We start from the raw sequence: 144,179 nt of genomic DNA on the forward strand, positions 1-144,179 counted from the left end.
CTCAGTATAAGAATGAATGTCTTGGTACTTTTGGACTTTTAAGGATTTCTTTGAACTTTTCGGGGGGAGGGGGGTTGCGTGGAACGCTTACATAGCATAAATCTGTAACTACTTAAAAAAAAAAAAAAAAAAAAAAGATTTGAGTGCACAAGTACATATCTAAACTAACATTTGGTTAAATGTCTCTTAGTAAGCTGCACTTCAAGTAGACATATTTTGGTTGAAGGTAGTCCTCCATCATTCCATCCACTTTGCAATGTAACAGTATCAGGAAAGCAGAGGTCTGAACGCCTCACTTTATCCTCCAAACATGCTTTCTATCACTGTGGACAAATAGCTCAATCTTTATTACATCAAATTGTGAAACTTTTCTCCAGAAGGCATTTGCTTTGTCCATGAGGACAGCTCCAAATTTCAGTCGAGGTTGAGGGTGCTGATTTTGAAGCAGATTGGCACCCACTCAGTCCATGATGATGTAACACTCACTTCACCGTGGATGGTGACACTGGTGTTTCTGCAGTTTCCATTTTTTTTGCAAATTTGAGCCTCACTGTACCTGTACAACCCAACCATGACAGTTTGGGTTTTCATCCACACCTTGTTAAAGTGACCTTCCCAATATGTCACAGTTCTCTTTAGATCTTCACTGAGCTCCTTTGGACTTTTGAATTGTTCTGAGAGTTGGTCATTCTAATGAGCACTGTCCAACTGATCTTTTTTATGCTGGCAAAAAGAAACTACCAGTTGTAGTCATACTAAAAAGGTGAGCGCATGTATATATTTGAGCCCGTGGGGATATTTTAGACCATGTGTGGATTAGAGAAAATCTCGACTTGTGCACTCAGTTCTTGTTTTTAAAGTCATTAAAGATGTGCAATCCTCGGGAAAAGAGCAGTTCAAAGAAATTGTTAAAATTGCTATGACATGCATGCCCATGATGAGTGTATGTAAACCTCTGACCACGACTGTGCATACTGTAGATTATACAACCTTTTTATAACGCCACGGAAAAGTTAGAACAGAGCAAACTGCGTCATTGCCGATGGAATTTGTATGTCTTCAGTATAAATGTTTGTATACTCAGTCCTAATCTTGTCTTGTCTCTTTTCCACTTCTGGATTTGTAGCTGCTAGAACAAACATTAGACAACTGATCTGTTGCATTTGTAACCTATTTATCACCAACAATAACTATCTACTATGCTTTGATCTGGTGACAAACTGAAGCGATTTCCACCTCTCCTTTATTAGGCTATGGGTAATCTTTAATGTTTAAATGCATGCAGTTTAAAGTTTCAGAGCTCTAAGGTGCTATTGTCACATTAGACACAATCAGCTGCATAGAGAGCGCACAAAGCATCATTACTTTGCAGCACTGGATAGGTCCCAGACTTTCAAGGCTAATGCAGAGAGACAGAAAACCATTCACAACTACAACCAATTAAGAAGCTCCAATTAACCAAATATCTATGTCCTTGGACTGTGGGAGCATCATCGTACCACCTATGATAATTCTAAGGAACTTGGAAAGAAAGCAACTGAACGTCTTTAAGTTTCTTGAAGATGTTTCACCTCTCATCCAAAAAGCTTCTTCAGTACCAAACGGTGGAGAATCCCAGGTATTTAAGCCAAGTGGGAATTGTCCCTTTAGAGGGTTCTTGACCCACTAATCATGTGACTCACCACATCAGCCAAGGTGTGATAAAAGGCATGGGTCCTTATCAGCAGAGGCTTCAGGTGAAGCCATTGCATCACCCTATTATGTGACCCATTGAGATCACCTGACACAAGATGTGAATGGGGGTTGAGGTGCCTGGGACGGGATCTTAAAACTGCATTGTTAGGTAGCAAACAGTGTCATAAGCCACCGCATAAGCCCGCTGTTCAAAGATGATCATTTCTTTCATTTTCGCTTCTTTCACTCCTCTTTCAAACCCTCTGTCTTCTCTGTCCAAAACGTGAACATTGGCATCCTCGTAAGAGTGACCTTTGTCCTTTAGATGCTGATGTACAGACGAGCCTCGTCTTGTCGAGGTGGCTCTTCTACGTTGTGCCGTGCATTTGTGGAGTAGCTGTTTGGCTTTTGGTTTCTCCAGTGTAGAAGTCTGAGCACTTTAGCTTGTGTTTGGGAGTTTGGTCCTTGGGATGAACCAGGTTTTGTCCGAGTGTGTGGCTGGGTCTGAAGTGAAAATTCTCCTGAGTTATTTTTCTCCCTAGTCGGTGTCTCGCCTTCTTTCCTGTGCATCTTCCCTGATTTGATCAAGGCCTACTTCGGGATAACCACATGTTTTAAGAGCTTTCTTTAAATGTATGCGTTCTTTTTCTTTCCCTTCTGAACTGGCTCATATGAAGTCAGTCTTAGTCCTAGCTTGGGACCCGTCTTTAATGTGCTTTAAAACCAAGCAGCAAATTCTAAAACTCAGTTGTATAAGGCATACAAAGCCAATGGAGAGAATCCAGGATTTGAAAGATGTAATGCTGTTTGATGGATTTTTAACCAGCTGGAAGTGAGAAGGATGTTTTTTAATGCCGTGTACTTGTGTGTGGCCTTGTGCAGACTGTCGGTATATGTGTAATCTGTTGATGTTTGCAGCACACTTTCACTTTATAAACAGACGCGACTCAGGCATTAAGAAACCTGTTGCCTGTTTTCAAACATCAAAGCTTGTTTGGCGTCACATTTCCTTCAGATTCAGTTTCTTTCAGTAGGGTTGGTACTACAAAGCAAGTGAGCCATAGCCAGGTTTTCTTTGCAATTGCTGGCTCAACAAACCCTGATAATAGGTATCAGGATGGTTGGTTATTAACTTTACCTTTTGTACCAAGACTTCTGCTTCCGTGCTTGGAAAAGGTAGTGTTTGACTCGACTTCTGCTGAAAATGGATCACAGTGAGACGTTTTTAGAGGAACAGGTGATAGAGATGCTGATTTGCATCTCTAAGTCTGATATCTTGGCAAAGGGCAGCACTGGTGCTCTTTATAGGGCAAGAGCGCAGTGCTGCAGAAATCTGTAATTTAGAAATGTATATTCTTATTTTCACCATTAGTGCTGTTGTTTATTGAAGCTGCACATTACAGCTCTGAAACTTTACACTTGATTCATTTAAAGGGTAAAAACAGTGTAGTTAGCTCCGAATTTGTCCCGTAGCCTAATTACATTTTTTTTAACTGTACAGCTTCCTTCACTTGTATCATTAGGACACGACTTTACTCAAAACACATTCCTTCAGGAGTGACTCAAAATCCGACTTTGCGTGTCAGGAAAGGACTTTGTGAATATGCGGCGCTTCCCGTCAATTTTAAACTGAAACTCTGAGCACGTTCAGGATGAATTACTGCAGAGATGTAGTCAGGTAAAAAGAGAGCCACCTTCACGACACAGAGAACTCTAACTTTTGGCTCGACATACCTCGGTAACCCATTAGTTTTGTTTTGCAGTACACGTCCATAACTCAACATGAAGCTTAAGTCTTTAGGCAAGATGCTAAATTACTGGTAGCTCCATGCTGCTGTTGTGAAATTTGACCTCTGACGTCTATCAAGTACAGACACTACTACTTTAGTTATACGGGTAAAAGTAGGCACTATTGTCTCACAGCAAGAAGGTTCTGGGTTTGTCCAGGCTTTTTCTGTGTGGAGTTTGCATGTTCACCCCATGTCGGCATGGGTTCTCTCCATTTTCCTTCAACAGTTCAGTCTGTGGCTCAGAGACTACAAAGCATTGTCAGACTGAGCACTCAGAGCAGGCTAAAGCATGAGCTTTTGGCTCACAGGGATTACTTTCACATAGGCCGACCTCAGTATTTAAAATCCTGGCCATGTTTATTATGAGCATCTACAATCTAACAGTATCTATGTGATAGAACATAAGACACGTAATAGCACACGCTTTATCAAAAATGTCCGCCTTGACAGCACCACACCTCCCCAACACACGCACACTACCCTGTCTAATCTGTCACTCTGTCATAATTTGATCATAATCCCTAATCATAATCACATTGTATCTTAAAGGTGTTCCCAATCTGGAGTGGGATTATGGGATTGCAGAACATGTGTGCGTTTGTGAATTAGTGATCCAAATACATTATGAAGTCGGTGCGTATGTGTGTTTTGGGAGGGGTAAAAGGGGTAAATTTAATTTGGTGATGTGGGGTACAGCACGCGCTCTCTCACTGATTCACCCGGTGAATCCACTTTAAGCCTGATAGGACAAAACAATAGACAGACACTGACCTGTTAACATTGTGTTTGTGGAGCCCTGTTTGGTTCAATGTTAATCTCTTTCACTTTAATTTGTTTTCTCAGAAATACAAATTCTTCTCTCTCTTTTTTTTCTCTGCTCTCTGTTTTGTTTTTGTTTTTGTTTTTTTGGGGGGAGGGGGGGGGGGGAGGGGGAGGTCTATGCTAGTAGCGTGACACTACAGATGACAAATTTATTCCACCTCATTGGTTCACACATAATAATTTCTCTAAAATTTTTACCAATGACAACTTTACTGTGAACAGTTTTCTTTATGTTTAGGTAGCGGTCCTAATAATCTAAAAATAACCATAGCATTCAAAATTATACTTAAATTATCAAAAGTAGAAGGTCATTCAGAGCAGAACAAGTCGATGGTACCAATAAAAAGATTTATTTTTGTCTGTAAAAATACTGTTTTTGCACTGGACAAGATAACAATATAAGATAATCATTTGTGGTTCTGTTTGAGGTGAGTGTTTGAATTTGGCGATTTTACATTTTAAATAAAGTGAGACTGTAATGTCCTGACCCGTAGTCAGCCACAGTAGCTAAATGGGGCTGGTTTTTAATTTGAGAATACTGAGTAACAATTTGTGTTTTTATAGGAAATAGGAAGTAATTATACTGTAAGTAATTTCAAGTAGTTTGTAACTTCTGGTTCATTTAGAGGTGAAACAATTATAAAACCTATTTCTTTGGGGTTTTTTTGAGTTTTTACACAACACCCACTACATAACGTGGCCTATGCCTAAAAAAAGTACAGTTAAATTGTGAAATGGAGAAATTAGTTTGTTACATGTCTTAAAACACTGATAATATGATTTGTCTCTTTTTCTGTAAAATATGTTAAATTATGCACGCGCGCGCCAGCAGCGCCAGTTGGCAGCCATTTCTGAGTTTACAGAAGGTTGACTGATGGTTGACTATACTAATAATAATAATAATGAATTGGATTTATATAGCGCTTTTCAAGGCACCCAAAGCGCTTTACAATGCCACTATTCATTCACTCTTGCATTCACACACTGGTGGAGGCAAGCTACGGTTGTAGCCACAGCTGCCCTGGGGCAGACTGACAGATGCGAGGCTGCCATATCGCACCATCGGCCCCTCTGGCCAACACCAGAGGGGACAGTCATAAGTGTTGGCACAGACTTTGACGCTATGGCCGCTGACCAGCGTGCTGACCCGCTGACCAGCGTGCCGACCCGGACATCCTTGCCCTTCGGTCTGTGCAAACAGGCCTTGTACTGGAGGACAGACCAGAGTGGAACGGCGGGCCTAGCCTGCTTTGCGATGTTTCTACCGGCCGTCCACGTCCTGTAGTTCCCCTTTTGTGGCGTCGTCGCATTTTAGACTCAGTACACGCCCTCTCTCATCCAGGCGTCCGGGCCTCGGTCAAGCTGGTCAGCCTTAGGTTCGTTTGGCCGGGCCTTCGTAAATCAGTGAAAGACTGGGCAGTGGCGTGCATCCCATGCCAACGCGCTAAGATCCATAGGCACACGCAGGCACCCCTCGAATCCTTCCGCGTTCCAGGGAGGCGTTTTGATCATATCCATGTGGTTCTGGTTGGTCCTCTGCCGCAGTCACAAGGTTTCACGCACGTTTTGACTGTAGTGGACCGCACAACCCGCTGGCCCGAGGCAGTGCCTCTGGTGTCCACTACAGCAGCAGCGGTGGCCAGGGCATTTTTGTCAACCTGGGTTTCGCGTTTCGGTCCCCCCTCCGACATAACCTCAGACAGGAGCCCCCAGTTTGTTTCGGGGCTTTGGTCTGCCGTGGCTGATGGCCTGGGGGTCAAGGTCCATCGAACCACTGCATACCACACGCAGGCCAACGGGATGTGCGAGCGTTTCCACCGGTCGGTTAAGGCCGCGCTCCGTAATTCTCTAACGGATGGTAACTGGGTTGACCGCCTTTCGTGGGTTTTACTGGGCTTGCGCTGCACAGTTAATGAAGACCTTGGGGTTTCCCCAGCTGAACTTGTCCTCGGCCAGCCCCTCCAGGTCCCCGGGGAATTCTTGCCCAAGATGCGGTCCCGTGCTTCGGTCTCTCTGTGCTTTCTCTCCGTCCCCCAAGAGTCATTTTCTGTTCCTGGCCCAGTGCACCATTGTCTGCCCGACACCTTTGTTCCGAGGTCGTTGGACTCTTCGCAGTTTGTTTTCATCAGGCATGACGCTCATAGGCCTCCCCTGCGTCCACTGTATGACGGCCCTTTTAGGGTTATTCAACCGGGCCGAAAGCATTTCCTTTTGGACTTTGGGGGTCGGCAGGAGGTTGTTTTCATTGACAGACTTAAACCAGCAAATGTTCCTCTGGATGATTAGGTGGTGCTGGCCCAGGCCCCCCGCCATGGCCATCCGCCTTCCACTGGACTGGACGACTCTGCTTCTTCCTCTGGGACCAGGTAAGTCAAATGGCGGGGCCCGAGCTATTTTCAGCTTTTCTATTTTACTCTAATGGAATCTATAATTTACAAAATGAATGTGATGTTTGTAGACTTTCATATAGCCTTCATATTTCTCCACCCAAAGGAGTCACAACCTGCTTGGCTTCACTTTTCAGATGCTAAAGATACACCCATCTTTCATATGAAGTCTAAACATATTAGCTTCCTGATTTTGGTCATAGGCTCTATTCTTTCATTCTGCTATGTTCTTATTCTCTATTTTCTATCTGTTCTATTAATAAGCTGATACTTCTGTGGAAACATCAGAGCTTCTGGATGCACGGCCTTTGACCTGTAGCTGTTACAAAGTCGAAGCTGCTTTAGAAACTCAATATACAGGGTGTATATATAAGCAACTGCCTTGTGTCACAGTATTTATATCATATATTTCTGCAGCTATCCAAGCACTGTGTTTATGTCTTCCTCTGCAGTGATGCTAGTGGTTGTTGTGCGCTTTTCAGTTCAAGATCACCTGACCTGGTTGACCATGACACTCAGAACAACTTGTGCCAGATGAAAAACCAAAAGATGAATTGTTTTCTTAGCAGAGAGGGGGATGCTAGTGGTATTCCTTTGAACTCTGCACTCTTAGGTCTCCCTTTCTTTTACTTATTTTTTTCCCTTTTCACCCACTCCTGGTGCTTTCACTTGAGTTATCCTTCCACCCACTCTTGTCTATTAATTGTAAAGGGCTTTCTGCTTGAGGCGGTAACCTTGAGCGAGAGTAATGGTGGCCTGGTGATTCAGTACCCAATGAGAGCCCAAATAAGACCAATTTGCACACACTGTGCAACATCATTTACGCATAGCTCCCTGAACCTGTGTGTGTGTGTTTGTGTGTCTTAGCATATGATTTTGAGTGAAGTAATTTAGCAGATGAGCGCGTGGCCATTGTTAGAGGGATAATCTGGCTCTTGCTGCTCAGATAGGTTAACATCCAGCAGATTAGACGAGATTACCCCCAACCACACCAGACTGTTGCCTCCCTCCCTTTACCTCCATATTTCTGAGTAACCCCTCCCCTCCACCTTTCACTCATTCTGTTTTATCAGGCTTTAGCTTCCTCTAACTCCTACAACATTTATTCCTACCACCCAGCTAGTAGTCCGACTGCATTTTCCTCTTTATTGCCAGATTCGGAAACACATACCTCAGGTCAGCCGCAATCAAAAGGCAAAAAGCCGTGCATTACTGTCAAAGATTCAGGCCTGTTTTATGCTAGTTGTTTATGCAACTTTATGTGAAATATGTATGTCAACCTTCTGTGGATTTAAAACTCCTGCATCTAATTCTTGTTTTTATTAAAGATACATGTTGTACAATCATTTCACCCTGAAAAAAAGCAGTTCAAAGAAGTCCTTAAGAGAAATTATATCCATGCTCACGCTTAGTGTATGTAAACTTTTGAGCACAACTGCAGGTACAAGGATAGGGTATTAAAGCATTACTATGCATAAAATACAGTATAATGGGATCATAAATGATCCCACTCAGACATTTCAGTTGCTCAAACAGTTTAATTGCTTGTGGGTTAGCATTGTTGTTTTATTCAAGACACAAAATAATTACATTCATTCATTCGAAGACTGATCAATAAATAATTTTAGGCCTGCGTGACCACAGGTTGGCATCTAAGCCTGTCAATAAGTCATCTTTAAATGTATAAAACATTGAGTGATATACTCCTTCCCTTTCTGTGCCAGATTTACTAAAAGTGCTGCAGGCAGATTAACTTTCTCTGAGTTACGCAAAAACTTTCTGCAGGAAAAAAAAAAAATCTCCAGATGAAGGAAAAATCTTAATGTAACTCATTCTCCTCATTTTGTTTCCTTTGACATATGGTTTCATTTCCCTCTCCTGCTGACTTTGCATGAATATGTCTAGCTGGAGGGTGTTAATGCATTAGCTCTGTGTGTGTCACTACATCTGCACGTGTACCGTGTGTCTCTGCCTTGAGAAGCCTAAGAGCCAGCTGTTTGTTCAGGTTCCAGCCAGCTGTTTGTATTTTTGGCCGCTAGTGTTTGTTTGTCAGGTCGCTGCTGTGTTTATCTCGTTCAAGCTATTAATTAAAAGCACTGCCAGTGGTGAGATGACACTAACATAACACAGGATAATGATGTAATTATTGGCTTTACATCTGGACCAGCTGTCCTAAAGCATCCTAGCAAGCATTGTTAGTTCAATTATCTGATTATTTTGTTTATTCATCTATAAGTGAGGTGTTTGTGTTTTAAAGTCTGTCACACGATCTGTCACATTTCAGTGCGTATTTGCGAGCATCTGTGTGTGTCACACAAGTTTTGTTTTGCTTGCCTGTTTACCGAAACGTATTCCAATTATAGTTATATAATATATATATAATCTACATGGACATAATATGTAGAATAACAGCTTTCATTTGAGGGTATCTGCATTCAAATTGGATGAAGGGTTTAGGAGTTTCAGCTCCTTAAACATTAATTACAGTAAGTAATTGGACAATTGACTCAAAGGCTATTTCATGGGCAGGTGTGGGCAATTCCTTTGTCATGTCATTATCAACTAAGCAGATAAAAGGCCTGGAGTTGATTTGAGGTGTTTTGATTGCATTTAGAAGATTTTGCAACATGGAGTCAAAGGAGCTCTCCATGCAGGTGATACAAGCCAACCTTAACCTGCAAAAAACAGAAAAAACGCATCTGAGAAACTGCGACAATATTAGGAGTGGGGAAATCTACAGTTTGGTACATCCTGAGAAAGAAAGAAAGTACTGATGAAGTCAGCAACACAAAAAGACTGGTTAGTGAGGCGCATCAATATCGAATCTTCCATGAAGAAAAGACTTCATGAAAGTAAATACAGAGGGTCCACTGCAAGGTGCAAGCCACTCATAGAAAAGCTAGATTGGACTAAATTGGATTGGAATCTAAAAAAGCCAGCACAGTTCTGGAAAAACATTCTTTTGGGCAGATGAAACCAAGATCAACCTCTGTCAGAATGATGGCAAGAAAAAAGTACAGAGAAGGTGGGGAACGGCTCCAAAGTATAGCACATCACGTCATCATCTGTAAAACACAGCAGGGGCAGTGTGTTGGCTTGGGTGTGCATGGCTGCCAGTGGCACTGGGACACTAGTGTTTATTGATGATGGACAGACAGGACAGAAGCAGCCAAATGAATTCTGAGGTAAGTGGTAAATGGCCTTTATTTGTATAGCGCTTTACTAGTCCCTAAGGACCCCAAAGCGCTTTACAAATGCAGTCATCCACCCATTCACACACACATTCACACACTGGTGATGGCAAGCTATATCATAGCCACAGCCACCCTGGGGCGCACTGACAGAGGTCTTCAGAGACATGCTGTCTGCTCAAATCTGCTCAAATACATGCAGTCAAACTGATTGGTATTTATAATACAGATGGACAAAGGCCCAAAACATACAGCCAGGGAAACCCGGGAGTCTATTAAAGCAAAGAAGTGGAATATTCTTGAATGGCCAAGTCAGTCACCTGATCTTAACGCAGCTGAGCATGCATTTCACTTGTTGAAGACTAAACTTCAGACAGAAAGGCCCACAAACAAGCAGCAACTGAAAGCTGCCGTAGTAAAGACCTGGCAGAAACCCAGCATGTGGTGATGTCCATAAGTTCAAGACTTCAGGCTGTTATTGTCAGCAAAAGGTTTTCAACCAAGTATTAGACATTTTATTTTGATTTATTTAATTTGTCCAATTACTTTTGAGCCCCTGAAATAAAGGGATTGTGTTTAAAAATGTTTTAGTTCCTCACATTTATATGCAATCTTTTTCTTCAGCCCATTGAATTAAAGTTGAAAGTCTGCACTTCATTTAAAATTCATTTTGGTAATGTACAGAACCAAAATTGGAATAAATTTGTCTCTGTCTAAATATTTATGGACCTTAGTGTAGTTGGACTAATGCTTCACCAATTACAACACTGGGATTGGGTTACCATCCAATCAGGTGATGGGATTAGTAGCTCAGGTACAGTTACTTAAGTACCTTTCCTCCTCAGCTTTGTGTGACAGAAGTTAATTTGTGGTCAAATGGTGACCACACACAACAATGTGTAACACAATATGCCCAAATGTGCAGGAAGCTTTCCTTCCCCAATACTCATATTTGTGTGATGATGATGGGGTATCCCACCAACCTGTTTTATTTATTTATTATTTCTTTACATTTAGCTGATTAAAAGAAAGATAAAAAGAAAACTGTATGGAAATGATTAATTACTAGGGTCTTTAATATAATGCTCTATTACTACAAAAGAACAGACAAGCTCTTTAATACATATAGACAAGAAATATATTTAATGGAAATTTACAATAATATTTCTGACTGTATAGAAAAATGAACTGTGCTTTATTGGTGAGTGGTGCATGTATTTATTCACACAAACAAAACCATCCTGTTCCAATAGCATTGCATAAAGCTGCAAACGTAGCCTAGGAAGGTATTTTTCCCCTTTAAATTTTAACACTTTAGTTTAAAGGTGAATGAGGTTTGTTGTTTCCACCTGTAGCAGGAATAGTTTTCTGACATATTTCTCATAGTACTGTGTAGAGCAGGGCGATATGACCAAAAATATTTATCACGATATACATTAGAAAATTTGCGATAACGATATAACTGACGATATAATTGACACGAGACAAAATACTTTACAACTCCACAACTTTATTAGTGCAAAAAAAAAACCAACCCATTAATGTATTTTCACTTAAACAAGCAGCTGTTTTTTATGTGCATTAAAGTTATATAAAAATTTAACAGTGCAAATGCAAATTCCTTGCTGACAGTTTAACCAAAAGGCATTTCCAGTGGAAACTGGCCGACATATCCTCAGCATAACCATGTATAATATCCACAAAACTTAAAAAGAGGTTATACACACACAATATGGTAAGATTATGTTGAAGCACAGTATGTATCACTCCGCGAGGCTCCGCCTACGATAGCCGTAATGCTCCGACAATCCATCAAGCAGTGCGGCTTCGTAGCTTAGCAAAGTCATACTAAAACATTTGACAGATTTTCGAGCGTCGTGTACCACATAAAATCGTTTCGAGGTCAGTAAACACAACCAGAATTCATACATAAGGCACACGGGATTATAAGGGGCTCTGTCGACTTTCAGAAAAATCAAAGGATTGATTTTAAGTGTGCTGTATTTTCCAAAAAACACGGTAATAACAACGGCCCGCTAGCATGCGCTACCAGAAATAGTGCTTTGTTGTGTATCTGATGGACGAAAGCTAAACCAGTTCCACACCACTGAAGTTGCAGCATTTTTACAAACCAGTTCTGGTTCATCCGTTTCATTCAACGATCCGCTTTCGCCCTTCTCATTCTCCGTCGGCGTCATGCTTTTTCCGCCATGTGCGTATGAAAACAAAGGCACTGCGCATGCGCATTTTACCCATATTTTATCGCGATATTTCATTTTCTTATCGTTGCCCAACATTATACCGGTATTACCGTGAACGGTATGATATAGCCCAGCCCTAGTACTGTGCTTTGTTGGAGGTTGTTTAGTACCTAAAAACTCCCCATTTAGATACTAAATCTTCATGAGAGGCTGACAAGGGGGCTCTCACTCTCAGACATGTGCCGGCTTGTCTCGTTGTTATGCACACTAGTAAAAATACTTTGCAGTACCACTGATGTTGAGATCTGGCTCTTTAATATCACATTAAAAACAACCCTTGTTGGAATTATCTGGCAAATATTTTGGCTTTTGGTTAGAAAATGTCAGTAAAAGTTGATGAAAGTCAATGGACTGTCAAGTTGTTGAAATCACAGACAAAGACGGCTGATGTTGATGATGATGATGAAGATTAATGGTGAAAAATCATATTGCATATTAAGTTTTTGCTAATGTTTCGTTTGTTACAGGCTCTGTTAATTCCTCTTCATTTAACGTGACCGAAAAAAGTGTAATGAAAATGCACTTACCAAAAATGTTAAAATATTCTTTTAAATTAAAGAATCATCACTATAATTATTGCTATTTCTTTTTCTGATCACTTATTCAACAGTTTATAAGTTTATAACAGTTTGTAAATTGTTGCACAGTCTCGCTGCACAGTCTCGCTGTGCAACAATTTACCCTCGTTTTTTTTGTGTACAATTGTGCTCCAGATTCTCCTGGAAACCTGTAATGGCACAAAAGCACGACAAAGACTCGGGAAGTGATTAGTGGCTTAATAAGGAGGAGGCTTTGTTGGGAGTTTGGGGCCTGTATGGCCACGGGTGAGGGGGTTAGAGTTTTGGGGCTTAAGAGGTCAGTGGAGAGGTTAATTAGGAGCACGGCTTTTGTTTATGAGGGGATAAGGAGATGCAAAGGAGATTCACTTTGTCTCCTCATAGTGTTTCTCCAGCCACCCTGGAAGTGTCACCCACCCGGTTTTAGCCACCTCTGCTTTCCCTCCTCCTCCCCCCACCCCTGATAATTACCCTGCAGCTTGGTGGAGGTGCAGCTGAATTAATATGATTGTCTCCGTTATAACACACTTCCTTCCTCATCATACATGCACACATACACTTTGAGTATCTTTCCTCAAGTATGTTTGGCATGTCCTTCCTGCTTCCACAGAAGAATGTTTTTTCAACTTGGAGGAGCTCTGGTCCTGACTGTCGCTCAAAGCCTGTTGTGTGAGTCCATTGTTCTGCTGTTACAACACAGATAAAACGGTCTGCAAACAAAAGCATCCACAGACTCGAGCTCGAGTCGAGCAAGATGAGTGAGTCCACATGATGAGTGCGTGTCTGTGAAGACGAGTAAACAGAACTGACAGCTTTCTTGGCCAAAACTTTTACACCACTTTCATTGTGTCTTAAACTGTGCATTTAGTGCATTTAGAAATTAGGCAATAATTGACAAGCTGATGTTATCACCACAAAAATAGTCACAGATGATTGCAAGACATTCTCTGCAATACATGTGTGTAACTGAAGAATAGAAAATAGCCTTAAAGAGGGCCAGGAACTAAACGGGAATTATGTATTTATTCAGTGCTTTGAAATGACTGTGAGTGTGTGTGTATATATCATTATTATTTAAATGTAATAATGCCTAAGTTTATTTTATTAAATCCCTAATTAGCCATCCCTTCCTGTCTGCCATTTCCACTTCTTCTGCCAGTTTGATAACTTATGTTTACTTTACTCGTTAATTTTGGGAATCTTCACCTCGAGGTGTCGTGAAATACAGGTGGGGAAATCTGACTGGAGCACCGGCATGTTTGAATAAAAGTAATGATGCTTTAGAGGAGAATCTTGTTCCATTTAAATTGCATGGAGTTACATTCCCTAACACTGTTTGGATTAAATGCAAATTTTTGTTTTAGCCCTTCTGTGTCTAACCTAAGTGGAGGTTGGCCGAAAAATCATGTGGTGTTTCATGTAACTGGAGCTCGTATTCACCTATATTTGAATGATCGTGGTCTCATAACTCTTAAGCACCTCATCACTGCTGACCATGACCAATGTTATCCGGAGCTGCAGACTGTGTTAAACCAGAGAAACTCCTGTTTCTGTCTGTGTAAAGTTGTTTAACTGCACATTGAATCTCCGGAATATCAGTATAAGAAAAAAGAAGTTCGATTTCAGCAGTACGTCTCAGTTTTCTTCACATGATAAAGAAATGCTGCTGTAGTTAATGAAATAAATCTGTCAGCACTATTCTTTGGGCTTTAATTGTAAAATATTATTGTTCAAAATTACACAAAAACTTTTAGTAGCCCATTGCCCGATCAGTCCTGTAATTATAACAGAAAATGTTGTGTTTTATTTATTTATTTTACTGTGGGCATTTTGTGAAAAAAAAAAATCAATTGTAGTGAAAAAACAGCAACTTTTCCATCATTTAATTCTTTATCTGTTATTGCATTACTTTGGTGCAGTACGATTGGCTGTGGGAGAGGTCTTGTCAGTAGGACAAGCTGTAAAATACATGAAAATGCATTTAAAAGTCCAAAACGTTTCCCTTTCTTTACAGTTTCCAGAAGATGTCCAGTAGGCTGAATTGAAGTCTTTGCTGGTCCCCGAACCTTATGTTTGATGCCCCTCTGGTAAAACCTTTTACTACATTTTGCAGGAATGTGCTGGAGAGTGGTTAGAGACAATCTGTCTGTGATGTTACACATTTCTATTCTATACCTGCAGCTGCATAAAGCCCATAGATATGCACCTTTACCTGCCTTGAAGGCTGATAAGACGTTGGATGCCACCAAAAACGATATAAAAGACTAAGATAGCTAGCGTGTTGTCACTCGGCTTGTGAAGTCCTGTAGCAAAGCCTCAAGATGTGCCAATGTGACAAGGAGGGGTGGTTCTGATAGTAAAACCACTTGCTCGTTGGGTAATGACTTGAAAAGTACTTCACCAATGAGTGAGCAGGACATAGCATGGCTCTTCCTCATTTGTGAAACTTTTTTTTTTTCAAAATGACCCAACATGAGCGACTTAGTCCTTGAACTCAGCAGGAAAGGTCAAGAAAGAAAGCCGTATTCCCAAAGGCTTCTATAGGACCAGATATCTTTTTGCAACCACACCTATCGCCATCTGGTGGCCTTCAGATAGAGGTAGGTTTAATGAACCACCACATTGGCTTTGTTTTTTTCCAACCAGGATTTTATGTCCCCCACTGTGGAAACACCATTACTTTTGTTGACGCTGCTTATCCTCAGCTGTCCAGAGCAGGTATCTACAGGGCAAAAGAAAAATGGAGGCCCAAGCAGTCTAAGATCTTAAAAGCTTACTGAACTTTCTCCTTGTCTAGTTCTCTCTTTTGTTTTTTCTCCTCTTCTTCTGATTCCCGTGGGTTCTTTGTTTGCATAATCTTTGCAGTGCTACATGGTTTCACTGAATACATGCATACAAAAAAGTGATCACAAAACATATTGATCGTTCATTGTGCAACTAGCTGAAAGTGAATGAAACATTTTTTTCATTTTGTCCCCATCCTTTCACTGTAGGAAATGAGGCTTTCCTGAATGTTACAAAATTAAGGGAGAAATGTGTTCCATAGGGGAAAAAAATAAAAAGAAAGATAAAAAAAAAAAAAAAAAAATGCTACCTGGCACAACATCACATAAATTGTCGGGAAATGTTCATATTTTTAATTAAATTGGTTAGAAATGATAAACTGCAGCACTTCCTGGACACTGTCTCCAGCAGACTGCCATAACGACAGATGCAGGAAATCTGTGATACATTGTGCAATAGCGTGTGACAATGCAACACATCTGTCTAACAGATTATTATCTGTTCTCTTGTGTTAACATGCTATTTCAACCTTGCACTGTCATTACACTTTACACTATTTGCACTCTGAGCCACTTGTATGCTATCTATTTAATGCTTTTACTTAATTTAGAAACCATTTTTACTGATAAAGTTTGCTTTATTTGGTCATTTTATTGTGTTCTCGCCTCTGTCAGTGCGCCCCAGGGCAGCTGTGGCTACAATGTACTGTAGCTTGCCATCGCCAGTGTGTGAATGTGTGTGTGAATGGGTGAATGACTGAATGTAGTGTAAAGCACTTTGGGGTCCTTAAGGACTAGAAAAGCGCTATACAAATGCAGGCCATTTTACCATTTTTTTTTGTCTTGTATTTTAATTAGATTTTAACTTTTTTTATGCTTCTTTTTAATCGAGGCCCTTTCTTTTGTGTACTTCTTACCCTGTTGAGCTATTGTAATTCTTTTATGTTGTACTTATTGTATTTTATTCTTATGTTCTATTCATTTAACATTTCTACAAAATATTGCTATTAATCTCTACTTTGTGAACAGTCAATTGGTTTCTCAACATAAAACTCACTGCAGCACAAAAATGATTCTTTTAAACTGATTTTTAGTTTTTCTGTCATTATTTTCCTCAGAGTAATCAGTTCTGTCCCTGGTTAGCTAGCATAAACTAATGCAAGTCTATTATCTGCAACCAACCACATGACGTCACGTTCCGTGCTGACAGAAGATGGCTCCGTACATGTTCTCAAAATGTAAACTTTAAGCACTTCTTTCTTAAATTGGTTATTACCTGTTTAGTGTTTCGTGTCCTCTTTAACGTCTGCTGTTAGAGAACTTCGAGGCTTGAATGACCACCCTGGTGATCTCAGTAAAATCAGTATCAAAACCCATTGTGTCGAAATGTCTTGCATACAGTTTATTTGTTGGATTAATTTAAATTTGAACATATGTATATTTTTCACAGCCCTTCCTCTATTGTTTCCTTGTTGTTTTGCATTAAATTCTTTAATATGTATAAAATATTTGGGATTATTTATTATTTTAGGCTTACTTGATTTGATTTAGGGATTAACCAGAACCATATGTGTCGCTCAGGGTGAAAAACTGGCACACAACCCCTCACATCACAGTGCAGGGACATCTGTCTGTTTGGGTAATTGGCATTAACCCTTTTAAGCCGAGTGACACCATTTTTTTTTACATCCCACACATCTGCATGGGGGTATTTGGAGGGTGTTTCTGTGTGACAGAACAGGGTTCCAGCAAAGATATAAAAGATAGTTTTTGTTGTTTCGATCAAGTACTTTAGCTTGCACATACAAGAAGACGTTCCACTTATTTACACTAGTTTACTGGACTCTGACCATCGTGATCAACCCCAAACTTAACTCTAGCCTTGCATTGCATGCTAAAATATAATGTTCTCCACTGCAGCAATTTCCTTTACTGTCCTAAAAAAGGAGGAAAATCAACACAGTATGACAGTGTAAACAGTTTCATGTGCTCATACCTTAAAGAATACAAGCACAAACATACACAGAAGGGCAAAAGTTGCCACACTTCAAAGCATATGGCCCAGGGCAGCTAAAATGTGTTAATGTTGATTGAATAAACTGCTCCATTACACTAATGTTAGCAGGCTGCATAGACCCAATGCTAATCCAAGGTAAGAGAATGGAGATGGAGCAGCTTATCTCTAAACTCATGGATATTGGAAAATGATTAGAAAAGTGATTAGAGTGGAGGGAGACCACTTAGAGAAACATACGCTTTCAGGTTCTGATGTTGTTCCCAATCACAACAGGACGCTACGCATTACTGCTATTAATGATGCAAGCAGCTTACTGCCAGGAAGAGAGAGGTTATGAGACTGAGGTGATAGGTGTTGATTGCAGTTTTCAACATAATCACCATGAAAATTTAGAATTACAGTGCACTATATACTCACCACCAGGACTTTGCTTTTAGTTCTTCTGCCTTCTGCCGTCAGAGCCATGCAATGTTTCCCTCTTTCTTTATAAACTGTTATATTTACTATGTTGGCACACAGCTTGCACACACAAAACCTTCACATTGCAATAGTACAAAGAAATGCAAAAGCACTGAAAACTGTAGAATACTATTTATATTTATTTGTTTATTTATTTTACTCTTGCACAGTTGGTGTGGAGTACCCATAATTTTGTTGTACATGTACAGTGACAGGACTATTCTTCTTCTTCTGTTAACATTGACAGATTAAAAAATTGATGCTGTTTTTGTTTTTGCACTGCAGCCTCCATCTACAGGGGGAAAACAGAATGAACTGTCCACATTAGAAATGCAACCGAAGTGAATTCATCTGTACAGCTAGTGCCAGAGATCATCCAGCTGTGTTTGATTGACAGTGGTGCCATGACAACCCCGCATCAGCTCCCGGGTGTCCAATGAGAAGTCAGAGTCAGTGTCCCTCCCTGACTCCCAGGTGAGTTTAAAAATCAGATTTAAGCAGATTTCTGTCAGATGGTTCACGGAACGCTTTCCGCCTCCTTTTTGGCTTCAGTCTGCGAGCCAGATGGTTTTCAGGTCTCCCCTCGACTTTTTCTCAGCCTCCCGCCTCCTCCTGCCGCACTTTGCGGACGGGTCCCCTGTCCTGGCTCGCTCTCAGTCCCCGGATGACTCTTCCGGGGCTTGCGCTCCCGTTGCCCTACCGGGACTGTGTTTCTCTGCTGCGCAGATCGCCAGCGTGTGCGAGACCCTGGAGGAGACAGGAGACATCGAGCGGCTGGCCCGCTTCCTCTGGTCGCTTCCGATGACCTCGGACGGCCGCGACTCTATTTCTGAACACGAATCTGTGCAGCGGGCTCGCGCTGTAGTAGCCTTCCACACGGGAAGTTTCCGAGAGCTTTATCACATCCTGGAGACTCACCGCTTCACGCGCGCCTCGCACGGTAAATTGCAGGCGATGTGGCTCGAAGCGCACTACCGGGAAGCAGAAAAGCTACGCGGGCGGCCGCTTGGACCCGTGGACAAGTACCGCGTGAGGAAGAAGTTCCCGTTACCCAGGACCATCTGGGACGGAGAGCAGAAGACACATTGCTTTAAAGAGCGCACCAGGGGCCTGCTGAGAGAGTGGTACCTGCAGGATCCGTACCCTAATCCGGGCAAGAAGCGGGAGCTGGCACACGCCACCGGACTGACACCGACCCAAGTAGGGAACTGGTTCAAAAACCGCAGACAGAGAGACAGGGCGGCAGCAGCCAAAAACAGGTCAGTAGATATGACTAGAACTAGGCTGTGCCCTTGGAAGGTGCACTGAGGTTTGTTTGTCTGTCTTTTGTTTTTAAATAAATGCACGAGCGCATTTGGAGATTTTTTTAGCATCAAGTTACCGTATCTATATCACATTTCAGTCAGTTTTATTTATGTATCAAATCACAACAACAGTGTGATGAGACTACTGTTCATACTTACTATTCAGTTGGGCAGTACTCTAGCTAAGGGTGCGCAAAAAGGCCATTCATGCGTAAAAGCGCACGCCCTGCAGCTTGTAGGTTTTCGTTTTCCAGTTGCATAGTCGGTCTTTCTTCACCTTTCTGTCACTACAATTTACTTCAGGGTCAATGTGCGGGTCAATCACCGTGTTGATGAAGGCAAAACAAGGCATGCATGAATGGGCACAAATTGCTCATCATGCAAGGATAGACTCGAGTTTGACAGGGACGGAGATGGCATTAATTTAGTTCATAGGCTGGATTAAATTTCGGTTTTAGTTATAAGTTTTGTGTTCTACTTTACCCGAGTTGATAAAATTACTTTTTTCCCTCTTCAGTAATAGGTTGCAGCACCACCACATGTGTTCCGACAGAGCGCGTGCACTAAGCAGAGGAGGCTGTAGTCCAGACGGGAGCACAGAGCGCGCGGATGGAGAAACTCTGCTCTCAGTAACGGACAGTGACTCTGACTTGGACGTCTGAAACTTTTAAAAGTGAAATAAACATTTAGGCTCTGCCGTCGGTCAACTGTGAGGAGAATGTGTGTGGACAAACGCTGGTCAGGATTTGCGCTGCAATAAATTCGGGGTATAAAACGCAATATCATTCCACAGGCGAAGGTTACGTTAACCTTTTCTGGGTGTTTCTTCTTTCTTTTTGGTTTCTGGTGGTCTTCAGGTACAAATTTTGAATTGTAACCACCGATTTTATTTAAACTGCATGATTGGAGGGTGAGTGCACATCTGCTGACCCAGTTTGTCTTTGAACATAATTAAACACGCATCAAGCAATGCACTCTTGTTGAACCCAGGGACCCCCCAAAGAGAAGACTGAAAACTGCCAGTGAGCAAATCACTTTCATTCTCACTCATTTTCTCAAATTATCTGTCATAAAAAATCAGTCTAGTTGTTCCTTTAGAGGCTCAAGGTGGACTCCTAAATGTTTACTGTAGACAATCAGTCAGCACCACTGAATTCTGCCTGCTCCCTGTCTGTTTGTATTTTAATAACCGTTTTTTGTCAACTTGCCATTTTTTCGTTATTTAAAAGTTACTGTGTAGCCATGTTCTGTCTACTTGATGTTCATTTTAATGCTGAATAAATGTTTTTTGGTATTTTATAGAAATAAAGTTATTTATTATATTAATGTTATGAATACTTTTGTAATGATCCGGAACCAAAAACCTGTCATATAAACAGTTAGCACACACACACACACACACAAAAAAACACAATTTATGATTACAATTTATCATTACAGTAAATACAAAATATTTATAGCAAATGACTCGCATGTGGCTTCAGCCTAAAATGTGTTCTTAAGGGGTTACCTAAAGGGATTTATCAAAGCATATAAAGCTTATCAAAGCTTTGTTGTTTTATGATTGATCCAAAACCCCAAATAAGGGAAAAACATACATATAGAATTGCAAATAAAAACTTTGCTTAAATAAACTCAAACTATTCCTTTTTTTAAAACCAGTTGAGTATTAAAACCGTGCTGAATACGTTTAATAATCATGTTGGATTTTCCGTAAGTATTCGTTTATTTTTGCCTACTTTTGAGATCAGTATGTTTAACCTGACTTTCCTGCATAATGCCCTCAGTTCCGGTCCACACAGTGACCTTTTTTGTATGCCAAATATTTTTATACACCTGTATACATGCAAACTACGCCTACATATATGGATAGATATTATTTAAATACTCTCACTTTCTGGAAACGTTATTTAACAAAGTAAATGCACACCGGCGCCACCTAGTGGTAACATTAAATTCAATTTGCGTTTATACCAATGACTGTAGAAAACCAACGACTGTTTTCTTCAGTCATTGGTTTATACCCGTTTATGTAAGTCCAATGTGTTAAAGCTGAAACTACGCAGTAGTTCAATAGTGATTCACCGGCTATACAGTAATAAAACCGGACTTTACTGCACCACTACTGCCTTTATTGGGGTTTTTAATGTATTCTACATTTTAAGTAAAAAAAAAAGAAGAAAGAAACAGAGAGAGAGAGAGAGAGAGAGAGAAACTTTTAATTCTAATGTGCCACATGTCTATATATTTTTAAACCATCATCTCTAACTTTAGTCTGGCTCCACCACTTGGGTAGTATTTCTGAGACAACTGACTCATATTTCTTGGCATTTATCTTGGTTCGGCGTGAGTCATTATAACCATCCACTATCCTGTGAAGGGCGAGAAGAACAGAATAGCATTTTGTTTTAACATGCAGTGGTTTTAAAGCACAGACGACTGGACGACCTTTTTCCTCCTGACCATTGCAAAATAGCAACGATCTCCGAGCTGCACTTGAACACAGCGTTCAGTGACGTCACGACTGATAGCGTCATCCTTCCGGTGATACTTTTCTTGCACCAGCAGGTGGCGCAGTTGGACAGGCCTCATCATAAACTGCATAGGCGTTAATAAACAGTCTCTGATGATATGATGACATTTTACTCATCATTATATTTAATTTACTAGATCATAATTTGATATCTAAATAAATAAATAATACATTATTTCAGACAGGAGACCCAGCTGGAGGTAGCGGAGTGGAAGATGCTCCTGTTTTCACTGGACAGAATTAGAAATGAGAATGTTAGGGGGACAGCTCAGACCGAGTGGTTTAGAGACAAAGCATAGAGGTAAGCTTGAGAGAGTTTGGACATGTGAAGAGGAGGGATGGTGGATATATTGGGTAAAAGGTATAGAAAATAGAGCTGCCAGACAGGCCACAGTAATGGAAGTAGGAGGACACACAGAGGGTTGGTGTGACAAACAAGGATACTAGGCATAGGATACGATAGAGGCCACTGTGGCCTAAGTGAGTATCCAAAAGAAGACTTTTGCTTGTGATAAGACCTGGGTACCTCTTCCACCACTGGCTGCATAGTTAAGATGCTCAGATTCCTCCATAGGGAAAAAATATGAAAAAAAGACATGGCCAAGAGGCTCATTGTGAAGATGTGTTTGTTATGTTTTCAACAGCTGTAATTGCAGGAGTTGTATTTCAATTCCAAACCAACAAAGGAATAAACAAGCAGCACGTTTGGAGGAGAAGAAATGATGACGTTTGATTATGGTTTCGCTTTGTTTAAGGACTAGTGGAGGCAGACAGCAGGGAAAAGCTGGAGTTTTAGCAGATACTTTGCAGTTATAAGTTCCAGGATGTGTATGTTGCTTGAGCGAGTGCACAGGAGGTCAGGGCTTCACTAACCAGAAGTCCAGAAGATTTATGACAAAAACAGCGCTATGCTTGTGGTGTAGTTTTAAATAAAGTTTAGAACAGCATAAGTAATGAATATATGTCTAAATTTGATTGTTTTGAGTACTGGCATGTCTTGGAACATTTCTGAAATAGCATCACTCACTGCTGATTTAAAAACCAGTCAAACATCTATTATAGTCTTATAGGAGTAGCCAGTATTACTGTCGTACTTTATAAGATGCTAAAATATTATTCCAGCAATTTGAAAAAGTGTAGATGGTTTCTTACTTTCAGAGCTTTCTATTTGGGGAAAGAAACTATAGAAATTTTGGATGAATATTATAATTTTATAGAAAATGGGCAATTTATTTAAAAAACATAATTAAATGTAATTTATTTTATTATCACATGAAATGTAATGAAAGAATACAATTTCTTTAAGGAGGCTCTACCTCCTCCCTGTATATGTGGATAAAACCCACCCAAGGGCATCACTTTTTATAGTCTGTTAAAATAAAAAAGAGTGATGATTTGATGATGACATTTCAGAACATGTATTATGTAAATATGCTGAATTCAGGCTAGTTAAATTCCATAAGTACAGTAGAACAAAAGAGTAGTAATTTGCAGTTTTTAAGGGACAAGAGAAAAAACCCAGAATATAACTATTTTTTTCGAAGAACTGGTAACTGTTTGCTTTAAGGTAAGAAGGGGATAGGGTACTCTAACATGGAACCTAAACCCCTATAAAAGTAATGGTTGATTATAAAATAATAAGAAGGGCTCATTGGATTACTCTACAATATAGCCTGGAGCCCTATCATTGTGGTGTAATTACAATGTAATAAGAGAAGGTTAGACTACTCTAAAAGGCAGCCTGGACCCGTAATAGTAACATGTAATTACAAAAATAAGACAGGATCTTTAGGATAATCTATTATACAGCCTTCACCCCAAGTAGTAATGTCTGATTACAAACGAAGAAGGGATTTAGGAGCTTCAGGATATTCATTGATATAGGGAAGGCTGGGTTTATAATGCAGCCTGAAGCTCTATTAGTATGTATTGTATCTTGAAGCATATTAGACTACTCTAAAATACAGCCTAAACACCTATTAATGTGTAATTACAAAATAAGAAGTGCTCTTTGGGATTCTCTATAATATAATGAAGCCTGGAACACTTTATAATACAGACTGTAGCTCTGTTAGTATCTACAATGTAAGAAGGGATGCTTAGATTACTGTAAAAGGCAGCCTGGAACCCTAATTCAATACAAAGCAGGGTTGACACCCTTTATAATAAAGCCTAACCCCAGGAATACAACAGACATGGTTCCGGCTTTTCATCACCACTGGAGCCGACTGCACCTGCTCAAGACAATGCTTGTAATTCTACCAGACGTACCACAAGTGTCCAAGCGTCTCTCTGCTCCACGTTGCTTAAAATAGGCCTAGTCTGTTTTTTCTCTGTCTGTCTGTCTGTCTCTCTTTTTAGGAAGACATGTCAATCTGCACAGAGCAGATGAGAAGGGCAGAAAGTCTGACAAGAAATCGGCGCGGACAGTGTCGTAACTTTTCAATTTTCCCTGTGAAACCATCAAAGCTGGCAAACAATGAAAAGGCTGTTGGGATACTCTTTAATAAAGCTTTATTACTTAAAAATGTTTAGTGTTAAAATGATTTAATCTTAAAAACAAACAACTGTTGACTATGACTCATTTTTTAAGTATAATTGGGAATCTGTAGTATTTTAGGAACCTGAAAATCACATCCTATATTCAGGGTGTGGTAAAACGCGGGCTGTATTATAAAGTGCTGCCACCAGATTTACTCAACAATATCAGCCCTGTCTCTTCAGACTCTCTAACTGTGCATGAGGCTGTCTGTGGTCATGCATGAGGACTGATGGGCTCTGTGGGCTGTCTGGCCATGACACGCGCGTTCACACATACACATTACTCCACGCCTGCGGGTGAATTCCATCGCCCCTCTTTTAAAAACACCTCTTCCAGCTGAGCACACACACACACACACACACACGTATGTATGCACGCACGCACGCGCACACAGATTCTCTCTGTCTTTCTTTTCTCTCATCCGGCGCAGAAGCCCGGCAACGCGGGTGACGCGTTTTGCGCATTTCCTGCAGCTCGCGCTCACTCACAGATTCAGGAGCGAGGGGACGGGAAGCGAGGGGAGCGCGCAGAGAGCGAAAGGAGGAAAAAAAAAGCGAAACGGGAGCGGAGCACTGGGATGTGTTTGGGGTGCTCGTGAACCCCCCAAAAAACCTTCATTTGGGGGGGTGGGGGGGCAATAAAAGGCACTGCTTTCCGAGGGTTACGCGCAAATATCGCGGTGCCGTGAGGTCGTAGGAAGGAGATTATCCAGGAGAGGAGCGAGTGAGCCGAGACGGGCTGGAAGAGGAGCACCAATCCCGGATGGCTAGGCGCGGCTGGTCGCGCTCTCTTCCACCCTGACCCGGGAGAGACACACGAGGACCGCGGGGAAGCTCCGGGACTTCACGTGAACGTGAGCCAGTCAACCTGCGTTTCTGATCAGAGACGTTTATACCCCGTTCTGTTTCCGCGGTAACAGGAATTTTGTGTGGCTCACGAGACCGATCGTAAACAAACAAGGCAGCCGCCTCGGTGGGAGAGCGTCCACCAGGAGACCCCTGAAGGGTGTGAGTCCGCGTTATTTCTGCGTTTTTCAGCCTGCTGGGGATCAGTCAGCTGCCCTGTTGGCGTCTCTGCGCGCGTGTGTGGATAACGAGCTGTTCTGATATGGCTGTACTAGACTGAGAGTCCAAGGAGCCAGCGGCATTATGGGATGTAGCAGGACTGTGCAGTGACCCCGCTCATTGGAAGGAAACACTCTGTGTACAGGAGCAGGAACAGGCAGACTAGCCTAAACACACACACACACACACACACACACACACACACACACACACACACACACACACACACACACACTCATCCTTTTACGCACACACACTTCCCAGCAGCCATGCCCGTGTTCAGTGGCCTGTTGAAGGTGCGGGTTTGTGAGGCGGTGGACCTAAAGCCCACTCCATGGGCGCTGCGTCACGCAGTGGGGAAGAGCGGCTCCTTCCTGCTGGACCCCTACCTGGCTCTGAATCTGGATCAGACCCGACTAGGCCAGACCGCCACCAGAACCAAGACCAACAGTCCCGTTTGGCACCAGGAGTTCTGCACCGAGGTGCGTGAGGGAAGGAGCCTGGAGCTGTCCGTGTTCCACGATGCACCCATCGGGTATGATGACTTTGTGGCCAACTGCACCATCCAGCTGGAAGACCTGCTGCAGAATGGAACCAGGCACTACGAAGACTGGGTATGCGTTTGATCTGTAGCTGTGTGTGCGTGTGTAGGTGTGCGTGTCTGTAGGTGAAAGCCACAGTTTTGCATGTGCAGGTGGAAAGAAATCCTAAACACTGTATTTGCATAGTGTATTTTATGTGGTCTATTAGGCTGTGGTATGCATGCCATTGCTTGACTGCTTGTTTCATGTTCCTGTTCACAGTGAACAGCTAGGAAAAAGTATTCCCAGGTTTCACCTGTCTGTTATTATTGCGTAAGGAATCAATACTGTTGGTCTTCTATTCCCAAAATTCAAACGTGAGCCTTTGCCACACCAGTGGGTGAAACTGAAAAAGACTACAATATGATGGACTTATTATGCTTGTTTTCTGCTCGCAAGAGGTCCCTCCCCTCCAGCTTCAGGTTCCTATTACAGACAGTATAAAAGATGGTTGTGGCTTCCAGGTCTGAAAAGTGAAACTAACATGACAGTACCTTCAACCAAGATTCTTTGTAATATCCACCAGGGGGTGATACTCATGGTTACGGACCTACTAGAGTCCATTTTGGAAGATTTTGATCAGTCGCTAACGTAAATCTGCCCCTCTTTCCATACAGTCAGTTTAAAAAAACATGAAAAATGATAAGAGTGCGATTGTTTCAGAACAAGACTTTTCTAAACCACCAGTTTCATGTTACAATACCTGCATCCATCTCCTAAAGGCTCCATTTCATACTGAAGTTTCCTCTCTTGTTGTAACCTGATGTTCAAACCGTCTGTTTGTGAATTGTAGCCAGTGAGAGGCTAGTTGATTTGAAGGGGAAAGATGTTGTTTCAGAAGGTAGATAAACCAAGGGCCCGCACCAAGGTCCAGTGTAATGCTCGACTTAAAAGTCTGCAGCACTGATTTTTTCCTTCACAGAAATATAACTGCACTTAACAGCTACACAATACGTCCACTTTAATCGGTAACAAATATATGTTTAACTCTAGTATCATTCAGTATCAACTGGCACCATCCTTATCCAGTGAAACCTCTGGTTTCAGTTCAGAGCCTTTTACAATGAAATGGGCCTTCATATTTATGACAACGTTAGCGAGGCAAGGCGGAGATGGTTTGGACATGTGCAGAGGAGGGATAGTGGATATACTGAACAAAGGATGTTAAATATGGAGCTGCCAGGCAGGAGGAAAAGAGGAAGACCATAGAGAAGATTCGTGGATGTTGTGAAGGAGGACATGCGGAGGAAGATGCTAGGGATAGGATCAAGAAGGAAGAAGACGATGTTTACCTTATGTTTATTATTAAATGCTCTCTTCCAGTGTCAAACATTTGCACTGAGCTCTTCGTCAGAGCCTCCACTTCTGTTATTCAGTTTCCTTAGCTGTGCTGCAGTCTGTCGTTGTCACACTGCATGTGTGTATGGATATAACAGCTGGAGCCTGACTGATACCACATTATAAAAGCCGATACCGATATTTGGTCATTTAAGAATCCAATATTGCAGTATATCGGCCGATATGGTTTTTCTTTCATGAGAAACGGATTTCCCTAACACTTGTTACGTGTGGTCATTTTTAATTTATTTGCGCTCTGCTCAGATTACCTGTTTGTTGTGTTCGTGGCCTTACAAGCAAGTGTTTCCAACGGGGAATTTGCAAAGTGCCCTCTAGTGGACAAACTATGCAACATCAACACTCATAACATGGTTGAAGGGTGTTTCTTCTGTGTCCTTTACTCTTATACTTTCTATAAATGCCAATATCAAACTCCAACCAAAGTCATGGAGTCGTCTTTTTCTAATGTAAAATGAGACCATGTAGGGGCGACTTGTTGTTTTCCATTCTATTATCATGCAGCTTTACCCTCGTTATCTGTGACACAGGAGCTGTTCGGACTTGCATTGCATCTGCTTTGGGCATCTCAGGTTCGACTTGCAGTCCCCCTTTCACAGTTCATCACATTCCTCATGTCTCTTTGCAACAGGAGCTGTTGTCTTCTTTAACCCCCCCCCCCCCCCCCCCCCCCCCCGAAAACGCAGTGTTGCAGCTCAAGATAAGTTTTTTTTTACTTATTTATTCGTTTTGCTGTCCTTTCAGAGATGTACTCAGCTATGCAGAGGAGAAAACTATACTACGGTTTCCCATCATTTAACGTTAAGACTGTGATGTTGGACTGCTACACGTAGATTTGTATGTAAGGGAATAAAGAGCTGTTTGTTTTAGGTCTGCAAGTTTTGTCTCCAGTTATAACATGTGATCTCGTTCCACTGCTTCCCCTCATTTTGTGTCAACTTGCCTTATGTTAGACGAAAGGCTAATGAAGGTGATTTCAGGACAGAGTTGGGAGGGGGAGAGGATAACGGCAGACTCTTCTCCAAAGCACGTTGTGAAATACTCTGATAATTTTCTACCTTTCAGGCAACTGTTTCAGGCAAGACACACACACACACACACACACAATGAAAATCCACTGTCAGGCCTTTGGAAGAGGATATGAAATCACAGCACCCACTTATTACAATATTATTACACTTTATTTTGTGAAATGTCATTTTCCTCTTTGAAGTAAGAGTATTTAATAGAGGCCCTGCTCTCAGCCGGATTAACATATGACCGTGATGTAATCTTAAAAAAAAAAGAGGGGCAACAAAATGCTCATTGTGGTGAATTAATCGCAAATCTAAAGTCTTAGGAAGCTTATTTTCATGATGCAATGCTGCAAAAAATGTCCGTGTGAGCTCTGTTAATGAGTGTCGAATGTGAAAGTGTATATGATTTCATGCTTGCCAAACTGTAGGTTTCCTTAACGGGGGGTGGGGGTTAATTGATGTGCAGTTACATAACCTTATGCTATGTCAGCACACGCACTTGTATATAAACCAGCGCACACACAGGCACCCACTTTGCCCCTCAGCCATCCAAAGTGAGGTCAGAGCGTATGGATCAATGTGCTGATTGACCACATCCCATCGATCAGCCAGCCGGCTCGTCAGTACATCTGCCTCAGAGCGACACAGTCCCCCCCCCCCTTCATTATTCCATTACTCACCATTTCTGCCTCCCGACTCTTTCTCATCCTCCCCTCTTCAGCAACGAGCTCGTCTTTCAGCTTTAAGAACACCCCCACTCTCCCGCCCACCCTTCGTTTACCCATCATCTTCCTCTTCCTGCCTCGCTCGTGCACCTTAAACTCCTCTTTTATCTGCTTCCTCCTGATGCTCTTACCTTCTCGTGCGCCTCTGTCTTAAGCGAGGAAGGAAGGATGTGATGTGCAGTCTCAACAAGGCAGCAGCGGTGGGAAATATAGTATACTCGTTAATAGGTTGTCTGACTCAGATCAGACAGGGTTTTCTCTTCAGTTTTTTAAAAACTCATTTATACAAAAAATAAAAATAAAATAGGCCAGCCTGCCTCTCACACACTGATTTATCACTACTCGCTGTATGTTTCACAAAAAATACATTATTAGGGATAAACAGAGAATACTGTTAACACAAGAATGACTTCTGGAATCAGATCTTTTCAACCTTTTCTGCTCGGTGGTGGATGCAAACCCTCTGTATAAATCTCTCTGTATGTAAAAATGAGCAAGCAAATTAAACTGGGTGGTAAGGCTTTAAATCTAGCTCACTAATTTCTTTCATGGTAAATTTATCTGTCACTTATTTGACCCTTAAAATGTCACAAAATAGTAATGAATGACCTTCATAGCCCACATGGGGAACTCTCTGCTTGCAGCTTATTAAGGTGGAATGAAATGCTCTTTAGGTATTCTGGCTTTTTAAATAGCTTCAATGATGACAGATTCTCTTTTGGTCAACTAATTATGTAACTTCAAAGTTCTGGTCAGAATTTGGAAAAGTTTATCCCCAGAGGATGAATCCTAAAAACCTAGAATCCTAAAGAAGATTCTTTCTAACGGATTACCGTACCGTGCATTCATTCCTCCCTCAGGATGCACACCGACCTAACATTAATCCCTGTCATTGACCGAAAAGTTTAGCCAAATTTAGCCATCATCAATTTAAACAGTCAGTCTTTTACTTTGGTTCATTGGCTAAATATTAATATTGACTTGAATGAACATTAGCTATATGTTGTAGTTGGAGATAGATAACTAAAGCCCCTTTTCCATTCGCCACGGATCGCCATGACTTGATTTGGATTGACTGGTTTTCCACTACAATCTGGTACTAGCGAATGTGCGTGGTTGTCGTTGCAGAAACGTGTCCGAGCGTCCCACAATGTTATTAATATGGCACACGAACTCTACAAAAAAGGTGGACGTCAAAGTGAAACCTGCTGCTCGGTCTGTGACTTTTCGTCTGACTAGGGGACGATGGCGTTGTTTTAACCATTTCCTTAGTTGCTGGGTTTCAAAAATGTCTGTTTTAATTTTCGTGAACGAGAGGCTCTCTTGACTCATCGAGTGATGCTACTGACCAGCCAGTCAGTGGCATGCAGTCTGATGATGTCACACTTTAGTGCCTGCTGGGATCGCTTGGAACCCCGGGCGAGCGGGTACTAAAAAAGTATCTGGTACCAGCTACTATGACCTAATGGAAAACGCTGAAAACCGTGGCGAACCATGCTGAGTTGATCCGAGTAGGTACTAATGGAAAAAGGGCTTAAGACTGAAGTAAGTAAACAGATAGATCCCCCCACTCCCCATCCCATTTTGAGCAAATGCAGAATCACCCATCTGGGATTATTTTGGTTTTAAACCAGGTTACATCAGTGAACTGAAGGACTTAAACAAAGCAGTGAGATGAAGGATGCTACAGCTTGCAGCCTCCAAATGAAAAGCAGGTACAGATATATGTTATCTAGTGTCAAATATGATTTCTGAATTGACATTGCTTGTCAGCCTAGGCCAACGGGACAGCAACCTCCTCCTTTTTTGAAAAAAAAAAAAAAAAGGAGACAGAAATCAGGGGAACAAGCAGTGATTTGAGCCAAATACTAGTCTCAGATTAGATTACATTTGTGCTTTGCAGGTAATTATTTACCAAGTTGAATTCTCAAGGCACAACATTAAATTAGCAGTTGTGAACTCAGCCAGTCCAGTCTCTCATAGCCAGTATATTCATCCAGTAGCTCATCCATTCTGTAGACATCGTGTTTTTTGAGTTTGCAGAAGATTTTCCATAAGACACAAAAATAATTTAATATTCAGTTAAGCCTAGCTAAAAGAAATCTTTTGTGCTCAGTGGCAGTGCCATGTTTTTGTTCTTGGACTATGATCATTAAGTCTGCTGTTTGCTAAGAGGGCCATTGAACAAGTCAGTAGAACGCCAGGTCTGAAGGAAAAAAACAGTATAGAGCTCCACAAAATCTGTGACTTAATACAGTTTGCATAATGGATCCTGGATCGCGCTACCCCTATCATTGTATATTGACCACTGCCCTTCTAAGCAGCAATAATATCAGTAATTGGCAATCTAATAGGGGGAAGAGAGGGCAACTGGATTATGAAGAAGATCACCTAAATCATTAATTAAAATATATTCTTTTTCTCTTACATTGGACCTTTCATCCATTCATTATCTGTCTGAATCAAACAGTTTTAGCTTCCTCTGCTCTCCATTAAACCCATCTTTCTTGTGATTGGCTGCCCCTCCCAATGTGGGTGGGCGGAGCTTCTGTGCTCACAGCCCAGGGTTCAGCATTCTGAAGCCTGAGATTTTGCATCATAGGAATTATTTGCACATATATTGACATTATTTGGTCGCTTTCAAGAAAATAAGCAAAATAGACCACTTTAGTGTGTACGAATTATTGAAACCTCGGCAGAGTTTGCAGTACTTAGAGCAGATCAGTGACAAAAACCGAAGTGTACAGTAATACACAGTGAGACCCAGCACAGAGCACAGCCAAATGGCATACTTCCTGCTGTTCAGAAGAACACTGAGGCATGTGTACCTCAGCTCCATCTTTCTCACTTCCTCCGCCCTTCTGCTGCCTCTCTCATCCCATCTCGTCATTGCTCCATCGCTGTCGTATGTGCGCTGTTATCCGCATCCCCTCTGCTTCCTGTTCTCTTTTGTCTTACACCACCTCTCCATCTCCCCGGGACCCAAGCGCTGGTTCCTGCTTTGTGCTGCCGGTGAAATATTAACCAGGACTTTGATGCTTATTAATTGTCCCACTCAGTAATTGAGATGCTCTACGGAGCCCATCCCCATGGTGACAGTGACAGCCCCGTCCCCTTGGTGACAGTCACTCACCCACAGACACATCAGAGATAGAGAGAGAGAGAGATGGGTAGGTAGGAGCTTTTTGAGGGGGGGGGGGGAGGGGGGGTGTCAAGGGGTAAGAAAGGGCAGAGAAAAAAGACGGAAAAGCAGCATTTTAGTTCTTTTAGAAGGAAGAGTGATTCAAACTCAAGGCCTTCAAAGGTAGAGAGACTTAAAGGGTTCCCTTGTGCTGCATGGCCACTCTTCAAGGGAAATTCCACTTTACTCACCAGCATAATTATGCCGATGATGTATTCAGGTAGTCGGTGAGACACAACATTACAGCATCAACCACTGGGCTCTGTAAATCAAGCCTCAGGCAGGTTTGGACAAGTTTTACTCAGTAACAAAACAGTAATTAATCATTCGTCACAAAATAGAGTTGCTGTTTAGATCGTCATCGGTGTAATGTACCGTTTAGGACACACAGGTTAGTTACACCGCCATTTATGTGTTGTTTTCTGTTCATTATAGCAGCTGTGTTTATTACGAAATTATAAACTGAAATGCATCACTGGAATATGTTTGAAAATTGATTCGCCCCAAGTGGCCATTAAAGGAACTGCAGTTTTTTCAGCCCTGCAGTTTGGTGGTTTTACTTGACATACACTGCAGAGGAAATTCTGTTGCTTTCTCCATTATTAGCAATTATTACAGTATTGACTGTAAGCTTATATATAGATTTAGGGTGGGTTGCTTTTTTTTTAACAGAAGAAAAAGGAAATAGAACAAAGAAGTAATGTCTACAAAAAAATGATACCATGGAAATCTTATTCTGTAAAATAATTTACTCTGAGGCGCTTACATATTTGTGGCAGAGGTTTAGAGTCAAGGGGTGTACGCACAGGAAATAATTCACAGTGATGTGGTAAGCAGAGACCGAGCGATGATGGGCAAAATAACCACTGCTGATATGTTTCTCAATTAAATTAGACAAATACCAACGAGAGTGAAGGATATTGTAGATTCGTGTCCAGCGGGGTGGTGGATACGCTAGCAGTTGCTTAGGTAATTAGAGATTACCTAGGCAACCAGAAGCTTGAATTACCGTTAGCAATTGGCCGTTATTGCAAAGAGAACAAATGCTTACATTTAGTAAGTTACTTACATTCACAGGGAGGTGCACAATAGCTTACAGCTCAGTTTACGTTGTTAGGTTTCAGAATGGTTTCCACTTGCACTCATTCTTCCAAAATTTCTCCACCAAAGCGATTCTATCTCCAGGTGAAAACTCCAGGTAGTTTCGAGTAACACGTTACCATCACCTTGTTTCCTGCTGTACTGGCCCTGCTCACACTTAGAAATGGCGAAAAAAGAGCCTCATTTTCTTGAAGCCTGAAAGGCGTCCAGACTGCAGACACAGCTCTGCTATTGGTTGAAAGTTACTTTATATCTGTTCTTCTGAACCTCCACCTCTTCTCACTGTCTCCCAGCTGTTAACAGCCTGTTACCCAGCATGCCTTTCACTTTATTAATGTTACAAGCTGTTTATGTTTGACAGATTATTTTTTACCGTGACGTTTTGCCCTTATGATTGTTGTGCATTATTTTATTTATTTATTTTTTTGCAGCAGCGTTTTTATTAAATTTTAACACAATACAGCCATAAATCAGAACATCTTGTACGTTTAAAGAATATTCAAGCTGTATTGCCAGAAAAAGAAAAAGAAAAAGAAAACACACACACACAGAAGGGGGAGGCTTCTGTTTTGCAGCTTCACAAAACAAAAAGGGAAACATCCTCAGTTTGTTATATTCAAATTCTCGACATGAAGGCTGATGAAGGGCGTCCATATATTCTCAAAGGTCTGGTCAGCAACATTTGATTTATCTATTGGTGGTGCTCAGTCTGTGACTTACGGAACCCCGCAGGGGACATGGGAGAAAAATAAATTAAGACGGACTTTTGTGAGATCTCGCAAAACAAACTCGGGATCTTGCAAAACTTTTGCGAGATCTCGCAAAAGTTGAATTCCAACAATGGCGGCAGCTACTTAGTTGTAATATTACTCTTTCTGGGTCACAAAATACAGTTTTAAGATATTTTGAGGCGTGAATGTAGTTGTGTAAACGTCAGATATCTGCTCGGTTTGTTGGTTACCCTAACGTTGGTTTGTTTTGCGAGATCTTGCAAAAGTCCGTCTTAATTTTTTTTTGTCCCATGTCCCCTGCGGGGCTCCGTAGTGACTGGACTTTCATAACAATGCAGTCAGTGCTTTTTTTTAGAATAGTCAAACTAAAAATGGCTCATTTTGACTTTAATTCTGTTTTTTTCTGAAACAATCTCAAGAGATAACATTTCAGATCCTACAAGATCCATTTAGTGATTGTTTGATAAGATTATCTGGTATTATTTTTTTATTATATTTATTCAATAGTTGTAGATTATTAATTGTGGTTTTATATTATTGTATTTAATTCTAATAACAACAAGGAGTGAGTGTGCACAGTTGCAGGCTGTAATATTCAAGTCATGCTGGATATTATTACCACCAGCTTATCACTTCCTTAGTAATTAAAAAAAAATAGCTCCAGGTAGTGTTTTTTTTAAAAAAAAGTTCTCAGTTGACAGAGAAAACAGAGTTGGTGCAAAGGTAGCAAGACAAGTCTGAGGAGGGGGAAAACAGTGGTGATGACTGAGAGAGGACAGGAGATGAGGCGTGGAAGTAAGCTCTGTGTACATGTAAACATGTCAGGCTGGAGGGCAAAGCTGCGAGGCTGCTGGAAGCTTCTGAGACGTGATGACCACACAGTGTAACGTTTCCTCGCTGGGACACGGGCCACGTCAGATGTCAGCCAGCCACTGTTTGACACTTGGCTTCAGCACAGATACACTCACATGCTCCAACACGGCAGCCGGGATTAAAGACCGAAGGGCTACAACTGGAGACCGACCAATATCCATTTAAAAGATGGTTTAACCAGTTTAAATTCTTTTTCGTTTTACAACTACAAAGCCAAATATTTTAGTACAACATGTTTTAGAGGCTTCGTTTATGCCTGGCAGAATTTATTGCATTGCATATTTCTAAGAAATCTTAAACAAGTGACAAATTCAGACGGTGTAGAGTTTCAGAATTTGTTATATTAGTGTAAATATTGAATTTATAACCATTTTCTGTCAGCAGCGACGGCTTTGCAGTTGTTTTTTCATCTCAATCTCAAGAGCGCCTGTCAGGAAATTTCTTCATTATTGACTCTAAGGCGATCTGATCAAAGTTTTAATGTCACAGGTCAGGGAGAAGAATATATACCTTGGCTGTGACAGGGAATCCTATTTGCATGAACGATCCTTTTCTGTGGCTGCCTCTAAGTACAGTTCCTCTTCTACTTTTCTTGCCTATGGTGTGCCACAAGGTTCAGTTTTGGGGCCTTTATTGTTCTTGCTGTATTTACTTCCTCTCCAACACTTATTGAGCACTTTTAAGGACATTTCGTATTACTGCTATGCAGATGATATTCAGTTATATATCTTCTTTAAACCCCATGATGTTTCCAAGCTACAGATTACCGTCATTACCGTCTATCAGGAACATTGGTGTTACTATTGACTCATCTCTGACTTTGGATGCCCATGTAAAATCTCTGGTTCACTCCTGTTTTTATCACTTGAGAAACATTGCTAAGCTGAGTCCCATTGTATCGCGCTCCGAATTGGAAGTTGTCATTCATGCATTTGTTTCATCTCGTCTGGATTATTGTAATTCTTTGTTTACTTGGAGCATTATTGGAGCATCTGCAAGTTGTTCAGAACGCTGCTGCAAAGCTTCTGACCAAGTCCTCCAAGTACTCCCATGTCACACCCCTGCTGATTCAGCTGCACTGGCTCCCCGTTAAATTCAGAATCCACTTTAAGGTTTTGACCTTGACTTTCAGGGCTCTGCATAGACAAGCACCAACATATATAAGTGAACATTTACATCCATACATTCCCAGCAGGTCCCTGAGGTCATGTGACCAGGGCTTGCTGGTTGTCCAACACACGAGGCTGAAAACAAAAGGCGACAAAGCTTTTGTAACTGTGGCCCCCAGATTGTGGAACTCTCTCCCTTTGAGCCTGAGATCTGTGGACTCCGTGGTCGCTTTTAAAAAACAGCTAAAAACTCATCTTTTTAAACTTGCTTTTGGTTGATTTTTATTTTTAGGTTTTAGCTTCTGTGAATCACTTTGTGATTTTTATGGATTAATAAAATTTTACGTACTTGGTAATACAATGGCCTGTATTTGTATAGCGCTTTTACTAGTCTCCCCTAAAGCGCTTTACACACCCAGTCATCCACCCATTCACACACTGGTGGAGGCAAGCTACAATTGTAGCCACAGCTGCCCTGGGGCAGACCGACAGAAGCGAGGCTGCCATATCGTGCCATCAGCCCTTCTGGCGGTAGGTGAAGTGTCTTGCCCAAGAACACAGCGACCGAGACTATCCGAGCCGGGGCTCGAACCGGCAACCTTCCGATTACAAGGCGAACTCCCAACTCTTAAGCCACAATCGCCCCCCCACTTACTTATTCACTTTCTTTACACCCAGTTTGTAAATCAAAAATGTATCAATTGCACAGATGTGGACAAAACATCATCATTTCATAATTTGCCACTTTTTTGCAGCAACATAAGTCAAGCTTTGGCTACAACTTATGTTGTGTATGCTATCAGAATCAAGCGTGTTAATCCACAGAAGGAATTTGACTTACTCTCAAAAAACGTAGACACAAATGGTGACCGCGTAGCCACGGAAGAACAAAAGATTTTTGGCTGTATACACAGTTCTTTCCACAGATTTTAAATCCAGTTGTGCCAAAGTGAGGTTGTATTGCTAATGTGTTAGTCTGCGTGCAAATGTCACGGATATATGTGGTATTCATTTGCACAAAATATCACAAAGCTAAACCACCCCCCACAAAAGTGCAGTGACTCAGTAAATCCATTGAAGACAAGGCGCGGGGTACAGTAAGGCAGTCTCCCGCAGGAGCTAGCAGATAAGTGGGGGAGGAGCTGCATCAAGTGAAGACAGGAAAATGCTAATTAAGTTGGTAGACTAATGGGTTGTTAGTTTGTAGTAAATCTTTTTCAGTGTGTGCAAGAATTTGCCCCATGTGCCTGCTTTCAACATTAGATAGCCATAAAAAGTCTAGATGAGCTGTAGCTGCAGTAGGTAGCAAAGCAGAACAGAGCCATGAAGTCTGTTACCCTGAAGGGGCGTCCACATAGGTAGCCCTGCTTTGTTGCTAATGGTTGGTTGCTCCAGTTAGAGTTTCAGGCCCAGGTTGCCTAGGTAACCTTTTGGTAATTTATTTAGCACCTTGTAATATGTCAATCATCAGTATTTCACTGTCATTGGTAGTTGCTTCAGTCACTCGCCTTGACGTTGAGTCCTGGACATCGCCTCCGTTTTCTTCACTGTCGTTTAAAGTTGCAGAATTTGACTTTCTGTGCTCACTGGTCACCACGTTGCTGCAAACTGGGGGATGCAATTCTCTCTGAACAAAATCAAGGACAAACATGAAAGTTTTAGTTTTCCAAAGTTCAGCGTTACACCGGGAAGGTTGGTGTCAATATTGTCTCCCACCTGCCCATTTCTGCAACCAGCGTTAGGGTAACCAACAAGTATGGTAAAGAGAGCTTGTAATTACCGAGTATGGTATTTGGCACATCTAAATTTGACATTTCCTTAGATGGGCCAAAAAATATTTTTATCTTTTAGTGGATGTCAGAGTCGTAAAAAGGTTAAGAACCGGCGCCACTTTGAGGGAATGAACAGCCAGAGGATTAAAAATAGAAAACACTAACAAGTCTTGCTAGCCTCTTTTGCACCATCTGCTGCTACCTCCCAAAAAAGATGAAAACAACTGAGATCCACCTGTTTGACTTTATATATTTTGTTGCCTTAAAAAAACCCCAAAACAGCCAACGTTAAAAATATCCTTGAGCACTAACATAATCCTATAGTCACAGAGGCAGCATCATGACACCGTCACCTTGTTCCCCGCCTTTCCACTTTGTCTCTTTCAAGACACGATTATCATCACAGTCACAGCCACATTGTCATTATGCCTTTCTTTATTCCTGACCCCCAGACTCCATTCCCTCACAATTGCTGTTTGTGGACAATGACATCATTGGCCCCACCCCTTGGTGACCTGCTGGTTAAGTAGGACAGTCTGGATTTAAGATATACGCTCACACACAAAGAGAAATATGGTGCACTGCCCACTAAAGCCAAATCAGGACAACCCTTAGTGTGTATGTGTAGGGTGTATGTTTGCTGAGGGTGTTTAATTTATGTTTCCAGTGAAAGGGAAGAAATGGGAAGGTGAAATGCACACTCCATGTCTCCTCTTTCTGTGTGAAACCAGGAGTGCACCTGTATTTCTCTGCCTGTTTTAGCCAGTTTTTCTATGTTATGCATGACTTTAACCACAGTTTTGGTTGTTAAATGTCTCTGAAACTATTGCTTTGGTAGTAAACCCCTTCCTTACACAAGCAGCACATTCATTTGTGTTTCCTTCTGGTCCCAAACTGGGGATCTTTTACATGTAAGGTGAATTTATAAACCACTACACTCTGGAGACACTAGACAGAGTTGCGTTTCAATGTCTCGCCATGGGTGGATCTCTGAGAACTGTAGTTACACAAATAACCAAAAGTTATACAGGTATTTTTTTTCCATTTAAGAATTATAATCTTATCAATAATAAGCAGGCTTTGTTTTTCAGTTATTATAATAAAAGTGGTTAGCACAGAGTTTATGAACTCATTGTATTTAATAAAAAATGTCCTGAAAAATAACAGGAAAAAGTATAGACGTAAGTTAAGTAAGGTAACACAGTGATTATATGTGTGTGTCGTTCCCCAGAAGCCCAGTACTTCCACTTTTTGGGAATTATCTGATTAACAGTGGAGAGTAAGGTCACAAATGAAACTACTCTGAGTTTGCCCTGCACGTTTAAGGTCACACGGTTGTGTAATCAATTAAAAAAAAGGTCTGGCAGTTTTATACTTTTGAGTATTCACACACAGACGACTCTTGTACGGCAGCAAGTTATTGTTTTTTTACTCAGTTTTTAAATTTAATATTCTAACTATAATATTCGAATTACTGAGTGCTAGAAATTCTACTCGGTGGATTTTATTTTGGTTTGTATGGAGCAAAATTTTGCCAGCTCCTTATCCTCCTTTATCAGACAAATATATAAATTGGCATCAAGGTTCTCGTTTAGCTGTGCCAGGAAGTAAATTTAAAAAATAATAATAATAAAATAAATTATGGACATGTTGTGAAGCCGTTAGTTTGCCAATTTTCCTATCACAACTATTGCTTAAGAGCATGAAGGTATTATCAAAAAATCTTACACCTCAATTGATGACACCTCGTTTATCATATGGCAAATGAGAGTCTAAACAAAGGTTTAAAGAACAAATGTAGTGTTTACATGAAAGATGCCTTTTCAGGAGCTGGTTTAAAAGAGGAGGACCTTCAAAAAGAGCAATGTCTTATATTTAATTGGATATTTCTCCCCAATCGTGCAGCCACCTCGTGCGGCTTGAATTTTTATGAAGTGTGTTTTCATCCAATGGTGATGGCTGTCTGATCTACGGGGACTGCTCATCAGACTGTCTGGATATCACGCACATATCTGGAGTGGTTGTGATCTCTTAAGATGACTGAACGGGCTGGATGATTTGATGGGGAACATCAACTGTTGTAAATCTAATTGGCCTCCTGCCTGACGCTACGGGATTGTTGAGCGTTGGGTTGTGGTGAGGGGCGGGTTTTGTTGCAGTCTGAACGCAGAATGAGAATCTCTCCCGTCCTCCTGCTTTACCTTCGCTCCGCCGCCGCCGCCACAGCTCGGCTCTTCTTACATTATTAGCCGTCTGTGATGTTACATTAAAGATGCATGACTCTCATGCTGTCTCACTCAGCGGGGGCCTCCTGTGTGAGTTGAGTTGCTGTTAGAAAGAGGGCCAAACGCACAGACACGCACACAGACACACACATGTTATCGTGTGAATGCGGTCGAGCTCACTCAAAGCCGAAATTTGTTATTTGACAGATGGATGTGGGAGGCTGTCACTGAGACTAAATGCTCCTGAGAGAGACACAGAGAGCCGTCTGGCTGGACAGAGATAGCGAGCTAGCTGGATGGCGAGTGGGAGGGGGTTAGCTCCACAGTATTGATATAATGCAAGCTTTGAGTGCCCTGTCTGCCTGGTTGAGTGCTTGTCGGTGCTGCTGCATATGGTGTGTGTCTTTTATTGTAGCAGTGTGTTTTTGTGTTTGGAGAGCGAGGAGATGGAACCGATGCGAGAGAGTTAAGACTGTACGTGTGTTTAACGCTAACATCTCTCTGAAGTCCATTTTAAAATCCCCAAACGCCTTGAGAGCTCAACCACACTCTGCTTCCTGTTCGTGTGAGTGTGTGTGTGTGTGTGTGAGAGAGAGAGAGAGAGAGAGAGAGAGAGAGAGAGGGCTTGTGAAGCTATCTATCTCTCTGGCTGTATCAGTGTCCTAATTGGACTAACAAGATTAATGAGGCGAACTAGATTCTCCGGCTCTCCCTCCTCCCATCTTTTGTTGGCGAGGCGGGGAACCTCGGCGTTGGTGTGTGGTTGTGCACGCAGGAGGTTAAATCCAAGTCACATTACAATTAACAGGGCTGGTGACGTGGATGCAATCTCCTGTCACAGTAATGTAAAGTTATTAGTGCTTAAGTGGTCAGTTGATTAATCAGTTGGAGAAAATTAATAAACAGATTGTTCTCTCCACGCTTTGACGCTTAATCGGCTGAACAGTTAATGACGTAACCAGGAAAATAGCCGGTGATAATTACTTGAGCCATAATATAATAAAGTTTGTGAAGAGACAAGCTTATTCATAAATAACCTAATAAAAATGTTCGTTTTGGCCTAACTTGCCAATTAAAGTCAAATAATCAAGGTATGTCCTTAAAAAAAATAAAAATAAAGATACAGATGATCAGTATTACCTGTAATTAACAAGTACAAAAATAGAAATTAAGTTACATTAAAGAAACATATGGCCTATTGCCTAGGATAGAATACTGTCACCTCTTATCTCATTATAGCCTTAATGTGATCTGATCTATCGCTACACAATCAGCCAACTTTTCCAGCTTTGTTTATCATCTATTATGAAGACAATATGATTAAAAAAAGAGACAATAAGAAAGGAAAAACACAATCTGAGATGATTCTTCACCCATTACACTCATCATTTGAGTCACTGTTGATATAAAAACATCATCAGAAACAGAGCAGGGCGTTATATTCTGAAAACAACCAGCATAACTGGCAAAAACAACATTTTAGTGGCAAAAAAATATTAGATTTTACTTTATTAGAGGATTTTTTTTAACATGCTAGCCTCTAGTTAGCCTTTAGAAGGGTAATGCAAGCCTCTGTAGTTAGTTAATGAGATGTTTACAAACATAACGTTACTCAGCTTTCTGAACTAATGAGGTTTTTCAGTCATGTGACCTTTGCTTGTCTGCCATTTTGGACTTGTGACAGCTATGTTGACAATTTAGGCTCAAATAAGTAAAGCCCCGTTCACACATGTCAGTGACCCTCTGGCAATCACATGTTGCTAGGGGAAAACATGTGTATTCCCCAGTCAGTTAGCCAAAGCCTTCTTATGATTGTTTTGGTTGCTAGCATGTTGAATGGAAGCGAAAGACTTATAAGCTAGCTACTCTCTGAAGTTGCACCTTATAAAACATGTTGGCAAAACTTTTTACTTAGAAGGAGAACCTTAGCTTTTCGGTTGGAGTCACATTATTTCAAGTTGTCTTACGCCTCGGCTAGCAGTTAGCAAGTATCTGCACAGGATCATAAAAAAAAAAACTACATGCAAATTTGGAAATAAGTTAGCTACCTGTTGTTTCCCTAGCACATGGTGGCGTCACATCCTAGACAACAGTGGCAGACAACTCTTGAGCAAAGAGTGTGTGATGTCATGTGAGAAACCTCAATAATACTAGTACAATTCTGTTACAACTACATTACAGCCTTTGGATGTGTGAAAGAATGCTTGTAGCACACAAAGGCACATTTGGTGTCAAAATGTTCCCATTTTTCTGGCCTCACTTTTACATTAAAGGCTCAGTTTTCAGTAGATTCTGAGTTATTCAACCTGATGGTAGTGAGTAAGCCTACAACATGTTGTAGCTTTAAATTTGTATTTTATCTATTAAATTTTTTTTCTAGCAACAAAATTAATGAGGTAATACCAAGTCAAAAAAGAGCAAGTAATTGTTTTTCCTCCTGATGTTGTCGGAGCTCAGGTTGGTATAACAACCCAAACTTGACCAAATTATTTCTGAGATACTGCACGATTAAACTCACTGATAAGCCTGTTGATGCAGCACAATGCTCTTGTGGCTTCGTGAATAGCTTGAGGGATCTTTCATGGTTCAGAATAGCAGACTCGTGTTACGTTTGTTTAGTCATGAATGGACTGCTGGGCGTTTCGGCATGACACAGTTGATGACAATTCAAATAGAAGTGAGGTTATAATCATAGAAAACAAGAAGTGGTTAACTCTCATGTTTTATAGAGACAGGTGTGCTCGCTTGCTAAAGCAGTAAAAGCAGCAAAAACCTTACTGATCTATTCTCCTTCAGTTTGAAGCAAAGCCAGCATTCACAGCGTCCATGATGAGTATTATTAGGCAGTTTGTGGTGTGTGTATTGTTCATATGCAGATACTGAATCACTGGTTTGTCTTACTGTGATGTAGGAATGCAACTTTTTCGGGCGGTCACGTGATACCAAAATATTGGCTACGTTCACAAACGATGTTGAGTTGTGTTGACTCACTTGTGGTTTGTGATTACCTCAAAAAGTTTTGCAAACAAAGAAACTGTTGGCAGAGCAAGCATGAAATGCATCCAGACTGTTGCAACTCATGCTTTTAGCTTTCTCCATGCTACCTACGCTCACTCCCCAGCAGAACAAGATGAACTGAGTTGAATTGTCCTGTTTTCACCCGATCCACTTTTTGAGGATGGGAATCAGTGGATCCCTACTAAGACACCTGATTTGACTGAGACTGTTTTTAATACGAGCGTAAAAAAGGTCCGTAACAGATGTGTCAAAAGCCAGAAGCCTCATAAAGCCTCAATTATACTCATCATGGACGTGGACAGCTAGAAACCCGACAGCCGAGTAGTCATTCCTGTTATACTTCTTTCAAGTCCGTTTGAAATTCGCTGCCTGTGTGCATGTGTGGTTGGTACATTGTAATGTAAATTCTATGCAGACAAGTCCGTGTGGTCCCAAAAAAGGCAGGCATGCGAACATGGAAAGCATAAACCCTGCTTAAGCCAGAACTGGCCCATCATAAGCTCCAGTCTGGCCGTCTCGATGGTTTTGCAAAGTGTAAAAACTACAGCGAAGGGGGGTTGGGGATTGGACTTATCACTGTACAGTATTTTGAACCAGGAAATATTGTGTTGTTAAAGGTACAGTGTGGAAAATCATTCTCACAATTCAAGTGCATATTCCTTGCTACAGTGGTCGCTGTGGGACAAACCTGCTTTAGAAATTGAATGTTAGGTGATCGTTCTAATGGTAATGCCCAAAGTGCTCTTTAGACTACAAGTCACATTCATCTACTACAAACAGCGAGCTGTTTATTAATTGGTGGACCCTTTGATGGTAGCTTTGCATGACTCGAGGACCGAAATAATGCTTTTTTAAAAATCTTATAATGGGCCTTGGTTCAGTGGCTCCATAATGTACTGATTTACACATTCAACTATGAAGTGAAGGAGGAGGAGACACAAATACCTTTGGGGGAGGTCATCTGGTGTAAAACTGCCAAATCAAACACGCGGTGCTACTTGCTGTGGTGACCCATTGTGAATGAGGGAGCAGCTAAAAGCTGCTTCACTCAGCCTTGGTTCAGCTTAATTGTCAGCCTACTTTGCTCTGTGTGGCTGTCCCCAGGCTTGCAAGGGTTGCGATGAAGTGTTATCCTGACCTTAAACGACCATATTAGAGATATTCATTCAGGTCATGCAGATCCAGAAGTAGAAAAAAACTGTTTTAAACAGAGTGTTTAGAGCACCCTACAGCCTGAAACTTCTTTGTTTGAAACTTTGGCCATGCTTCATGTAAGAATCCACTATTATGTTTAGTAACTCCATTGACCTATAAATATTTCTAATTCCTTCAGATTACATGGATGTTCAACTTTACCGTAACAATCAATGTCATGATGATCTGTGGGAAGCGTTTAGATGAATCTACAATTTACAATTAATGTGGTGATTTGGCCAAACTTTGAGGTTTGGATTTATGGTAAAAATGGTCGTATATCACAAAGCTGGTATAATTCTGAATGCCTAATTAACCATTGTGCATAGAATACTGTATCTGTCATGGCTTTTATTTTATTGTTTTATAACTGCAATAAACTCTTCTTTTTTCATTTTTAAAGATACATTTGAGTGTATATATGGTCTAATTCATCCTCCAAAACTCATATCTGTGCAGCAGATGTATTTTTTGTATTTTAATTGATTTTGGATATGAAAAACGAGCTCGAAGGCACCGCATGGCTCAAGTGGCCAGTAACTGGCGATGTGGAAAGAGTGCCGTTTTGCAGGATGGCGTGCCATCCGAGCGCTAAATCAGTGACGGTGCTGTCCATTTGCTCCACTCTGTTCCAAATCACTCTGCGTCCATCTTTTGGCTGAAATCCCCGCTGAGATGCGCTGTTATGCAAGAGGTTACGTTTGGGGATTAGCACATCATTTTCAAGGGTAGACATGAAGAATCCAATGGCGTTTATAGGTCACAAATCCCCCGCAGTTGCTATGTGTTAGACACACAAAACAAAAGGATAATACTTGCACTCTCATATGTAGTACATCTTTCGAGTCTTTTTGCGTTTTTAGCTTGGGACAGTTTCCTTTACATTGGGATTTTCAGTTAAAAATAAAATATATGTCAAAGAAATGCAGCAGATCCCCTGATATGACACCAAATGTGTAGCATTTTTCACATTTTTTGCTGTAAGAACAACTAAAATGCACGAAAGCTGGCCTTTTTATGTATTGTTCCATCTTTACTTGACATCAGTAGTACCATAAAATGATAGAAAAGCTGACAACAAGTCTTTGACGAAAGTCATACAGATGAAGAAAATATGAGCTTGAGAGTGAATCAAAAGAAAATATAACACATTAATAAATTTATTTGCATGGGTATCTTTTAACTCTGTGAACCATAAAAATATAAGCAAGCAGCATTTTTGTGATATTTTTAAGGGGACAGGAAATATGTAGGTTAAAAAAATGTGTCATGTTTATTTGTTTATGTCATATTAGTCCAACTGGAGGCAGCAGGACTGTGAGTTTCTGTCCATGTAGCTGTGTGTGTGTTTCTCCATGCACTGTGCCTGATTGCTGTGGGATAGGATGTGTGATGTGTGGAGGTATGGACTCCCTATTTGTTTGTGTTCTTTGTGTCTCATGTTCAGCAATGCATGGAGTCCGTGTGTGCGTGTGTGTGCATGTGCGCTGCTGCCTCCTGTGTGCAAGTCTGACTGTTGCATAAGAGGATCTGCTGCTGTCCCAGAGCTTAACTAAGGATTTAAACCTCTCTTCCTCACTCTCTCTTCCTCACTCTCTCTTCCTCACTCTCTCTTCCTGGGTCGTCTGCCTCTCCAGCTCGCTCTGTTGCACTTTCTCCCATCTCTGTGACTGCATGTGTATTGTGGGCGGCTGGTGTTGAATAAGTCTCTGTGCGTATGCAGATTGCCCTTACCCATTAATATTTAAAAGTTTGAAACTGCCTCCCTTTTTGATGGCTGGCTTAACTCATTATAACATGTAATTTTTTTTTTGTTTCTAATAAAAATAATGATTGATGTGGTGATTTAATCAGCTGCGGTTTTGATTAATTCATTTAATTACACTGACTTTAATTTATTCGTTTTATATAGAGGATGAATGGATTATAACTGTACTGTACATACATCTCATACTGCCTTCATTCCAGACGTCCTCTATCAACTAGTCGCTGTTTTGGCAACTCTAAATATCTTCGAGTATAAGAATAGACACTAATATCTTACCACATTTATAATGTGTAGATACCTTCAGAATTGGGCTTGCTGGTGATCTAAAAATAAAAGGTTTGGATGAGACTTGGATGCGATGTGACTTGTCCAAGATGCCAGTGCTGCAAATTTGTTCGCCATAAACTCACACAAGAGAATGTTTTGCCAAGGTGCTCATTGGACTCTGTGCTGAGGAAGGTTTTACTGGACTGAGCGTTTTACTATCTCTACTATTTCTCTAATTCTCTACTATATTTATTTCAATTGCATTATGCAGCCATAAACATTTTGATGTTGATGCTGCTCTCTATAATAACAGCAATTTCCCTTACGTTAAAATGCAGGAAGTTAATATTAGAGCTTAATAATCGCCGTATGTAAATGATCTTGTGCTGCACACACTGGATGAGCAGTGTTATTTAGCAGGAAGGGACACTTGCTATTTGGTTTAGCCTAACTGTTACAGGAAGTCATTGCAAACAGTATGCTGCAAACACGGATGACAACCTGCTCATTTTTTAACCATTGATAAGCTGAAGTTTATACTAAATCTGACTGTATTTATTTGCGTTACTAGCGAGTTGCCTTTAACCCATTTTTTTTTCTGTTTTGATGCCTTTATTTTCCTAAAGTTTTAAGTTTGGTTTTTCTGAGGTATTTTTTAGATCAGCAAAGTTGACTGAGGACCCAGTCAACCACTCGTCCAGATATAGGACCTCGTGTTTTTAAGCCTCGAGCTTGAAAGGTAACGATAGCAAGCTGCATACACACATAGCACATAGGCAACACAGAAACACTCATATCCACTAATTAGTACTAACATACTAGAATTTCAGTCATGAAAACTAATGCAGAAACTTCTTTGATTGTCTGTATGACACGGTAATTTGTTAAATAATGCTCCAAAAAGTCCAAAAACTCAATCTTTTATAAAAACACAGAAGTGAAAAATGTGACTTGAGTACATTTTGTACGTACGTATCTTGATTGTGTGCAGTTTATCAGTGCAGTTGAGTTAAAATTGACAAGAAAACACAATCAAATGTCAGCAGTAATCAAGCTGTGATACTGTAGACTGTGTTGAAGTGAAGGTGGTGGTAAAGGTGATGATAATGATGACGGTGTGAGAATACCGATCTCACTGGGGAACGTGGTGAGGGGCATGAAGGGAAGGCAGGAAATGGCTGTCCTGTCTTTTAGATAGTCTCAGAGAATAGCAAAACATATCCGTTACACTTCCTGAAGACACAGTCATGACCAAAGACCAAAGATATCCAGTTTCAATCACTTAAAAACAACCAAACCTCTCAATTAGATTTACCCAGACCGAATACTTTACTCCCATCCTCTCACTGGCCGACGCTCTTATTAATATTTTGTACTAGAGAACACATGCATGTGACACTTGTATACACAGAAAACTTTCCAATGGAGAATCCTTTCATGCCGCTGCAGCTCCTGTTTTCTGTCTCGCCTGTCTTCAAACCTCATCTGTCATGCTCGGGAAGCAGATGTGAGTGCTGAAATCTGCTCGCATACACACATTTCTCATGAGACAGGTGTTTGGAAAGGGGAATGACAGACGAGCAGTGTTGAGGTTACATCTTCATCGATGGCTGAATTCCTTTCATACTTGATGTGTAAAGCGCCTAAGTGTGCCCAATTCATCTACCATCCAGCCGCACCTGGGTATGAATGGGTGTACCACGACTGGGAATAGCTTGAAAGGTTCACACAAGCTTATCAGATTTTGGAGCTCTGAGTCGACTGATATTTGATACGTAGTTGAACGGGAGCTATAGAGAATAATCAAACAAACGTAAAAATAAGAAAGTACTTAAAATTGAGCCTAATTTAATGGTCGATGTCAAACATTGTACATGTTCACAAACAGGGTGTATCAAATAAATAAATCAAATAAACGACTCATGTATTAATGTGCAACCCAATACGATAAAAAAAGATTTATGCCCAAAGTACCATGCATTTTTGTTATATGAGCACATGGTAAAACATTAAATTTAACAGATTAGGGTCAAATTAAATTGATTTGATTGGTATACATTCAATTTTTACCCAGTGCATTCTCCTTAATGATTAATTATTTGAATAAATAAACCTTTGATTTTACTTTTTTTTTTTGTTGTTGCTCAAAATTGCTCAAAAGAATTGTAATTGTAACAAGGTGTGTAAAAGATGATTAATTAGTTTTAGTGCAATTCAGCAAGGATGGGAATGTTTAGTTTTCTGGTTGAGTTAGCGAGTACATGCATAGTATCAACAGGAACCACAAGCATCATAAGAAATGCACTACCTAAGTCAAACTCATGTCATGTTTGACTTCAGATTAATGTCAAAAACCCCTGAATTGGATAAATGGAATAAAATGGAAGGATGGAAGGATTCAATAATCACCCCCAAAGACCTCAGTAGAAATGCTGATGCTTTGTATTATGCTAAGCTCTATTTCATTTTACACCAGCTATTAACGTGCGTTCTGTACTTTTACATCCTGCTTGAATGTGGTTGTTAAAGCAGCCACGTTATAAAGTGAAAAAGTGAATGCTGTCTGGATGCCGTCCTTGAATTTATTTATTTATTTTTGTTCTACACAAACGCTGCAAAGTGATGGAGTCAAACTCACCTCGCCAAAGGCAAAAAAAGGTTGAGCCAGTACAGCTGTATCACCTTCTGTGTGAAATTTGCTGCTCCACTTACCTACTTACCTAGCTGAAGGACGAATAAAGATAGTGGTGCCTTTGCATTTATAATATGTTGTTTACAATATATCTGAAAATGCAGATAATTGCTTACATATAATCTTTATGCATAATTGAATTTAATACCAGGAGTACATGGGGGCTAAAAGAGTGTAACCATAATAATATGGAGTGTCGGGGCGGAGTGTAATCTAGTCAAGATAATGACCTCTTGCATGTGCACTGGTGTGTTTGTTTGTGCTGGAGGACTGCCCCCGTGCCGCACTCACTGTTCAGTCGTGTTATTTCTTGCTGATTTACTCTTCGTTTCTTTCTTTCTTCCTCTGCACAGATTGACTTGGAGCCGGAGGGGAAGGTGTACGTGGTCATTGATCTGTCCGGATCCTCCACTGAGGGTAAGATCACCACGAAGCACCATTATACAAAGAGGGAAATGCACAAAAATATGCACGCACACATGTGCAAAGCTGGCAGTAACAAACATGGAAAGGAAGAATTCATAACCGTCTTTTAATACAAATGTAGTTTTTTATAGTATAGTGCTTATCATTAGTGCCAACCCTAAAAGCCCTTACACACCGAGTGCATTGTGAAACAGCGGCACCATTTTAATTCACTTTTATTTATATAGCGCTAAATCACAACAACAGTTGCCTCAAGGTGCTTTATATTATAAGGTAAAGACAACAACACAATGATACAGAGCAAACCCCAGCAATCAAATGACCCCCCTATGAGTGCTTCCAGATGCAGTCATCTGAATGGTCAGATCTTCTCATTCACATCTGAAAAACTGGTAAATATTATACATGAAATATTGTCCTCTATTTTAGGTATCTGGTATGTAAACGCCTTTACGCTAACCTTAGGCGATCAGGATATTTTTGTTTAAGTCAGGGAAATATTAATTGTAGCTGATGCTCAAGAACTATTCAGTGTTCACTGTCTGTTTTGCCCTTCTCCAAAAGATAAGGGTAGGACTACCTGCGATGACTTAGACCTCACATGGCTGAATGATTGTGTAATAGGGCAAACATGCCAGTAAGTATTTTCCTTACCCTTAGCATTAAAATAGCATCGAATATTTTCTTTTATTCTGCATTTAGTTCTGTTTTTTTCTCTCTGATATGACTGATATGTTCAGGTGTTTATAAGTATTGCTAAATGTTCTGGCCGTGGGGTCTTAGATCCCGAGCAGGTAGCATAGAGAGGCTTTTAGCTGTGTGTGAAAAACAGCTTTGTTTTCTCAGTGGAAACGAAGGGAGTGATACTAGTGAACCAAAACAGTAAAGCGGTTCGGTGTATGATTAAAAACCGTAGCTCGCTGCCACTAAAATGTTCCTTAGAGTTGAGAGAACTGCATGCATACCGACGGTTGACCAATTTTTGACACGAGCATGCTAACTGGTGTGGAGGTGAAGAAAAGAGTGTTTACAAGGTGGTAGCGATGTTAGTCGACAGGATTCAGAGGGAGTCAGATACTTCAGGGACAAAGTAAGAGAGGTGAGATTGAACTGGGTTGTGCGGTGGAGAGATACTTGTTAAAATGGGAGAAGAGTGTAGAACATGGAGCTGCCAGGCAGGAGGAAAAAGGCCAAAGAAGAGGTTTGTGGATGGAGCGAGAGGACATGCAGATAGATGGTGTGACAGACGAATGTGCAGAGCACAGGAAGAGATGGAAACAGGCAATGCGCTGTGACGACCCTAACAGGAACATCTGAATAAAGTCTGCATGAATCTATTGATTACTGAAGCTTCTAGCCAGTTTAGTTTTGGTGTGCATAAAAAGCATCTATCCTTAATGTTAATTGTGTTATTGGCTGGGCTCATTATATTTTTCTGCATGGAAAGCAGCCGATAATTTGTAATAATGTGACACGTGTAATGTTCAGCCGTCCCGAATTCCGCCCACATAATGCATTTTATATGTGAAAAGGTCTATCAGTAAGTACTGAATCATAAAAGATTAATGCAACCTATTAATAATAAATCAGTCATCAATTTTATTTCATCATCAGCTCATTGTTTAGCTTTCTAGCACTCAGCTTGCTGTTTTAACAGCATTGTTTTCAGTTGCAGCGGGCGGGTGTTTCTTTTTTGTGTGTGTGTGTGCGTAAAAAGCTCTAAAAACCCTCTACCCGTGTGAGTAGCTGGTAAACATCGTGGATATTGTAGCAGGTAAACAGAAAGATATTTCCCTTAGGGGTTTTGAGTGAATGTTGCACTCACATCTGCCAGGTGCGAAGACACACAACTCAAAATAAATGATAATGTTGCTCTGTGACTGGCGACCGTGTAAATAAGCACGTCAGCACACTGAGCGATTTTCCGTTGATTAGATGTCCAAAAGAAATGGTACATAACTGGGCTGAAATTGTACTTACAAGCTGGAATTGCACCTGTAATCTTATCGTTGCTACATCAGCAAGTACCGAGCGACTCAAATGCTGAATGAGAGAACGACACGCCATGGTCTTAGACTGCTTATAGAAGGGACAGAGGGCCAGTCGTGAGGTAACTCAGAGGTTCAGAGATATGATGATGGCTGGTTGACAACCCTACAAACCAAACTTGGTCACGGGAGTTTCAGATTAAGCAATACTGAAACCTGAGACTTGGATTTGAGCAGTTTCTTCTGTTTTTATGGCACTGCCTTGTGTCATTACACCTAACATGCTATCATATGATGCAAGCAAGTTAGTATAGCGTTGGTCTTCTTTTCTAGCCTTGAAGCTCAAAATACAGTTTGATTACCAAAGGACTGATTCATGTTTTTAATAGCCGTTGTATACACATGCAATATCACAAAGATTATTCTCTCCCATTACATTGTGCTCAGTTTTCTGAGTGTTTTCTAACTCATCTAGTCATTAACATCATCAAATGTAAACATCATTTTAGAATGTAAAATGTTAATCAAATGAAAAGAGACACAGTTTTATTAATAATTCAAAATGCAGCATGTAAATATATAGATAGCTCTTGGGTAGCCCAGAATCTCACTGACTAACTCTGGCATTTAATAGTCTATACCATTACTTAACAATCTTTGGGCTGAAATTGGGTTTTATCATGACATTTTATGTTATTTTAGCAAAATATTAGGACTTAAGTGTGCATACTGAATAATTATAAATTATAATCAAGCTTCTCAGGCTTAAAGGGATCTATATTTAGCCGGGGATCTCAAGGGATCTGCGGCGGTTACAATAAAGCCAGAATTTCTTGGTTCTAGGACTCAGTGTTACGTTATATCAGGAGGAACACCATTTTTAAACACGCAGCAGAAGAAAGTTGAAGACAATGAAAATATATAAATAAATAACATTTAGAAATGCTTTTTAGCTGATTGACGAAATCAGGAAATAGACAGTATCATGGACAGCTTTGCCACTCAGCACACATATAATGCACACTGGAAACAAATACACTAGTGTACTTGAGATTAAATATGAAAACAACCAAATGTATTAACTAGGGCTGCCACAAACGATTATTTTGATAGTCGACTAGTCACCGATTATTTTTGCGATTAGTCGACTAATCAGATCATGCATCCATTGAAAATAAATATTGTACAGCTTAATGCACCAGCAGCATCTGCTCTTATATAACTATGATTAGCTTACAGCTTTAAGTGTTTAAGGTATGTGCTAACTAAAAATAAAGACAAGATGATAGTTTATTAAATTTTAATGAAATTTGCAGATTTTTCGGTGAAGTTTAATAAACTCCTTGCTATCTAAAATATAACGGGACACCGGAGTATATTCTCGAGCATCTCACACTTCTGATAATCAGTTGTCTGCTTGAAGTTTATTCAGCTGTGTAAAAACTATAACTTTAATCTCAGCCAAACCGATTTACTCAGGAACAAATAAAATACTACAAAAAGCCAAACAATAACATTTTTAAGTTATCTAAGTGACTTATATCATGTTTAACCTGAGTATCGAAAGAGAGCGGTGGGTTTGAAAACGATTTGCCGGGAGTCCGGTGTTCTCACGGGCTCTAGTGAGCTTTGCCCACGGCTAGCTATCAAGCTAGTGGGTAACAGATGTCTCCGAAAACGTCGGAGCACTTTTGAAAATATTTGGTGTCTTGATAAACTGAGCAGATATTTGAGGTTTACACAGCTACATTCTCACATGAAAATATGTTAAACGTTTATTTTGTGACCCAGAAAGAATAATAAGAGTAATATTAAAACTAACTAGCTGCCGCCATTGTTGGAAACTGAGCTGGGCTGCGCTATGAATTCTGGGACAGAGCTACTTCTTCTTCTTCGGGGTTTAACGGCAGCTGGCATCCTTGTACATGCTGTGCTGCCATCTTCTGTTTCAGTCCGTTATTACACTCTTAAATTCTACTACTTGTTCCTGCGTCTTTTGTGATCTTACAAAGCTTCAAACGACGCGTCGACTATTAAATCAGTCGTCGACAATTCTGATAGTCTACGTAATCGTGGCAACCCTAGTATTAACGTCATCGCCATGGAGACCTAAAACATTAGAGTAAGTCATTGTCTTGAGGAAGAAAGAAGGGTTCAGTCACCACCTCATTTCTCATTTCAAGTCACCTGGGAGGAATTTGCATATTTGTGCACCTTTTTCCCCGGATACAAACGGAAGGAATGAGTTGGTGCAAAACACCAGGAGTGCAACTTCGAAATCAATGTCTTCAGGCTTCTCCTTGGAATTTTGCACACCATTTACATAAAGTCTTCGGTTAACCGATGCTGCTACGTGTTTTCTAAGAAAATCTGCACAGAGAATTAAATATAATCTTTATCGGCCTTCACCGGAGTGGCAGGGCTCAATGTTCAATAAAATAACTCACATTTTAAATTAAAGGCTTAACTTGCTAATTTTTGTGGTTTTTAATGAAAGTTCTGATGATTTTCTATTAGCAGGAAAAACCTTGAGAAAAACAGCAGTGTGAAAAGAGTTTCTGAGAGACGTTCCAGGTATTTTGTAAAGAAAAAAAAATCGTCTTTTCTCTGTGTGCATCCTTGCCAGTTCCTTGCTTTGAAATGTAAGAAAAAAATTGAATCCAAAGCCCTTCCTGTTTTCCTAGAAAGCTTAAGAGCTCACAGACCCTTCTCTCTCCTTCTCCGTTTTCCTGTCTCCTCTGTTTGTTTGCGTCGATTAAACACGGAAACATCTAGAAGATCTTTATCGAGTCGGTCTCTCCGCACACATTCTCTCACTCACATGCTGCCTGATAAGAGTGATTTTCACCTGCACCTGTGTATCCTCACACCTGGTTATAAATAGAAGCAGCTCTGTGCCCTCCGGTGAAATTGTGCATGTACATATCCGTCTGCGAGCGCGCTTGTGTGAGGGTGGTGGGATAGCCTGAGCAGGGGCGGGTGCAGCGGTGTAACGCAGAGAGCAGTAGAGAGTGGAGATAGAGGGAGGGGATTCTTAAAATAGTAGGTGAGATTGAGCCACAGATTACATACAAACACACGCGCACACGCACACACACACACACACACACAGTCTCAGGCGTCCATGTCAAGCCCTCCTCATCGATGATTGGACACTCGGCTGTGACCTCACGACCCACTCTCCTCCCACTCCTGAACTTCCTGAGTTCAGCTGGCTTGAGTGCTCGAGCTAATGTATGCTGATAAAAACAAATGGTGTGTGTGTGTGTGTGTGTGTGCATCCTGATAGGAGGGATGGAGAGATGGAGGGTGAGAAATAGAGGATGAGGTGGTATTTTTAGCAGATTTATTTTTTTTCCCCTTGCTGCAATCTGTTCTCTGCAGCTTCGGAGGCTGGAAGGATGTGTTCCTCTCCTTTTTTCTTCTTCCTCTTTAATTCTCGTCTCTCCTCTCCATCCTCCTGCATCTGTTGTTCTCAGGAAGCAAATAACAATAATCTGACCTAATCTGTCCATCTGTAGACTCTCCATCGGTATTTCTCGATCGCTGCTTTCATGTTCTTCAGCAGATTGTCTTCCTTTTTGAGTCCCTCCACCACCCCACCGCCATTTTGTCAAATAAAGCCGATTTCTTTTAAAGCTTAAATCATAACCTTCGTGGTAATTGCGTACTTGCATCTACAACAGGAGAATTTCAGGCTAAACTTTTTCCAAGAAAGGCTTATTGTTTTTCAGTGCAGCCTTTGTTTATCCAAATTAATCAGATGGTTAACAGAACACCCCAAGGTCAGAGATCAGAGGTCAAGTTTTTTGAAAATCTTATGAAGGTGATAACTCTCGAATGAGGTGATGTTGGATTTTCAAATTGGTACCATAGGTGTGCCGACTAGAAAGCTGAGGGGTAACAAAGGCAGTCGCAAGTACTTTTAAGACCAGCGAGCATCGATGCTGTGTGTACTGGATGGGAAAGAGCACATGAGCTTATTATTCATGGGGAGATAAAGGATGGACGTTCTCATAATGAATCAACTAAAACAGCCTGATACGACACTGATGCATTTTAATTAAACTTAAGAGTTAATCCATTAAAAATAGATGTGGAGGCCACCATGTTGCCCGCCATCTTGAATACAGTGGCCAAGGTGGACATCGCTGTTCCGCCCAATTGCACTTTATCTATGTGACTAGAGACCGGCCACATGTGTAATAGGCCTTATAACTTACCATTAATGTAAAGATCAGAAATAGTTCTTTCAAATTCTATTAGTTAGCATTTTTACATGTATAATTTAATGATCTCTTTCTCATTATGCCTCCCCCTGCACTATTTCCTCACCTCAAGCTTCGTCTCCTAAACTGAAGTCAGGGCTGTAACACACAAAAACATACATAAACATGCTTATTTACTTCTGATATTGATATATAGTAGATTTGAGGGCAAACAAATTCAGTGCTAACTCAGTGATATGTTGATAATAGAAGGAACTTAGAGGAGGCATCTGCATCTTCGTGAGCCTTCACCAGAGTGGCAGGGCTGTGGCAGGATGTGGGCGGCGACTTCACACACAGAAGTCCTGTTGTTCCATAAATATTTAAGACTCAACATTGGTTGACAGATTTTTATGTATTTTCCTGATATTCTGGCCCATTTGTTGAACACAAATGTATTTCAGTATTGTGTAAAATAGATCACATTTTAAATAAATAAAAACTTGTTACATATCTTTTTAATCACAGTCTTGATGGTTTTCCTTTGGTGGAAGAGCAGATGTTTTATAAGCAGAGAGCAGAAATCAGACAAACAGCACTATGAAAAGTGTGCATCCTTGCCAGTTCCCTCCTTTGAAATGTAAAAAAACCCAAACTCCAAACCCGAAGTCCTTCCTGTTTTCCTAGAAAACACAGGCTTTCCTTTCTCTTTCTCTGTTTTCCCGTCTCCTCAATACAAAATACTTATAAATAAAGAAAATTCTCAGATAATTGAAGAATGAGACAAAACATGCCTTTATGTTGGTTTGTTTTTTTCATTTTTGAGTACTTTTTAGTGTAAACGTTTAGCTGCATTTTGGTAGTCAAGGGAAGTTTAGATATACTAAAATATATAAGCATCTATATCAATGTGAAATATTTTAAATTCATTCCATTAAGAGGAGAAATACCAGACATTTAAAGGTTTACGATGCCGTGTTGCACTTTCCATTTGTGTTAATAGAATATAAGCAAATTTGAACTTTGCAGTTAAATTTGTTGAATTTGATCTGGTTTCTGTCCAACTGCTAATTCAGGCACTTCACATCCAGCGAGACGGTGATGACCAGGTTATGGTTAACCAAAGATTCAGATGGAAATTTCCCTTCTTTGGCAAATGTAATTCTTGTAACTGAAGAAGTGCAGAAAGGTGGTTTCAAAGGTAACACCGACTAGTATGTGACCCATCGTGTGTGCAACCTTACTCTAACCAGGTCACTGAAGACCTGCTGCATGTTGGGAGGTATAACGAGTACGGTGGCGCGATGCTAGAGTTTCAAGCTCGATACTATGGGGGAAAAAGAAGCTTCCTTTAACTGCTTCCTTATTCACAAGAGGTGGCTAGTGGATGGAGGCAGATCAGCATATCATTAATATCAATTACTATATGAGTAACATTAATATAGTAGTAATAACACTAAAGTAATACAATAACAGAAAAAGGTTTACACACATGAATCTACAGTCTAATTTAGGATTTAAAAAGAAGCTGACACACCTGACATCAATGTTTTTTGGGGGTTGAAAGCACGCACACTGAGGTTTCTGGTGTGTCTTCCCACGATGGCAGCAATTAAGCAGTAATTGCAGGGGAATGGGTTTAAAATTCCTCAGTATTTTAATGAAAACGCTGACATTTGTTAAATACCACAAAAGAAAGCGATGTGGTGCATCGCCCACTAATCTGCAAATTTATTTAAGATGTTCAAAGTGTCGCTTTCATTTTTTTTCTCAGTGCTTTCACTTCATTTTCTCTGAGCAGCTCAGCTTTACTTCCACAAACATATCGATAAACGCCCTCGGCATTAGAGGGACCGTCTCCACGGCTATTTCTTCTTTTCCGGAAATGCAGCTTAATTTTTTTGTTTTGTTCTTAATTTAATTTTAATTTATATTTAGATACGATTTCCTGCTTTCGGATCCTTCTTCAAAAGCGAATTGCCTGCTTGCCCGTGCATGTGTGTGTCTGTGCATGTGTGTATGTGTGTGTGGTGACGTGTACATTTATTGGGTGACCACCCAGCTTGTCCAGAGTACGCTTGTCTCTACGGTGATAACTCTTACCTGTTGTTATGCCCCCTCAACTCTTCTTGTTAACATGCTTGTGTATGTGTGTGTGTGTGTGTGTGTGTGTGTGTGTGTGTGTGTGTGTGTGTGACTTTGTGTGTCCTAGACAGATGGATGATGTATTATGTAAAACAAAGTGATCCCAGTAATGGCCTGTTTAGCTGCCACCCTGACCAACACCAGCATCTCACACACACACAGTTACACACAAAAACTCACACTTACACACACACACAGAGTCCCTAGACAGCCTGTCTGTAATCGAACTCTGGAGAGGCTCAGCGGTAACCACATCTATAGCGCACCCTGGAGAGAGATGCTGGGCGAGTGAAAAGAAAGGCAAACTAGGACAGGAGCGCGGAGAGAAGGAGTGCGCGTGGGAGGGAGAGTGGAGGTGGTTCTCTTGTCTTAAGGTTGCCCTCGGAAAGCATTTATCTTCCAGGGGAGATGCAGAGAGGAAGTGAACGCCTGATTGGATGGCGCTGGCTGAGGAGGAGTATTTTAATATGCTATCCTTCGTTTTAGTGCCCACACATGAAAGTATAAATAGCCCGCACACGTACGTATGCATAGGCCGCTGGTAGGTGTGGGGTGTTGTGTGAGAAAGAAGGGGTGGGGGGGTGACAGAGGAAGATGAGAGGCCGCTGAATGATTAAACGTCCTCGGCAACACGATGCAAATGATCCTTATTTGTCCAATCGAAGCAGCTCAGTGATGTGTGTGAATACTCTGAGCCAAGACTGACTCAGAAAACCACAAAACGCAAGACAGTTTTTTGCACATTTAACTGTGAAGCCAACTTTTTCTACTTCGAGTATGATACCGATACCTTCACTACAGCGGTCTGCTGGCGATGACCTGATACCAGCACTGAATCACTAAGCTGTGTTCATATCTGTGAGGAAAATACTGGGAATAATTCTTGATCTGCAACACAACGTCAGGCTACTTTCTTTTCCTAACAAATAAATACATATGCATATAACAACAGGCCCAAAACAAACACATTAAACAATTTAAAAAAATTGCATTCATCTAATTTACTCACACTAGTCTCTTTTTAGCTCAGTGTAGGAGTCATTAAGCTCCTGCTTGCTGTTTTTCCTGCTCCTGCACACGTCGCACGTGGACCTGACAAGAGACAACCGAAGTTAAATAATAATTTGAACATGCCGGGATGTTAGGTTATCATAAATGCACTGAAAGGTTCCCAGCAGGTGTTACACTGGACCAGCCTGCTTGTAGTTTCTGCTTTGTGTAATGTGTCTATGACTGAACGTAACCGGCGAAAGTGAACAAGCGAGAAAGAGAAACAAAAACAATGTCGCGTCAGCGCTTCTCAGTCATGTCGACTCACTTGACTCACAGTTTGCAGTTAAGTTAAATGGTTTATAAACAAACAAAGACAAGCTGTTGACATAGCGAGCGTGGAAAACGCTCCAAACTGCCAACCCTTTGCTGTTAACTTCCTACGAGCTCTGCTGCTACCTGCTGCTGACCTGTGGACGGTATACACAGGAAAACACTGAATAGATTGGCACGTTGTCGCTGATCCAGCTCTTTAACACCAGACTGTTGCATCATTAAGATTACATGTTGCTCATATACTTGTGACTAGAGTTATTATAGCATTATGTTTTCTTTTAGTTTCATATTTTTCTTCACAAACAAAATCAGCTACAGCAGATTTATATAACAAAACAAAATTCAGGTACTATTATAAATGAACCAGATAACAATATAAATTTATAAGTTCCTCTTTTTTCCTCATCCCCTTAATTTTCCTGCTTTGATTAGTTGCTCATACCGAGGCTCACGGCTGGTAGCTCACTCTGAGCGCTGGTTAGCTTTAGCCACCTTTGTTAGCTTCTTTAAAATGATTAAGTGTCTCACTAGGTTTGCTGTTGTACACATTTTCACACCGTTTACTTACCTGTGCCGGTGTGTGTGTGTTCCACATGCACGAAATTGGCCAACTCACAATCAGTCATATGGAAGGCTGACCGGCTGGTCACTGGTCATGGTGGAAAACACTGGAAATTGGCTGATTAAGTCATGTGGACATCAGTAAACATAGCACGCAAAATCCCTCTAATGCCTGCTATGTTGACAAAATTGAAAAAGACTTAAACTAAAGAGCTAAAGACATTTTCTATAATTGTTTTAAACTAGTTATATGGACAGGACTGGTCTTTGTATAGTAATTTTCTAGTCTGATCATAATGATCACGCCATGACATCACAAGAACTGTTTGCCTTTTCACACATTTTCACACGACGTTTTATTCTCAGCACTTAAGAGCCTTATCTAGCTTCCATCCACACCTTATGGCCTTTTCAAAATCACCAGTTAACCTAACATGCATGTCTTAGGACTGTGGGAGGAAGTAGGTGAGAGAACCCACACAGGCTGTGAGGCGACAGTCCAAATCAGTGCTCTGCAGCGCATCCCTGTTTGCTAACCATCATAACCTTGACTGTTTTTCTTTCCTCTGCAGCTTCAGGAACCAACGAGAATGAGGAGCGCGTGTTTCGCGAGAGGATCGGCCCTCGCCGGCGACAGGGCGCCGTCCGTAGGCGCGTCCATCAAGTCAATGGACACAAGTTCATGGCCACCTACCTTAGACAGCCGACCTACTGCTCACACTGCAGAGATTTCATCTGGTGGGTGAAACATCTATCGCATGTATCTGACCCGTTTCGCTTGCTGTGATGCCGCTGAAATGCTGACTCCTCTGTGTGTGATCTGATAGGGGCGTGCTGGGGAAGCAGGGATACCAGTGTCAGGGTGAGTACTTTTCTCCGGCAGACTCCAATTTCTGAAGTAACATTGCGCATCATTTATTATTCAAGCATGAGAACACAAGAGGGATTACATGTTGCTGAGTGACAGCTGTGATTTGGTCCCACGCCATCACCCCAGAGCCACGCATTTACAGCGTTACACGAGCAGAAAACAAAATGAAGCATAATAGTATTAAAAATGACATGCGCAGGCTTTTTTTCTTCTCTGTGCTTGCGAATATCCTAAAAATTCAGCTTGAACTCGTAGTGTTATTTAACACTCTTTAGGGTACTTCATTACTTCACTTCATAATGCAGCCTGTGGAGGTGCGGGTGGAAGATGTTATGCAGCTCAGCAGTGGAAAAGGTGAAGGTGGAGTGGTTGAAACTGTGCAGCCAGCAAAAGTTGTGCCTCTCTTACCTTTGCTTTAATGTGAATGCAGTTTATCTGCTGTTAACCTCACATTTGTGGCAACTTTAAAGAGTTTTAAAAATCCTCAGAGTCTGTGAGTACCTCTTCTGCCAGGCTTATACATTTTAGTTTTATTTTAAAACTCGAATGATATTCACCATATTCGTATTACTTATACTGTCGGTCGTTCAACCAATGAGAATTTGGTCAGATGGGAGCAACTAACAGTCAAAACATTACTTAACTGAGTCATTAATGAAGAATGAAGAATTAGTTCAACAGTTCAGCCCGTCCATCTGGAGTCTACAACCCTACCGAGGCCTGTGCTGAAGTAATTTGGCCTTTGATAAATAAGCCTTAAATCCATTCGTCTGGTACGCCAACTGGACTTCCTGGATCATATTTTATTGTCTCACCTGTAGTTTAAACAGCATGCCTCTATCAACACAGCTGTCTGTGGTTAAACGCGGTGCATTTCTTTTTCCCCCTGGTTTAAATATGCAACCATAATAAAGATGTTTTGATAACAGAATGGTGTTTAGGTGTCAAAATGATTCTCTGCGCAGCAGGTGGTTGAGCTATGCAGTTTTCATTGATGCATATGGGCTCGAATTGCACTCGAACCGAAGCATATTTTTTATGTTTCATGTGGGTTGTTTTTGTTTTGTTTTGTGACACTACAACAGTACACCTGAGTGCATCCTGTAAAGATAGAGGAAGGGAACGGAAGCTGCTCATGTGCTTCTGTTGACGTGTTGCTTATCTCAGTCTGTGTAGACTAATCGTTGCTTGTGAATATGAAAGTAATGGATATAGTTTTTGCTGAATGATCCATTGTTAATGTCTCCTAGTGAGTTGTGCTGCCTATGAAAATTCTTCCGTTTGTGCTTTTTATTCATTTAACCTTCATTCCTTCATTTAACCCAGAAAATGGAACTCCCACGATTAAAATCCCTTTCGGCTATAAGATAGGAAGCAGCTCAGTCAGCAGGCTAATAGTACCTGCACAGATATGGATAGATAGATATACACAAGTTAAGGAATAAATTGTTAAATAATCATTATTCAGCTACTCTTCAAAGTCTTTTTTGTGTTAGATTTGTAGGCCTAATTAGGTCTTTCTCATTAATGAAGAGATGAGCAGAGGATGTGTGGCTGTCAGCGGTAATGCTCACTCACCCACATTCTGTTGTAGACTGTAATTATTTGTAATTTTAGTTAGTTAGCCTTTTCTTATTGATATTCAAAGCGGGTCAACCAGATCTTTCTGGATTGGTCGGCAGTGGCACGAAGAAGTGTGCGGCTGCATTGCAGTGCTTTGCTGAACTACACTTGCCTCCCAGGTCATACTTAATATTGTGTAAATATGATCTGAGATATGATAAGAACAGATAAGGCTTTCTTATAGCTTACTGTTTGTTTGCAGCTGGAAAAATCAGATTAGCACACTTTGAGATGCCTCCCACACATCTGTTGTTCAAAACGAAAATGTGTTTATTTGACCAAGGTTGTGTGTGAATGCCTTTTAGTGTGCACGTGTGTCGTCCACAAACGCTGCCATGAGCTGATCATCACCAAGTGTGCCGGCATGAAGAAGCAGGAAGACACACCTGAGGAGGTACACACGTCTGCAAACACTCAGCTGCACGGAGACTTTGCAGGAATGAGAGGATTTTTAGTGGACCTCAGTTCATTATTTGCTAACTAAAGGCTCAACTGAAGTTTATTAATTGTTTTTTATTCAGAAATCATAACTTAGACAGTGAGAAGAGTACATATAAAGATATACCAAGTAGTCTTGTGGCCCTTACGCATAGAAAGCGGTGTGCACTGTGGCTAATACTAGTTGGTTGAACTTTGTGCACTGCCTGTGCTGTTGTTTCCGTTCTTTGGGGGGAAATTAAACAGGTTTAAATGGTTATGTTAGCATTGTTCCATAATTTAACCCCAACTATAGAAATACAAATGCTCTTTTAATACTTTTTCTACAGTGAGAATACACATATGCCAAAACTCACATTGATTTGACTTTATTAGCATTATTTGACCTCTTTTTCAATTAAACTTGAAAGAAATACTGAATATGGACAGAGACGCTCAACATTCAGGCCACTGATGACTAAATCTGTTGCTTAAAGCAATGTGTGTCAGAACGCTCCTCTGATAATGCCACCCTGACCTCTCGTTAATGCCCCCGCGTGTGTGTGTCCGTGTGTTCTTCTGTGTGTGTCTCCCTCTGCAGGTGGGCTCACAGCGGTTCAGTGTTAATATGCCCCATAAGTTCAGTATCCACAACTACAAGGTCCCCACTTTCTGTGACCACTGCGGCTCCCTGCTGTGGGGCCTCATGAGGCAGGGCCTGCAGTGCAAAGGTGAGTTTATGAGCAGTGGGGAATTTACATGAGAGCCCACGGGGAAACATCATGTCAGGCCAGGTGCTCATATTTGCATGTTGAAGCCACATGATGTAAACAGGGATGCCACGACGAACAGCGTTTTCATTACATCTGTTAAAACATGATAACAAATGAAAAATGATTGCTTTTCCCCCATGTTTAATTACATTTCTGGTAAAAAAAAAAAGTGTTAGGCCTTTGCTATAGACTCTACATACTCACATAGAATTTATTTTTAATCTAATTTTCAGAAGTATCCCCAAGTAAAGTCCACCACTTGTGTTTGTTTTTTGTCATGCAAAAATGGCTTCCTTGGTCTGAACTTGTGTTTTATACTAAATGTATTTTAGGGAATATACATTTTTAGTTTGCAGACTCATTTCTGGATTTTCAAAGTAAAATGCCTTTAATGAGCACTTAGGTTGTAGTAGCAGGAGACATGGTTTATGTGTTTAAATTTCACATTTTCTTTCTTTTCTTTTTTTTTTTACAGTGTGTAAGATGAATGTGCACAGGCGGTGCGAGACCAATGTAGCTCCTAACTGCGGCGTGGACGCCCGAGGAATCGCCAAGGTCCTGTCTGACCTGGGAGTCACACCTGACAAGATCTCCAACACTGCGCAGCGCAGGAGGAAGGTAACGAGCCGCCCATGTCAGGTCTTTACTGGATTTTCTCTTAAGGACGTGGCTTCTAAATACTGCTCATCTGCTGCATTTTCTTTAGGCCTACCACTTAAGTTGTCCTCCACTTGTCCAGTTTCCACAAAACTCCCCTTGTTAATGCAAAAGAAATAGGAAGATAATATGGGAAAAGACATGTTTCAGAAATACCATTGTCATGTATGTACAGGTGGTGAGCTCGAGTTCTACCCGAGGAAATAAACTCCAGAACCTCAGATGTGCACAGAAAATGCATTTGGGACTTTTCCCAGGCTGCAGCACCTTCCCTGAGGCCGGCAGGTTAACCTGTGGAGTCACACGTATAATGTGCTAATAAAGGAGCTTCATTAATTAAGGGGCTTACTGGTTCCTTCTTTTTTTCCAGTGTTTGTGGGAAGCTCAGCTAAGCTAACGTCTGTTTTTCATCATCGTGTGGTGCACATCTTTGCATTTTACTCCGAAGGCGTCTCAAAGGGTGTCCATCTATTTGTCCAACTACGCATTTCAAACTGAATTTATTTCTGTTACAGTTGGATGAAAAGCACAAGCTGTTTTCAGACTCTGGTGTATCAGTTCGGGACGTTGTTCAAAGATGTCCTCGCTCACACCGGCGAGGACACCGCTCACACAACGGCAGGAGTCTGTTTCAGATGGGTTCTCACTCCTGTAAATACGCCGCGTGGTTTGGGTTAGGGAGAGCACACAGGAGGCAGGACACATGACGCCCACTCGCTCGCTGTGAATTCACCGAGCTATTACCTGCTTTATTCTTACACTGGGTCAATCAGACATCACACAGACTTTGTGTGGGAGCGACTGCGTTGCGCATTTGTATTCTCACGTGCTCCCGTGTTTAGTAATGCCTTTAAAAGTTCAGGCCTGCGTTGGACGTGTAAAAAGCAGCTTCAAAGCTCCGATTTTCAGCTGAGAAACTTGGATTCACCTCCGTGACTCGTGATTCAGGAAACAGATTTTTAGAGGACAGCCCAAAGGCACGGCCATGTTGACTCTCTCTGTGTCTCTTTCTTCAGTTGACTCCAGGGCAGGACCCTCCCCAGTCTCCTCCTGAGCACTCTCAGACTGAGGAGAACAGCTTCAGCCAGCCAGCTGTCCCCACCTCCCCCTCACAACAGGGTAACACGACACACACACACACCAAAAAACCACATACGCAACATCAACAAAAAGACGTTTAAAAGCCTGCTTCTGGGTACGGCGGGGGGCGGTTTAATGTGTTAATTCTACCACTGAGGGGTAGTCATTTGATTGTTTCTGTTTTTAAAAAATAAGTTAAATGTTATTGTTTTTTTCTTTCTCTCTTTTTTTTTCTAAAAACAAGCTAAAATTGAATTATCCCTCCACCGCCCACCACCATTTGGTTGTCACAGTTAGTCATCGCATTATCACACTTTGCAAGCTGAGAAATAAAAAAGTTAACTTTCTCTTTGTGGAAGTCATCCCATTTTTTTTTTTTTTTTTGTTCTCGTCGAGCCAAACGCCGATGACAACGGCGCCGCTCGCTGCTGTTATTTAATCGCCCTGGTCCGGGGAGTGAATCATTCCAGGTTTTAACAGAGGATGTTATCATGTTTTGGTTTTTTTTTCAAAGTTTATTGAAAAGCAATCAGTAACAAATGTGTAATGCTTCTAAATCGCTCTTATTTCCATATAATTGAGTTGAACGCTGACAGGAAAAAAAGAGAAAAGTCAGCCAGCCTGTTTTTGCTGATGTCTGATCTGCTTTTCCGATGACACCCACAGACTTGGCAGAGCTGGATCGCCTGCAGGACGCGCTGTCGCTCGACCAGCAGGGACCCCAGCACTCTTCCTCCTCTTCCTCCTCCACCACCTCCTCTTCCTCGTCCTCCTCGGCAGCCAGGCAGAACGGAGAGAGCCAGAGGAGGAGCCTGAAGGATTTCAACTTCATCAAGGTTCTCGGCAAAGGCAGCTTCGGCAAGGTGGGAGAGCTCGGAGGAGGCGTGCGAGGGGGATGTTTATTTGTTTGTTCCTCATTATGTTTATAATTAAACTGTTTTGTTTTTTTTTTAAATCAACAACCAGTTCACGGGGTTCCCATTATTCATAACAGCTGAATTATCAGGGGACGTGAATAATATCAGGGGAGCAGAATAGACTGACGCTCATGTGCATTGCATTAGATTCAGGCACCTGCTTTTATTTATAATTTAAATGTAATGTTTTGTGTGCAGTTTAGATTTTTCTGCTTATTGTTTTCTTTTTATGGGGTGCAGGATTAATTGGTACCATGTTGTCCAGCAGCAGGTCACTGTAAAACCTTTGTATAGTTACTGCAGGTTACCTGCCCAACACCAGATGGTAGGTTAGAGAATAGCTGGTAAATATATTGGGGCTCTGAGCAGATAAAGAGCCATTTGTTTCAATCATCAGCTGCTAGAGACCAACAACAGATAATATAATATTGTTTCATTCATAATTTTTATCCCCCTCTTGCATTTTATAATACACCGACGAGCTAAAGCATTATGACCACTCACTGGAGTGATTCATGTTGATGATCTTACACCTATTGCAGTCTGTGATTGAACAGGATGAATCTGAGCAAAATTGACAAAGCCAGACGACCCAGTCTGAGTAACGAGCCAAGCCAGTTTCCCATTGTCTGGCGCAGTGGGAGGACTCTTACATTTCATTGGACCACCTTTAACTTTGTTGCATTGTTGCATCGTTTTGAAAAGCTTGTGCAATGTCACTTCATTTATTTTCATCCAGATATGCATCAGTTGTTCAGCCCAGAGCTCCCTCTCTTGGAGAGGTGAGAGTCGGGACCCCTGCATGAAGTCTGCTCCAACATGTAGATTTTCCAGACTCTTTCACAGTTTCAGCCTAACGATTCCTGTCGTTGCAATCTTGGAACGCGGCTGCACCGTCGAGGAGAAATAAATCAGTTGATGAAAAATGATTCAGTCTAATCAGGTAGTCAGCTGACCCGATGTTTTCAGGTGCATAACATTGCTCAACCTGACCAGCTGACGCGAACCCAGATCGTAACACTGCTCCCACAGGCTACATCGCTTCATCCACCTCTCCTCTTACTCAGATATACTGATCGCTCTGGAAAACAGATTAAACATCCAGATTCCTCTGACCATGTCACTTTTTTCCACTTTTTCCAATCTCTTTGCTTCCCAGCAAACCGAAGCCTTTTTTCTGATTTGCTTTATTGATAAGCGGTTTTGTTAGGCGTGCACAGCCGTTTGGCACCGATCCATTAAGCTTTCCTCACCTTGTTGAAATGCTCTTATTTCCCTTTCCTTTTAGCGCTCGAGTTCAGCAAATGTTAAAGGGGTGTCCGATCGCAGTTATTCAAGATTACTTCCTGATTACATTTCTTCCTCAAAGATGATGTTTCACCACTATCCTTCCGGGTTGTCAGTAATGCCTTTGGCACTTCTTAACCTAATTTTAGAGGTTTCAGCAGTCTTCTTTATTGTGCTCTTTGCTTGATGCAGTAACTTGACCCTTCTGAAACGAAGAAGCATCTTTTCCAGGACCAGAGGAGATGTCTTCCGATATGGTGGTTTGGAGAAAGAAGAAGTTACTCACTGTTGCAGACCTGAAACCTATTAATCACTGCAGTAATTATCCAGTAGAAGGCTCTTACCTATTTGCTTAGTAAATCCACATGGTGACCTTTTTGATTTTTTGGTGAAATAGTGTATTAAAATCAAGGGAGAAAATCACAAGATATTCAAAACAGAGAAACATTAAAAAATTATGAAAGACTCTTTAAAACAGAGACAATGAGAAAAGGTGTGAAAAAGAAGCAAAGAGGTATAAAAAAAGAAAACACTTGTGAATAATACAAGCAGAAGGCTAATTAAGGATTAAGGAAATGGGCATCTGCTCTTCATCTACCTAGGCTACTAACTGTGGTTGAACCTAGTGTGAAAAGCACGTGCGGGACGTAACTTGGAACCAAAGCGTGCGAGTTGTGCCAGCGCACCAGGACGCCTAATCCTCACCTTAAGTAACAAGCGTTTGAAGCGTCCTGTAGTAGGCATTACTGCATTACTTGTGTGCGTCCTGTAGTCTTGCAGGCTGCAGATGGATATAGTTGGTCCAAGCATGGACAAACAAGGCCTGCCTGAAGCTTACAGGAATTACAGGATCTTTGTTTTGGTGCCAGAAAACTCCAGGGCACCTTTAGAAGTCCATGCCTCACTGAATCAGAGCACTTGAAGGACAGACAGCATATCAAGAAGTGATGGGTTTGGGTTTTGGCTTGTCGGTGTAAACAAAATCAGCCTGGATTTTACACGTCACTCTCAACGTTGAGTCGGCAGATAGTCTGATTAAGTTTACTTCTAGAGCTCATTTCAATACAGCAACCAAAGTGCTTGTAAAGTGCTCACAAAACAAACACTGCCTATATAAGACAGTGTATATAATAAATAATTAATGTAAGTCATAGCTTATACGTGGAAGCAGATGCCTCCTGATCTGTGTTTGCATTCATTCTGAATTATGATTCAGCTGATGTATCATAAATCCCATGTGGTACAAATGCTTCACTTCATCACCGTGCAACTATGGGTTGTACTGAGTTGTAATGGAAGATGCCTACAATTCGAAACACCCACAGATAACGAATGACCCCGTAAAAAGAAAAAGGTGTTAACGCTGAGATCGTGGAATAAACAAATTTTTGCCGTTTTCATACTGCGCATCTCTTATCCAGGTGATGCTGGCGGAGCTGAAGGGGACAGAAGACGTTTACGCCGTTAAAGTTCTGAAGAAGGACGTCATCCTGCAGGACGACGACGTGGACTGCACCATGACCGAGAAGCGCATCCTGGCCCTCGCCCGTCGACACCCCTACCTCACCCAGCTGTACTGCTGTTTCCAGACACGGGTAGGCTGACGTGTGAAGCAAAACGTACAGATTCAACAGCTGACTGCATTTCTCCTGTCTAATACCACTCCGTCCCTCCCTCTGTCTGCAGGACCGTTTGTTCTTTGTAATGGAATATGTGAATGGAGGAGATCTGATGTTCCAGATTCAACGATCCAGGAAGTTCGATGAGCCTCGCTCTCGGTTCTACGCTGCCGAAGTCACCTCAGCCCTTATGTTTCTGCACCGTAATGGAGTCATCTATAGGTAAAAACCCTGCTCTCCTCGTTTGGTTTTTCATTCAAGGTCACTCTTAACTGTCAAAGAGAAAATATATATTTATATTTTGTCTTTTTATTTTGGTATGAAAAGCCATAGAAAACATCAGTGCTTATTATCTGTTTACATTGCATGCACCTGCCCCAGTGAAACAAACTTTCCCAGAAAGTAGATGGTGCTAATAGCGTATCTGTGTCTTTCTGTCACAGGGATCTGAAGCTGGATAACATCCTCTTGGATGCTGAGGGTCACTGTAAGCTGGCAGACTTTGGTATGTGCAAAGAGGGCATCATTAACGGAGTCACTACCACCACCTTCTGTGGCACCCCAGACTACATTGCCCCTGAGGTGAGATTACCTCAAGGGCCTGCACTTCTTTATGTTGATAGGGTATAATGGTCGATATTTTATCCCTTGTATTGTTAAGTAGCTATTAGCTATTAACAACATTATATTTCCCCTGGATATTTGAACATCTGTCCTGATAACATTAATCTGAGCTAAGTTAAAATCACAGATTCAGACTTATATATATATATGAGAAGTATTGTACTGATGTATAAAAGATGGAAGTCCCATGAGCTGAGTGTTTTTCATTTTTGCTGTCTTGCTGTTTTAAAACCTTGTGACGAGTGACGGACAGACTGTAGCCGAGGACCCCACAAACCACTTGTCTGGTCCTAATAATGACTATAATTTACAAAATGGCTTCATTTTTTTAACCGTGTGTGAACTGGAATTTGAAGTTGAGCCCATACGTTCATTAGAAAGTGTTTTCTGAATTCAAAAATAAGGGAGGCGAAAGTTGTTTTCCTCAGATTTCTATGCAGCCGTAAGCATTTTTTGCAGCCTGCTGCACTGCCCCCTGCTGGCCATTAAAAAAATACAGGTTTAGGTCACAGCAGAGTTTTGGGCCACATTTTAGACCCAGAAGTTGTGCATATCTTATGCTGTCTATCCAACTTAAGCTCCCTTTTAGTCAGGACTAACAATCATATTAACAACAATCAACATCCGGCTCTGTTGTTCACTGCGAAAGGGAACAATCTTCATTCATTTCAGGGTCATATGACTTCGCTGTCATCACAAGCATTTATTGGCTCCACCACCGTGTGTGCTGTGGGGTCATTAACTTCTGGGGGACTCTCAGTCCCCTTGGTTACAAATATAATGTTTAGTCTTTGTTAAGGAATCAATCAAACACTTTTTGGATAAATTGCCTAAAAATGTCACCGGCCGAAGTGCCATGTGTTCACGACGCATCTGAGTGCAATCACTTATCATGGGTATTACACAAGTCTGTGTTTGTGCACATCAGCTGAAGGTGGACACTGAAGTTGAAGGAAACTTGTGTGCAGCAGTTAAAGCATTTCAAGGGACTTTTATTTGCATAATTTTTAAGTAGATATGCTTTTAAGAAGTCAGAAAGCATATCAAAGATAAATTATTATTCAATGCAGAGACGTTTTATCTCTCTTAAACATGTATGGAGATGATCTTTAAGTAGTTCAGTTTCCCTTTCACTCTTGCTGCTGATGACATTAGTTAGGTCTATCCATTATTTTGGCTTTTCTACACCACTTAAAGTGGAATAAAGTACATCTTATTGAGGCTCTTCACCTCAATGGATCTGTTTGCAGGATGTCATGCAAGCAGAAATGTATTTCCTCGTAATCATCTTGAGCTGTCATTTGGTTAAATTCAGATCCTGCAGGAGCTGGAGTACGGAGCCTCTGTGGACTGGTGGGCCCTGGGGGTGCTGATGTATGAGATGATGGCCGGACAGCCTCCGTTCGAAGCCGATAATGAAGACGACTTGTTTGAGTCGATTCTCCACGATGATGTCCTCTACCCCGTGTGGCTCAGCAAAGAGGCTGTTTCTATTCTCCGAGCGGTACGTGTCGTCTCTCCCAACATTATCTGACATTTTTGTAGGACTGGGAAGCTCTTGGGAAGCTCTCATCACCAATTCCTTTTGATTCTACAAGGAAAGCTTAGTTTATTTTAACTGTATTTAGTAGATTTTGATCAAAATCAATTCAAATCAGTTCAGTTTTATTCACATTTATTCACATTTATTAAATGTGCTATGAAGAGAAATGTAGAACAGCTATATGAGCACTGTAACGAGTGTAACCATGCAGATAAGTTGAAGTTAAGTTAAACAAAAAACAAACTTCAATATCTAAAAAGCTCAATTCCAGCCCAGACTTGGTCAGGCTTTAACTCAACAGCATCTCAATTAACAAAAACTGTTCCTGCAAGAAAAGAATTCAGTCTTGTGGTCACCGTTTTAACTTTCATTCAGATTTCTGTCCTCAGAGCGTCACACGAGCAAATCAAACTCAAAGTGCACTTGATGCAAAGGTGTCATGCTGCACTTTCCTGGGACACTGAGGAGAATAAAAAAAAAGGTTAAATGCAGTCATAAAACTGCAGTGAATCACAAAGTGCTCTTATAATGCCGAACAGACAGCAGAACAAAAGCAACGCGGTAAATAACACCGGCACTCTGCTGACCTGTTTGATCACTCTGCCAGTGACTCTGTGGATGCTAAAAACAAAGAGCCGTTAATGCCTCGGCTCTATTATTAGCACCAAAATGCTCTCCCCCCCCCCCCCCCCCCCCCCCCCCCCCCCTCCTCAATCCCTAATCCTTTGTCTTTACTTGTGCAAACAAAGATGAGAAGTGTATTTTTGTATGGATTAAACCACAGCTAATAGTTTTCAAGGGCCTGCTGTTCTGGAAGAATAAGTCCAAAAATACAAATGTTTTATTTGTGCAGTTCATGACAAAGAACCCGGCCAAGCGTCTGGGCTGCGTCGTGACCCAGGGTGGCGAGGAGGCCATCAAGACCCACGCCTTCTTCAGAGAGATCGACTGGGTACTGTTGGAGCAGAGAAAAGTCAAACCACCCTTTAAACCCCGGATTGTAAGAGACACACACTCTGCACAAACTCACACAGGCCACAGTTTTACATGCAGCTATTTCACACATAAACCTTCAGTAATGCATCGTGTATTTGATACTAAACATTTTTCAAGGCTCAGTAGTTTTGTGTACTTGTGGATAGGTATCCTAATTATTATTCTTTAGTTTTAAATTTACTTGGAATGCAGAAAGACTATATACATGACATATACTGAGCAGGAACCACACCAGCAAACTAGCAAAATACTCAAAAAATACTTTTTTCTCAAAATACTAATTTATCATTTAGCTAAAATCTCAACTGTAGCAGAACGAAACATAAGCTGCAATGTTCAGGTAGTATTCGCTAACATTACCTGGCAATGGCTAAACAAAGAGAGCAGCACACAGCCAAAAAAAAAGCTTCTTTTTCTTAGTCCACCAGGTGGTGCTGTTGAGTTTTGGGTTTCATTTGGAAGTTGGTAAATCAAAGATGGAGGCCTGAGAGAAGTGCTGTATGTGTTTAAATCAGAGATGTTGCCTTTTTTAACAAGAAGGGGACAAAGGAGATGGATTTGTAAGGAGTGTCATGTGAAAGTAAAATATTCTATGAATACTGTAAACATGAGGGCATATTTCATGCACTGCCATCCTCTCTGGTAATTCCTGCCTCTACTGCCTAGTTGGGGGATCTGTTCTTGATTAACTTTGAGGTTTATTTTATCACCCCATTTACAGTTAGTTGTTAAAAAGCTAATGTTAGCAAAGTATTTGAAACATTAGGGTAAGTGGGACCAGTCAAATAAGGTTTTAAAGCCCTGCGGTGGCTGTTATATTTTCACCACCATCTCTGCTGGTGTCAAGTTGCACCGTAGACTTTCATCTGGGATTGTTTTTTAATACTGTACGTCTCTTTTTGTCTCAAATATAAAATTCAACATCAACACCTTTATTACTATGCTGTCGAAAGTCTTCAGGTTAGCTTTCAGGAATTTTAAAGCCTAGAAAGCCTGAAGTTAAAGTAGGCATAAGCACAAAGATTGAAAAAGTATCTCAATTCATTATGTTGAGTAATTCTTACAGTACCAGTCAAAGGTTTGGACACAGTCACCCATTCAGTTTGCTGGCAGAATCGAAAAAGGGAAGTTCACATACTACGAGGTCAACTGAGAGTCATGACCTGCTTCCCCCTCCAGAATGGGCAGGCTTTAAGCACACTCTGTCTCTGTCAATCATTCAAAAACAAGTAAATATGTGTTTAAAAAAAGTCTTTCAGTGTACTGAATTACTTTAATTTTAATATTTGTTTATTTATTTTGTTTGTGAAAGAAAGACTGAGCCATTTAGTCTCTAAAAGTAGCTTAAAAGGCTTGAAATCCCAATTTTGCTAATGCTAGATTTAAAAGGTTTGTGGCGTGTTAATTAAAGACCCCCCAAGAGAGCACCTTTAAAGGAACAGTAAGCCACAGTGGTCAGAAGGTGTCGCTGTCATGTAATTTTGAACGTTCTCTGACATCCTTCCCTCCGTCTGTGCCTTTGTGTGTGTGTATTCGTGTGCATGCGTCTGCAGAAGACCAAACGAGATGTGAATAACTTCGACCAGGATTTCACCAAGGAGGACCCCGTGTTGACGCCCACGGACGAGGCCATTATCCGACAGATCAACCAGGAGGAGTTCAAGGACTTCTCCTACTGCGCCCCCGAGGAGACGCATACCTAACACATACACAAATACACACAGATCCAGCCGCACTAAACTCGGTATGCACGCACTCACACATGCTGACACTCCATAGATCCATAAAATCCCTTTACAAATCACACACGCACACAAACACACACACACACACGCGGTCAGTCCTTTACTTTGAAGCTATTGGCTGTTGTTACTTTTGAGATATAATTTACTTGCATTGTGTTGTTGTTGTTGCCTGGGTTCATTATGAATATGAATATGAATTTAAATATGAATATGCACACGCTCTCACAAACAAACGCACGCACACATCGACGCGCTCACGTGCGTACAAACACTACAATCCCAAGTTTTACGTGCCCTCGCGCACTCTTACAGTACAAGGTCACTGCACACGCTCAGACAAAACCAAACACACATACACACACACCTACACTGCTTCTCTCCCCGGCACCTGTACACATGTGGACTGTGGGTGCTGGGCGCAGAGGCTTGTATATAGCCTGTGTTGAGTGGCTGTATCGTGCTGGTGTTGTCTGCTATTAAAGGAGCGTCGTGGCGCATGGACAAGCACCCTACCTGTGTTATTACTGTCCTTATTGTGGACCAGTTAGGGCCAAATCCCCTTTTGTGCAATACCCTGACTATCTATATATTTTATGGTTTGTTTGTTCATGTGCGCGCGCGTGTGTGTGGTTTTTTTTTCTTCCTCAAAATGTGTTTTTTAAATTGTTTTTGTCGGATTATGGTATGACTGAAGTATTCACTCATTCTCTGTCCTTTGTGTACAAAGTGAATGTCGAGCTTACGAGTTACAGGCTATCGAACTAATTATGTCGAGCAGAGTGTTAGAGGCGGCCTGTGTAGCAGTGAAAAGCCCCATTTCCAGCTGTTTCATCCGTCTGTTAGGTTCGGAGATTTGATCTGCCCTTTTTGTGTGAATGTGGGCCTTTTTATTAATATTATTGTTATTGTTATTATTATTATTGTGAATGTATATTTTCATGCGTGCGAATGTGTGAATTTCTTTTTTCCCCTTTTCTGTCACGTGCGACTTTTTTTGTTTTTTAGCATTTCCATAGCAACCGTCAGTGTTTTCCCTTTCCTTGCACTCTATTTCAAAGCACCAATTCCCCTTTTCCACATCCAGCAGCTCTTTCAGCCAAAACCACACGCTTTATTTTTTCTGACTTTTGCTCTTTATGTTTTCAAGAATGGCTTTTTCTTTCTTATTGCTCTCTCTCTCTCTCGCTCTTTCTCTCTTTTTTATTCTAAATCTAATTATTATTATTATTATTATTGTAAAGTGTATCTGGAGAAATCCTTTGTGCATAATACTATAACTATACTATTATAGGTCTGTTACAGCCGGGTTGATAAGACGTGTTGAGAGCCAGCAGCTGAATTACCTCTCACTTCACACACACACACAAACACAAACACACACACATACACAATAAGCACCAATACAGACTAGCTCCTTTTCCACCTCCCCCTTCTTCTCACTTTCTATTGTGCAAACACACACACACACTAAACACAGAAGGACTGTTGCGTACTGTACAGTGATCTGAAGATGAGCTGGTTGCTCTCTGTGCAGTAGAGTTGATGTGTAGTGAAGCTTTGTGCACCCAGGGGTAGGGCTGTTCCTGGTCACACTATCTTACTCTGTGCCAAAATGTAGTGCAACAGCCGGGCTAGTCCTGTCTGGTCTGATTCCAATAAAACACTGAGCTGTCTACATCAATCCCAGACTACATTGTGTCTTTTTCTTATTGCTCTTTTCCCCTTCTTTGCTTTAATCGATTCTAACCTGCTGCTGTTCAGAGGCAAATCTGTGGGATGCTCAAAAGTTTATGTAAGAGAAGAAGAAGAGGGGAGGGAGGGTGGAGTGGAGGGAGGAGGAAAGAAGAGGGGAGGGAGATGCTTCTCGTCAAGGCTGACCTATCATCACTTTTGGAGCCCTCTAGGTAATTTGCATGCCAAGGGGAGATGAGACTGTTTGGAATCCATTCAAGTCATCTGTGCAGCACCGTGGGTCTAATTGCCGGTCTGATGAACTAGTCTACCTGTGATGGTGCAAATTGCAGTGCAGAGATTCGCTGTTGTGCCGTGAACTCCTGCTGCCATCGCGCCTGCTTTCCTGAGCCGTCATTCACCATGCGAGACATCTGCGAGGCGCGATGACAGCTGACAAGGAGAAGAGAAGGTAAAGCAGCGTGTTGCTTTGTTCATGGGGACATTCATTTGGCAGCAATAAATAGATCAAGTTTAAGTGAGTTGGCAGCTAACTGAGGTAAAGAAGTGAGGTCAAAGACAGTGCTGTGGCCACTCTGGATGCCTCAGATCTTAACCACTGTGCACTGTTGACCTTTCACATCTCTTCATCAGTGGTGGGGGAACTATTAAAAAACAAAGACACTAAAAACTGCAAAAGATAGAATTCAAATACTTCAAGGTAAAGCTCTGGAATCAAGTCTTTCAGTAGAAATGAGGCAATATTAGCAGTAAAAACACTCTGAAGGTGAAGTAGGAATAAGCATAGAGATTGAAGAAGTGTCACATATTGAGAAATGCTCTAAACTCACACAGATTATGTCAAAAGTTCACAGTGTGATGAAGCTGAAACATGACTGTTTTTACAGTTCCTGTAAAGCTGAGGAACAATGTCACTTTATTTCTTTGTTTATTTTTCCTTACATCAGTTTGAACACAGAATCCAAGTCTGCAGAGTCACAGCATTAGCAGGCAAAATGCGGAAAATGAACAATATTATCTTCCGATATCAAAGAGAGTACATTTTAAATAGTCTTTGACAAAATGCACTTCATCCAGTATCATCTCACTTTTACTTTAGTGACTAAATGAGTGAGTTTTCTCTAGTTTATATGTATCTATGTTGTGTGCAGCATAGAGCATACTTGCAGTAAAATGGTGTTTATAAACGTATCTAACTTAATTTTAGGTAGTAAAATCTAATGTAAGTTTGAGAGAAATTTAGTTCAGCCTTCTTTGCATTTCCTGACTTCTGCTTTCTGAAGAGCGATCAGCCGTGAGGCTGCTCGAAGGAGACGGCGAGTGGAGTCTGACGTGTTTGGGGATTTGTCTCGCCTCCTGCCGCTGCAGCCCTCCGTCAGAGCTCACCTGGACAAGCCCTCCATCATTCGCCTGACCCTCAGCTACATACGCATGCACACACTGCTCAAAGGTAACAGCGCACATGTGAAGACATTTAACACCGTCTCTGGCCTCTGTGTGTGAGATACACTCAGAGCAAACTGAATCACAAGGAGAAAAACACCACTTGAAGTCAGTAAATATACGCATTTACATATTTATGGCACCATTTATGTTCTGAGCACTGATATTAGTTTGCAGGTTTTAGAGAAAATATAGTGAAATATAGAGAAAACCTTCAAAGGTGGTAAATGCTTTGTTTCTTTGATGAGATTTCCTTTATTTCTCCTGAAATCTGGGAAATTCATACAGAAAAACCCCAAAATAGCTCACAAAGTGTAGAGAACAAGCACAAAAATAGCTAAAATTTAAGTGTTAACAGTGCTGTTCAAAAATAATGTGTTTCATAATACAAACAGATGTCCAATAAGGTGATATCCATAAATAAATACATGCAATTGGGCTGTTTAAACTATTTAATTCTTGCTGAGGTGTGTCTGGCCTATTTATTTATCAATCCATTATCCTGCCAAGAATTCCAGGAGTCTTTGTGTTTGCTCTGCGCCTGTCTCACAACAGTCAATCCATCCGCTTTAAATTCAGCTTGTGTACTACTGAGGACCTGAATACATTGCAGATAAGTTTGAGGCTCTTTGGTTGAGCTTTTGAGGGTTTTTTTGTTTTGTTTTTTTTATATTTTAACTACTTTGACAATGGTTGAGCAGGCCACAAGGCCAACTGTAACGACCTGGGGTGGATTCTGATCCAAGACCCTTTGCTGTGCGTTATGTTCCTGTTGCCTCTGCAGACGGGAAACAAATTAAACTGTGACAGCTGCTTGCTTCTCTGTGTGTGGAGGGAGGGGCACACATACACATTTGTTTGGCCTCTTATATTTTATTTATATTTTATATTTTGGCCTCTTATGTTACCATTAATCCATTCTGAAGTCTTTTAACTCTAACTTTAACCATCACATCTCACTGCCAAATCGCCAGTAAGGCTATTGATTTTAATCAATCAAAGGATTCAAGATTTGACTTAATCCTTATGCAATGTTTGGGTTAGATTTGACCTGTTTTGACATTTGATAGCAGCAGAAATGCTTTAAATGTTTCTAAAGTGACCTAAAACACACAGAAAATGAAAATGACTAACATGACTAACAGGTGCTAAAAATATTTTACAAATGAATTTTACATCAATTTTAGGGAATCCTGCAACTGTGCATGCTGTGTCTATGTATATTTTATATGGGACAGTAGTGACAGTTCCAGGTGGACCTCAACACAATTGTTATATGGTGTTTCTCTACTCAGTTTTAGCATTTAAAGTGTTTTCTTCCTCCAAGCCTCATTTACACATTCATACACAAGCCTTTTATCGAAACCCAGTTGCCGTTAACGACACATTCACACACTCATATTCATACTCTGATGGAAGTATTGGGGGGAGCTCATAGCTCTACCTCCTGACCCAAAGAAATCTGCTAACAGAGTAAGAGTAAAACAGCATAAGAGTGATCATATATGGAGCACATAAGGAAGAGCGGTCGTACAGGGGTCACAGGATCTATTGACACAAACACAAGATCAGAAATTTTTCGGCATGGCGGTGGAGTGGTTAGTATAGTTGCCTCACAGTTCCTGGTTTAAATTTTCTGTTCGGAGTGTGCGTGTGCTCTCTGGGCCTTCAGGGGTTTCCTTCAGTTTCCTTTTGGCCCATCTCCTTGTCTCCCCCCACGGTTCAAAGACATCCATGTTAGGTTAACTGGTGATTCGAAACTGGTTGTGGATGTGAGGCAGAATAAAGTGCTTGAAGTAGATGGAATAAAGCGGTGTATTAATGTGTGGTTAAAGTGTGAGTTGTAGCTAAAAGTGCTTTGTGCGGTCAGAAGAACTAAAAAAGCACAACACAAATGCAAGGACATCACGTGAGCACCCACAAACGGAGCAAAATAATCTAAAAATAAACAAGTTAGAATTAAAGTCTGAACTCAGTCTGATTCGAGTTAAAACTAACTGAGATTATGAAGCTAGTGTGGAAAACACACATGCAAGATTTCCTACTGATGCTTTTAATGTGCAGACTAATCGTATTTTTTAAGCATTTTGTGTGTTTCAACTGACAATTAATCTCTAATCAACACTGATAATTATAAATGGCAGTTTTAATGATATAAGAGTGAGGAAATGGTTAACAACTGTAATGGTTATATAATAAACCACAACAGTTCACGTTCAGTAAAATACATTTAAATAATTATGGCTGTCTTAGGACATGAGGTTTGGTAATCACAGTGTTTTTTCTCTTTTTCTCTTACATCTAATAAATAGATTAATCATCTATTTATTACCATCACAGAGACTATTTGTACAGAGTTGTAGTTCTGAGTAAAATCTTGGCTCCACACTTGGACATGAAATATGAGCAGTATGAAAGGGTTATGTAAGGCCATGTGCAAATTCATGTTTTCATCCTTTCATTCCAGAATATTGGGTTAATTCAACTTGATTTAATATTTTAATATTATTATTATTATGTGGTTTTCAGTGCCCCACTTCCAGTGGCTCAGTGTCCACAAACCACTACCATAACTTAACCCCGACACCAAGTCTTAGCACGCCAGATATTTAAATATGTGTGAAAAACCAAAATGATTTAGTCACTCTGAAAATCTAAAACTCAAGCTGGTTCTCACAGAGCAGAGAAACAAACCCTTTTTTGTTTTTGCTTTTGTTTTTGTCAAATTCTTTTTTCTTTTGTTTCCTGTGTGAGTTAATTTCACTCAGTCGTGCCGTTTAGATCATAAGTTCTCAAGAAAGCTGAAAACCACAATCTGTCAGTTCTGCACAGCCGTGTTGTGAGCAGACACCTTGGCCATCTCTTTAAAATTAGACACCTATAAAAACTGATGCTTTGCCGCACGTGCTGCATTTAGAAAACATCTGTCAATTGTATATACAAAAAATTAACAAGGGTTACACTATTCATAAAAAGGAACTGGACTAATAAATACAAATTAGTTTCGCAGGCTGATGTAGACTTTTCTGCTTACTTAAAAGGTTTTCAGAGTAATACATAGTTAAAATGTGTAGATGCAGAAAAAAAAGTGAAGAAAAAAAATTCAACGGGCTTGTGGGTTTTAGATTCAGATTGGTTTTAGAAAGAGGAAGTCTAAGATAACACAAGTACTAACAGCTGAAGCAAACACACAAAATGAAAAAGGAAACGCATCTTTTGTTATCCACTGAAAATGTAGACAAGAAAGCTTTGTCATATAAAAACCACTCTGTTTGTCTTAGAAAACGATGGGATAAATGGCAGGAGTAGGCACATGATAACATATCAGCAAGCGGTGGAAGGTGGAGATGAACAGAGCGGCTGTGACGGAGCACGGGACGAAGAGGAGAAAGACACAGAGGAATTCGAAGCCTCGCAGGAGACAAACATGTACCTGGGGATCTTGGAGGGATTTGTCATGGTCTTGTCCACTGAGGGAGACATGATCTTTCTGTCTGACAATGTCAGCAAGTACATGGGCCTGACTCAGGTAAATAAACCCACATATATTCTTACTATTCTTTTAAATAACCAGAAGGATTCATGACTGAAATACTCATCTATGTTTTCTCAAAGACTGAGTTGATGGGACACAACATTTTTGAATATACTCATCCCTGTGACCATGAAGAAATCAGAAGTAATCTGCGTCTAACAGCAGGTAGGTATTTGAACATCAAGGATATACGTTTTTCATATATGTTGGACACCATTTCAAAGCAAATATCTAATCAGCCAATCACACGGCAGGAACTCTGTGCATTTAGGCATGTAGATGTTGTCAATGCGACCCACGGAAGTTCAAACTGAGCGTTAAAACAGCAACTCAAATAACCACTCGTAGCATCCAAGATACGCAGAAGAGCATCTCTAAATCCACAACATGTTAATTTGAAGCAACTGGTTTACAGCAGAAGACCACACTGGGTGCCACTTCTGCCAGCTAAGAACAAGAAACTGAGGCTAAAGGTTCACACGGACTCACCAAAATGTGGAGAAAAGGAAAAAGGAAGATTATAAAACATCACCTGCTCTGATGAGTGTCAGTTTCTGCTGCAACATTCAGATGGTATGGTCACGATTTTGTGTAAACAACATTAAAGGATGGATCTATCCTGCCTTGAATCAACATTTCAGGCTGGTGGTGGACATATAATAGTGCGGGGGATCTTTTCTTGTCACACTTTTGACCCTTTATGACCCACTGAACCGAATGACGCACTTTAAACACCAGAGCCTATCTGACTGTTTCCATTGAGCATGTACTGATGACAGGTTCCAGGACGCCTTGTCTCAAAGCTCAAATCATCTCAAGCTGGTTTCCTGAACATGAAAATGAGTTCACTGTACTCAAATAGTCTCGACAGTCACCGCAACTCTTCAACGGAATGGGAGATTCCCATCATCGATGCGTAGCTGATAAACCTGCAACTAAAGAAGTTCTGAAGCCATAAAGGTGGTTTAGCATGTTGTACCTAACAAAGTGTCCAGTGAGTATATAATCATACAGCTTTGTCCATGTGGCTAAATTAATTACTTATTTTTAGAGGAGGTTTGGTACGGTGAGAAGAGGGACTTTGTCATGAGGATAAAAAGTGCTCTGACTCACAGAGGAAGAACCGCCAACCTCAAGTCGGCTACTTGGAAGGTTCGTGAGAAACAGTATCGCTTAAAAGTATCTTTTTAAAAAATGGCCCCCTGGTCTACATCATCATTTTTATCACACCTCCCATTTCCAACTCTGTGAGTTCAGGTTCTGCACTGTCAGGGCCGAGCAAAGGTGTGCGTGGACCCGTCTGCAGTTTCCTGTCTGCTCCTGACCTGTCGGCCTCTGCCTCTCTCACACACCCTGCTCAGCAGATACACCTTCACCAGCCAGCACAGCATGGACATGAGGTTTACCTATTGTGACCAGAGGTGTGTACATGCATTCAACCAAAGGTGGAATTTGTTGTTTATTAAAAGGATTGTCTTTTTGTAATTACTCTTCAACTAGTAGCTTCGATTAATTAGTGCTTGTGAATAAGCGGAAATAAGTAACAACAGGAAAAAAAAAACCCAACAAAAAAAACCCCACGCAGAAGCATTTTTAACCAGCATATATATTACTTTAATGCATCTAAAATGAATGCAGGATGTTAAGTTGAAAAACAGGAACATGTCTGGTAATCTTATTACGCAGTGCTGGATATTATGAAATTATATTTTTTCAAAAAGGGACAATTTTCGAAGCCAATTCGGAGCCAATTTCGTTTAAAAACTGTGCTGCATTAAGTGTTCTATCTGAATCAGGAAGCAAATCCTCAGCCAAGAAAGCTCAACCAAAAAATCGGCTACAGTATACAGTTCAAACATTAAAGTAGAAATGATTAAAACAAGTTTCATTATGATTCTGGTTAGAAAATCCTGATATGTCATAGTTTTAGCAGATTGGTAGCTAATAACCTTCAGTGTAACACATTTCAGAGCCTGACCTATGTTTATATAAACAACTCTGTGGTTATAATGCAAACCCTTGCCAGCTGAGAATGAGTGCACAGCATAATGTGTGACTGTATGAAAGCAGTGAATTGTAAACTTGCTTTGGTGTTGGCTTTTGCACTTTTGTCATTGGAATTAAAGAAGAATGACTGTGCAATTGTTTGTAAAGGCAACAGTGACTGGTTTATTAACATGATTTTAATCCTCAGTGTTGCTGACTTGTAAAATAAAATCATTTTGCCTCGTGTGTGTTTCTGTGTGTGCAGAGTGACTTCTCTTTTGGGCTACAGACCTGAGGAGCTGCTTGGCCGCTCCATCTATGATCTCTGTCACGCACTGGACACAAGCTGTTTGAACAAAAATCATCTAAACCGTAAGCACTGACACGCACAGACAGACGTGCACGCGCACACACTACACTCCTATAAATACTTAACTCCGTATTTCCAGTGTGTCTGAAGAACCAGTCAGTCAGCGGTCAGTACAGGATGCTGGTGAAAGGTGGAGGTTACGTCTGGGTGGAGAGTCACAGTGCTGTCATCCCCAGCGTCCGACCCTCCAGGTCCAGACCTGGCATCCCCCAGCCGCTCTGCATCCTCAGCGTTACCTACGTCCTCAGGTGTGTGCATTATTTTTGAAACCGCTTTGATTTAGCATGGCCATCACAGTAAACATGTTATTGGCTTTATTTCTAACCAGATTGTCCATTGCCACCTCCTGACCCAGGACCAGGCCCTATCTCTTAACCCAAATCAATTTTAAGAATCATCTCTGGTGGTTTACCCAGACTACAGTGATGCATTAAATTCCAACATGAGACTCAATAAATGAATTGTGTTAATGGAAAGGGATTAAAAAAGGTGTTTGCAGGTAGATTTGTACACCATACTGAGATTTGTAACATCTATTATTTGTGAAGGGGAGAATATGAATCGAATAACTTAAAGCAACATATTATTATCTTTGAGGCTGTAACTAAGGATGATAAGTTATTGAAAATTAATTTGTTGATTATGTCTTAATAGAGAAATGTAGTATGATGACCTGTAGGGTCCCTCAGTAGTCTGGGCCTGGACCTCCTGTTTTCTTTATACATGTTACCCCTGAGGCATGTCATCCACAGCAATGGTGTGAGTTTTCCTTTTTATGCAGATGACACACAGCTGCGTGTCTATTTTAACCTCAGTGACATTCTCTTAAAATCAAATCATTGAGTGACTGCATCCAATATATTAAATGCCGGATGATACAGAACTTCTTGGGACAAAATATGGATGATTAAAACTGAAGTAATTGTTACTGGCCCCAGTGAATCTGACATGCTCACATGGACGCACCTGAACTCCGTGTCTGTAAAGTTGGGCCAGTACTGTAAAAACTTTGGCATCAGTTTTAACAACCAGGTCACACTGAATAACTTTTCAGTTCAGTTTTTCAGTCTCGTTTGAAGTAGCTTATCAGCTCAGTTTTATCCAAAGGAAATCTAGAAAAAATTGCACATTTGTGGGTTAGATAAGTAAAACTCATTATACGCAAACTATTGCTGATTCGAACTGAAACTTCTTACTAAAATCAAAAAAGCAACACCTCACTCCCGTTTCGGCTTCACTTCACTGGTTAACTGTTAATTTTAGAACTGATGTTGTTGTTGAATTTTAAGGCCAGCTGGCATCTGACATATTTGCCTGGTTTAAAGCTGCTGGGAAACCCACAATCATCGGTTGAGAGTCAATGGTGATCTGGCTTTTTCTGTTAGGAGATCCATTCTTTGAGACAATCTTTCTTTGAGATAAGCTGTTTTTTCTCCATCTTGTCTCCCAAAGCACTTGGGAACTTTCTTTTAAAGAAATTCATAAAATATAAAATATCTCCTTTGCAAAAACTCAGATAAAAGTGAAAACTCTGAAGGTAGAATGTTTTTTGTTGTTGCTGTTTTAATACAACTCAGAGTGCTGTTATTTACAGATGTTTAATATTGTGTGCATGTGTGTGTCACAGTGGTGTGGAGCAGCCATCTCTGCAGCTCTCCCTGGACCAGACTATCCACAGATATTTGAATTGAAATCGAGATCTGAAGAGAGGTCTGCGAAACCCTCCGTCCTTCTGGGAACCCTCATCGATTATTTCAATTAATCAATTTTCATTAAATTTTTGACTTTTAAAATCAGAGTGGCTGTCTCTGTGTCTTGATGCAGATTATTGTATGCATTATTTGATGAAGAGTGTTTGGATTTAGACTGTTGTCTGGTAATTATATCCACAAACTTGTAAAAGGATGTTTTTTAGTTCAGGTAGATATGTTGTTGTATTTGGAGTTTTCCCCTTCACAGTTTCTGTCTTACACTTTTGCAGAATTACTGCAGTATGACAGCTTCTCATTCTCTAAAACAAAAAACTGAAAGCTTAGGTGTAGACTGTGGTTGATAGTCAGTTGACGGGGTGTTCTGAGAGTTCAAATATGTTGATGAAAGCAGGCAGTTTGACTTTTTCTTGACCTCCCTGGGCCTGACCTTACTTCCTTTGGGGTTTCCTTCTGAGCCACCTGACACGTGGGGTGACATCTGACTGCCAGCCATAATGCAGCGCGCACACAGACACACAGACATGCACATACACACACATACAGGCTATATAGAGAGAGATACGCATTGTGCTGATGAGGAGATGTGAGTAGACGCAAGTCAAAGCCACAGCTTCCTGAATAGAAACACACGATAGGAAAGTTCTCATGGGAACCCTGTCAACTTTTAACCTCTTGGCCTCTAAATGCACGCAACACACACACACACACACACACACACACATACACACACACACACACCAGGCTGTTTCGAGTTTCAGTTCAGTTAGTTTTACTACTATTGAATCAAAGTGAATCAAAACATTCACTGTAAATGAATACAGTCCGAAAAATTTAAAAAAACACATGATGAATATAGTTTTGTTAATAAGAAAATTATGAAAACCCAAAATTATTTCTCTGTGTCCGCTGTTCACAAACATATGTTGTTATACCAACATAGCACCTGCTGAATGAGCATGCTCTTCAGCTCCTTTGCATCTCTGCTGTAACTGTGATCCAGGAAGCACTGATGTGGTTATTCACAAGTCATACGATGTCTAGACTTCTCTGCTAAAACATAACTGTGCTGAAAGTCGTTTTAGCCACCATAGTTATATATAAAACTAGTGTTTCACTGACTCTATTTCAGCGTATGTTGAACCCTTTTGAAGTTATAATGCTTTGTTACGCATCAAACCATTGTTTCTCAACATTTTTTAGCGATGTACCCTGAGCTTAAAATACTTTTCCCACCAAGTGCAACCTCAAACCAAAAACAGAAAAGAAAAAAATGTGAGAGATGAAAAAGAACCCCCATAACTGCGTATAACATTGGATTAACAAGAAGATGATATCATAGGTGTACAATCAGAGTCTCTCTGCTAAGTTGTGCTTAAATTGAATGACAAACATGGGCTGTTTTTTCACTGAGGATCTTAGTCATCTGTAAACAAATGTCAGTTGCTTTCACCTTTTGTGAGGCTTAACGGCCGTTGACTTTGTCATAACATTGGAAACAGAACTTTCCAGACTTATTTTTCATTAAACTTACAATTTAATTTCATAACTTGGGGGGCAAAAATGAAAGTTAGTCTCTGACATAATCGAGACTATCTCAAAAATGATGCTCTTATTTGGGGAAAACTCAGCAAAGGATATTGGCTGTCTCAGTGTTGGAAGAAGATGCCTCCCAGCATCTATGATGCTAAAAGAATCAAGTGCCTCCAGTGCTGATAGCCTAAAGGGAAAAAGGTGTCACATACACGAAAATGGTTCTGATTAAGCACGTTTGTTGACATGACCAGAATAAATTTAGATTTTACAACTTTTTCCTGTAGTTTTGTTGAAATTCTGCCTATTTAGCTTTGGGTAATTAGCACTGGAAAAATACTGGCTCCAACTGATAACTCTGGTCATTTGATTTTTTTTTAATGGAAGGTTTCTTTGCAAAGGTAGTTCTTGTTAAATCTGGGAAAGTAAAAACAAGGAAATGTAAAAGTCAAACGCTGTCTGCAAGTTGGAATTTGCTAATTCATTCAGTATGTGGAGTAAAAGCTCTTGTTACAAAACAAACAAACAAAATAACAGCTTGTCATTTTTTTTTAGAGCTTTGTCACTAAGTGGTATGACAGAATAACAGAAACAGAATAAACAGAAACACAATATCGCAGCAGATGTGAAGGTAAAATTATTAATCAAGCAAATATTTAATTTTTTAACTAATCTTATCTCATTGTCTCACTATCCAAACATATGAAACCAAACTTATGTTTATATGTTATTTGTACATTTTCTTTCACTTTTAGAGTAGAAGTGAAGTAGAAGGCCTGTGTGGATTTGCATTCTCATCCTCACACTGATGCAGTGACACCAGAATGTGGGAACAATGTTTGCACCATCTAGTGTTGAATGCTAGTCACTGAAGCAAACCCAGTCGCAGTGTTAGTTGAAACCTTCATCAGTCTTTTTAGTTTTGGCCACAGCTTAATGTTCTGCAGGGATCAAAACCATCTCATGTGACTTGTGATTATGGAAATCATCCAACAATAATTTTAACAGTTTTTATTTACGTGCTCATAAAAAGCACAATAAAAAAAACCCATTCATATTACTTTTAATGTGTTTTTACCTTTTTACTATCTGAAACTTATGGATAGATTTAATGAAAGAGTCACCAGAGGTAGAGCTTTTCTGGATTCTTGAAGAGAATCTGAGAGGATTATTTATTTATTTATTTTTGCCTGTCCCGTTTGGCTCTTTTGCCATCAGATTTGTTGTCTAAAGGCAAAGAAAGATGCCCAACGGATTTACTTTACCAAATGGACCATCCCAGCCTTGCCGTAATGGTCTATTTGATTCACCTTTTATTGTTTATTTTATTTTATTTTCACTTGCTAAATACGGGACAGACTTGACTGGGGAAAAGAAAGGGGAGAAAGAAAGAGGGAAAGAAAAACAGCAGGGAAGATGGACGGGGATTATGGGCAAAAAACAAAAACCAACAAAATAAGCAGACAAAAAATACATATATCAATCACCTGGATCACCTGTTGAGAAAGAAAAAAGGAGAAAACAAGCAGAAGAAAAAAAAAAGAGCAACATAATAAACAACATCACAATGATATATGGGAATATAACAGTAAATACTAAATATTAAACATTATTGTGCAGCACGTAAGATCGACAGCGCACAGTGTGCTTTGAGGTAGGAGCCAAAAAGGGTGTCGTTTGTGAGCACCCGTGTGTACACCTGTGAGGATGAGCGTGCTTGTATTTAAAAGGTTCCTTCATGCAATGATCTGCTAGAGGGTGTGGGGAGCCACAGCCCCGTTCTCCAGGGCATGAAGCAGGTATGGAGGAGATCAAAACTCCAGACATCCAGAGGCCCTCAGAACACAAGAGACCAAGGAAGACCAACAGAGGGGCAGCCGCGCCGCTATCCCAGAAAGAGCTGAGGAGAGCCCCAGATAAGGGGTCACTCAGCAGCCATGGAGCAGAAGCCAGGGGGGGTTGCAGTAACGTGCTCGTGAGCTCCGCTGGCAGCCAGCTGTGCCAGAGTGACTGAGCCCCAGGCCGAGAGGCCGAGGGCACCCCACCACCGAAGTGGCCCGAGCAACCCCCAGGCTCCAGGCCCCGACAAGCAGCCACCAGGTGTGAGCCGGTGTGTACTTGGACGCCCATCCCCAGACACAAAGAACCACCAATGCACCGATGTCTGAGGGCATCTGCCACTGGCAGGGGGAGTGGTGGGGGGAGATAGGCCTCCAAACCTTGGAGGGCCTGAGATGTCCCCAGAGAGGTGGCGTCTGATACCCAACCTGACATATAGACACAGACATACAGGCACACACAGATACAAACATCCATTCCCACCCTCATGCTCTCATATGCAATTACTCAACACTCACCCAACGTGGAGACAGACATAAAGAGACACTGTACACACAATCACACTCCCCAAGCGTACTCTAACCCCTGGGTCTAGGTACCCTTGCCCCTGAAGGGGGAAACTGCACCCAGACCCAGGTAGTGTTACCCTTTTCCCTGGGGTGGAGAGAAGCAGACTGCCCCGAGTTGCATTGCGTTCGACCTCCCAGGGCTACTATACATGTCTTTACAAAGACCTTTCAAATATACAGTAATACGAAAGATATCTGATGTTTTCTTTAGCTTATTAGACTAATAAATCACAAATTAATCCCACTCCAGAAAACCTTTGAATCCATTGAGTACATTTTGCATGGTATGAAAGGATTTTGAGGTCTCATAGCAGCAGTGTGCAGTCTCATGGTCTCCTTGTGCTTCATTTTCTGAATCTTTATTTGGAACATAACTACCTGTTGGCAATGCAAAAAGTGTTTCTTCATATGCTATTATGTGTAAAGACCCTCATGTTATCAACTTCCTGAAACAAGTTGTTTTGTTCTCTTCTGACTGAGAACAAACAGGTCTGAAGAGCAGGTGGGCGGACCCCCCTGTGCTGACAGTGCTTGAAATGACCATATTAAGGATATCTGCTCTCAGTGACATCATAAAAATCTAAGTAGAAAGTCCGGCTGCAGACAGAGCCCTCAGAGTTGTCTGAATCCTGAGCCTTACTCACAGAGGTTAATTGTAAATCTTACTATTATTATTGTTATTATTAATTGGGTTTTGGCCATCCACCTTTTTTAAAATCATGTATACAGAAACCAATGAAAAGTGGAATAGGCCAACTTAAGAACAAATCAAAGGGAATTAAAGATCAGTAACATTAATAACCGATATAAGGCCATATTTATAAATATTGATTCTTTAATGAAGGATATCATAACATACACAGCAACCACAATATCATGACATAACACCATAATCAAAGAAAACATGGGGAAATATTATTTTGTAATCTTTTTCAACATGCTATAGTTCAGCAGATTTATTAGGTGTACTGTAACCATATTGGTTTTCAAGGTGACCCAGATGACCGTTGGTGCCTTGCACATTGTTTCAGAGCCCTGTTCACTGTGGTTTCACCAAGTGTGCAGCCACACAGAGTGGAGATAAGAGGTGGTGGAGGCAGAGTCCAGTTTCGTCAGATCCCATTTTACATTCTAGTTTCACAACGTTCTCACGCAGGAAGGCAGGAAGACCAGGTTTAAACTCACATGTGCTTCCTGGGAGAGCAACACACGAGTCCTCTGGGTCTAGCCCTGTTTACGTCAAGCCACCATTACCTTTTCCTACCCTCTTCTCCTCCCCCGACACACCCCTATGGTTGGGTGGGTGTTGTCAGGCCCTCAGCCAATGACATTACAGCGAATACCCTTTGAACAAGCCATAAATCAATCTGTGTCAGTGGAGAGAGGAAAACAGGCAGAGGGAAGGATCTTAAAGATAAACTGGAAAGCATTGCTATAGTGATGAAAAAGAACTTTGCACTAATATCCTAATGAAATGAAGACCTACAGTTTCATGTAACTGTTAGTAATGATTTTATTGTGGAATTATAAAAACATATCTAGATGGAAAAGTGCGTGAAAGCAGATATGAATGAAAGTGACCTCTGGTGGTCTGTTCAAAGTTCTCAGACTGATTTCGGTTTTACGTGTCAGCCAAAGAACAGGATTGACTGCCAAAGAAATAACCATGACTTCCTTACATTTTGCATTTATATGTTTTGCTTAGTTGGTTAGAAAATGAAGAAACTTGTATCTTAAATCTCACAACACAGTCTTATGCAGTGATGACAACTGTGTGCTTAATGGAAGAAACTGTCTGCAAGTTGGAATTTGCAACTTCATTCAGTATGTGGAGTAAAAGCTCTTGTTACAAAACAAACAAACAAAATAACAGCTTGTCATTTTTTGACAAGATTTGTTACTGTGTTACATGACAGTTGTGCATGGACAGGAAAGTTGGGAGAGAAGAACTATGTATATGTCACACTGTGGTTAAATGGTGAGTAGGTTTGCAATCTGTCTAATCAACAGATATGGCCTGAGAAATTATATGTCTGATTGTTCAGGCTTATGATGCGGCAACATGTATTACTTCAGTTATCATCTGTTTGTGTAAGATCTAAGATGTGTTTCTTATTGTTCTTGTTGGTGACAGTCATGTGACCTGTCACAGGTGATTTAAGATGTGTTTTACTGTCTGAAGAAGAGCAGGTATGCTCAAAATGTTACAAGATACTAGAGGCAATAAATAAGGTAATTTGAGACGTGCCCCGTATGATGGTGAGAATGTGCCTGGATTTTTTTTTATCCTCTTTTAGAGGGTAAAGGGAAGACAGCAAATGGCCTGAGGCAGATTCCAGGCCTCGGCAATAGCCTTACAGCATGGTGGGTTGCCTGCTCAACCCAGTGAGCTATATCAGCACTGCTTTCAGGTTGTCTTTTGAAATTATATTCTTGTGTGCCTGTTAATTTGTAGGAGGTACATTAAGGTTAAAGTGAGTCATGTGATAGTCAAAATGTAGGTGGTGTTTTAGTTTTCTTCTGTTCTGCATGCACTTACTTCAAATTCTGCTAGTACCTTGGTTAGCCCCTGTCTTAATTCTTTATGAAATAGGATTTAAAAAGGTGTGGGAAACAGTCCTCAGTGATTCTGGTCCACACTGACATGATAGCATCACACAGTCGCTGCAGATTTGTCAGCTAAACATCCATGATATAAATCATGACACCCCAAAGCTGCTCTGTGTAGTAAACTTTGGTGACTGTGCAGAACATTTGAGATTTGTTCAAGAAACCAGTTTCAGGAGTTTAGGGAGCTGTGTGACATGGTGTGTTATTCTGCTGGATGCAGCTGTCAGAGACACGGTCACAAAGACATGGTCAGCAACAATACTCCGTTACACTGTGGCATTTGAATAATACTCAGTTGGTATTAAAAGGCCAAAAGAGTCTCTGTCCCTTGCACTGCTGTTTTTACTCAGTTTGAACTTGTGACTCTCTCCATTTCAGAGGATGTAGTTGGACATATTAAGTCCTCGGGTTCCCCACGTGATCCTGTCCCGCCACGATTTTTTAAATAAATTTTTATAGGAAAGTCTCTTCTTGCCATTATTAACAACAGTCTGTCCTCTGGTGTGGTTCCTGCAAATTTCAAACAGGCAGTAGTGCAGCCACTGCTTAAGAAACCTGCCCTTGATCACATTGTATTAGCTAATTATAGGCCTATTTCCAAACTGCTTTTTCTCTTCAAGGTTTTAGAGAAAATTGTTTTTGCTCAACTAAAATGTTTTCTAGATGATAACAGCATCATTGAGGATTTTCAGATTTTAAAACCCTTCATCACACACAATCTGCATTATTGAGGGTCTTTAAAGACATCCTTCTCGCTTGTGATTCTGGTAACCACGTTGTGCTGGTCTTGCTTGACTTAACTGCTGCCTTTGACACAGTAGACCACAATATTCATCTCGTTTAAATTATTTAGTGGGTATTGGTGGCACTGCACTTATTGGCAACAGTGAAATCTTTTCTTTCTAGGCAGCAGTTTGAAACAGTGATCCATTCTTTTATTTCATCCTGTCTGGACTACTGTAACTCACTTTATGCGAGAGTCAGTCAGTCGTTGCTCTCTCGTAGTTCAAAATGCCGCTGCACAACGCTAACAGGAAATCATAAAGGAGAGCATAACTCCTGTCCTGTCTTCATCCCTACAAACCCTGTGGGTTTCTCAGGTCAGCTGCTCCTGGAAGTATCAAGATCCAGGAGGACACTCAGAGGAGCCAGGGCCTTTTCTATCATTGCTCCTAAATTATGCAATAACCTGCCCTTGCACGTTAGAGAGGCCCCTTCTCTGTCCACTTTTAAAACATGTCTTGATACTGATTTTTATTTTTTGGCCTTTTCCTCAGTGATACTTAGTTTTTCTTGTAATTAAATTAATTATTAACTAATTAATTAATTATTTTTTTTCTTTTATTTGTTTTTTATTTATATCTTATGTGTTTTTATTATTTAGTTCCAATGTACAGCACTTTGCCTCATCTGTGGTGGTTTTAAAGTGCTTTATAAATAAAGATGCTGATGAATTACTCAAACCAACCTGTTTGACACCCAACAACCATGTCGTGTTCTAACTCACTTAAATCCCATTTCTTCCCAATCAGATGCTTGGTTTGAATTTACTATCATGTGACTCGCTGGTTTGCATTTTGTATCTTTAAATTTGATGATGTGGAAGATCTTTATCTTCTCTTTTCCTTTTTTTCTGTACCTGAATGGGATTGAATACATCCACAATCCTTTAGCTTCAGTTGTATATACAGCTTAAGATTATCTTTACTGCTGTTTTCTTATCTAACAAAATGGAGACAGAGAGCAAGCATGAGTGTTCAGCTTAGGGTATGACCTTTCTCTCTGATCCTGCCTGTCGTACAAAACTAAAATCCAGCCTGATTCCAGCTTGATGTTTGTGTCACCCTTACCAATCGATAAAGCTGTACCACAAAAACAGAACAATAGAAAGATAACGACTACTGGATGAGTGATTACTCTCGATTTTATTTTCTAAATGACAACAGAGTGACAGTACCAGAAACTGAAAGCATTCAGATTTGAAGCCTGATCAACCTCATATGTATTTGGACATATGTTGCAAAATGAACTACTATTCAATATGCTTTTCATATTCTGTCTCCTCTGTTTAAGCATATGGATGAACATTTGCACATGCTCGCAGAAAGTGAATCTAATCTTATCTTATGTGCAGAGTCCACATGTGTAAGCACAGGTCATTCAGACAAGCTCAGCACTGGTTCTTTGTAGAGTAGTGGATCATTTACACACACATATGTTTGTGTGTACGCGTGTAATTATGTCAGCATGTTAGGAAAGGCCGTCACGCTATCTTGGTTGTGCTTTATCAATGGGAGTGAATTGAGTGTCATGTTTAACAAGTAAAAGTGTGGAGCATTAGCATTTTTATAAATTTATGTTGATATAATGGCTACTGCTGTGAAGTGAGACAGAGATTTACAGCAGATATATCTCTAAATTGCACTCCATTGGGTCTGACTGTTTTTTATGTTTTATGCATAAAACACCAGAAAAAGCTTCGCTGACCGGAAGATCAGCAGGTTGTTTCCGTGATACCCCCCTGCCCCTCTGCTGACTCAAGAGACAACTTGAGCAACCTGGTAGTGACGTCAAACTCTGTGGAGGACACCAGGACACCAGGACAGCCTCACCTCCACAGACACACACAAATTAAGTACTATTTAAAAATACAACAGATCCTTTGTACTCCTTTTGTTCGTAGGTCCATAAATTTTCAACCCACTCAAAATGTGGATTAGAAAAGAACAGAAAAAAATTATTACATGTATCTGTTTAGAGTGGAGTTTGTATGTTGTCCCTTTGCCTGCATGCCTGCATGGGTTTCCTCTGAATGCTTTTGAATACATCCTCTCACAGACCAGAGACATGCTTGTGATTCTAACTTGGCCATGGATGTAAGTATGTAACAGAGTGCTGAATGGTTAAAATTTGACACGTCTAAAGCGCTCTGAGTGGTCATAAGATTAGATAAGCAGTATAAATCTGAGTGCATTACATTAACTTACACATGCAAGGACTAAGCACATGGTAAAATATGAACAAATGGTGGAAAATGGAGAAGATTGGAGCATTTTATGTGGGGGATGGGATTAAGAGGAGAATTCAAGTCCTCGGAGGAGACAAACATGTACCTGGAGATCCCGGAGGGATTTGTGATGAATTTGCGACCTAAATTCATTCACACGTGTGCAAACCACGAGTTCCCAAAATTATGACTTTAACCACAAACAGCTGCACAGATAAACTTGCAGGAACAGCATTCATGCATAGACAGATCACAAATAAAAGGTGGGCGTTTTGCTTGTAGAATGACATTTGTAGGGACGAAGGTGTATCAACAAAACTGCTAGGTCTACAGGTGCTATATTATTAGGTTTTAGTTTAGTTTTTTTCCTGTAACATCAGCTCTTGAAATCCAGTGTTGAAACTGTCAAAAACCAATCATTTGCTGTCAAAACTGCAAATTTTATGCTTTTATTCTCAGCACGCTGGTGAATCTCACCTGAATGTCTCAGTTTGCAATCTTGCTCTACCTCTTTGGTCAAGATTAATAACTAAATTGCTGGTGGTCCTCCAGCAATTTAGTGCCACTAAACATGGGCTTATGCTGACTTCCAGTCGAGCAAGAGGACAACATGAACCAGGAGTCCTATTATAGCTTTGTCAAGGGAGGGCAAGGTGTGGATGCATCGCATTTAATGTCTGGTGGCACGAATTAGGCCATATCTATAAACCTTAGCTTTGCTTTGTGTTCTTTCTTTATAGATTTCTTGGGCTTTCAGCCTTTGTTGTGAGACAACAGCAGTGAGAAGACAGGAAAGCTGGTGAGAGAGAAAAAGGGGGGGAAATTTTAACCAGGCTATTTAAACATGTTTATGTTTTTGATTTAAACAAAGGCTATTGCCTTTGCAATATGGCATTATAACATATTGACCACCTGTTAAACCTATAGTGAGCCAGACTTTCACTCTGTCTTGTATTATTTATTACTCTGAAATGAAAGCATGCTAAATATGAAAACATACAGAAGTGATAAATTGGCTTTAGTTTCTTTTTCACATTATTCAACTGAATCTGACAATAATTATTTGTGCTAACTGTCACAAACTGGAAATCACTAGATCACTTCCCTCATTAATTATTGATGCCTGTGACTGAGGTTAATGAATGATTCAGGCACAATGGGCCTTTTGAATATCTCGCGTCTGTCTCACCCTCTCGCTTCTCTCATGGCTGCGTGTCGCTCGCACAGCAGATCAGGGAACTGCTGATGACAGCAGATGAGGCAGAGAGATCCTTTGATCAAACCACAAAGTACAAAACTATATCACTGTGGCCCCTGAACAAAAGCTAATGAATGACCAGGCTGGTGCTCGTCGTGTAGCTGCAACCTTGCTGTCAAGATTAATGTCTTGAGGTTTTACTTAGAAGGGAAGAAAAACAAACAAACAACAAAGACTCATTCATAATTTGAACCATAAACAAGAAATAAACTTGTTTACTTGTTACCTAAATGGACTTCAAATATTACAGCTTCCTCCAGACTAACACAAATTTACTACAGAAACTAATGGAGTTGCAATATGGCATTTCAGATCTTTAAATCTCTGCAGCCTTCGTATCTGAATCGTTCCTGACAGAAATATTCTTCTTAACCTTAAAGTGGAGTGGTGGGGTCATTTATGACCCCAGTTGTATATATGCATATACTGTTGTAATATTTTTACTTCTAACGGTGCTGTCAGTCTTTGTCTTCTACAACCTTTCAGGGTTTGTTACAAACTGTTTTGGATTTTTTTTTTTCAATATATAAGATTTGATTTAATTGTAATTTTGCACTTATAATCACTACATTGTAACATTTTGAAGGTAACCATGGCTGAAAGTCCTATAACCAGGTTCAGAAATATGTTGAAATGCATGCAGGACAGGCTGTGGACAAACTTGCTGTTATCAGTGATTTTTGGAAAAGATTTGTAGCCCAGTTACACAAATACTATAACCACAGCACTGATCTTTGTGTAAGATAAACAGTTGCAGACTGGTGCAGTTTAGTTGCATCTCTTCTAAATCAGCTGCAGCAGAAAAATCTGGGAGAACTGTGATAGCAAAAAAACAAAAACATAATTAAATACATGTAAACATGTTTAAAATATCTGTACTAGTCATTCTATAATAATACTCCAATTCATTTAATAACATAATAATATACACATAATAATCGGTATCAAGACATCACTTTAGAACTGATTTCCAGTCTTACTGCTCACTCTTTGTGGTCACTTACCATGTTAAATAATAAATGAGTAATACATAAGGCTGCTGAGATTCCCAGGCAGAAGTAGATGCCTTTTTACAATCAGAAGAAACCAGGATGGAGGAGTCAGTGCCGCTCCTTAAAACACATGCTCAGCTGCTCTAGTTTTATACAACATTTGGTTTTCTTTCTATGGTTTATCCAGCACCGACCTGAGGCATAAGCAAACTAAGCAGCTGCTTGAAGGCTCTACACTAGAGCACTTGAAATGTCACACAAGAAGGTTTGATGATAACTGAGAAGAATACAGTGTTATTGAACTAGGAAAAGGAGGAGGAAATGTTGAGATCCATAGATAGATGGAAATTTTAAAAAGAGGAAGAGAAGAGGAGCAAAAGTGTGTAGGTGTTGGTAGGTCTTCCTGATTTCTCAGGTTTTTGCATATTTGTCACACATGTTTTACGTCATTAAAAAAATAGACAAAGATAAACAGTGTAAATACAAACGCTGTTTTTATAGGATGATTTCATTTGTGAAGAAAAAAGCCACCCAAACCTAGCTGGCTCTGTGTGGAAAAACTAATTACCCTGTGCACCTAATAACTGCTTGTGCCATCCTTAGCAGCAAGAACTGCAATAAAGTGTTTGAGATAACCAGTTACAACCCAAATGCACTTGAGCTTCAGACTGGCCGTTCTCCTTCTAGGAAAGGGCTGAATTCATGGTTCCATTAACAGCAAGTTTTCCAGCTCATAAAGCAGCAAAGCAGCCCCACCCCATTACACTACCACCACCATGGTTGACAGCCTACATGTTCTTTCATGAAATGCTGCCCTTGAAACCTTCCAAAAAAGTTTAACTTTTTTCTCGACATTCGACAGAACATTTTCCCTATTGTTCTGGGGATCATCAAGATCCCGAGAATCCCTCATCTGGCATTTGACAAATTGTGTTTATTTTGGTCAATGGTGGCTTTCTCATTGGAATTCTCCCATGGATGCTAACTCTCCCCACTCTTTCTTATTGCTGAATCATAAACATTGTCTTTAACTTCAAGAAAGAAATTAAGCAGCGGCAGAATAGTTTCTGACAGCACTGAATATGACATTATCCTGATGAAAAAGAGTTTATGTTTTATATTAGATATAATTTTGCACCGATCTATATGCCTGATTACTCAAGAGAGAAAGAGGAGGCTCGTGCCGGTTATTTGTGCCCGGACCTTTTCTTTTCACTGGAAATATAAAACAACGGTTCAAACCCGGGAGCGCGCACTCTTAACGGTTTGGCAATTGCGCGTACCCACGTAGGCCCTCCTCTTCCGCGTGCGTCTGGGAGAGCCTCAGTTGGTGTGGTCGGCTCGCGCTGCCTTTTAAAGCAAACTGACACGATATGCCATTCCCCACTCGGCCAGAGGACGGGACACGGTGAAGAGTTGTCTCTCATTCTACCCCTTTTCCTGTCGTCACCCCCATTGTCCTTGTTTTTGTTTAGTTCTCTTTTCTTTAGTTTGTTCACACGGTTAGCTAGTTTCAGTCATGTATCGGTATTTCGGGGAGCTGCTGAGCCGCTCTGCGGGTAGTGCCCTGGCCTCGGGGTGCGTGGATTCCGCTCTCCCGGCTTCCTCTTCCCTGATGAGGGTCCGTCGCTATGCCGACGCAGCTAACCAGCCCGACGACCCTAACTTCTTCAGGATGGTCGAGGGCTTCTTCGACCGCGGGGCCGCTATCGTAGAGGACAAGCTGGTGGAGGATCTGAAGACTAGGGAGACCCCAGAGCAGAAGCGGAACCGTGTGCGGGGCATCCTGCGCATCATCAAGCCCTGTAATCACGTCCTGAGCGTGTCTTTCCCCATCAAGAGGGATAACGGAGAGTGGGAGGTGGTGGAGGGCTACCGCGCCCAACACAGCCAGCACAGGACACCGTGCAAAGGGGGTAAGAACTGAGCCAAACCACCTCCATCAACCCGTTTGACAGCTAGCTTTAGCCAGCTTTTTAGCACTAAATATATTTAGCAGCAATGCTAGCTTGCTTTGAAAAAGCGTAAAATAAACTAAAAACACGAATTACTCCAGTAATTGAACCTTAGACGTTTTACTGCTAAATTAGCATCATGTTTAGCATCATGTTTCCTATGTTTGTTTGTTATGTGACACAACAGCAGTGACCTTCTTCCTCACCTGTATCTGCTCTAGTTGGTTAGCTTGCAAACTAGCAGTTACCCATACTTTGTCCAGTCTTAAAAAACTTCAATTTTTAAGGTAGTTATGCATGCATACTAAGTTTGTCAGCATGTGGTTTGATCAAGAGTTAAAGCACAGTCTCACTCTAAATGTTATGGAGAAAACAGACCTACTGGCATCAGGTGTCATACATAATTTTATGCTGACATCTCCACATGTGCAGCACAAAACACAGGAAAACAGGACAAATGCACAAGTCTACATTAAGATCCTCCTAAAACTACTGCAAAAACATGGTATACTATTGCATTTGCTCTGGAGTATATAGTTCAAGGTTCAAAACCAGAAGCCTCAATTGGCTACTGCTGTGACTCACCTTGGGTAAACTGTGAACAGAAGGTTTCAATGTATATAACAAAAGATGAGGCCTTAAAATTTTGGAGGGGGTGGCTGTGTTTCTAGGCATCCTATTTGTCAGTGTAACAGATGGGGGAGGGTGTTATAGAGAAGAGGAATTCTCTGAAGAAAGAAGACATGCATTTTACTTGCTGACCAGACAAAGGGCAACTTTCAGTGGTGTGGAGAGACACTAGCTAGTAATGACACTGTGAAACCTTTCCATGGCAGCTGCTTAATGTAGTGAACGCAGCCCCATCGTAGGGGAGACCTATTTCTGTTCAAGACATGGTCATTGCATGTTGCCACTGACCCCTGTACAAAAGAATTGGTTAAAAAAAAAGGTTGGTAAACTATCTGCCTAGATGAGTCAGTGTGGCACCCACATGAAATATGTTTCACCCACCACCACCCACCCGACAAACCACTTAACGGTAATATAACCCATTTATGAATTTATAGCACTACTGCCTGTCCAGGCAGTAACCAGCACTCAGAAGCAATATAGGGACGTTCAAAATCAATAAGCTTGTCCAGCATCACGAGCATCTCCCCGATCCAAAGACAAATCAGAACAGTCTTGCATGAACTGCCCTTCACAGTAGCATTATTCCTGAAAATCTAAAGCCATGATCATGCTGGACTAATAGCTAATAGTTAAAGTAACAGTAACAGGGCACAGTTCACAACAAAGGCGTACACGTGAATGTATGTAAAGTATATTTATTCATCTATTGATCTAGCTCTAGTCTTTTGTGGTCAAGGCCAACTTGTATTTAATTTTGTGTAAGACAAACTTTATTCATCCATGTGAGATATCGTTAATCTCTCATTATATACTGTTGCAGTAAGGCACTTTTGCAGCCACAGAACCAACCAGATAATTAACACCTACAAATTAGCTGATTGTAGTTTGCACTACACAAGAAACCAATCTTGTTTAACTATTTGCTACTTGCGACTACTTGTTTAACTACTCTAATTACTCAGTTCCCCCCCCTTTGATATTTAGTAATATAGTAAATTTAAATCTCATTCATTACTTTTTGTGTAGTTGCAATAGTAGTAATAAAAAATGTGTAACTGACACAAAATCAGATGTATTTATTTATTTATTTTTTTTGGTTTTTCTTTATTTGGTGTGTTACCCAGTTTTGTAGGTATCATAAAATCGAAGAGTGGAAATAAATGGCATTTGCCTTTGTCGATCAAACTGTCCCATTTAAAAGAATAAATAAATAAATAAATAAATAAATAAATAAATGAAAACGGCAATATCTCTTCCCAAATATAATGATATGACTAATCAAAATAAAATATACAGCTCTTATTGTGAGCAGTTTTATGTAGGAACAATTTATTTCTATTCAACTACACCTTTCAGGCATATAAGAAAGTCTTCATGTACCACTGACAAGAGGTACATGGTAGTGACAGCTTATAAACATTTAATGGCAACAGCCCCCTACAGCTGAGCTGTAACTTGGTTAGCTGCATTTTTCTTTTGGTTGGCAGATGTATACAGAAAAAGAACAGTTAATACACAAAGTTTCTCACAGCAAAAGTTGTGGAATTTGGAGTAACTGAGTTTGGGAAGTGGCATTGCTGCTGAGTTTTTAAAACGCATATTTGGCACTTTGATGACCACAAAGCAACAACCACCTAGTTTCACTTTCAAGAGAAGAAGAGTGATTTCTACACCCAGCATATCAAAAAAGGGGCCTGGGCGTGGGTTTAGCTCAGTGGCTGAGCAGCCCCAAGGCCCTTTACTGTGTATCTACCATCTCTCTCTCCCCACTTTTTAGTGGTACGCTATTAAAGGCCTACTACTGGGTTGGTTCTGGGTTTTTAACAAGGGAAACCCACCTGTCTGTTTTTTAAGTGGGGTTTAATTAACTTCAGTATAAAACACATAATTAATTTTCTAATGTCCAGAAATTATCATTTTGAGCCAGTAAAAATGAAACAAGTAGAATAAAGTACATCATTTAAACTTATTTCTTATCAGGCCCAGTTTATGATCTTATATTGGTTTAGCCGTCAATAATAGCTTGAAGCATCGGTCCTTCATGACAGTCCCATGGATAATGGTCTGAATACGGTTTGAAGTTGTTATCTTTCAATGGCTTAATCATTGATGTAGTGTATGAAGCTTTTGCTGTATTCAGATCAAACTACAAAGTGCAAAGGCTGTCTGAGTGTGCATGTTGTGCTCATCTTCCCCCTTTTGAGAGCCACATAGACTGACAGCTGCCAGGCTGGGCCACACTGCCTTTAACTGGATATGTGAATGCAAGACGTGTTGTCTGTGTGAATGTGCATGCAAAACTGAAGAAGGCTACTGAAATTTTGTGTAGTCTTCATAGTGATTCTCATTGTTTTCCTTTTTTGTGCAGAACTGGAATACATTTGTAGGTTATTTCATGTCACTGTTGTCACATGTGAACTGTGCAACACTGTGAAAAAAAATGGAGATACAGAGGACATCTGATACTGCATAAAAAACTTGTAGACATTAAGTAGAACCAGTTTCATTAAAATGCACATTTAACAACACAAAACTGTGTCACAGTCCCCCGTTCCTAATCAGAGGCATTCTCTGACAAATTTACACTTCAAACACTAAAAGACTTGTGAATTACACCTTGATAAAAAATATCTGCTTACAGCTGTCCAGATTCCTTTAAATGGGTCTATTCAGTGTCCTGATGTTTGAAGGACTGAAAGTTAAGTGTGTCCCTTATCATTTCAAGTCTGTTAATATTTCTTGAGGAAAAATTGAAAAATAATTAGCAGAGCTTTTAACACCATGAATAGTAGTTTTCTTAGTTATAATACAATCAACAAATAAAGTAACATGGAAATGCATTTATTAAATCAAGAAACACCAACTCTTTATCTCCACTGTATGGGAACTAATGATGTAAACGTGCAGTTTTGCCCCAGTTTGAGACAGAAAACAACTTGGTTTTAAAAAAGAATTCCAATGTACAGGTTATAGTACTATTTAAATATATTTATGGCAAAGAATTTTGCAGTCTAAAAATAACATTTAAAAAAATCTAATGTTAGATAATTGGCACTTTTGTTTGGACAAGAGAGAGCCATTAGTTTGAGTGCTGAAGGAAGTTTAACTTTGAGAGAAAACTCAAAAATCTGCCCACCCATTTTAGAGGAATGTGTTTACAGTCTGTTTTGGTACTTGTTGCTGTGGTTCTCTGTTGGTTGGGTGGGGAAAAGATGGTTGGGGGATGGTTTGGTAGTCAGGATTTTTTCCCCCTCCTTTTTTTAAATTTGATCAGTAAACATACAATTGTCCTTTGCTGGCTGTGGTAATTCAGCTGATCTTTGGATGAATGGAAAATAAGAGCAGGGGCAATGCTTTGAAACACAGAGCTTTGTTTTTAAATGTTTTTAGTACCTCCTTTTTCCACTCACTATAGTTTAATGCAGTATTGCCAGAACAGCAAAGAAAGCAGAAGTTCGAACTGCAGTAATGAAAATACTGGTATGTACGGATAAAATTCCGTAATCAAGTGAAGTGGAGGATGTTTCCTGCTTCCTAAAGATTATTTGGTGGGATTTGTTATGTATGTAACAAATGCATTCTCAAGAAACTGAGAATATGATGCCTTTATATGGCAGAAATGTATGCATTTTCCTGACATTTTAGAACATCTGTTAAACAAAAATGAACAAACCTGGTTAAGAGAAATATTAAAATGCTAGTGAGTTCCCTTTTGACTCTGGCTAAAACTGCTTTGGTGGTGTTTGTCTGTGCTGGAGGGCCTCTGTGTAAGATGATTCCATAGTAGGAGGGGCTTTTACTTGTGCTGTAGTTTTCAGTATTCAGTTGAACAAGCATAGCAAGATATGCACACACAAAACATGCTGCTGTCTCCTCTTTGTGCGCTTCGTCCTTGGGTTTGTGTGTGTAAGCTAACCCTGGACCCTGTACTATTTTTGGTATTGCCATCTAACTCGTGTGCGCACACACACTGTGCCAATGAGACGGGGTCTAGCGTGACATGCTATATGATCTCATGTAATGCTGCACATGTTGCTGCGGTGACGCTAGTAAACGCCAGAAAACAGGAAGGTATGACTCCAGCTGAAGGGCTGGGGGCACAATGGGGGGCTACGATTGGTTCATTTGGGCTCCACCCACCCTTTAATGTTGCTCTGACTGCCGTACACACTTGGTGATCTTTGACCCATTCATGTGGTCTTCTGTAATCATTATTAGTCTGCTTTTTCACAGTCCTTCTGTTATTCATTTTCTTTTGCTGTTGCTAACCTCTACAGACAGGGGAGACACTTTAAGACCAAGAATACTCTGGCTGCTTCATGATATGACAGTGGATGTTATTGGTCTGATGCTGCTGTGGTGAAAGTGCAATGTCCTGATAATGGAATATAAAAAGTGCATTATCAATACCTTCACCAACTTGTTATCGTGTTGTTTCATGGAGGTGATGTTAAAAAAAAAAAAGTAAAATAAAATAAAATACCAGTGAGCAATATGACTTCATGCCCACCAAGGCTGTGGTTTTAGATGGGGAATGGATGCCCTATAAAGTGAAATAAAATGGGTATCGCATTGAGGTTAGTTGCCCATACTGTCCATGTCCACTCATTATCACTTCATGCTTGAGAGGTGATCCAGTCCACTTCTAATTTTGAGAAGTCTCTAATTAAAGATGGTTATAAAAGCTGGCAATATAACTAATGGAAAATGGTAACCCCTAAATTCACTTGTCATTTTAATGTAGCTCATAATCTTACTTGTTAGCTGTTTTACAGTCTTCACATATGGCAACAGCTTGATAAGAAGTATATTTTATTGCAGCAGAGTAATTTCATCCCTGCCTTTAATAGCCTACCACTGAAGCCTCAAAACAGCAAGTCATGCCATGCAATGGCAAATTCAATCTTAACTAACATGTTAATTATGTGTTGGGACTTTTTGTTTGTTTGGTTTTTTTTGGTGCTTTACTATGAAGATGGCATGATCTCCCTTTCTTTGGAAAAAAAAGGTCCAATGTATCCTTTGCTAAAGGAAATAATCAAAGAAACACTGAAGTGCCTTCCCTTAGTATTTAGAGAATTCAGAGAATGTATTATTATGGCTGGGAGACAGATGCTTGAAGGGCAGTTCAGTGAAAAACCTTTGTAAGGAAAGCTGGTTGTTTGACTGAAGTCAAGGACTTATACAGGTTACAGTCTTCTATCAATATATAACACACTTGAACTGATTAATGAGCTAATAAAAACATAGAAAATATGGGGGAAAGTTACATTTTGTGCATGGAAAACTATTCCAGGGCTCGCAAAATCGCTAGCCCGACGTCCCGGAGCTAGCAATATCTCCTGTTGGGCGACCAAAATCTATCTCAGCCCCGCCCTTCGAGCTATATGATAACCCGACGGGCGGGGCTGAGCTAGATTTTGGTCGCCCGAGCGGAGATATTGCTAGCTCCGGGACGTCGGGCTAGCGATTTTGCGAGCCCTGAGACCTTTATTTTCAGCTTTTCTATACAGGCCCTGTTACAAATTGTTCCCTCTGTGTGTGTTTCCCTCAGGTATCCGTTACAGTACAGATGTGTCTGTGGATGAGGTGAAAGCCCTGGCCTCTCTGATGACCTACAAATGTGCTGTTGTTGGTAAGCATTAAAGTCTTAGCCTTCCACAAAGTCTACAGAAGGTCCTCCCTGAACTCTGCACACATATTAATACTGTACAGGAGGTTGGTACTTGTGTGGAAATGCCAGAGAATTGTTTTCTTTTTTTCCTGCTTCTATCTTGTATATCTTCATGTGTATTTGCAAAGTAATGTATGCATGTTCTTGTGGTTATAAAGCTGTATTATTATCTTCCAGATGTGCCATTTGGGGGAGCCAAAGCTGGAGTCAAGATCAATACTAAGAATTACTCTGTAAGCCTTCTGATTGCAAGCCTATTCTCACATAATTAATAAAACCCTCGTAACAACAACAACATAAGAGATCAATCACTCAATAAACTTGAGGTGGTAAAGGAGACAAGCCTTTTTCTTTTTTCTTTTTTTTGTTGTTGTCTTTGATTGCTTAATTATAGGGCACTCATTTATTTAAAGGTCATCAACTGTTCATCTAAGCTTATAGTCAACTGAAGAGAAAAACCTCACAAAACCTCACAGATGCCTTACGCATCTTTCTTAACATCTGATAGGAATTTGTTTATATGAACTGTTTAGTTTTCTGGAAGTAATGTAACCACACTTTGTTGCAGGACAATGAGCTGGAGAAGATTACCAGGAGATTCACGATTGAGCTGGCCAAGAAGGGCTTCATTGGTGAGTTTCTAGTGTGTGGTTGGTTGTTTTAACTGTTTAATGGGCTTTAGAAGTGAGAGGTAAATACTTGCACACATGAAGGTAAACATTTCCAGTCTTCTAATGGTGTTTATTCAGGTTGGGGTCCTTCAGAGTGTGTCTGTGTCAAGTAAAAGGGTAGACAACTAATAATGGTTAAAGAAACTCAGTTCTTATATTTATAAAGGTGGAGAAACCAAAAAATCATAAAAAATTAGCTAATGCATATTTACAGTATATAGTCAGGACAAGATGCAGGTACACTGATATTTTTCTTAAGTTAAAGTACATAGGGATAACCTACAGAGTAAAAGTTGGCATTTTAAAAATTGGAACTTGGGTGCTAAAGTATCAAAAGATTTATACTTTAAATACTAAGCTTGGCAGTAGGTGGCAAAGTCGAGGCTAATTTTTGGGCTCATAAACTTCACATACTGCTGGGTATATTGCCAGGTATACTTTAATAGTAAATCATAACTTTGGTTATGTATTATTAATCAGAATCTGCAAAGTAACTAATTTAGTTTGGAAGTACAAATTGACATAAAATGTTCTGCTTAATTATAGAGATGGCACGATACCACTTTTTTATGTCCGATACCGATACCGATATCATAAATTTGGATATCTGCCGATACCGATATGAATCCGATATAGTGTGTTTTTTAATCAATAAAACGTTTTTTTAATATCTTGCTGCATTTTGTATAAGTTTATACTCAAGTTTAAATAAATAACAACACTAAAGCTATTCTGTTATACCTGTATGTAAAAAATACAACAAAATATTTCATAGTTCAGCAATACTGATCAATCTAATAAACGTAAACCTGCTCCATCCTCCCTATTCTGGTATTTTAAAGAGTACTTAGCAGAAATATCAAGCAACCTAACTAATAGGGTTGCAAACTCCCAGCAAAAAAAAAAATAGGGAACCACCCCCCACCCTCCAGCTCATGATGCTTAATCGATGTAATCAAATTTAATTTGATGCATGGGGAAAAATGCACAGAAAGAAATTATTTTTCAAGAATAATTAAATAGATTCAACATCTTTCTTCAACAGAATTGCAGACTGCACAGATGGTATCTTCCCAAAGGAAAAAGTACTATAGCTTACTAGGGTATATTAGACTTAACAGTTACTATATACAGTAATGGACTTCTATATATTTTACATCAGATTAAAACTTTGGGTGTAAGATTCAGATAATTATTTATTAAAAGCTAGATATTTTAAATGAGAATAAGAAAGAAAAGTATGTCTTTGTGCCCCCTTTTCCCTGTTCATGCCCTATCGGCCCCCCTGGCTACACTTTGCTAGATCCGCCCCTGCACAGTTACCAGCTGTCAGCTACGTAGAAAACGATCCTGGTGTAGAAAGTAATATTAAATAAATTCTAACAACAGCTTATCAAGCTTAATAGTGCTGCTGTTGTTCAGCCGCTGGTTTCCTCTTTCTGGTGAGAAGTGGGCCAAAAACTAAGAAGAGAGACGGACTCTCGACAGAAAAGCCGATCAGCTGATCATTAAGCAGTTTCAGATTGAAGTAGCAGCAGGAGAGAGAGGCAGTCGCTCCATATATCTGTTGTTAAGCTTAAGGTGGGAACGCTTTACAAACATTCAGAGATGAACTTACACACTTGCTTTACTTCTCTCTGGGAAAACTTCCTCGGAGATGAAATGCTGGTTTGCTAGCAAGGCTACAAATACACACAGCGGCTCTATCACATGAGGCATACTGCTGCTACGTGCTACGGTTATGAGCCGAGTTACGCCATGTAGCAAGTTTTGTGAGGTGCTTTTTTGATATTTAATGGATTGGATTACATTTTTTATTTCTCGCCGATATCCGATCCAGTAATTTGGGTCAGTATCGGACCGATACCGATACGTAATATCGGATCGGTCCATCTCTACTTAATTACAGTATATGGGGAAAAAATACTGGGTTAGTTTATTGAGGGTACATAATTGTTCTTGTTTGGCACAGGTCATTCCAGTTTAGCTGATGGACAACTTTTTGACAAAATCAGCCTTTTAAGATCACATTAAAGAACCTAAGTTTTTTTTTTTTTTTAAAAAGGTCAAAACAAGGGAACATGAATGCATATTTGTCACTACTTGGTCATTTGGCAGAATAATTTATTTTTTTAACTCAACCTCACAGAGAATAAAATGGTAATTTCATTTACTTTCTCCAGGAAGCTGGCATAGATGTGTTTAGTACGTTGAGCAAAGTCACAGAAACACTGGTTCCATGGGTTAATGGGCCCCTATACCACCTGTTTATTCACCCTTACCTGGATGCATTTAAAATGTTCATAATGTGTTTACTTTACTACTGAGGGATACGACGCTCTGTTATATACCAGTAGTCAACAATAGTTGCTGCTTGTGGAGCTTGGAGGTAAAAAGGTACCCACCATCTGCCCACAGCACTTTTCTGTCTATCTATCTGTCTGTGGACAGATTCAGTTATTTTCTGTCTGCATGCTTGCTGCTGTTTTCACTTCTTGAGGCCCTTTGAGGCACATGGTTATGTCACACAAGGACATGAAGCCTGGTGCTCAGAGTTTGTAATATTATACTCTTTTTCTTTTTTCTTTTTTAAACTCTCTTCACCTCTCTCTCTCTCCCTTTCCTTCCTGTCTTTGCTCAACAGGACCTGGCATCGATGTCCCTGCTCCTGACATGAGCACAGGCGAGAGGGAAATGTCCTGGATTGCCGACACGTATGCGAACACTATTGCACATACTGTAAGTTCTCAGACTTAATGGATATATTATTTTGTAGACCGCATAGCCAGTCTGTCGGACTTGGCTGCAGTTTCGGCACAAATTTTAAAACGGGCTAAATTAAAAAAACAAGGAGTGAGTCATACATAAACCATGAACAGTGGTTTCCTGCCTCGCCCTTTCCAGCTGACCACAGAGGCATTCCTCATGTCTTAAAAGGAGCTTTTCAGACTGAGGCCTCTGTTCGTGTTATCAGCTAATCATTGCGCTATCTCAGTCTGTCAAACAAGGCTTATTTGATTAAACATGGAAAATATTTACCCATGTTTATTGTTTCACATGCAATCATGTGTTGTTTACAACTGGTTTGATCTAATAACTGTAATTGTCAGAGAACTCTGACTGATATTTTACTTATTAGCAGAAAGAAAAGACCATAATATTACTCATATCTTTTGCCCTCTCTCTGCTTACAACACCTTATTGTTTCAAAGTCAAAAAATATAATCCCTTTCAAATTATTAACAGTGTTGATTGCATAACCCTGAGGGCTGTACTGCCAAGGAGGTTCAACACAGTCAGGCTCTCTGCGCATTAGCTGGATCGTAAACCCCACAGATGATAGACAAGTTAATAACTGCTGTTATTAGTTAATAACATAAACTGGGCTTCTCACTTCTGTGCATGCTCACATGAAAAGGAGCATTTCACGTATTATATGCCTTTTCATGAATGCCACTTATTACAAGTAAGTAGAACAAACTTTGATAATTGAGAAGGCATTCTTGGTGATGGCCTGATCAATTTTCTAATCTGTGTCAAGAATAGCTAACATATTTCAGCTGTGGAAGAGACTTGGCAGCAGTGAGATACAACTCGCACATATAAAATGTATTCCTCCAACAATTATTGCACTGGAAAAATTGTTTTAAATAAAAGAATTAGAAAAAAACATGGTGCTTTCAGCCAAAAGTTTGAGCACAGCCTGCTGCAGACCAGTGCTGCACATGAGTCACCACAGGGATTTGCCAAAAGCTCACAACTATGGCACACAGCAAACATCTACAACTAACCACAACATGGCAGGCCATTTTGACTACAGGAACACTCCTAGGTGCACACTCTTGTATCCATGCCTTTCAAGGATAACCTCAGACATCCGAAAACCAAACACAAAAAGTAATATCTCAGTCTATTCTTGACATTTATTTTTTCCTATTAATACTTGGTTGGTAAGAGACAAGCAACATTGATGAACACACTGGTGTTCCAGAAACACTGAGAACTTGAGGATTTAAACCATATAACAGACATATTTCTACTTTAAATGTTTTTGTTGTTCTTGTTATTATTAAACTCTTAAAACAGTTTGTGTCATTGAGATCAGGATCTGAGAGAAGTGCAAAAAACATGAAACAATATCGCCAGGTACATAATACAGATGCACGCTATGCATGTTCATAAATTAAGAAAGGATGTGCAAGAATGAATGCTGATAATTAAATGTAATCAGTGTTTAGTTTATAAACAAATAGATCCAGTTCACACTGGGAGATTCCCTACAAAGGTTGTAATGCCAGCGTTACCAAATTGGCCTGCTGGTTGTGTTGTAGTCATTTTGTTGGCTCACATTCATGTGATGGGTGCTATGTTCCAGTTAAGGTCAATATCCAGCAGTCACCACTTCTGGCTCATTCATGTGTGAATATCAGTGATTTAAAAACTGTGTTGGTCCTGTTCCACTCTTCTCTCTGGTCTCCTCTTGCCTTACACAGTCATGTGACCTCTGCTCCAGATACCCCCATGGAGTAGGTCACAAATTCCTACTCTGGGTATCTGAGGGAAGAGGAGCTTGGGTAGTACGTGTAGTACGTGTCATGGTACCTGGGCCACACATGACATTTTATGACATCTGTATGTATATTAAGCAATACCTGAGCTGAAGCTGAGCAGGAAAAGGGGGGAGTGCCATTGTTGGTCACTGGAGACTGTGGCTCTGGCTTGGCAAAACATTTGGCCTACTGGATGGCTTTGTCTGAACTTTGCAGTGAAAAAATTACTCATGCACGGTTGCTTATTTTTGGTGGTGCCAGCTTTAAAGAGTTTGTCTAAATTTGTGGAATTATATAGTTGAATCTAGGCAAGTGTTTTGAATCATAAACATTTAAAATATTGTTAGTTTTTTTTTTTTTTTAAAATACTACAAGGTGTTTTTTGTTAAGCATAAATTATTGCAAATTCTTGTAATGGTCTAGCCTACCTACTGATTAAATACGGTTGTATGTGGCACATACCAGATACCTGATTCATTTAAAAAAATCTTGGTTTCTTTGGTTTACATTATTCATTATAATACTGGAAGTTTTTGTGTTTGTCGGTTTCTCTTCCAACACTGCCCAACTGAGGTTTCAATAATCTGTGTGCAAAGATGCTATGTACATAGTAGTGTTTTAAGCTGTGGTCTGATTTCTTTTTTCTTTTTTCTTTTCTCCTTACAGGACATCAACGCACATGCATGTGTGACAGGAAAGCCCATCAGTCAAGGAGGAATCCACGGGCGTATCTCAGCCACTGGTCGTGGAGTTTTCCATGGCATTGAGAACTTCATTAATGAGGCTTCTTACATGAGCATGCTGGGCCTCACTCCTGGCTTCCAGGACAAGACCTTTGTTATCCAGGTACACAGATGCATGTACACTTTGATAAGAGAAACAAAGAAGAATGATTTCAGTGATGCAGACTCTTGTGCGGCTGTTTTCTCCCTGATAGTCACAGGACTTAAGTTTTCATTTGAAGTCATGATGAGGGGTTTTAAAGCTGTGCCTCAATCAGAGCCGTGCCATCTGTTTTTGCCTGATCTCCTCATACCGCACAGGCAGCAGCGAGCTCAAGTTTTCCCTTCTTTGTTTATGGAAAAGGATGATTCATCGAGAGGAACCAGTTAAAGAAACTGGGCTGCTCTGCTGCTCAAGTTCCAGCGGGTTTTGTGAAAAACAGTTTGAGTTTAAACTAATATGTTTTAGAATCAAGCATGAAAACTCATCAATGAAATGCATCCAATTATTGGAATCATTTGCAGTGTTGATTAAAAGGAACTTGTCTTTTCTTTAAAGCTGTGCTGATTTTAACTGTAACCGTGTGAAAGCAGAAGTGTGCCTGCAGAGATAAAAAGTCAAAGAGCAGCATTTTGCTTAGCAGTTTCATTTCCAGTAGTCACATGGCAGCTCCTCACGTGTCACTGACGCAAACTAAGCAGGAAAGCCCTTGGCAGTGGTGTCTGCTGTTTTCTTGGAATACTTTCTGCAATTTCCCCTCTTCATGACAGCAGTGCAGTCTGATACTCTTGATCAATACCTCTGTGTGTTTGCATCCATTTCATTTAGTTAACCATCTCTGTGAAACTAGCTGCAAGACTTGCAGATTTCAGATTTCTTTTTTTTTTTTTTTTAAGGATCTTCTTTTATTTGCTTGAGATTATGTTTGAAGTTTAATGTCCTGGTTTCACTGAGATTTGTAAAGTGGCAGATAGTTCAGATTCAGTGACTGTAAAGAGACAAAGATTTTGAAGGCTGATGATTACTGCTGAGTGGGTTTAAAGTGAGGGACGATAGGGTGAAGAGGTGAAGAAGCTGTGACGACAGCTGATTCATGATGTGGATGTTCAAAAAGCTAATCCGTGTCTGTGTTTGGGGATTACTCTGTGCTGCGCTGAGATTACATTTTCTTAGAGATTTATTAGTGAGAAAGGACAGAGCAGATCTTTAATGTGGTATTAAGATGAAAGCAGGGGTATGTATTTACTCCCTTTTTCTTTTTTTTTTCTTTTTTTTAATCATTTGTAAAGTTGTCTCTCTTCTTGTCTTTATCCAGCAGCTCTGTTAGTGGCCAAAAGGTGATATCAGCAACGATATTAGCGGTGTTAACTTTGTTGTTGCTTTATAACCATGAGACTTGTGCTTTGGGGTTTATCTATAACTTATATACACAATGTCATCTTCTTTCTACATCCGTAGAGTAGAAAGAAAGAGTAGTAGTACAGAGTAGTAGTACAGTTGGATATACAGAATCTTGGTTATTAGTGTTTAATTATCTTTATTTTCCTTGCTGCATCTGGTTTTAGTAAGATATATTCACATTTTTGTTCTGTTTTGTAGTGTGTGCAGATGAATGCATAGAGAAATTTCAAATCTCATATATACTGTACTGCTGTCACCCATCCATAGTCAAATGAAATAATGATTTGATGATTTTTTTTTTCTTAACCTCATCTGGCCACATGGTGGCAGCAGAGTATGTAGCTTATAAAAATGAACATCATTTTGTTTGTTGATTGAGAAGAGGAATAATTATTTGTAACTATGTGCTGTGACTTTCACAGGGCTTTGGTAATGTGGGTCTCCACTCAATGAGGTACCTGCACAGGTTTGGGGCCAAGTGTGTGGGCATTGGAGAGATTGATGGAGCCATCTACAACCCAGATGGTATCGACCCCAAACAGCTGGAGGATTATAAACTGGTATCAGCACTGCTGCCTTCCCCTCATTTCTGTCGTTTCTTAAGTATTTATTTATTTATTTTTGAAATTGTACTTATTCATTCTCCACTGAAATATCCATCTCTACAGCAACATGGCACCATCGTGGGTTTCCCAGGAGCCAAACCCTATGAGGGGAACATTTTGGAAGCGGACTGCCACATCCTGATTCCTGCAGCTGGAGAAAAGCAGCTCACACGTAACAATGCTCCGAAGATCAAGGCCAAGGTAAACTCTTTGTCTGATTACAAAAGATGCTTTGATTTTTAAACTGTCAGTTTGATTAAAATGATTAAGGTTGAGCAGTTCAGGTAGTGGTTAAGTATATGTGTTTATTTTTGTCAGATCATTGCTGAGGGTGCCAATGGTCCCACCACCCCAGAGGCTGATAAAGTCTTCCTGGAAAAAAACGTCATGGTTATTCCTGTAAGCACACACACCACCAAACACACAGAGAAATACAAGCTAGTTTTATGGTTTGTTTAAAGTGAATTATTTTTTGTGTGTTTTGATTCCCTGAATGACAATACATGTGCACACATTGCACAGTCATACACATTCAGACTTAATTAAGCTGAACTGTAGAACAGCTTTAAGCATGACAGGTTAAACAAGGTTTTGTTCACAGAATAAAAGCATCGATTTCGTTTTATTTTCATGCTGATCTTTTCATTTCATTTATTTATTTTTAACAGTAACAAGAAATAAACAGTCTAAAAAGCAAAAATAAACAGGAAAAACAATCTGCTCTGCTCATTCAGCAGTTCACATCCTCAAAAAACATTTTTCTAGAAAAAAGAGGCAAAGCACAGCAAATGAAATCTTCAAATTTATACAAAAAGCCAAATCTAGAATAGTATAGCACATTGTCTTATTATTTAAACATATTCTTGTAATTATGTTTTTGTCTGAGATTTGAATTGGTTAGGACTTGGTTATTAAGACATGAAGTCCCATCCTTCTGAGCTCAGATCACAAGAAACAAAGCAGAACCAATAACAGTTTATTGGGTAACTTTCTTGTGTTTCCAGCATCTATCCATCAAATACGGTTAATCAAAGCACACTTGTACAGTTTCGATAAAACACATTAATTTGCTGAAGGTTAAACTCTTTGTAAATTAAAATATTTTCCTCACGTTCAAATGGACTGGGACTGAAAACATGCATTTGTAAATATAAATTCTAACTAGAAATATGATGGAATGTAGTGTTGTTTCTAGTTCTTGCTTTAAAATACAGTTTCGATATGTGCTTGTTAAATAATTTCTCCTATAACATATATAATCAGATTTTTAAAAGTCATATTTTCCATACAGAGGACCTTTTCATCTGTGCACTTATCCATACAGAGAAGTGAAGACTGTTTCTACTTGCAGGACATGTACTTGAATGCTGGCGGTGTGACGGTATCTTATTTCGAGTGGCTCAAGAATCTCAACCATGTCAGCTATGGAAGATTAACCTTCAAATATGAGAGGGACTCAAACTACCACCTTCTCAGTGAGTACAAACCTGCAGTTCATGCTTTTGTCTGGACACAGATTGTATTTATATTGTCTGACAGCTTTTATTCATTACATTAGAGACGTGTTGCAAATCGGAATGAAAAATAATGATAAAACACAAACAAACGTAATAAATCACTCGTACAAGTTTTTTTGTGTGTGTGCGTGCGTGTGACCCAAAACATTTTATTCAGATGGAGAGAAAGCATCAGAATTAGATCTCTATATTTTTTTAATATATATATATTTTTTAAATCAACTGACTCTGTGGTCACCTATCTTCTGGTGTCGCTCTTTTGCTTTCTTCATGTACTTTCTGATTGGCACTCTCATACAGCCAATTATATGATACACTCAGTGAATCAGACATGTTATCACTGCTATTTGTAGTATTTGTGATTAATTTGTATTTTTGTTTTACTGTTTTCTCCTTTAGTGTCTGTTCAGGAAAGTTTAGAGAGGAAGTTTGGCAAGCAGGGAGGACCCATTCCCATCGTACCTACTGCTGACTTCCAGGCCAGAGTTGCTGTAAGTAACAGCTGCTGTCATACACATGCATTTCTTGTTTAAATGTTGTAAAAGTACCACACGTACCAGTGTGATGAATTTCCTTCCATATGAAACTGATTCTAATCAATAAACGCGATCAAGCCAGCTAATATTTATTCTTTGTCAACTGATTAATAATCCAAGAACTATTTTACTATTGTGTCCTGCTCAGCCTGATGTGGGGTTAACACATAATCATCCTTTACAGGGTGCCTCAGAGAAGGACATTGTTCACTCTGGATTGGCCTACACTATGGAGAGATCTGCTCGGGTAAGTGATCATGCAGGAAAGGTCAGAGGTATGGTTCTCAAACATTTTTGAAAAACTGGTTTAGGTAGACAAAATATCAGGCACAATGCTTCCACTTGTAAGCAGGCGCATCCTGTTAGGTGTCATTAAGTCCTGTTTAACAACACACACAACATAATTATGGTTTGCTTGTTTTATGGTCAATTGGACATCAGTGCTTAAACCACAGCTCTCACATTTCCTGCTTTCTGAAATGGAGCTCCAGGATGGGGTGGTGGTGCAGCAGTTTGTGTGTCGATTCACAGAAAAAATGTTGGGGGTTCAAACGAGGAGCTTTCTGTCTGTGTGGATTTTTTGTTCTCCTTGTGGCTCTGAGTTTTCTCCGTCTGCTTTATTTTCTTCCCACAGTCCAAAGAGTATGCAAAGGGGATTAAGTGGTGGTCTTTTTTAAAATTTTTATTTAATTTTATTTTAATGGGCTGTAGGTATGTGAGACGGAAAGCATGCACTAAACAAAGTGATGGAGAGGCAGGTGTAAATGTGGTTATGGTGCTCCAGTCCATGTTTCATAACCAGTGCGATGACACTTTTTTATTTATTTTACAGTCATCTCAGAGAACTTTATACTGTGAGTCAACAATGATAGGAAGGAAAGTGCCAACGTTCAGATGATCCTCCAGGAACAAAATTTTATAACAGTATATGCTAAACGTTGATTTGATATTCGTTCTGTTTTATTAGACTTTGATGGGATAAAGTCTAAACTCATTTGCTTTGTAGTCCTTTCTATGAAGGTACTAGTTTGAACACTGTATAAACTCTTTTCTATATTTCCTTCAACTTACTCTAGCCTGTTCTGACTCCTGCAGTGACAGAATCTTAAGGAACTATTACATGCAGTCTATCAACCTAGTCTCTGTTATTAGTTCAACTTTTTCAACTGTTACTGTCAAGGCTAAACTGTTGGAACTGCTGTTACCCATCTAGCATAAACTCACTGAAAAGACTTTGAACACTCCTTTGCTGGATGTGTAAACACAGTAGATTTAGTTTTTCTCAACCAAATATATGCCAGCCAGTTCCTGTTTTTAAAAAAGCAAACAAACCACAAAACATAAAAACAAAACAGCAGCTTGCTATGATGTGGACATCTGATAAATGTTAACCTTTGAGATAAATCTAACCCGGTTTCAGCCCTGATGTGGACCCATTTAGACCCCTAAGCAAGAGATGCAGTCTCTTGATGGAGGAGAAGGGAAGGGACTGAGAAAAGAAGAGTTTAAGAGTTAAAGTTTTTATATTGTCCTGAAATACGTCCTTTTACTTTTCACTATTTAAACGTTAAATGTCTGACTGACCAGGTTAAACCAGGAAACTGCATCCATTGAAATGTTGAACTTGGTGGTGTAGCATGTATAACCTTTGTCATCATCTTCTTTTGTAGCAAATCATGCGCACAGCGAGCAAGTACAACCTCGGTCTGGACCTGCGGACAGCTGCTTATGTGAACGCCATCGAGAAGGTCTTCAAGGTCTACAACGAGGCTGGGCTCACCTTCACATAAATGGCTGACCATGGTCCACACTTGTCTCCCTTCCTCCACCCTTCTGCTGTTGAATCCCCTCTCCTGCCTTCCTCCACCTCTAAAACAGCCTTCAGAACATATCACTGTTTACCGCTGCTCCTTGGCTCCTTTCACACACACATGCAGCGACACAGTGGTTTGCCTCGTAGTTATTTCATGATCTTTGTGCTGCCATTATATCTCTGCAACTCTTTTTAAATATTGTCCTGTTCTTGTTTTTTGCCTGAGGTTACAGACAGAGAATCCCCCAGCCGTCATACAAGTGTTTATAATTCAGCTGTAATGCAGCCACGTTCTTAGCTCTGTGTTTGTGATTGCTGAATGCATGTGTGACCCTCCTGTTGCAGTTGTTTCAGTTGATAGCACTACAGATGCCTTATTTTTAGGAGGTCTGCTCTAAAAGGCCACTTCAGTCTAATGTTAACTCAAAGGGATTTAGATTTAACTTCATGTGAATAAGAGAAAAAAGTAATTTTATTACCCTTGAGTATGTCTTGTCACTCTTAAGGTGTAAAAAGTTAGAGATGGTTTTGCCAAGTTTTAGAATTCACAACAGAGATTCAGTGTTCTTCATAGTTGTGTTTTCATGTTCCCGCTCCCCTTTATTTTCCTCCCTTTCCTGTTGTTTCATGGTAAATGCAGCTTCTTCCCGACTCTTCCACTGGCCAAGAGAGAAGAGCAGGGATGGGCCGAGGTGTCACTGTGATCGGCCAATCCCTGCCTGAGTATTCTTCAGTTTAACCGTCCAGTTTATCAGTACTGCAGCATTTTTGGAGGAAATTTTTATTTTTACTGTACTCATTTTTTTTGGAAACCATAAAAATGTTCAGATACAGAAATGTGTTATCAGTGTTTATTTTCTGGTGAGCTCATCCTGTAACATCTGGTGTTTTTCCTGCAACTTTATAAAAGTTGTTAATAAGACCTGAAGGAGGTATCAGCAGTATTCCTGGGGGAAAAACAGGCTTGAGGAAAGTTATTTAAAAATTTCCTATTAAATAATTTTTTCTTTGGAATTGTTTTTAAAGAGTTGGTAAGTAGACTAATACTTATATAGCACTTTCTATGTTTGAACGCTCATGGTGCTTTATAGTACAAGCCTTATTCATGAACAGTCAATTTTTTAGATTTTTTTTTTTTTTTTTTTTTTTTTTTTTTAATAATTCATAGACATTCCATCGGATCTGTTGGGAGGAACTAAGCCTTCAGTATCTTGCCCAGGGATTGAACCACCAACCTCTCAGTTACATGACAACTTGCTCCACAGCCACCCTATTGGGTTAATAAAAACAAATAAATAAATGGTATGTCCATCCCTGTTGTAACTACTCCCTGAAGTCCCTGCTCTTGATTTAAAAAAAAAAAAAAAAAAGTTCCTGGTGTCATCATATTATATATCTATATATGTTGAACTTATATATAATATTAAACTTGAATGTTATTAATTTAGTTACAGCCTACATGAAGCTACCTTTTATACGTACACTACCAGTCAAAAGTTTGGACCTTCTCATCTAATGTCTTTTTATTTATTACTACTACTAAATTGCAAAAACTTTGAACTGCGCGAATCGCCTTTTATGGTCAAATAGCTGCTAAGAAACCACTACTAAGGACAAGTAAAAAGCAGGAGAGATGTTTTTGGGCTAAGAAACACAATGAATGGACATTAGATCAGTGAAAATATTTGGTCTGATAAGTCCAAATTTGAGGTCTTTGGTTCCACCTGCTGTGTTTTTGTGCAATGCAGAAAAGATGAACAAATGGTCTTTACATGCCTTCACACTTCACACTGTGAAGCATGGAGGAGGAGGTGTTATGGTCTGTTGGTACTTGGCTGGTGACACTGCTGGGGATTTATTCAAAATTGAAGACACACTGAACCAGCATGGCTACCACAGCATCTTGCAACAACATGCCGTCCAGTTTGCATTTTGTTGGACCATTTATTTTTCAACAGGACAATGACCCCAAACACACCTCCAGGCTGCGTAAGAGCTATTTGACCAGGAAGGAGAGTGATGGAGTGCTACGCCAGATAGCCTGGCCTCCACAATCACCTAACCTAAACCCAGTCGAGATGGTTTGGGATGAGATGGAAAACAAGGTAAAGGCAAAAAGACCAACAAGTGCTCGGCATCTCTGGGAATTCCATCAAGACTGTTGGAAAACCATTTCAGGTGAATACCTCATTAAGTTCATTGAGAGAATGTCACGAGTGTGCAAAACAGTAATAAAAGCAAAGGGTGGCAATTTTGAAGAATCTAAAATATAACACGTTTTGAATTATTTCACACTTTTTTTGTTTACTACATAATTCAGTGTGTTCACTCGTAGTTTTGATGCCTTCAGTGAGAATATACAATGTAAATAGTTGTGAAAATGAAGAAAAACCATTAAATGATATCTGTGATGATGTTTCATTGGAGAGAAGATGATGCTTACCTAAAATATGTCTCCTGATTGCTTGGGGATCAAGAATAGGTGAACTGAGCAGGTGGCATGATGAGGGCTCTGCCCCAGGGCTGATATGAGATGAACGCAGGGTGGACATAGAAAAAACACTGGACTTCACCTCGACCATGACACTCAGGTTGGTACTTACATAGCAACTTTTTAGTCAGTTGAGCAGTCAAAACACTTTTATGCTACAAGATTCAATCACTCAGTCACACATACATGCATTCAGAGATTTTTTTCTATTACTGAGTGCTTATCAAGTAATTTCACAAAATAATTTTTAGTGTTAAAGTCACAAATAATCAAATTTTATTGATTTCTTTCAGTACAGAGGACCTTAGATCTCAATGGTTACACACACAGATATGAAGATTTTTCAAAACAAAACAGTCAAAACAGATATATGACTATATAATGTTTCCTCAGGCAGGACTGTTGAATGCTGGTGGTATGACATCTTAATTTGAGTGGCTAAAGACTCTGAATCTCAATAACTGTGAAAAACTGATGTTCTGAAAGACAGTGTGCTGCAGTACTGCTAGAATCAAGACAACATAAATTTTATTTTTACGTTTGTAACATTAATTGTATCCTGTAATGAATATACCATATTGCACCACTAGAGGGTGGTGCAATATGAGAGTAATAAGAGAGTAATAAGAAAATAAGAGAGTAAAGTGCAGTCGGGAAAATGTAGAGTTGTGCTGCATTCATTAGAGAGCACTGTTCTTCGATGATGACTGATTTATTACCGGCTGCTGCTACATTAATCATAATATATTTTCTTTTCCTGACACCAGTCTAAAGCATATGTATGTAATGAATAACAGAAAGAAGTATTGCAAATCAGAATAAAATATCCAGTAATTTTTAAACACAAGAAAAAATCTTTTATAACCACTTATTATGAGTTCAAATACCCATGTTGATTTCTCCCCATCTAATGTACTTAAATAACAGAAAAGTGAGGCTCTGTCTGTCCCTGCTTATTTTATTTTACTTAGACTGTTTCTGTTTGTCCTGATCTTTTGTTTCAGAATCAGGTTCTTTAACTTTCAATTGCTCCAATGTTTTCCGCACCTGTTCTTATCTTCTCCTGTTTACGTTTTGTTTAATTGTGTCAAACCTGTTCTCAAATGCATCAAGGATTTCATCTTTACCTTGAATCACAATGATTCCACTGTCAAATATAGACACAGTGCCTCCATCAGAGAGCTCAAGTTTGAGTTTGTTGTCCATTCGAATAGCCCTGGATTGAGGGTAAGCTTCTTCTATTGCAGCCCTGTAGTGTGCTCCAGATTTGGTGAAGAAAATGAGGTTGCATCTTACACCAGTTTGTTTTCTGTCTTCATAGAGAACCTCTGGGTTTTCCAGAGGTTCTCTATGAAAACGACGAACAGGCATCTATAAAACATAAAGCAATTATTATTTTTACACAATTTCCTGTTCCACTGATAAACTGTAGATGTGATGTGGTGATATACATGTACCTTCAATGTTTCTTGTTCTGTTCTGAATCGAGATCTACTCAACTTCCAGGTGAAAAGGTGTATTTTCCTTACACAGCTCCTGCAGTAGTCGGTTCAGACTCTGAGTTCCTGTAAGTCTAAAACTGATCAATTGTGTGAAGTGGGTGTGGTGCCCTGTGGTGAAGGAACTCCTGTTAAACAAAGGGACAAAGGGAATGTCCAACGATTAGATTTTTGTATGCACTGTATTTTATTTCTATAACTTAGCAAAGGCAAAGCAAAATCAATATAATATAAAATAATATTTTATCTTAACCTAACCGATCTGTATGTACCCGAATGCTCCTTTTGTGACAAGACTAAATCTCATTCATTTATGTGGAAAACTGAGTTAAACTCCCACCTGCTCAGTGACTACAAAACTAAAATTCTTCAAATCTACAGACTGAAAGACATTTTCATATTTATAATATATTATGCAATACACTTACTTTTCCTTGACATCATTGTAAAACAATACATATATAATAATATATCTAACAAACGGCCAGATTTAAAAGAGAATAAAGATTATAAAAATATTGCAAGTCAGACTTAAATATCTAATAATTTTAAAAAACACATTAAACACAAGGAGCAAAAACTTTAATATTCACTTACTAATAGTTCAAATGTCCATATTGTTTCTGCTGTTTCCTGTTATTGTCTTGTTGTATCACATTTTATTTAGACTGTTTCTGTTTGTCTCGTCCTTCTGTTTCAGAATCAGATTCTTCAACTTTCATTTGCTGTAACGTTTTTCTCATCTGTTCTTCTTTTCTTGTGTCTACATGTTGTTTAATTTTGTTAAACATTTTCTCAAATGCATCAAGGTTTTCTTCTGTACCTTGAATCTAAATCTTTCCACTGGGAAATATGGACACAGTGCCTCAATCAGAGAGCTCAAGTTTGAGTTTGTTGTCCATTTGAATATCCTTGGATGCTTCTTCTATTGCAGCCCTGTAGTGTGCTCTGGAGTGGGTGAAGAAAATGAGGTTTCATCTTATACCAGTTTGATATGTGTCTTCATAGAGAATCTCTGGGTTTTTCCATCAGAGTTTCACGTTTGAATATTTTCTTTTCCTCATCGTTCATTCCTTTAGGTTAGTCAAAACGACGAGCTGGCATCTAAAAAAACACAAAACAATTATTATTTGTATGCTGATAAACTATTTAATAAATTCAGCACTTATAGATGTGATGTGGTGATATAAATTTACCTTCTTGTTTTGTTGTAAATTGAGTTCTACTCAACTTCCAGATGAAAAGGTGTATTTTCCTTACACAGCTCTGAGTTCCTGTAAGTCTGAAATTGACTGATTGTGTTCTTATCGTGGCTCAAGAGTAAGGGGCGATCGTGGCTCAAGAGTTGGGAGTTCGCCTTGTAATCGGAAGGTTGCCGGTTTGAGCCCCGGCTTGGACAGTCTCGGTCGTTGTGTCCTTGGGCAAGACACTTCACCCGTTGCCTACTGGTGGTGGTCAGAGGGCCCGGTGGCGCCAGTGTCCGGCAGCCTCGCCTCTGTCAGTGCGCCCCAGGGTGGCTGTGGCTACAATGTAGCTTGCCAGTACCAGTGTGTGAATGTGTGCGTGAATGGGTGGATGACTGGATATGTAAAGCGCTTTGGGGTCCTTAGGGACTGGTAAGCCGCTATATAAATACAGGCCATTTACCATTTACCATTCTTAAGCTGATGATGAAGTAATCAAAAGCTTTTATAATAAGTAAAGACAATTGTCTCCGCTGTGGCAGCACAGATGTAAATCCTTCCAAATGTCTTCTGTACTCTGGGTGCACAATGTCCGTCTTCTTTTCAGATCTTTTAAATATCTCAAAAAGTGTCAGAAAAAGGCAGGAATGTGTTACCCACACAGGGGTCAATCAGTTTCTTGTATAGTTTTTCCAGAGACTCTGGAGTCTCTCCAGTTTTGGGGCTGTTTTTCTTAGCACAGTTTGACACACACAAACACAACACACACACAGACACTCACACTTTCAGTCCTATTGGACCATTCAGTGCTTTCCTGTATTACACAACATGCCTGAACAGCGCTCTACTGCACTTCCTTTTTCTATCAGCTCATATTTAAGTACTTTCTATTCTATTCTATTCTTTCTATTCTATCTAGTCTTATTTATAACATTGATTAGGTTTATATCACATGATGAATGAATGAATATGCATGAATGAAAAAGTCTGGAGACAAGTTTTGTTTTACCCTTTAATCCTCGAACAACAATAAGTTAAGATAATTGTCTCCGCTGCTCTCCTAAGGCGTGGCAGCTCAGATGTAAATCCTTCCAAATGTCTTCTGTACACCCAGAGTACAATGTCCGTCCTCTTTTCAGATCTTTTAAATATCTCAAAAAGTGACAGAAAAAGGCAGGAATGTGTTGCCCACACAGGGGTACACGGTGATGCCAGTAAAGCAGTTTCAGAGTTTCTCCAGAGTCTCCGGGCTGTTGTTTGTTATTACAGTTTGACACACACACAGTCAGTATAAGTTACAAACACAATTAAAAATTACAAAGTCATTGCTCTCATCTAATAAAACGTCCAGCTCAAAAAAACACTATTATGATTTACTTTGCTTTTTGTATTAAATTTGATGATGAGATTTACTTTATTTATTGGCCTTATGAAGTTGCTGCCAAGTTTGAGATTGTTGGCCATTTGTGTAGGTTTGGATTTGGGGTGAAACTTTCTATAGCAGCTTTGCAGCTGTCTCCAAAACAAAAACGTCAGGATTTTCATTCATAGCTTCAGTTTGAGTCATTTCCTTTCCACATCTGTTGTTGCTTTTGGGTAGACAAAACAATGAGCAGGCATCTAAAAGTAAAGCATAAAACAAAATCATTGTTTGTGTGAAATTTTATGTAAATGATACATGCTCAGTTTGTGTGTGTGTGTGTGTGTATGATGTGGGGAAGTACCTGGTTTTTTTTTTCTTGCACAGACAAATTCAGACTCTAGATTCCTGCTCACGATTCTTTGACGTCACCACCCAATAGAATTCATTGTAAGTTTCACTTGTTATTGGTACAAAATAAATTGAACTTTAACCTTTTTTTTTGCCATCTTATATAAAGCTTCTCCCCAACAAACCATCCTACTTTGGCAAAACATCCTACCGTAAGTAGTTTATGCACATTTCTGCTGTCACAGAGTAATTCCACCACAAAAGTAAGTAGGTATGACGGTTTGCCACTTAACTTTACCCATCAGAGTACGCTTGTAGCTCATATTCATGAAGCCAGGATGGTTGGGCACTTACTTTTGTGTCGTGCACATGCGCAGAAACAACGGGTAGGATGGATTCCCAGAACACCGTATCCTAAAATTTAAAAAATATATTATTTGAATAGTATTGTGTCTTTGTTTGGTTTAAGAAATTAGAAGATGTCAAGAGATTCATTCTAAAAGACACTTCTTCAGCTGAGAGTCTGAAAGGTAGAAACACACTGTAGTTTTTACTTGCAAGGGCGGTCACAGAGCGCTCACACGAGAGTGGGGGCCCTGTGATGTGCGCGCTCTGTTCTTGCACTTGTCTTTATTTATACACAAGAAAAGTAATACAACAGTCAATACGTCTATTCATAGACAGAGGAATGTTAGTGCGTATGCAAGTGTATGTGTGTGTGTGTGTGATTCTGAAGGACGCGGCCCCTCTTCTTGTTAGGGAGCGCAGATAAAAGTGTCCAGCTCTCCTCTTCCTGGTAGGAGTGAAACTGCTTGTTCAGCTATTATCACTGTGGGAAAGAATTTATAAAACAGAAACAAGTCTTGTAGTGGTCATCATGCAGTATTCTATCACATGTAAACTTATATCATTAAAAGCTTATACTGACTACTAAGTACAATTTTCCATCGACAGAAGACAACCAGTCAAAAAGCCACTGCTCTTAGTCCAGCCTCTAAACTGCTGTCATTATAATTTTATTTTATTGGTTGTTTTGAAATTTCATTATATGGAAGCTCCTTTTCCATTAAGTCAACATGTATCCCTCCTATACAAAAAGTTTCAAGAGAAGGATGGTGGAGCTTCTCTGTATCCAGACAGAAGAATGGAGTATCTAAAACACTCTGAAACCTGCACTTTTAACCCTCGCAGATTACTTATAACAAGTATGACTGAAAATAAGGAAAAGAAAGAAATGTTTTTTTTAAATGTTTTAATTTCCAAATTTATTTTGAACAGGTGCAGTGAAACAAAGAAAAAGTAAAAATTTCCAAGCACAGTAAATCAAATGTTCACACATATCATCTTGTCAATTCAAAGAAGAAACAACAACAACAAAAAAACCCCCCACAAAACTGCAAACATGCTTCACAACAAACAGCAGTTCTGATTTACACTCTACAGATAAGGTTTGATAACATAATATTTCATTATATGTGAGCTGTGGAGGGGTGGTGCTTTTTAGAGGCAACTCGCGACAACTGTTGCTTCAGGACAATTTATATTGTAAGGTGAAGACCTTGCAATAACACAGAGAAAACCCCAACAATCACATGACAACCAATGAGCAAGGTTGTAGTTTTTTTGTTGTTACTTTTTTAATGTCAACTCTTTCATTTTTTCATTTAGGTCTTCTGTTTTTGGATCTTCTTGCTTTACGTTACTTTTGAGTTTTTCTCCGAACCATGTGGGAAATTCACCCCTTTTCTCATTTGAAACATATATCACACATTCTCCATTGCTGTGTAACATTATGGTGCTTTTGTCTGTGTCATATTTGTAAGTGACTATTTTCTCAGTTTCATCACCAAACTCCTCTTTTATCCAGTTTCTCCATTTTTCTGGATCTTTAGTATAAAATTGGTATTTGTCGTCTTTCAATGCTCTTTGATTTACAAACAGCTGTTCGGGTCTGCGCGCTCTTTCTTCTTTTCTGAATTTCTTTTTTTCATACTCTGTTGCTCTTTCATTGGGATAGACATATTGTTGAGGAGTCATCTAAAAGAAAAGATAAAAATTGCATGAGCACATTTATTTTATGCCATATCCTTAGAAATCTTGTATTCAGTGCTCACAGTTCCACTGGTGTTTCTTGTGTTTTCTGCCATTTCTTTGAATCAGTTAACTTGGTTTGAAGAAGAGTCGACTGATCCCACAGCGGCTTCCTGAGTGCAAAGACAAACCTTGATCATTTGTACCAGATGTCATATGTTCTGTTATTCAATTTAAGCTGCATGCAAGTCATAAAAAACATTGCCAAAACAAACAAACAAAACATGAATGAATAACAGTAAATTACCTGAACTTGCACATCCTGGTGTCTTAAAGTCTAAATAAATCTGTTTCCAATTAAAAGTGTGCTGGTTGAAAAGCTAGTATTAATAATTTGTCTTGCAACCCTGTTTACCTTTTCCCTCATAATGATGCCCGTGGTTACACATTTACTGTTTTCAGGTGTTCCCACGGTAAACTTTCAAATTCTGTTTTTTTTTTATCCTCTATTATTTTCAGGTTATGGTGTCATTAGAGTGTTTCTGACTGTAAAATAAACAAACAGTGAGTTAAAGACATATAAAAGGATCTGTTACTTACGCAGTGTAGTGCTTCAGGCAGAGTCTGTGATTTTGCCGTTTCTCGAGCGTAGTCCAAGAGAAATGACCTGATGACGGCTTCTTTTCCCCTTTTATATTTTCTCCCTTTTTATTTATTTATTTAATTTTTACAAACAGCCAATCATAGAACAGAATCAGTGTTCACCATGGACTGCAAATAAATACAAATAAATGTGTTTCTGTAAAACAAGTTAATCTTCCCCTTCATACAGTTTAACCAGACACACACATTAAAGTTTATTGAGTGTTTTTTGCCTGCTAGCTGTAGTATGTTTAATACTAGAGGAGGTTGCCATGGTGAAGTGGGAAGCGTTTTCTTCATATTACATTCAGATGTTTGCGCCGTACAGGGTGTAAGATGACCCGAGGGATGGACTAAAGAGCCAAAAAGGAAGTTTAAACCACCATCCTCAACTGTTTGGACCAATCATGTTAGCATTCTGTTTTTATGACACATCAAAGTATTTACTGCCGGGATGTGGTGCTCTTTTCTTCGTTTGGGTCTCCTGAGCAAAAGAAGAGACATGGAGTCGTTTTGAATCAATAAAAGCAATCAGGCAGTGTGAGCACTGCTGCTAGATAGACTTCTTCTGCTGTAGTTTAGTACTTAAAACCCTTTGTACATCGTGCCTCATCTACCCTGATTTACATAATCACTTTTTTCTATGCATAAGTGTTTTCTATCTAAAATTCACACACATTCTCTCTACAATATATCAGAGAGCAACTTGGAGTTCATTGTTTGCCCATGGTGTTCATTAGGTGCACACTCACTGTTAGGTTCTATTCAATGATGTGAATAAGGGTGGCATGTTGGTGCAGTGCTTAGCAGTGTCACTTCACAGGAATGTGGAATTAGGTGAATGTGGCTGTAGCATAAAATGCTTTGGATGGTTACCAAGATGAGAAAAGCTCTACACAAGAGTCAGTTCATGCATTTAACACTTCTAGGGCTGGGCTTATGTATTCCATCATTATAAAGATGTCCTAAAAACTCCATAAAAATCTTTATTTGATCCAAAGGTTCTGATAAGGACTAAAAAAAGAGCATACTTTGCCCATACTGGCTTCATTGTCCCTGTTAAATGCAGAATTGGATTTAAAATCCTTCTTGTCACATACAAGGTCTTGAATAATTATGCCCCATCTTATTTTAAAGACTTCATAGCACTGTATCATCCCACTTCACTCAGACTGTGTTTTTTGTTCCTATAGTATTTAAAAGTAAAATGGGAGGCAGAGCAACGCTTGGAGCAGAGCAGCTTCTAGTTTGGATCAGGTGGCTCCAAATCCTCACTCAGGTGGCCCAGGGGCTTCCCATGATGCACTGTGTGTTTCTTCTTCACTCACCTTTACACATTTCTCTTCCACAGCATGTTTTTATCCTGTCTTCCTCCTCTAACCTCAACCAGCAGCAGATGGGAGTCTCTCTCTCTCAGCCTGATTTTACTAGAAGTTTCTTTCTTTTAAAAGGGAGTTTTTCTTTTCTTCGATTCCGCTTCCTGAAGAGCAGTTGTCTAAGCATTTCACTGCATATCGTACTGCGTATGACTGTGTATGTGACAAATAAAATTTGAATTTGATTTGATTTTCTACTGTTGCCAAACCGTTGCTCATAGCAGATCATCTGACTGTTAGGCTTTTTCTGTTTTGTCTGTTTAACTGAAGGATCCTGGCAAATATAAAGCGCCTTGAGGCAACTGTTATTATGAGTCAGCGCTATGTAAATAAAATTGAACAGAAAAATTCCCATGGCCTCGACTGCAAGATCAAAATTAATAGAACTTTTTAAATTCTTCAAACAAATTCTTGACACCGTAGCTGGATTTCAACAAAACCTTTTTAATTTCATTGGTACTGTTTATAAAATCAGCGAGTCTGCTTTGATGCCAACTTAAACGTGGTGTGTGAACCGTGTTTGTGTATTTGTGGAGGGATTCGTGGTTGTGTGTGTGTTTTTAGTGTGTACTGTGATGTACACGTGTGTGTGTGGGAATGTGAAATTGCTTGATAAGGCAACATGCAGTCATCAGTTTCCATTGGCCTCAAAGTAAGAACACACAAACCAGGTCCAGACACAAACACACACACACACATTTTGCTGGCTGAATCCGTTCTGTGTTAGCACACACACACGTCCATGCTCACATACAGTACATGTAGACACACAGTTTTGCAGGGCAAGCAAGCTGTGAAAGGTGTCATAACACTGAGTGACAGCAGAAAGAAACGATCTGATTGGTTGAGACAGTTGAGGGGGCGGGAGCTTCACAACAGCCAGATTTAGATTGTGTGAAATAAAAACCATCCTAAAAGCTACTACATATCCCAGAATTCAAGCTGTGCACAGAACTACACATAAAGCTGATCTAATTTTTAAACCCAAACCTTGATTATGCTCTTTTAAAGATGAATGAATAAGAATAACAATATTTTCAACTGCAATCCAAACAACTGACAAATGTCCCATCTGCTTGTTTCTCTCGATGGTTTGCCAAACAGTGTTACAGAGACTAAAAAGCAGCTACACAATAGCAGAAAGTGATCTTATTTTCTCCTTGAATAGTTATTTTGAACATTTTTCACACTATCCAGCGCAGATTCCTTTCTGAGAATTACCCTTGAAGAAGTTATGTGTCAGGCTTTTGTGATGTCTTCCAACTCGGGACTACCTGGAGGAAATTTCTTTTAATTTGGCACAATCATTCACTTTAAGTCAAGCAAGAACTGCAGCTCATTTAAGAGTCAAAGGTAAAATTCACAATCACCATGCAAAACTTGTTTCTGGCTTTAACTAAATAACTAATTTAATAACTACTAATTAAATAACGTCTATCAAAGTTTTACACAAATGTGAAGCAGAATTAAATAATGAAGGTGTGATACTTGACAAAAGCTCTTTTTTAGCTGTAGTGAAACACTATAAGTGAGGGATAAATATAACCGCAAGGTGCCAATTTTTTCTCTGTATGTAGCTTTATTTTGAAGTTGCTGAATTTTCTGCAGATCAATCAATTTTAAATACAGTTACGTGTTTCTGAAACAAAACTAAGTCAGGTTCTTTAGTGCTAAAAGTTGTTCACATATGAACTCATTGTTACAATGGATGTTGCTGAGCGCTGAACTGCTTTGGAAAAAGGACATTCTCGAATTTTAAACTAAAATTATTATTATTACTTTTATTTTTGCGGGGAAACTTCCCTCTCAGTCAAATCTGATTAAACCTAAATCCTTAACTAAGTAGTTTAAAGTAATAAGAGCTTTCTTCTCATTAAATCTGCTTTCTCACACCTCAAATATTTAAATGTTATAGGAGTTCCTTTTAAAATGTTGCCTTTGCTTTCTCATGCATCACATGAACACATTTCAAGCTGCTGCTCTGACAGATGAATATTGTCTATTGCTTCCACTGTATTAACCCTAAACACTGAGTAGAAACACACACTAAGCCATTCAAAGCAACACAGAACAGCTGCTACTCTAGATTTAACACGTCACGAGTCATTCTACACATCTGTTCATGCAGTCTACTCTAACTACTTCACATGTAACTTCAACATCATCAAAGCACATTTTCCTGCACAAGCCTCTGGAGATTTGCTCTATACAGCAGCAGCTACACATGCACACACATACACAAGCTAACACTGGTACACAGACGCACTGACTGCAGCTCATCCACCCTCTCATGTCTTGCCTCATTCGCACACTGTGTTATTGTTCACACCAGAATCGTATTTCCCCCCACTGTGACTCATTCGCCCAAAGTGCGAGTCAGTGCCTTAACGGCATGTACTGTATGTGAGTGTTTCATGTGTGTGACGAATGATGGTGTGTTTCTTTTTTGTGTGTTTGCATGTGAGATTTTACTATGGGTTCATGTGGCAGAGCAACAACACCAGGATCATATCAGGACACCACTAACACACAGATGAGGCAGGGGCACGAAAGCTTCAGGCTGCTTTAAATTAGAGGGGAGGAAAGATGGCGGTGAGGACCACAGGGGGAGGCACCGGGGAGTGACGAGACTGAGCGGGGAGAGAGGGGCGGTGGTGCAGCATCCGGAAGAGTCTGTATTAGTTGATTTTGGTTCCGTAAAGTCACAAAAAAATATTGTTGAACATCTGGAGTCTGGTACAGCGAGGCAAAGGGGGAGGCGAGGGGCAGGTGGAGAGCACGGGAGGGCCTGAAGATGACTAGTATCCCTGGAAGGGAGGAAAGAAGAAAAACATAAAAACACAAATATCAACAGTGGAAGACATTTTTTATTTGCTTAACACTAGAAAACATCAAGCATATGTTAAAGATCATAAAGAAGTATTCCTCTTTTTGCTACTTAAAATTTCCATACATTCATATTTTAGATGATTAGATTTAGAGTTTTGCATTCATAGTTAAACATGAAACCAGCGGCTTCAAGCATTTTTCTGCTTGTGACTTCTTACTTTAAAAAGGCAGCCAGAAATCCTCATCATATCTGTGCAATCGCTGATTTGTTCACAGCATCATCAAACAACTTCCTTTTAAGATGGTTTCAGTGTTTTGCTGTCATTATAAACGTGCGAGCTTCTCTTTTTCTGCTAATCCGGTTTGTGTTTATTTAAGCCTTGGATTCTGGAGACTGGTACACAGATTCTTTAGGTTAGATTTTATTATTGTCTAAATTATGGTTTTACTCAATTTACAAATGCATTTTGCTTGGATGTTTGATCTTTACTAAATTACTAAACGGACGTACAGTAGCAGCTTGATCCTTGATAGTATAGGATATGCAACGTGATACTGAAACTTACTCTAGTGTATTTAAAATGAGAATGGATTCCTACTGATCTGCCTATCCATGCATTTTAAGAACTGAAAATACATTTTAAAATAATTTTGTCTTAAAGCCTGGAGATGTGTACAGTAAAAACCTGTATAAACTAATTCATCTGTTAGTTGTACAGTTTTGTTTTGAAATCTCGAAGCCTGAAATCTGCTTTGTCTAACTTCTACAGCTCATCTCTTCTCAACACTAGCAGCTCCACATTAGTTACCACTAGAAGAATCATAGACTGCATATAAAAGATCAATGTGACCAACATGAAATTATCCATTGGTTCGGCCATTACTCTTTTTGTGTTTTGAAAATAAATGTGAGAAGAGAAGAGATGATCAGGCTGAGAAATGCAGGGACACTGCATGCTTATATATTAGCAACTTGTAAATCACAATGGAGGCCCACCTTCAAGCACACAGTGCTTTATTGTCTGTTTGACTCTAACTGGGATAAAACTAACATCATGTTGGAAAAAAACGAAGATATGAAACTAGTCATTGAATCTCATCGGGATCATGGAAACTGGAAACTGGAAAGAAAGTCCTCTGTATAACAAAGGTGTATGTGACCGCTTTTAATGTATGTGTTTTTAATAAAATACATAAAATAAAATAAATTGTTTCATCTTACCTCTCCTCCTTCCCCACCCTGTTGCATTCCTCCATATTCTCCCTGTGGGAGGAGAAGACGTTAATGTGGATGGATTATAAACACGAGAGAGGTGGCGTGAATATTTCAGCAAGGATCAAAGAATGAACTGATGGCACCTCTAATTCAATAAAGCAGTTACATTATTTCCAAAAAGCATGCAGTGCCATTGAAAGAGCTCTTATCATCATGCGCAAGATTTTTCAGGAAAGGGAGAGTCAGTTAATTAATTATAGCTTTCTAAGATGTCAGAGGAACACTTTTGCCTACAGGCTTCTGATGCACAGGCCTTACAGGGAAGCAGTTCAGAGCATGCCATAAGAATATTCACTGCCTTGTCTGATGTTCTAGAGATGTGGCTTAATGTTGCATAGACAAGCTACACGGTTAGAAATGAATTTTAGTATCACTGGAGCCTAAAGTATGCAACTTAGTGAGCATGAGAGGAAAATGTCTCAAATATTCAGAGGAAGAAGTCACAAAGTTATTTTTTATGTTGTATTACAACTTGGATTCTTCCTGGAAGCATGAAGGGTTTAATCCAAGGAATAAATTCAGGAAGCCTTACAGAAGCTTCTGTTTCCTCCCTTTCCTCCTGAAGCTCACTGAGTTTGTTGTACACTATTAACTAACGTTCACGCAATCCAATACAAAAGGGTTTCTACAGATTGTGTACACCTAACAGACTGTTAGCAACATGCACAGTATCCCCCCCCCCCCCCCCCCCCCCCCCGCTTTCCTAACCCTCCCGATTTCTTTATGACCTATGACCCCAAAATGTTCTGTCCAACTGGCACCTCGTATACAGGCTCCTCCTATCAGGGAAACAAAAAATGAGACACAGACAACACAAACAACAAAATGTGAGAACAGTAACACAAAAACAAAGCACAAGAAAAAAAAGCACTGGCAAAAAATTATAACAAAAGAACAGCACACAAAACACACGACAATAAAGACATGCAGAAAAGACACAAATGTTAAATGTAAGAACATCTAACATCTGACAGAGAGTTCAACGTATAAGAGCAGAAGGAGGACGATCAGTTCCAAGAGCTCCAAACGACATTAGAGTGGTAATTCAAAATTTTCTTATACAAGTTGTAATACAAGTTTATTGCAAATGTGTCACAGTTATATGTATTTTATTATTTCTTTGCTTAAAAAAACAAGCAAACAACACAGTGATGACATAAATAATAATTGAATCCGTAAATATATAAAAATTTATATTTTTTTCAGGCTGTGGAAAACTGGACAGACAGAAAAATCCTCTCACAAGCAGATGGAGCCACAACGAACTTAATTTACTTAGAGCAAATAAATGTAATTAAAGTTTCTCAACAGAGTGCTGCAGTAAAGAAATCTGATTTCTTTGGTGTCCTGCAGTTGTTTGATGTGAGTTCAGGGGAAATGGCTCCATCTAGTGTTCAACTTCAAACTAGCATTAAAGGATCAGTTTCAGGCACAATTTAACTTAAATGTGCAGCTGACACTTTGTTCAGCTCAATCAATCCCTGATCCAGTTTTAAAAATGAAGTTTTCAGCATTGTTACTGCAGGAGAACTCCGGTTCCCTTCTAGAGCTGCAAAGATGCTAATGAGTCAAACCTATGAAGAGTGTTGGTGCGACCCACAGTAACCATGGTAACTAACCTGGTTGACCAGCCCGGTTGATGCAGCAACGTTCTCGACTCCCTCCACACCCGCCTGCGCCACCTCGTTGGCTCCTGCAACCGCTGTTTCTCCGACGATGTTGGCCTGATCCACGGTCCTGTTGGCCACTGAGACGTGGAGAGCGAAAGAGGGTTAGTGTGTAAACTGCGCTGTGAGAAAACACAGTCCTGATTTTCACCTTGATGTGAAAATCTGTGCAAAGCTCTTTCCAGGACTTTGAAAAGATCAGATGGGGATGGGACAGGAAATCAGAACATTTGATCAGGAAAAGTGGTATGCAGTATAGACAACATATTCAGATTAGTGTGTAACCATCTGCCCTCATACAGGTGTATTACCTGCCAAGTAGAACTGTAAATAAATATTTACACCTTTTTTCTCAAGTAAAATTCATAACCCTGCTGAAGTAACCTAAGAGTACAAAGGTTTTAGCAATTAAAGTACCTAAAGTAAAAGTACTCATTCTACAGTGTTACTTGAAAATAGTTCATTATTCTCTAATGATTCATTAATGTGTGTTGTAAGCTATACAACAAAATACATTATATCACATAACGTAGCTTTTTATTTCAAGTACTGCAGAGTAGAACTAGATGGTATCATAACAAAGAAGTACTTAAAGGATAAGCTTGTACGTCACTTGAGTGATGTGAATGTATTTTCCAGTACTATTTATCCTATAATCCTATTGATGCTTTCATCTAAGGCTACGTCCACACGTACACGGGTATTTTTGAAAACGAAGATTTTCCGTTTTTGTTTATAAAAAAAATCCCGTCCACACATAAAAGCCAAAAACGAAGGAAAACTAGGAACATGCTGAAGCAGCAGGTGGCGCTATATTCCTATCCGTGTAGAAATGTTGGCCAATCAGAAGTCAATAAGCCTGGGTGGGAAAAAGTAAATAAAGATGGCGCATAGAAGCAGAACTGAGTCGTATGTGTGGAGGGACAGTAACTGTGTGTGTATATGTAAGCATTTAAACACTGCAGAGAGTACAATTAACAGTAACAGTATTGTAGAAATTCATTTCACCGAAACAATAACGTGGCGCACAGTGTGACGTCAAAAAAATGCGCACACCTTTGACACTGCATTTTCTCTGTTTACCTCATCCACACGTAAACGCAAAAACTGAGTTTTTAAAAAATATTCACCCTGGCAGGAGTTTTTAAAAATCTCCGTTTTCAGTGACCGAAAACGCCGTTTACGTGTGGACGAAAGGTGCAAACGCATAGAAAAATCTGCGTTTTCAAAAATACCCGGGTACGTGTGGACGTAGCCTAAGAGGGTTGGGCAACAGTAGTCTACCACAGTGACCCTAACTTTAGTGTGGAGTAGGCTTGGGCGGTGCCACCTCATGGCCCCCCCTATGGAGACACCCCTGAAACTAAGTTGATACATTGGCCTCATTCGAAATCACAGAAAAGCCTTTTCACATATATAATTTGCTAAACCAGCAAGATAGTGTTATTCACTTTTATTTTCTTTATAAAAATCAAAGTTTAAAAACATCTTGAAACCTGAAGTTTGTCTTTCACACACAAATGACGCTGTACTAAGAGGGTCCAGAGCAAACAACATCAGCCTGCTCGGTGGAGGACAAAGTGAAGTCTCCAGATCCTTTAGCACAACTGTAATGTCATTATTTAAAGTAACACCACTAAACATTAAAATCTGTTATTATCTGTATAGATTAGAATAAAATCAGGATTTTTCTTATTTCTATTTGGCCATAGTATTATTTTAGTAACAAGCAATGAACCACATTTGGGTCACCTGGAAGAGGACACCTGGTATTTAAACACATTTCTGATGATTGTACCTCTAAACATGTATCCAATGAACAGTTTATTTGTACATACTGCTCTTACCAAAATTCAATATTTATTTATTTTCATATCTTAAATTTCGAGATACAAAAAAGATGTAATTTGAGAAATCAGATGTTACCCTTAAAATCGAGCATCTACAGAGCATTTAAGCCTTTATCTGTTCAAAATAAAAGGTTATCATCATCATCAACATCTGCACCTGCTTGTTGCAAAATTAAATTGAGTGTCACATACAGTAGGTGGCATCTGTGCTTTAACAGAAATATTTTCAAACTTTATTTATGTATTTTTTATTTTTTTCGATTTTACTAGAGAAAAAAACTTCAACAATGAAGATTAACTGACGGTTAACCATCCCACCTACCTATGTTATAAAACATACCCTTGTAGCCATCTGGGACTCTATACCATTCAAGTGTGACTAAGAGCTCCTTGTTCTAAGAACCAGAGTGTTTCAGCACAGTGCTTAAAGGTGTAGCCATGAATTCAGTGCTGAAGTATGAATATATTTCGATGTTGTTTTTGTAATAAGAGAAGGGATCATAACGAACTCTTCGGAACAGCAATCACTTCATATTCAGACAATAAACCTCTGCATTCTCCCCTCAGAGGTTTCTGTTTCTATGTTTATATGATCTTAATAGTGGCTCAAACATGCAGCTTTTCTTACCTGTGTTTACTGATGACACCACTCCCTCCTTTGTCTTACTCCCTGCAGACCAAAAAGGAAAAACAGACTCACATTCATGTACATCACTCATGCATGTTTCCTGTAAAATAAAGAGACACATTTCACACGCCCTGTTTGTCCTGTCTATGGTGTCTTTCCTCAGTAAGTAAAACAGTCAAATGAAACATAAACTATATAATAGATTTGTATTAATGAATAATGTAGGAATAAGATCAATGAGACTTACATTATTAATAGCCTAATAGTAGCACATTTAATACACCAGTGCATTAAATGTTGTCAGAGAAATATCATAAAATGTTGACAGCAGATATTGCTTATGTATTTTTGGACATTTCTCAGCTGCTGTTGCCCCTTTAAACTCTGACATAACATTCCCAAGAGTCTCAGCTCAGCGTGATCCATTACTGTTTCTAAAAATACATTCACAGACCTACTTTTGCTCACAGTTTTGTCAGCCTGACTGGTATGTTGTGCGCTTTCCTGCGTTCTCAAAGGGTTTTGCCTTTTTACATTTTTTAAATAAAGTCTGGACTGTTTAAAGATCCTGTTATCTTTACCACTAGCTCTAAAAAAAGCTCCTTTCACTTGGAAACATTTTATTTAATTGGAAGTCATCCTGTGAATGGGCTGCGACAGCCGCACGTCTCTGTGTGTGCCTTCCTGCTTTCCAGCCCTGTGCTCATTACAGTATGATCCCAGCAGATTAAATTGTGGTTATGTAATCTGCCAACGTTAGGGATGACGGGAGGGAAGTATCCGTGCTAAAAGATAAGAATAGTAGAAGGAGTGAGAGGAAGGTAAAAAGGAACTAATGGAGGAAAGGAAGGCTACATCTGCAGATGAGTAAACTGACTGCACTCTTTTTTTTAATAGTCACATAGATGCAGCTGCTGCCATTTACAGTGTCCCACATCCACTCAGCCTTGCTACCTTCTGCTTCCCTCCATCTTTCAGCACGTTCCCCGTGGTACATGAGCCACGTGCGGGGTACTGAGCAGTACTGCAGTACAGCTCATCGCAGGCTGCAGTGACACAGCTTCTTTCTCAGTCAACAGGGGGAGCCCCCCTCCCGAGTGTCACTGCACGCCGTGACTATTTCAGCTGAAGAGCTGATCTGCCAAACAACCATGCCTGTGAAAGAATACATGACTTCTGAGGAAACTTTGCTTTATGATTTATCAAGTAACTCATAAACATCTTTTTGTAATAACGCTGATTCCAGCTGAAGGTGATGCACAGGACACAGCTGATCAAATGACAAGAATAAGAACAAAAACGCAATTGTTGAAATAATCCTTGTAATAAATTATAATCCTGATTGGAGGCATGCCTGAGTACACAAAGACGGCATGGATTAGAGTGTTTGAATGCATTTTTACCCATTATGAAATGATGCATTAAACACGGAGAAATGCAGCTTTTTTTTTCCAGAGGAGGATTTGCGCTTCAGCAATCCTGATGTGGTGAAAAATCCTGTTAACTGTGAATCCTTATGTGCTCTCAGCTAAAGAAAGATGCAATTTTACACACCTATATATAAACAACAACATGCTGTATTACCATATACATACAAATGAAAAAGGAAATTCATATTCCTTATTGCTAATACATCGTGTTAAATTTACAGGGCAGAAAAAATCATGCTAATTGATTTCTTTCTAAAATAATTGCTATATATGTTGGTATATTTTCATATTATTGCAAAAATAAACACCCAGAATTTTTAGATTGTGTATTTTGGATTTTTCATGAATCTCTTTAAACAAAAAATTGTAATGAAACCATCAGTGATTACCAAAACACCAAATTAAATCTTAAAAGCAAAAATAAAGGGATTGATAAAATCACATGAAGCTAAATCTCTTAATTAAAAGTTAAAACTTGAGTTTTGGAGCTGTTTTGCGGCAGAAGCTTTTAAAAATAAATTAATAAATCACTGAGCATGTTGCTGTGTTTGTCCAGGTCTGGCCCATGTGGTGGAAAGCAGGCGTGCAAACCTTGATACTGTGTACTGACAGCCACATGCTGACGTAGGGCACTCTGCTGCAGGTGGATACAGTGAAACCATTGACACTCTTCACTGATCACATCCCCTCTCCCCCTTCTGATCCTCCCCCTGTGATCTGCGTTGTTCCCTCTCTCTCTCTTGCTTCACTTTTACCTCCTTTCTCTTGTTTCCTTGAGCTTGTGACCACTGTCTACTTCCTGGAAGATCCAGGGTTTCTTTACCCAGCAAGTCTCAGCCCTCCGTCCCAATGTGTCACCTGTCTTTCTCCTCCACGAGCCACGAGACTACAAGCTCAAAGCTTTTGGTGACATAACACCCCTCCCTTCTTTTTTTTTACCCCCTCTTTTCTCACTGTCTCTTTTTCCTGCATCCCTCCGTTCTTCCACGTCTCCCTGGGGTGGGTGTTTTGTGAGCTGTGGGGGGTGGAAGGAAAGAGCACTCACTGGGAGGCCAATCCTGCTGCTGTGACGCCACAAACTAACACAAGCATGCAAATGTTTTTGCGTCCAGCACAAACCGACGAGGGTAGAGCGTGCGAGAGAAGGAGGGTGGGGGTGGGGGTGGAGGGGTTGTGATAGAGAGAGAGAGCAAATTGCTGCAGTGCTCAAATGATCCTTGCCCTAACTCACCCCTCCCTCTCCAGCTTGTGCCGTTGACTTTCCCTTTTTTTTTTCATCATTATGATTAAAATTTTGTAGTTGCTGCATGATGGTCAGACAGAGCACTGACAGGATAGACAGCAGACAACGATGGAGCCCTCCACTCTGATCGTTCCTCACCCACCCTCCTTACTTTTGCACCCCCTCTGGCCTGTCCCAGGTGGTGTGAAAGCCTGCTGCTTGGGATAACCTTGAAACGTGACGCAGTAGCAGCGTGAGCTATAATTAAAGTGCAGGAAACAACAGCATCTGTGCAAAGCACCCGAGGTAAAATATAAATGAATCATTTTTCTTGGGCATATAAAATTGTATTTCCTCTTACACTTACATCATTGCTGTGAAATGATTTAAATGCTTTTTATAACACTTTTCTAAATATATTTTTTCTTTTAATTATGAATGTAGGTCAGCTCTATTCTGTAAATTTAATTAAAAAAAAAAATCAGATAAATTGACACTCTGGAAACCAGTCCATCACTGGACATCCCCATCCAAACTGCTTCACAGACCAGTGATTTAAAGTCACGCTGGTCAGGTGATGAAAGCCCGAGGAAGCGGCGTCACAGAGCTCTGCAGTGACCTCCTTTCCCTCCTTTTGCTCTTCTCTTTCGCTTTCCCCCCAAACATCCACTGATCACTGTCCTGCTGCAAAGCTGTAACCCTCACTGTCTTTTCCTCGCTGTTTCTCACTGTCCACCCTCTGGACCCTGCACCAGTCCTGCAGCAGTATCCCACCAGCACTCACTCCATCCCCTCCTTCCTGCCTTCTCTTCTCTTTTTCCTCCTCTTCCTCTCTCTGTTCTTCTCACAAGTCTCAGACATGGATCCCAAATCATATGATGCAAAAAGTACATGAAGTAATTCCACATATAGACCAAAAAATGAGTGCACTTCCCCCCCGCAACCCTCCAAACTCTTTTTGCTGCATGATATGTTACATACCTACATACATTACCCCCTCCTTGGTCTTAGCTGCTGCTTCCTCCATGCCAGCTTTGGTCTTCTCTGCGGCGGCCACCACCCCCTCCTTGGCCATGGAGAACCCCTTCATCAGTACATCCATGTTGGGCGATGAAACAGTTGGGCTCCCCTGCTCCAAATGGGCCTGGCTGGTTGGCTGGCTGGTGCTTACAGTGAGCGTGCAGAAGTGATGCTGTGAGATGTCAGAGTGTGTGGCTGGGTGAGTATGTGTAAGTGCCTGTTTCCTGGTGGCTCCTCCTCCCTTTGGTGCTCCAACAGAGGGCTGAGAGGAACACACAGCAGGGCTACAGCACTCAGACTGAGAGAAACAGGAGGGAGGATACAGCCAATATGTAAAAAGATGGAGAGAGGAGGAGGAGGAGGAGAGGCAGCCGGATGCTGCAGCATTTTCAAGTCATGCTGCAACCCCGCCCCTTTAGTCATCCCTCCACTCTCGTCCATCTTTTCTTCTGGTGACTCTCTCTCATGCTCAGCTCAGCCTCCGGCTATCTGTTTGCATATTTTGATTGGCACGCTGCTCTGGGCACACCTTTGTAGATGCTGAGGCTCCATGCGCTGGTTACATAACCGACAGAGCCTCTTGTCAGATCATATGCATCGTTAAACTTTGCAATGTAATCTGCAGTTGCATCACAGAGCTTGTCTCAAACATTTGCTTCCTTTGTTTTTAATTTCTTAGCAAAATGTTCTTAGTCGATACTTATTATTTATATGCTTGTCTATTCTTTTTACATATAGTATTGCTGTTTATATAAATGCTTTGCCATCAGCTCAGATTTATTTTTATTTTTACCACTTGAGCTGAATCAGAATGCATTAAGAAAGACAAAGAGAGCATCTACAGCTATTTCTGTGGTTGTGATTGGAGAGAAATTGCTTTGTCATCTTCACCTGAATGAGTCACAACAGCCCCGCTCTTCCTCCTCCTCCTCCTCCTCCTCCTCCTCTTTCTGTTTCACTCAGACATGCCGATTCAGCAGTGCAGTGATTCTGAGTGACATTGATATCACAACCAGGGTTTGAAATGATCCGGAACCTTCAGCACCTTCAGTCATTAAATCTGAGGCAGGTTATGGTAATTTTCCGTGTGCTGCTGCCTGGTGTTGCTTCCAGTGAAAACATGGAGATATACTTGCTCAGTAATAAAAAACAAAAACGTCCCACGACCCGCTACACCCTCAACACATCCTTTTTTCTTCTCGTCCCTGTGATGCGTTCGCGGTGCACATGTAAAGTTGGAGTGATATGCAGTGAAACGCACAGGAGAAGAAATGTGAGATTATTTTCAAAAGCCTGTTTAGTTTAGCTTTTAAATTACACATTGGATCCGTACTTGGTATTTTGCTGTTTTTGTGAAATATCCTGCAAAATAAACTGTACTTGAATAATAATTTTGTGTTAGTCAAAGGTTTAATGAAGATACTAGGCTACATTGATTAGTTTGCGGTAGTGTAATAAAGAATACACTGATTCACTGTATTGGACTGGTGCAGAAGAGGCTGTGGTATTCATGTAAGGCTGTAGGAAAGGTAGCAGACATCGACTTCTAATAAAGGTGATGATGCACACTAGATTCAATCACTGAATTCTACTTTATATTGTGCAAATTGTTGGATATCAGCTTGTAAAACATCTGCAAATCAACGAAATGTAATCAATATCAGAGTCATGTGACTTATCTACAGGTTATTCCTCATCAGCCAAACCCCACTTTACACAAGCTCAATCCCCCCCCCAAAAAACCAGTTGTTTGATATTAAAATGTTGGCAAGTAAGACGATAATTATATGCACTGTATAATACTAGATAAAGGAAGGGATGAAGCTAGAACACCGTGATCCATGAAGCGCTGTTTTGCTGTTGCAGAGAGGCGGAGGGCCCCTCCTTCAGGTCTTTGACTGCCCTCTGGTGTTCACAGCACTCATCGCATCATGACGCAGCATTATGGCAGTGATGGGGGGTTATTTAAACTTCAGCTGTTAAGTCATAAGATGTATGATCATCAGTCACTGATACTGTTTGCAAATCTTTTGTAGCCAAGTCCAAGTCAACGTGCACGTCTATGAACGATAAACTTTACCTGAAAAGAGCCTTGCTGGTAGTAAAAAGTGCACACAGAATAACCCCCCTTCATGCAGTTCCCCTCTGCTCTGTAGAAGTTTTCTTTCTAGAAACTGAACTTTTGGTTCTATATTTTAATATTTTTTGTTGTGGCCTCACTGGTCAAGTCCATGTGTGTCAGTTTTCACCAGAAAGTGCAGAAACATTAGCTAGTTGGTCGGGGAGCGATTAGCAGAAAAACACAGCCAAATATCTTTGTCATGTGTTAGTGAAAAAACAGAACTAAAGAAAGAGTTAATGTTGTTAACCCCTGGATGCTAACTCACTGCCACAGTATACACTGCTAGAAAATTGCTAAAAAAAGGGGGATTCTAGAGTACAGCATCCAGCCAATCAATCTGGTCTGTTAAGTAGCAGAGGGAGTTGTTTTTGCTGCTTTGGTATCAATCAACCCAGGATCAACCCAGGACCCACTGCACACTACGCTGGTGCAGTGGGTCCTGGGTTCCTCCTGGTGCACAACAATGCCCAGCCTCATGTGACGAGAGTATGCATGCATTTTACTAACCTAAATCCAATAGAACGCCTTATATTTTGGTCCGCCTGACCCCTCCCCCCCAGGTTACACTAAACGCTGTCCAGGAGTTCAGTGAGGCTCTGGAAGGAGAAACCCCAGGAAACCTGTCATCCCATTAGGAGCTGTCACTGTTATGCATGCATATAAGCACATGGGGGCCATACAAACTACTGAGCACCATTTTGAATTGATAATTTTCTTTTCCACAAAAAATATGGTATCCTTTCTTTCCTAACATATTAACCAGTCGATGTCCGTATAGATATCCAGCGAGGTTTCTTTTTCCCATTGAGATCTGCTATGTTTTCAGTGTTTTATTAATTTTTTTTGAGAAGTGAATGTTAGAAAATAAGAAAAAGTTTAATGGCGTTGCCTTAAAATAAAAGCTGAAGATTGTGGCTCCACATGCTGGGTTCATATCTAAGGCTTTGTCAGCCCTGTTATCACAGCTGTGCCTGTGCCAGCGGTGCCACAGGCAAATAAACAATCATCTTATTATCCTGTCAAAAGCTGTTAGATGCTCTTTCGTTTTTTTTGTTTTGTTTTTATCCTGGTTTGCAAAGTCAAAGACTGCTTCTGCTTTCCCATCAGGAACAGAAATGACAGGAAACTCGATTGATGAACGTCTCAATCATAGCACCACACCGTGTTTCCAGCGCTTTACAGCAGTTCATTCAGCCGTATTGTTTTAAGAAAACATTTATTCACATTCATATCAGTGCATTTGTTTTTTTTACATACTGTATTGGTGCATTTAGATACATCTCTATGTGTGCTGCCTCACAAACATGCACATTGTGTTAAAATTCATATGTTTGTTTACGTACTGGTGCATAAAAGAAACATAATTTCTGCATTTTCACTTGAATACTTCATTTTTGTACAATTTCCCTTTCACATAAGAGAGACAGAACCCAAACAAAAAGGAAACAAAGAAAGAAAAACCCAAATGCTAGATCAGGTTTTAGCAGCTGACAGATATATTTGACATTTAACATTTAGCATTCTTACACTAACATTTAGTATCTTTCATCAAACTAATCTGGGCTACAATACTATGTCACATTCCCGAGCAGTTTGCTCCTCCTCTTGCTCCTTATCTCTCTCCATAATTTATCTCTTTTTCCTCCTTTTGTCCATGTCGTCCTTCACATGTTCTCCACCTCCCCCCTCTCTCTCTTTTTCTCTTTCCCTTTGTTTTCACCTTCTCCTCTTTATTCCTGGACATTAAGGATCTGTGCAGACAGTCCATGATGCCAGTTCTTCAGCTTGGCAAAGCGGGGCCCTTTGACCTCCGACTCAAACTTCTCTCTGATGGTAGGGAAAACAATACGTGTGTGTGTGTGTGGGGAAAGAAATTAAATAAATAAATAACACTTTTTAGTTTACGGTTAGGTGCATGCATATTTGGAGAATGACACACTTCTTTATAATTTTTCATCTGTACATCATCAAAGTGTATTATAGAAGAAAAAGCCAGTTTTAAACATAGTGCACCACTTTTCCAAATGGATTACATAGAACCGAGGAAAAAAGTATTTTTCTGTTTTTGCGATTTCCTGCCTCTTTGGAGGTAAAGGAGACCACCCAAACATGAGATATCACTGGGAATGCCAGAATGTCCTCTATTGAGCACACTGAGACTTAGTAGGGTCGCTCAAATAAGTCAAAGGATACAGATTAAAAACAAATGTCCATTACAGAGGACAAAAATGAATAGGCTGGGTCTCAGCAGGATATTGTTTCGATCACTGCCAGGTTTCCATGCTATCAAACTCAATGGCAACATCCTTGCTCTAGTCCAATCATCTTCTTTCCCACTTTCTCTGAGCCAATCAGCCTGCACTCTGCCCCACTCTTGTCACTCAGAGCTTCATTTAAACACTGGTGACAATGAAGATGGAGGCTTAGACTCCAGGGGGTCCTATCCTAATTCCTATCACTGGGAGTCATCAGAGTCTAATCGTCAAATAGATTCATTGTATTCTGTATCTCAGTATCTCTCCTTTCTGAAATAAACTGATGATAGTAAAATGTTTCTTTGGAGGTTGTCAAAAAACAACTCTCAAGATGTACAAGATTAACTTGCACAAGAATGATGGAAGGAGAAGAGTATGAAGAAGGAAAAGAGCAAGTCATGATCTAAAGCATGCCAGCATACTGAAGCATGGGCGTATATAGCTGGCAGCCAGTGGAGCTGGTTCACTAGTATTTATTGCTGATACGTTCCTAATAGAAGCAGCTGAGCGCTCTGCTCAGATTCAA

The 144,179-nt window shown here is 40.1% G+C and overlaps 6 protein-coding genes and 1 long non-coding RNA gene across 10 annotated transcripts in view; 4 read left to right on the forward strand and 3 right to left on the reverse strand.

Moving 5' to 3' along the window:
* Positions 1-18,447: 18,447 nt before the first annotated feature.
* six3b (SIX homeobox 3b) lies at positions 18,448-20,572 on the forward strand. The gene is made up of 2 exons (XM_006791019.3): positions 18,448-19,200; positions 19,763-20,572. Exons 1-2 carry the CDS (start codon positions 18,506-18,508, stop codon positions 19,905-19,907), a joined length of 840 nt encoding a protein of 279 aa, XP_006791082.1. The 5' UTR covers positions 18,448-18,505; the 3' UTR covers positions 19,908-20,572.
* A 4,250-nt stretch (positions 20,573-24,822) lies between these two features.
* Positions 24,823-75,480, forward strand: prkcea (protein kinase C, epsilon a). The gene is made up of 15 exons (XM_035907845.2): positions 24,823-25,998; positions 49,347-49,410; positions 60,220-60,385; positions 60,475-60,509; positions 62,447-62,535; positions 63,160-63,289; positions 63,807-63,949; positions 65,005-65,107; positions 65,735-65,931; positions 68,694-68,867; positions 68,959-69,113; positions 69,335-69,473; positions 70,831-71,019; positions 71,912-72,058; positions 73,608-75,480. The coding sequence occupies exons 1-15, from the start codon at positions 25,654-25,656 to the stop codon at positions 73,755-73,757; spliced, it is 2,226 nt and encodes a 741-aa protein (XP_035763738.1). The 5' UTR covers positions 24,823-25,653; the 3' UTR covers positions 73,758-75,480.
* Positions 75,481-75,916: 436 nt separating this feature from the next.
* LOC102776775 (endothelial PAS domain-containing protein 1) lies at positions 75,917-84,556 on the forward strand. Its single transcript, XM_087845194.1, has 9 exons — positions 75,917-75,942; positions 76,775-76,941; positions 80,216-80,463; positions 80,550-80,634; positions 81,521-81,621; positions 81,727-81,890; positions 82,721-82,827; positions 82,905-83,073; positions 84,453-84,556. The coding sequence occupies exons 1-9, from the start codon at positions 75,917-75,919 to the stop codon at positions 84,514-84,516; spliced, it is 1,131 nt and encodes a 376-aa protein (XP_087701320.1). The 3' UTR covers positions 84,517-84,556.
* A 13,106-nt stretch (positions 84,557-97,662) lies between these two features.
* On the forward strand, positions 97,663-117,342 carry glud1b (glutamate dehydrogenase 1b). Its single transcript, XM_006791017.3, has 13 exons — positions 97,663-98,258; positions 104,485-104,565; positions 104,782-104,837; positions 105,173-105,236; positions 107,920-108,014; positions 110,492-110,671; positions 112,372-112,509; positions 112,618-112,755; positions 112,873-112,953; positions 113,906-114,029; positions 114,471-114,562; positions 114,792-114,854; positions 116,278-117,342. The coding sequence occupies exons 1-13, from the start codon at positions 97,862-97,864 to the stop codon at positions 116,395-116,397; spliced, it is 1,629 nt and encodes a 542-aa protein (XP_006791080.2). The 5' UTR covers positions 97,663-97,861; the 3' UTR covers positions 116,398-117,342.
* Positions 117,343-124,548: 7,206 nt separating this feature from the next.
* Positions 124,549-125,988, reverse strand: LOC102786460 (uncharacterized). Its single transcript, XR_436895.3, has 3 exons — positions 125,937-125,988; positions 125,420-125,509; positions 124,549-125,342 (listed from the first exon to the last, which is right to left on the reverse strand). It is a non-coding gene; the product is annotated as an uncharacterized LOC102786460 (long non-coding RNA).
* A 1,790-nt stretch (positions 125,989-127,778) lies between these two features.
* Positions 127,779-139,642, reverse strand: sncgb (synuclein, gamma b (breast cancer-specific protein 1)). Of its 2 annotated transcripts, XM_087844744.1 has the most exons (6): positions 139,238-139,642; positions 135,605-135,646; positions 133,079-133,206; positions 132,221-132,238; positions 131,406-131,447; positions 127,779-130,161 (listed from the first exon to the last, which is right to left on the reverse strand). In XM_087844744.1, exons 1-6 carry the CDS (start codon positions 139,356-139,358, stop codon positions 130,153-130,155), a joined length of 360 nt encoding a protein of 119 aa, XP_087700870.1. In that variant the 5' UTR covers positions 139,359-139,642; the 3' UTR covers positions 127,779-130,152. The 2 variants fall into 2 exon arrangements, with proteins under 2 accessions (XP_087700870.1, XP_006791079.1); XM_006791016.3 differs by lacking the exon at positions 132,221-132,238 and having other exon boundaries at positions 139,238-139,496.
* A 2,955-nt stretch (positions 139,643-142,597) lies between these two features.
* Positions 142,598-144,179, reverse strand: part of ldb3b (LIM domain binding 3b) — a 15,541-nt gene continuing 13,959 nt past the window's right edge. For all 3 annotated transcript variants that reach the window (XM_087844746.1, XM_087844745.1, XM_006791013.3), the window contains one exon: positions 142,598-143,225. In XM_087844746.1, coding sequence (XP_087700872.1) covers positions 143,129-143,225 — 97 coding nt within the window. In that variant the 3' untranslated portion in view covers positions 142,598-143,128. The remainder of the gene's footprint in view (positions 143,226-144,179) is intronic.

This window comes from Neolamprologus brichardi, chromosome 8 (assembly GCF_056152115.1).
Source record: "Neolamprologus brichardi isolate AB-2024 chromosome 8, ASM5615211v1, whole genome shotgun sequence".
NCBI lineage: Eukaryota > Metazoa > Chordata > Actinopteri > Cichliformes > Cichlidae > Neolamprologus > Neolamprologus brichardi.

Bases quoted from the DNA above. Each gene is read 5' to 3' on its own strand.
- six3b (XM_006791019.3), top strand. From the start codon at position 18,506: ATGGTTTTCAGGTCTCCCCTCGACTTTTTCTCAGCCTCCCGCCTCCTC. The intron at 19,201-19,762 runs GTCAGTAGATAT...TTCCCTCTTCAG, and splicing joins GCGGCAGCAGCCAAAAACAG to TAATAGGTTGCAGCACCACC.
- prkcea (XM_035907845.2), top strand. From the start codon at position 25,654: ATGCCCGTGTTCAGTGGCCTGTTGAAGGTGCGGGTTTGTGAGGCGGTG. The intron at 25,999-49,346 runs GTATGCGTTTGA...TCCTCTGCACAG, and splicing joins CCAGGCACTACGAAGACTGG to ATTGACTTGGAGCCGGAGGG. The intron at 49,411-60,219 runs GTAAGATCACCA...TTTCCTCTGCAG, and splicing joins GTCCGGATCCTCCACTGAGG to CTTCAGGAACCAACGAGAAT.
- LOC102776775 (XM_087845194.1), top strand. From the start codon at position 75,917: ATGACAGCTGACAAGGAGAAGAGAAG. The intron at 82,828-82,904 runs GTAAGCACTGAC...CCGTATTTCCAG, and splicing joins GAACAAAAATCATCTAAACC to TGTGTCTGAAGAACCAGTCA. The intron at 83,074-84,452 runs GTGTGTGCATTA...TGTGTGTCACAG, and splicing joins AGCGTTACCTACGTCCTCAG to TGGTGTGGAGCAGCCATCTC.
- glud1b (XM_006791017.3), top strand. From the start codon at position 97,862: ATGTATCGGTATTTCGGGGAGCTGCTGAGCCGCTCTGCGGGTAGTGCC. The intron at 104,566-104,781 runs GTAAGCATTAAA...ATTATCTTCCAG, and splicing joins CTACAAATGTGCTGTTGTTG to ATGTGCCATTTGGGGGAGCC. The intron at 114,563-114,791 runs GTAAGTAACAGC...CATCCTTTACAG, and splicing joins ACTTCCAGGCCAGAGTTGCT to GGTGCCTCAGAGAAGGACAT.
- sncgb (XM_087844744.1), bottom strand. From the start codon at position 139,358: ATGGATGTACTGATGAAGGGGTTCTCCATGGCCAAGGAGGGGGTGGTG. The intron at 135,647-139,237 runs GTATGTAACATA...TTTGGTCTGCAG, and splicing joins GGAGGGGGTAATGTATGTAG to GGAGTAAGACAAAGGAGGGA. The intron at 133,207-135,604 runs GTAAGAAAAGCT...TCCACGTCTCAG, and splicing joins GGTGTCATCAGTAAACACAG to TGGCCAACAGGACCGTGGAT.